The following is a 118,613-nucleotide window of genomic DNA, read 5'->3' on the forward strand; positions in this document are numbered from 1 at the left end:
TACCCTTATATTCATCTTTTTACAGGACCATGATACATTTTGTACAAAGTATGCCTCGTGAGGTATTGTTTAAAAACTCATAATCTGCTGAACATTATTGGCCAGATATGTATAGCAACATTGTATGTAAAGTTATGAGATTCTACAGCATAATATTGCTGTAACATGCTCCAACTTTAGAAAAACAGGTGCAAACCAGTTCCTCAAAAACAAAAGACAAACCAACACCTTGACCATATGTCAACAAAGTCATGTAGACTATCACCTAGTTAAATGGCCATTAAGCCAGGAAGAGGGGTGTAAGCAAGAACTTTACATAATAATAGAACAACTGGAAGTTCCCATGTAAACAAACAAGCTGTTGCCTGAACCCCAGCTAAAGATAATCCTCAAAGAAAGGGAATGGTGTAAGAATAGAGAACACAGACAACAAAAATTACCTTTCTCCTCCATTCCTCCCTGCTCACGGCAGCAACAATGACTGAAGAAACACTGAACTGAGAGAGGGGTCCTGGCTTGGAGGCTTCCAGCCAGTAAAAGACTGCAAAAAGCAGGTGGTGAGAAAAACCTTAGCTTTGAATCCATTTAGCTTGCTAAAATAGGTATTAGTTTGCATTTTATCTATTTATTTTCTTTGTGTCCAATTCTGATTTTTATGCCCCATTGCTTGTAAATCATTTAAAATCTATCTTTCTGTAGTTAATAAACTTGTTTTATTATTTAAACCAATGTGTTTGGATTGAAGTGTTTGGGAACCTCCACTTGAGATAAAAAGGTTTCTGCATATCATTTTCCATTGATGAAATGAGCTTGCATTGTCCATTAGAGAGCTGGGCAGTACAAGATGCACATTTCTGGGAACAAGTCTGGGACTGGGAATTTTCTGGTGTCACCCTGTGATGTAATTTATGATTGGTTAGCTAAAACACACTTCCAATTCAGCTGGGAGTGACTTTGCATGCTAGCAGCTGACCAGGACCAGGAGTGGTTGCTTTCACGGAGAAGCAGTGTAAAAGACACCCAAAGATAGAGATTTGAGGGGATATAGCTGTCCATCTCTCCAAATTGTACACTGGGGAATGTCCCAGAGTAACATTCATATTTGCTAGGTATATACAACTTTTGGAAAAATGTTACATTGGTCCTCGTTTTGTGATCATTTACACAGGTGCAACTTCATCAACTTCAATGGGATTACTCCTGATTTACAGCAGAGTAAATGAGAAGAGAATGGGGCTGGTCCATCTCTAGATGAATGCATGTAATGACCACTATACTAAAGGCAGCTTTGCACGCACAGCAAGAAAACATGGAGCTAGATCCTCGGATGATATAAATCAGCTAAGCTTCATTGATTGCAGTGGGTCAATACTGATTTACACCTGCTAAAAATCTAGCCCATTGTTATTAAAAGTTATGGCCCTGATCCTGCCAAGTGAGCTGCATTCAGCTGAACCTTCTGCAATACAAAGATCCATCTTTTTGCTCTGTGTTAATATAGCACCCAGCACAATGGTCCATGACTAGGGCTCCTAGGTGCTACTGAAGTTCAAACAAACAAACAATTGACTTCAATGTGATTTGATGTGGGCATAAATATCTGTCCACATGGATCCAACTGCAGGATCATAACTTCTGTCAGTGAAATCTCTTGTATTTCATTGATAGAAGGGGTAAATCCTTTAATAAGGAGAGCACTAAGGACATAAAATACAAAGCTGCTTGCCGAACCCTAACCCTTCAACTTTTACAAGTTTTCAAAAAAAAAAAAAATCAAACACATAAATTAAAGTGGAGCCTGGATAGCTTTAAGTTACTCATTAATTCTGAAGCTCACTCTGTGTCTCATAATGTTAATACTATTACCAAGTCAATAGACAGAATCATTTATTTTATCATTTGAAAAACAAAACAAAGAATAGATATATTCCAGTGTGATAACATTACATAGCTTGCAAACTACTCTGTGGTATGCACCCAGACCAAAAGGATCATCTAAAAATTCCACATTCAGAGACTTCCACTAAACTTTTTATCATCTTTATAAAAACAGATGCATAAAAACTAAGGTTAATTGCATACACTAATATCCGTGAATTACTCAAATGAATTTAGTAACCTGAAGATATTGACAGGGAGGATGTAATCAGGGTGGAGAATGCAACAGGGGGAGCCCAGGACAAAGCTCATGGGACCAGGTAATTTTTGGTGGATGACCTGACATTGTGGATTTCCCTATCTCAGGAAATCAAAATGAACTAAACTTTTAGAGCATTGGGCAAGACACACCTCTTTGCAAATCACAGAATCAGAGAAAGGTAGGGCTGGAAGGGACCTTGAGCAGTGCTGCCGAAACATGAGGGTCTGGGGGGGGTCACATGGCCCCCATCACTTTAAAAAGTGGGAGGGCTATACCCTCCCACTTTTTACCTGCCTTAAGGGCAAGTGATGGGGCAGGGGGTGGAAAGGAACAAGCGTGGGTGGGGCCTCAGGGATAAGAGGCAGAGCAGGGGTGGGGCCTTGAGGGGGAAGGCAGATCAGGGGGACAGGGCCATGGTTCAGTTACAGGTGTTCCCCCCACTTCTAGGGAGCTTATGGTGCTCCTGACCTTGAGAGGTCATGAAATCCAGCCTCCTGAGCTGAGGCGGAACCAAACAAATCTGACAGGTGTTTGTCCAGCCAGTTCTTAAAAACTTCCAGTGATGGAGATTCCACAACCTCCCTTGGTAGACTATTCCAGATCTTAACTACCCTCATAGTTAGAAAGCTTTTCCTAATATCTAATTTAAATCTCCCTTGCTACAGATTAAGCCCATTACTTCTTGTCCTATCTTCAGTAAATATGCAGTACAGTTAATCACCATCCTCTCTATAATAGTCTTCAAATATTGTAAAGGCTGTTATCAGATCCCTACTCAGTCGTTTTCTCAAGACTAAACATGTCCAATTTTTTTAACCTTTCCTCATAGGTCAGGTTTTCTAAACCTTTCACCATTTTTGTTGCTCTCCTCTTGAGTTTCTCCAATTTATCCACATCCACAAAGTGTGGTGCCCACTACTGGACACAGTGCTTCAGCTGAGACCTCATCAGAGCCCCGTAGAATGCGAAAATTACCGCCCTTGTCTTACATACAACGTTATGTTAATACGTTAATATGGCTGTTAAATACATCCCAGACTATTAGTCTTTTTCTGCATTGTTGGCTCATATTCTCTTTGTGATCTGCTATAATTGCCAGATCCTTTTCCACGGGACTACCTCTTAACCAGTTATTCATCATTTTGTAGCTGTGCATTTGATTTTTTCCTTCCCAAGTGTAGTACTTTGCATTTGTCTTTATTGAATTTCATCTTATTGATTTCAGACCAATTCTCTAATTTGTCAAGGTTGTTTTTAGTTCTAACCCTGTCCTCCAAAAGCTTTCCCTTAACAGAAACAGTGACAACATGGCAACCCAGTGTCCTTTCTGCCTGCTACACACCTTCCTTATAGGGAGATCTATGGAATAAGACATCACAAAGGGAGGATCAAGAATGATGGTCTTTACTTGGACAACAGCAAGTCTTTTAATACTTGTATTTGCCATATAAATTCCTCAGTGGTGACCATACCAGAAATCTGTAGCTAGATTGGGGGGTAGAGGAATAGTTAATCATAAGAACTAAAGCTGAGTTATCTGCTCTTGCCTCAGCAGCCCTCATTATTGTGACTGTGGGTTAGACATGTTCTTAAGCGGAGAGCTGATGCCATCAGCCTCAGAGTGGGAGTGGCAGCTACCGCTCTGGTAAGGTTGTTTGTACATTTCCATTTTAAGGTTCTGTTTTCAGTTTTATGCAGCTTTCAGAAACTATCATTTTCCAGGCTGAAATATTTCCAGACTTGGCCACCCACTTCTCACGCATAGCAAACTGAGTCCTTGCCCCCGCCTCTGCATGGAATACTGGAAAGGGAAGATGCAAGGAAGTTACCAAAAAGAAACCATACGACTCCTCCATCCCCAGTTTTGCATAGGTGGGACAAGATCTATGTGAGAAGGGGGCCTCTGCATATGGCTCTCAGAGGCCCATTCTGGTCCAGTGTGACTGCTCATCTGAACAAAGTTAGACACATGCCTCCCTGTTTGCAGGAAAGGGGCTCCTAGGTGCAATCCTGCATTTCTTGAGTCAATGGGAGTTTTGCATGTGCCAGGAATGAAGGATTGGGCCAAATCTCTTATCAAATTCTATTCTTGTAATGCTAAATATCTCATGTTATTGTTGCCCTCCTACACTGGTAAGGGAGATGGATTGTAAAATGTCTGCTGTACGATATCAAAAACGATAACATTTAGTAAGTGAAATGATCTATTACACAGCCCAGGACATGTTAAGATTGGAAGTGTCAGTCACTTTATAATTAAAGGATTATCAGAGTCAGGAAGATTTATAAGAATGAGATATTGAAATTATTTCTTTGAAGGCTGTTCATTCCGTGTACATTTTGTCTGTAAATGGCAAGTGTGTTAGTCTACAGCATTTCACTCGCCATGTGATATTTATGTTATTGGCCTTTAAAGCTACACCGTTGTGCTTTCTACGGAAAACAGAAAAATATAATTAATCTTAAATCCAATTAATGGGATAAATAACAGTTTTAAAGGCTTATTGTCAAGACAAAAATAAGGGCCCTAACTCTCCGATGGGTTAATTCTGCTGGCACAACACTGATTTAAATCGGGCGGCTCCAACCATTTTCAGATTCTCCTTGTACAGGGGACTCCCCAGGTGGCATAGAGTTTCCCTAGTTCTGTTTATGCCACTCCCACCTGCTACCAGCATAGAGAATAGGGCAGGTAAAAAGGCATGTGACATCCTTATGGCCTGGTGTGTTACAGCTGCCAGAATGGCCCTTTGGGGGCCACTGGGAGCTCACATAATTAGAGTGGCCTGAAGGCTGCTCTGGTTAATGCTAGGGACTGACCCAGTGCTAAAAAAACCTCTCAGTCTCAGGAAAAAGCCAATAAAGAAATAAAGCCACCTTTACAACCCCTGACACATGCTGCACCACGCTTTCTACCATGCAGCCCAGTTCTGGCCCAATATATTTACAGACATGTACATACCTATGTTACTGACAGATTATAAAGTCTGGAAAAGCCTTTTAAATATCTCAGTCAGAATTTTTTTGTACTTTTTGTGTTTCACACAGACTGGAAAAAATGAAACTGAACTAATCCAATGCATTTTCGTTTCAAGTTAGTTTCACTTTCTGGGTTTCATGTACTAGCACAATGCTATTGTGTTTGTGTCCCTGGGACCGCAAAGGAATGTCCCACTAAAAAACCTGGTTTTGTTTAAATGCAAAAGACCTGTGAATTTATTTCCATTCCTACATCTTTGTTTGACATCTATATATTTTTTTCTTAAATGAGAGCATATACGTACCTAGAGCCACGGACTGATACATATTTGAAAGAAAGCAAGGGGAAAAAAGAATTTTGCAAGACTTTTTCCCCCCAGTATTGTCTAAACTAAGTTGACAGTGCCTGTTTAATATTAGACCTATTTTAAGAACAAGTGTGTCTAGTTTCCTATAAATTTTGGCCTATTTCTGAGATAGGTCTGTTCTTCCCAAAAGATGAATTATACTTGTTGAACCCTATTATTAGTGTATACAAAAGCTGACACCTTTCAGTTAAATGCAGAAACACCGAGCAAATCCAGAAAATGTGGGGTGTAACAGGATAGCCTGCCCCTTTAAGGGCTAGCCAGCCCTCTTTAATTTTGCCCCACCTGTGCTGGGCGTATGGCTTCAGAAAGGGAGGGACCCCAGCAGTTAGGGACTGGCTGTGGACAAGAGCAGATGAGTTGGGTTGTGGCTAGAGAGCTGAGCCACAGTGTCACAACTGAGGCTTGGGTAGTCAGGCCTAGCGGTCAGGGCTAGTGTCTAAGTCCAAGAACTTAAGTCAGGGTTCAAGTGCTGAAGCCAGGTGCATCTACCTGCTTTCTAGGTATGTATATGCTTTGCTTATCATTGTGATATCTGAACACATAGAAACTGATGGCAGTGAGAGTTGAGTGTGCTCAGCACGTACCAGACCTCGAAATAAGGAGAGCCCTTTCAATAGTTTTTAAACTTACCCAAGAAAAAATCATGAAGGTCCCCCCACAAGGCGTCTTTTGGCATCAAAGAGCCAGTCTGGCACAGAACATTTTATCAGTTCCCACAGAATGCTAATGAAAGTGTTGTGAAACTGAGTCAGTGCTATTAACTTTTTTGGCTCAATATTGACAAATTATTTTTGAAGGACTTCATAATTCATATAAAAATATCAGCTCCTGATAATTACTGATTCCCTTTGATGAATCTGGCCTTCACGTTTTAATAATTCACACACCTTGAAGAGATTTTTCTATAACTCACTACGCAAATATACCAATTGTTTTCCTAATAAGATTTCAATAGGAACATACTTTATGTGCACAGGTTTCAGAGTAGCAGCCGTGTTAGTCTGTATCCGCAAAAAGAAAAGGAGGACTTGTGGCACCTTAGAGACTGACAAATTTATTTGAGCATAGGCTTTCGTGAGCTACAGCTCACTTCATCAGATGTATTCAGTGGAAAATCCGGTGGGGAGATTTTATATACACAGAGAACATGAAACAATGGGTGTTACCATACACACTGTAATGAGAGTGATCAGGTAAGGTGAGCTATTACCAGCAGGAGAGCGGGGGAAGGGGGGAGCTTTTGTACTGATAATCAAGGTGCACAGTTTACTGAGGAATGGGCAAATCATCCCTCATCCCGATCCCTGTGGCTGTGGAAGATTCTGATCACAACCAACCCAGTGAGACTGAGTTGAATTTAGGAGGCGGGTTCCGTGGCTGGACGTTACCTCCTGCTGGAATCACAGTCATCTTAAACAGGACGAATGTATTAAAGGAAACAACTACATAGAATAGACATGAACAAAAAGGCTTCAAAACAGCTTGAGTCCCCAGTTTTATTTCCCTCAGTTTACCACAACCTTTCTGGAACTCTGAATGGCCAATCAACAGAGCCATCCAGTGGCTGAATAACATACTGCAAGCAAACATAACATGACTCCTCCTGTAAAACATATAGAACAGCTTCACAGGGGCTCTCTGTACCCCATTATGGGGGATAGAGGTTGGGACACATTGGGGATGGGGCAGGGAATGCAGCAGATGCAACTGGAACCCTAAGTCTGCAAGAGAGGATTCTGATGGCAATCTGCAGACTGAGAGTGGAATATTCCATTCCTCCTACACCCCACAAACCTCCTTGGGTATTCTCAGACTGCTAACTGAGGGGAAAATTTAGCCTTAAGCAACATTCATTTTAATGAAGAATATACTTCTCCCATCATATTTTGATGCTGCCATTATATCCTAGCCACGTTTTAGCAGTGCACAGTTCCCACAGAATGCGTAGTTCAGCTGGTGCTATCAACCGTATCCAGTGTATAAAACCGTAATTAATATTTATATGTAAAGTTAATAATGTTTAAAACCTACCCCGAGCAATTATCAATGTCATCTCCACTGAGGGCAGGTCACTGTATGGGACCCAATGACCCTTTTCACTTAGACAAAAAATGTTTATCTGAAAGTTTTTAAAGAAGAGAAAAAGCTACTGTTTCTTCAGTCAGTATGTGCTATAAATAATGGAAAGCTCAACATCTGCAGGAGAATATAACACCATCTTCTATAGGGAATGGAAGAAGTTGGTGAAAACCATTTAGTGAAATTCAATACTAGTGTTGCTATTTCATTTCATGGGGGTCCTCAAAATCTGGCATCACATCCCCTGCATGGACCTCCTTTGCCCACTTACCCTCCCTTGTGTACTCATTGGGAACAAACCTACTACTGACTTCTCAATTTCTTCATCTTCCAAAGACAAACCCAGGTCCCAACCTGAGTAATCAGAGCAGACTTTTGGATTCCCCTGGCTGATTCTACTGGTGACCCAGGTTTGGAATAGATTTCAATGGATATGCATCTGGTAATGCGCTGTCTTACAATAGTGACGGGGTGATCTCTTGGCCCCAGGGAAATCAATTCCAAAATTTTCTTTAACCTCAATAGGAGCAGGATTTCACCCATGTTTTTGTGGCTTTATCAGTGAAGAACTACATTATTTTGGGGTGAAAACATCTTTATTTTCCCTGATGTTTTCTGGCAGAGGCAGGCTACATATCAATTCTTCTTTTACACAGAGCCCTTTTCAGAATGAGGAGCTGAGATTTCTGTTTGGCATTCCATGAAAACTGAGCAACACTTCAAGGTCTTATTTATATAGTTTGCTAGGGACCAGTTAGAGAATTTCTACACAGAAAGTCCAATTTGATGCAACTTCTTTGTTAGTGTTCTAGTGGATGGGGTTATATTTTTGTCTGATAATATTTTCTAATCAATAAGGAATCAATTTATTGAAATAGGTGAGCATTATAAATTGCCTGCTTCTTACTATGTTTTTTCCCCTTGTTATGATCTAGGAATGAACAGCCATGTGATACCCTCTGTTATACAGAACAGAGTGAAGCAAAATAAAGTGAGAGACCCCAACCATGAACTACCTTCCCACACTTTTCCCCTTGAAACAAGGTGGCCCTGGCCTCTAAGACCAACCCCTGCACAAGAATTGCCTGGGGCTCAGCAAGTTCAGAGGCTGTGAACTGGGAATGCAGGGAACATTCACTCTCCGCGGCATTCCTTCTCCTCCAGTGGCCTCTGGGAAATGCCTCCCAGTCAGAGTTATTTCATTTGAGTTGCCCCTTCCACTAGAACCTCTGGAAGGTAGGTGCTTCAAGGGGTAGCTGCAGGAGGTTAGCCCATGAGTCTGGGAACCAATTTGCAAATACTGGCATCCCAATTTGTGCAGATCTTGGGAGCAGCCACAGATCTTGCAGGCCAAACCCCTTTCTTATTCTACAGAGAAATAAAACATCACCTTGTCAAATGAGATCATTTAAAGAAAAGACCTTGAATGGGAATGCACAAGATTTCCTCTCCTTTAGTCCGATAGCAAGGATTTTTAATAAATCTATTTATGCAGGGGAGGTACCATGTGAATGGAGAATAGCTAATGTCATGCTAATATTTAAGGGGGGGGGGGAGTGATCCAGACAATTACAGACCTGTTATTCTGACTTCAGTAGTATGTAAAGCTTTAGAACAAATTGTGAAGGAAAGAATAATTAAATTAATGGAGTAATGGTAAAGGGGATGTAATGCAACCTGTCTTTACCAAAGTTACATCATGCCAGACGAACCTGATTTCCTACTCTGAGAAAGGTTTCAGAGTAGCAGCCGTGTTAGTCTGTATTCGCAAAAAGAAAAGGAGGACTTGTGGCACCTTAGAGACTAACCAATTTATTTGAGCACGAGCTTTCGTGAGCTACAGCTAGTACTACTCGTGCCACTAGTACTCCTTTTCTTTTTACTTTGAGAAAATAACTCATTTTTTTAGATAAGGGAAATGCAAGAGATTCAATATGCTTGCACTTCAATAAAGCATTCGACACGGTACCACATGGGAAATTATTAGTTAAATTAGAGAAGGTGGGGATCGGTACAGGCATCATAAGGTGGATAAGGAACTGGTTAGGGGAAGAAAGCAGTGGGTTGTGCTGAAAGGGGAATTATCGGACTGAAGGGAGGTTATTAGTGGAATTCTTCAAGGATCGGTCTTGGGACAGTCTTATTCAATATTTGTATTAATGACCTTGGCACAGAAAGTCTGAGTGTGTTAATTAAATTGGTTGATTATTCAAAGTTGGGAGGCATCATCAATACGGAGGAGAATATCAAAAACATTATATGGGAAGATCTGAATGTCTAAAAACAGGAATGACAGAAATGAGATGGAATTCCATAGTACAAAGTGCAAGGTCATGCACTTAGAAACTAATAAGAAGAACTTTTGCTATAAGTTGAGGGTGTTCAGTAGGAAGCGACAGAGGAGGAGAGAGACCTGGGTGTGTGGGTCGATCACAGGTTGACTATGAGCCACCAATGTGATGCAGCTGAGAAAAAAGTAAATGTGATCCTTGGATGTATCAGGTGAAGCATTCCCAGTCGAGAAACATTAATGTTATTGTACAAGGCACTGGTGAAACCTCAGCTGGAATACTGTGTACGGTTCTGTTCACACATGTTCAGGAAAGATGAATTCAAACTGGAACAGGAGCAGAGAAGATTTACGAGGATGAACAGGGGAATGGAGGGCCTATCTTCTGGGAGGAGATTGGAAAAACTTGGTTTACTTAGTCTAGCAAAAAGAAGGCTGAGAGATTGCTCTCTCTAAATAAGTCAAGAGGGATAAATACCAGGTAGGGTAAAGAGCTAATTAAGGTAAAGGACAATGATATCACAAGAACAAATAGATATAAACTGGCCATGAACAAATTCAGCCTGGCAATCAGAAGATTTCTAACCAGGAGGGGAGTGAGGTTCTGGAACAGCCTCCCAATAGGAGCTGTGGGGGCAAACAACTTACATGGTTTTCAGAGAAAGTTGGACCATTTAGGAGTGTGATTGTATGATAGGGTTGCTTGTGATGGTAGGGGGTAGGGCTCAACAACCCTGGGCCTCAGTTCCCGTTTATGTCTGCAGCATGTGCATGGGTCACTTTCCAGGATTATCTGGTTATATCTCAATTAATCCTTTCCCTGCCATTGTGTTGGCCTGGGGCCACTGGTGCACTTTAGTCCCTCCTATTCTCTTTGCTTGGCATAATAGTCTAGTTTCCTGTGGGCTGTAATACTTTGGGCTAATTCCAGTTGTTGGGTTAGTGTGCAGATGCTGGGTGGTGTTTGTGGCCTGTGATATACAGGAGGTCAGACTAGATGATCCAGTGGTCCCCTCTGCCCTTAAATTCTGACTCTATGAGATCTTTCTGACTACAGCTTGTTAACATTTTCAAAGTTTCAGAATTTTTAAGTTTCAAAATTTCATCTATCACCATGAATTTACAATGACATTTTCACAAATTGTCTCCCTCCCCCAGCCCCATTTTGACCAACTTTAAAGATGGACAATATTTTTGCAAACTTCAAAATCCAAGCATTTTTCAATGTCAATAATCTGAATTTTGAAAAACAAGAATTGAAAAAAATGATCAAAAAAATAAATAGTCAAATATTTTCCCTTTTCCCCCAAACAGCTCAATTTACATGTATTTGGATCAATTGGCCCAAACTTTTTAATGTTGTTATTCTTCTTGCTCCAGCATTCCCTACTGGAGGGAGGTTGTGTGTTTACACACACACACACACACACACACACACACACACACACACACACACAGAAGAACCATTAACATTCTTCTCATGAGCATCTTCAGGAGTCATAAGAAACTTTGGGCAGATGAGTAAATTGGAAGGGTATTTAAACACACCCAGAGAAATGTACATGTCCACTGTTTACTGCATCTATACTTCCTACATTTTACTAGGCCATTGCATGCCAAAGCAAGGTGAGTATTAGACACTGGAGGTTGTCGTCACAGTTTCAGAGTAACTGGACCTGTGTCCTCCCTCTCTGTGGCCCACTCCAGAAGTGCCCAGTCAGGTCTCAGATCTCCTGCCATCACCTGTCTATGGGCTAGGATCCTTGTTCCACACTCTTCTGACCGGGGGGATTTAAGGCTGTGCAGTCCCCTGCCACCCTCTGTCTCCCTGAAAGCCAATGACAGTGCTTTTACCGTAGTTGCAAATTACACACAGCTCGTTCTGAGTACATTTAAAGTAAAAGCATTACAGAGAAAACAAACAGATTTAAACATACACTAAACACACCAGGAGTCACCCATTAGTCTATGGAACACGAGTAAGCCAAAGTCTTTCCATCCCTTCTGCAAGTGTTGGGGCACCCATTATACCGATGGCCCTGAGTCAATTTAAATCCAAAAGTCCTTTTTTTTTGTCTGTTGGTCTCTGGAAAACCCAATTTGAACCAATATACCAATATATTGCTGTGTTACTCTCTGACTGTGGCTGCTGCTTTTCTGCATAGTCTTTTATACCTGACTTCATCCAGACTATCACATGAGTGCTTCCTAATAAACCTCTTGTTTTCATCAAAACTCCTCTCTCTAATCCTAGAAGCCTCCTGTAATAGTTAGCCTGTGATAGCTTGTTCCTCCTTGGAAACCAACCAGATTTTGGATTCTTCTCTGCCTAGTTGGGACAATTTATTTGAATGACTGCACTACCCAGGTTTTAATAGAATTCTATCTGCCTTGAATTTTAGAGCAGGGACCCATCTCTCCAGTCATGATTGAGTACACAGGCGGGCACATCAATCAGGTCATCAGCTGTGCTTGCAGGATATTAGTATGCTGGTCTGGAGGTAAAACTCGATTACTTATAACATTCAGAATCGTTTCTCTGCCAGGAGCATGCTCCTTTCATATATTTAAACCAGTGTGTTTAAGCCTCATCTCCTAAAGATCATTCCTATAGGTCTGTAGGTATTTGTTTTAGGCTAAAAAGATGGGTCATGGTAATTTATTGTCTGCTTCTTAGTAAAGAATCCTGCTTAGTATAATGAAATTGGTGAAGTCTTCTTACTCAACTGCCAGAGATTTGATTTATTTTATTACCTTAAGATTACATTTTAAGTAGAAATTAAATACTTTAGTCCTAATTGTGTGTAATGTAAACATACTGGGCTACCTATATGCAACTTAGTAATGGCTTGGACCTTTTATTTTGAATAGATACAATTTTGATTCTATTTTATCTTATGTAACCTTCCATTCTTCACCCTCCCACCTACTGGAGTTCTGGATGAAATAGAATCTGGATTCAAACTTTTGTACTATGTTATTCGAAACCAGTTTGTCTCTCTTTTCCATCGTAGGGCTCAAACTGCACTCTCGATCACACAGATCTTGTTCCCTTTCTGTCACCCTCACTCAGCACGTGATAACACCATTTAAAAGGTCCTACACTTAGGGACTAACAATAAGAATTTTTGCTATAAGCTGGGGACTTATCAGTTGGAAGTGACAGAGGAGGAGTAAGATCTGGGTGCATTGGCTGATCACAGGATGACTATGAGCCACCAATGTGATCCAGCTGTGAAAAAGGCCAATGAAGTCTTAGGATGCATCAGGCAAGGGATTTGCAGTAGAGATAGGGAAATGTTAGTACCATTATACAAGGCACTGGTGAGACCTCATCTGGAATACTGTGTGCAGTTGCTGGTCTCCCACGTTTAAGAAAGATGAACAGGTGCAGAGAATGGCTACTAGAATGATCAGAGGAATGGAAAACTACCTTATGAGAGGAGACTCAAAAAGCTTGGCTCGGTTAGGGTAACCAAAAGAAAACTGAGGGGAGATATGATTGCTCTCTCTATAAACACATCAGAGAGATAAATACCAGGGAGGGAGAGGAGTTATTTAAGTTAAGTATCAATGTGGACAGAAGAACAAATGGATATAAACTGGCCATGAAGAAATTTAGACTTGAAATTGGACAAAGGTTTCTAACCATCAGAGGAGTGAAGTTCTGGAGCAGCCTCCCAGGAGGAGCAGTGAGAGCCAAAAACCTAACTGGCTTCAGGACTCACCGTGATAAGTTTATGGAGGGGATGGTATGATGAGATTGCCTACAATGGCATGTAGCTGATCTGCGACTGCGAGCAACCAGTATCTCCACTGGCCAGTAATGGGACATTAAATGGGGAGGCCTATGAGTTACTACAGAGAATTCTTTCCCAGGTGTCTGGCTGGTGAGTCTTGCCCACATGCTTAGGGCCTAACTGATCGCCATATTTGGAGCCGGGAAAGAATTTTCCCCTGAGTCCGACTGGCAGAGACCCTGGGGTTTTTTCACTTCCTCTGCAGTATGGGGCACAGGTCACTTGCAGGTTTAATTTAGTGTGAATGGTGGAGTCTCTAACCTGAAATCTTTAAATCATAATTTGAGGACTTCAGTAACTCAGCCAGAGATTACAGGTCTATTACAGGAGTGGGTGGGCAAGGTTCTGTGGCCTGCAATGTGCAGGAGGTCAGACTATAAGGCCAGAAGGGACCATTTATGAGTCCTCCAAAATGGAGTAAGGGTGCAGAATCTAGCCAATAGGGAGTAGCACCTGTGCAACAGACAGCACACTTTGGACCTATTTACGTTATCTCATGCTGCCCTTCCCGCTCTTTCTCTCTTCTTTTTGCTCCTTCCTAAGGCTATGTTTACACTGGCAACTGAATGACAAAACTTGTGTCTTTCAGAGGTGTTAACCCCTTCCCCACGAAAGACAAAAGTTTTGCCGCAACAAGTGCCAGTGTGAACAGCACGTTGTCAGCAGGAGCACTCTCCTGCGACAACGCGGATGCCGCTCGTTGGGGGTGGAAGTTTTTTGTCAGCAGGAGAGCCTACAAACAGCGGCTACACGGCGTGACTTTTAGCAGCACAGCTGTGGCGACACAGCCATGCCGCTAAAAGCTGTGTTGTGCAGACATAGCCTAAGAATTCCTTTTACTTATGTCTCTCAAAGGGCCACATCTTCAACTCTTTCCCCACGTGATTCTTCTTTCTACTGTACCTGGTCTGCACTAATTTTCTCTAAGTCATTTGAGTTCTTCTGACATCCCTTTATCCAACATTATACTGAAATATTATCAGTGATAAAACCCTTTGCAACTGCAAGAGTGATTCCCAAGCCCCTTTCACCATCCCACATTGTCTCCTTGGGAGCTAAATAAATCAATTAAAACTTTAAGGCACAGAATTGTCTAAAAATCTTTTTAAAAGAAGATGTTAAGAGAGAGCATCAGCACAGTGATGTTGCCGGCACAGAGTGCCTGAGGCAAGCAAGCGCTGGGTTCGTTGCCCGGTATGCGTTGCGCCAATGACCACAACGGGGTGGAGAAGCAGAGAGATTTATTTGGAGCTCCAAATAGGGCGCAGGGAGACTGAGCTGTCTCAAATCCTGCAGAAGCGCATGCAGATTCCAGTATACATTTTATACCTTTGCCTACTTCACTACACAAGCTTATACAACCAATTACCTGTTGCCCCGTACAATACCGTAGCCAAATCAGCTAAAGCAGCCAGTTGTGTTTTTCCTCAGTAGCATTGCCCGAGCCTTGCCTTATTTGGTCCTATTTGTTACTGCTTTTTGCTAAACATTTCTGCCTTATCTATCTGTTTCCCAGGCCGAAGCTGGCCTTGGCTGGCGAGCCGTGTGCAAACTTGTCTGTTTGTGTGCTAGCTTCCTCAGAGTTATGCAGGATCACAGAGGGTTCAAGGAGCAAAGGGGCCTTGGTTTATCCAGGCCTAGAGCGGGAGGGCTTCCTCGACACTCGTGGTCTTCCACCCTCCCGAGTTACCTAGTGTAGTGCCCAGTGTCCCCAACAGTGACCGAGAAAAGAACTACTGCAATGTCAGCAGTTTGGTGCTGAAATTATTTTCTTTGACCTTTTCTGAATGAGAAATGTCCCTTTCTAAATATATTTTCATTTTCTCCCTTAAAGGAAGTAGAATGGGATGAAAGCAGACTTTGAAAATCAGTGGGAATCAAGAACTATTTCTGCATGTCACTGTGACTTCTTGTGCAATCTCTATAGTTCTGTATTTTGATTGTGCAATTTGGTTTTTAACAGTATGGCTCACATAATTAAGTCAGAGAGCAACGTATGACAGCTACAGGGATGGCACGGCTCAGAGGTTACAGCATGGGACCAGAAATCCACCTTCTAGTCCTGATCCTGCCATTGATTCAATGTGAGATAAGGTGGGCGAGGTAATATCTTTTATTGGATCAGCTTCTGTTGGGGAGAGAGACAAGCTTATAACTTGTCCTGTTGGGCCCTAAACTCTGCGCCATGGAGTCTCCTGCAAATCAGCTGTTGCAGAAACATGGTGTCAGGGGGACAGTGGTAAAGCCTGAGATTCACCTTTTTTCTGACCACTGAACAAGGAATTCCAGTAGAATATGAAAAAATAGCATTATCCCTAAAGTAAGTGTGCGTACACATGCGTGTGTGTATGCACTTCTCTGCACTTCAATGTGAAACGTCCACCCAGAGCCTTCCCCAGCCCCCCGCCTGCCTGGTTTTCTGTCTCTCTTCTCAATTACCTGGCTCTACACCAGCGAACCTAGCAGAGCTAGTTAAAGCCATGGAATTGCATGGGTTTCCTAAGCATCCTGACACCGAAAACTAAACGGGTGGCAGTTCTGTCATGCAATGTACATCAAGCCTAGCACGAGAAATGAAAGAGATGAATAACAGAGAGAGCACAATAAACGTCAGTGGGGTTAGAAGCAATTAAAAAAGCAACCCTCAAACCGCAGGCCCCGAGTCCACGGAGACCCTGTGATAATCTGTCTGCATTGCTGGAGCATAGACGGCAACAGGATTAAGGCTCCTCGTGCTCCTCAGCAGGATCATGTGATGACCTGCTGATTCCAGCAAAAGGCAACATTTCCCAGCCAAGCTCTCCCTTGCTTCGCCTGTCTGGTGCTCCAGCCGCACGGAAACTCTCAGCAATCCTCAGTCAGTGGTAATCCCATCCCCTTGCTTTTAAAAAAATGCCCCGCAACAACAGAAACCCCAGTTTCACAAAAGACAAGATGGAGGGAAAATTTCTAAATGTGCAATTCAGCCAGCAGTTTAGGGACAGTGGAAGGCTCCCCTGCTCCACTCACAGTGGAATGATTGCCATGCTGCTGCAAGGCAGGCAGAGAGGGACATTCCAGCAGCCTGCGTGCTGCACAGCTAGGCTCTGCATAGGCCAGAGGAGAAGAAGAAAGGGGTTGTGGATGGTCTGGAACACAGCCAATGTAACATCAGTTACAACATGTAGATCCAGGGTCTGCAAACTCCCTCCCAGGGCAAATGCAGGGATTATGGTCCCTTTTCCAGATCAGGGAGTGGATGGTTGCAGCGCTGTCCCAGGTTGACTCTCTCCCCTGCAATTTCCTCCCTGTAATTTCCCTTGTACAAAGTTTTACTAATGGAGAAAGCCAGGAAGCATGTCCTGGGCTGGTGTTAACTGTCATAGCTGCACTAATTTCAAGATAGCTACTGGATGAGGACCTGTCCCTAAAAGTTTATAATGGGACCTTCTGTCAGAGAAGGGATGCTGTCAAGTTATTCTGCAGTGAACCAGGCTAGGAGGAAGAGAAGTGTTTTCAGTCTGAACACGTCACCAAAACCAAACCCTTAATTCTGCACTGGATCCCACTTTCACACACTCTTTGGCCTAATAGGGTCATTTTATGAGTCTCATATTGAGGGGGATAGATTAAAAATAAATGAATAAAGTTTATTTTAATCCAGAGATTTGCTGTGCTTATTTAATTCAACAGACAATCTATTTTTTTAAAAAAAACAAATCATTATTCTAATGCACATAAGCAAACAAGGAATTAAAATGGCTGTCACTATTTCTGCATTCTGTTTACTTGCTCCAAAGTTGCCAGAGGAAAAGGATCATGTGACAGGCAGAAGATGACTGCTTATAATAAGTCTGTATATGTTGAACGCTAAAGGGGCAGGGGAAAATAAGTCACTTGGATTTCACCCAGAACATGTGATAATCAGATTAACAGAGAATTGTGTGTATGTGTAGTAGATGGCAAAGGAGATTGAAGTGTGCATGGTTTAAAAAAAAAAAAAAAAAAGACAGGAGTGAAACTTTCCCACCGGAGGGGAAAAATTTCTTTCATATGCAGGGCTGTGGCAGGGGTTAGATCTATTCATGCACTGAGCCACAGCACTGAAGGTTGCCTGCTGTTGTGTGAGGATGTCTCTCTTGGCCCTGGGTTTCCTGCTGGGGATTCTGCAGCCTTCATCCGGGCAGTTCCCCCGAGCCTGTGCATCTTCAGAGAGCCTGCTGAGGAAGGAATGTTGCCCACTATGGGCTGGGGATGGGTCCCCTTGTGGAGAACTCTCTGGCAGGGGCTCCTGCCAGGAGATCCTTTTGTCCCGTGCCCCACTCGGGCCGCAGTTCCCCTTCACAGGTGTGGACGACAGAGAGGACTGGCCTGCTGTGTTTTATAACAGGACATGCCAATGCAACAGCAACTTTATGGGATTCAACTGCGGGGAGTGCAGGTTTGGCTTCTCAGGGCCCAGCTGTGCCGAGAGGAGGATGCGCATGAGAAGAAGCATCTTCCAGCTTAGTAGCAAAGAGAAGAATAAGTTCCTCGCCTACCTCAACTTGGCAAAGCAAACCCCGAGCCAGGACTATGTCATCGCCAGTGGAACCTATGCTCAGATGAACAATGGCTCGACCCCCATGTTCAGGAACATCAACATTTACGACCTCTTCGTATGGATGCATTACTACGTCTCTCATGACACCTTGCTAGGTGGGTCAAGCGTATGGAGGGATATTGATTTTGCCCATGAAGCCCCAGGTTTTCTACCTTGGCATCGGCTGTTCTTGCTGCTGTGGGAACACGAGATCCAGAAGATCACAGGGGATGAGAACTTCACCATCCCTTACTGGGACTGGCGAGATGCCGAAGGCTGCGATGTCTGCACTGACGAATTGATGGGAGGCAGACACCCCACTAACCCTCAGTTACTCAGCCCAGCATCCTTTTTCTCCTCGTGGCAGGTAAGGACTGGCTGGCAGGGAGGGAGGGCTGGAAGGGTGGCTTTATGCCAAGAGATCTGATACATTACATGCTAATCGACTTGTGGCCAGAGGGAAATCTAGGTCACCAGAAAATATACTCAATCACCTTTTGGGTGCATCAATGCACCTAAAGCAAAGTGCATAACACAACATCGCAACACTGCTGGACAGAGACATCCAGCTGAGAGAAAGTAGGGCATTTGTATGCAAGTCACCGGCCCACAGCCTCTCCACGGCAGTGTTAGTGTCTGAGCAATGGAAATAAAAGCACGGAGTTGTCATCAGTGTGCTTTGCAATCTGAAAGGCTTTCCACCCCCTGCCCCCTCACCACCTCTTTTTCCAGCCAAGATTTTTAAACTATCCAATTAAGCTTATCTAGTTTAAAGTGAAAAGTCTTTAGTGCACCAAAAGGATTGGCTATGCTGTTAACAGCAGTCATTTCCAAATAAAGGCCGGTGATTTATTCAAAAGAAAAATAAAAGCTAATCTCCCCTGTTAAAATGGGCTAAGAATTTAGCACTCAGAGTATTCCTACATTTCAAACACCGTTCAGCTGAATCTATAAAGCAATATAGCCTTGCTTATTTATCTAGCTGAAGTGGATACATTGTGGTGTCCTAGTGCTATGCACTTTTGGAATTTAAAACTTTAAAGGCTAGGTCCTTAGCTGGTGCAAACTGGCATCATTCTTTTGACTTACTTGGAGATACACCAATTTACATCAGCTGAGGATCTGGTCCTTTGTTTCCATGATTTAACGGACTGTAGGACAAATTCACCAATCTACTCCAGCAGCTCTGTGATGCTCTGGTGTCACAAAGCAAAGACAAACTGGGCTAACGCCAGCCTAGTAAACTGGATTTATGGCTGCTTTGCATCCCCAGAGTAGCACAAAGTAGTCAGAATATACCAATGAATCTGACCCTGTATTTTGAACTGATGCAATGGCTCCTTTCAGTTACAGCAGTGTAATCAGAGTATTGATTTAAGTGGAATTCCTCTGGATTAACACCAGTTCAGAATTGTAAAAGTACCGAAATTGGTCCAGTATATAGAATACAAGCAGCCAGAAAGATGTCATTTGTCTCAGAGTGTGGTTCTCTCATTCCAACAAAATGTGAAACTAGCAAAGTCCTGCAGAACTTTATTTATATAGTCCCATATGTGCATATGGTACTTCACATGGGGTGAAATCCTGGCTCCACTGAAGTCAGTGAGCGTTTTGTCATTAACTTCAGCGGAGCTAGGATTTCACCCAGAGAATACAGCAGACCCAAATCTGATTTCTCACTGGTCTAAACCAGGAGTATCATGAAGTCAATGAAGTTGCACCAGTGTGAAACTGGTGTAAGTGAAATTAGAATCAGGCCTATTTTGCCTGTCCTGTGGAGTGTGAAGTCTAATTAAGACATATATAGCACACTGGATAACAGGTCAATAGTAACAGGGTGCAGATAGTATTACAGAATTAGCAAGTTTCTAGCTGTCTCCATATGTACGCAATAATGTTTTCCTACAAAGCAGGAGGGGTCAGAGAGCAATGCTTTGCTTACCCTTTCGAAGGTCTGACTGATATAGGTAGATACATATAGCTTCCCTATCAGTGTAGTATCTGAGCACATTAAAGCTTTGCTACTGTACATTTAAAAACAGTGGTATTCTATAATTTACCATTTCAGGCTGGCTGTCCCTCAGATAGCCCATAAATGAAGCAAAGCTTCTCTTAAAAGACAAATCTCGTCAAAATAAAGTCTTTGTATGCCTTGAGCACAAAACTGTTGCTGCAGGGAAGGGGGAATGCAGCATGTTTAAAAAAAATGCTTAGTTTTGGGGTAAAACTTCCCAAAGCACCTCAGTCCCATTGTCAACATTTCCCAAGTCATTTTTGAAGATGGGGTTTAGGCACCTAAGTCACTTGGTAATATTTTTTTAAAGTGCCTATTTGTTAAAACTTTCAAACCAGTTCTAACTAGGACTTTGCATTCAGTGCTCTGATTCTCCTTCAACACCTATGTGTAACGTTACTGATGTCAGTGGATTTACTCCTGCATTACAATGGCAAGATAGCAGAATCGTGTTTTGATTTGGGGAGCATGTGGTCAAGGTACAAGTTAGACTGATGTTCCTTTAGTACAGTGGTTCTCAAACTATGGGGCAGGCCTCCCAAGGGAGGCACGGGAATCTGTCAAGGGAGGTGGGAGCTGTGAGCTTTTTTTTCTCTTTTTTTTTTTTTAAGAGCTCTGGCTGTCAGCCCTGGGGGCCTGGGGCTCGTGCAGAAGGGCCGTGCACAGCCGGGAGGTGAGGGGATGGGATAAAGGGAACAGCCAGAGCCCTGCCACCCCAGGGCTAATAGCCGGAGCCCTGCCATCCTGGGATTCTCCTTCCCCGCCCCCTCAAACCCTCACCAAGAGGCAGCCCAGGCTTGGTCTCGCCTTTCCCCTTCACCCCTGCAAGTCCCTCACTGGAAGGTGGCAGCAGGACTCTGGCTGTCAGCCCCAGGGTGGCAGCAGCAGTGCAGAGGTAAGGGTGGCAATGGGGCACTAAGTCTGCTGTGAAAAGTAATATTGACAAATATCACTTTTCACATTGCCACCCTTACTTCTGCACTGCTGCTGGCGTGGCGCTGCCTTCAGAGCTGGGTGCCTGGCAGCTGTGCTGCTCTCCGCTCTGCCTTCAGAGCTGGGTGACGGTATATGCGCTCCTGGGGGAGGGGGGCATAAGCGACTATAAACACAAGGAAGGAGGGCATGATCAAATGCATTTTGATCACTGCTTTAGTAGCTCTGAGGCCAAATGTTACTCTGGCTTACAATTAGAGATAGGTAGAAAATGGTATTCCAGACCCACACAATTTTTTCCACTCTTCATTTGGATGAAACCAAGAACTTTCAAAGATTTTTTTACCCCCCCCCCCCAAAAAAAGAAAATAAATATGAAACTGATTCCATAGCCCATTGGTTAGGCACTCATCCAGTATAGCTGGGGAGGGATAGCTCAGTGGTTTGAGCATTAGCCTGCTAAACTGAAGGTTGTGAGCTCAATCCTTGAGGGGGCCATTTAGGGATCTGGGGCAAAAATTGGGGATTGGTCCTGCTTTGAGCAGGGGTTGGACTAGATGACCTCCTGAGGTCCCTTCCAACCCTGATATTCTATGATGTGGATGGTCCAAGTTCAAGCCCCTGCTTTCAATCAGATAGAATGGGGACATGAAGCTAGGTCTTCTCCGTGCCAGGTGAGCATCTTAGCCACTGGGCCATTCTCAGGTGAGTCATTCGCTCCCTCCCTCCTGGACCTGAACATTTTTTCACAACAAAAGTTTCATCACAACAGATGCATTCTCATGGAAAGCTTTGGTTTCAACAAATTGCCATTTTCCGACATAAAAAGGTTGTCAGAAAATTCCCAACCAGCTCTACTGACAGTGGAGTAACTCTGAAGTCAGAGGAGTGCCTTAGTCTGACACTAGAATCAGAATCTCATTCCATAAAACTAAAAGGAAACAAACAGTCTTAGCTTCAGCCGGAAGGCAACCATAGATCTAGGGCAGTGTATGCTGACTGCCAAAGCACTGCCAGTCAAATAACAAAGGACACACTAATAAGAGGGTGGAGGGTTGAGAGATGTGTAGGAATTCAGGCTTTTAATAGGGTAATCTAAATGATAGAGAGGAGAAGAGAAACAGCTAAAAATGACATTAAAATAAAGAAGTATCACAGTGTCCTTTTAAAATCCACAATGCCCTTTCAAAATGTAATAAAATAATGACTGCGGATTCTGCAGTGTTAGGAAAATTAAGACATGGTGGCACACTCAAAGGGTTGTTACGGATTTGTTTAAAAAAATATAAAGTGCCTATTTGAAGCACAGCATCTCTTTCTAAAGAAAGGAGCAAAATACTTTATTCCATGGCAAAGTTGCTATGGCAACATGGATACCCATGCCTGCATGCTGAAATTCTAGCTCCCCCCCTCACTTTTTTTCTTCAGCTACTGCTACCACTTAGTTGAGTGAATTATCTGTCCATGGTTTTTTTCTCATTTTTATCCTCTAAAAAAGACTTCTGACTCCTGCTTCTGTTAGGAACCGCTAATATGTTTTTTCTCTCTAGAATTTACCTTATCCTTGCAGATGTTTGTAACTAATGGCTGAACTGTTGCCTTTAGATTTCTTTGTCTTAAATAAAGCCCATAGGCACTCATTAATGCTGTACTGAGCTATGCAATCTCCTGCAAATCCGGAGCAAGGGAGAAAGAAAGCAGAATCTTTGCATGGAAGCTTGAGAGGTGATTTTTTCGGGGGGTTAGTTCTTCAAGATAATGTATTGGCTAAGAGAAATCAGCACTGTGCCCTGTTTGAATGTTTCTGGTTCACGTTCTGCTCTCTGGTGCACTGGTGTAAATTTAGAGTCACTCTATTAAAGTCTATGGAGTTACCAAGGATTCGCTCTGGTGAAAGTAAAAGCAGAATTTGGCTCATTTTGTTGAGATTGAGCGTTCGAGTCAATTGGGTTTGGGTGCCAGGTACATTACAGACAAAATAAGGAAATAGAGTATAAATTCTACCCGGAGTCACTAGTATATATTGGCTGCTTTGTTCCACTCCTGTAATGGAACACAGCTAGATTGGATTGGGCCTGGTGTACTCTGGCACCTGGAAAAATAGATTGACCCAGACAAAGTAATTGCAGAGACTGGACTAAGTTCTGCTTTCAGTCACAGCAATGTAAGGTCTTCACTCCGGGCTCGATTCTCCACTACCCTTGCACTCCATGCAAACATTTACACCTGTGAAAATGTGTTTAAAATGCTGCTGAATCAGTACGGTAACATTTTTCCACCCTGGATGTGCCCAGGGACGGCAATAGTGAGCAACCCCTGTATGGGGTGTGCAAGTTGGATAGTCGGGCACATTAACTAAGGACTAGGCACGTCTATTCATCGTAGAGGTGGGTTGATGGCTGCATAATTAAGGGGGCAACCAGGGCATCATTCCAAGCACTATTTTCTACCCACATCCTAAACCTGTAAAAAAAACCCTCCAATCACCAAACCAAAAAAGATTCAATCCTCCTTTGCTCCAGTATTTCTTGTGGCTTTTATTTTTTTTAAGTGTTCTTAGGCTAAAGCAGATTTTTTTAAAATTTTGAATAAAATTGTGCGCATTATTTTAAAGATATTTGCTTAGCAAAAAACAAACAAACAAACAAACCCCTCACATCTCATCTCACTTATTTGTACAGGGCTGTCTGCTTATTTGGCTATTGTGACCAAACCCAGGCCAGGAAGGGATATCTCTACCCAGCATTTTGGAGCAAGCGAAAGCAAGCTTTCCAGGCCTAGCGGGGCTCACAGTACTGCTCTGAAAATGCCTGCACAGACAGCACTTTGAAGTTGCGGCTCAGGCTCTGAAGCCGACCCCGCTGCCTAGCCACAGGTACCCATATCTCAGAAACTGCTTATGCCTCTGACTGCAACTTACAACACAATAAGTTTAAGACCCTGTCTGCTGCACAGGTTCATTTTCAAAAGAAAAAAAATAAAACCCTGACAGCTGTTTGTGAGCAAGGAGCTGTCAATCAGGTGGTCATCAAGATTAGTCTCTTTGCTGTCTACTTACAGAGATTTTAAGTCTGAAACACGCTGTGTTACAGAGAGATTAGAATCTACATGCTGTGTTCCATGGAGATTAGGCTCTCGGTGCCGCAGAGAAATGAATAGAAAGAAAGCCCCCAAACAAGAAGCGTGGGCCAGATTCTCCCATCAGTTATACTGCTGTAAACCCAAAGTAATCCCACTGATTTCATTCACTGGATTTATTTTGGATTCACATCCGGGAGGAGAGTTTGGCCTATAGTTGCTAGTCTGTTCCCCACATATGTAGCAACAGCGGTAAAGAATGGCCTAGTAAAAAAAAAAACAAACCTCAATGACAGAAATGATCAGAAGTTTAGAAATTCCCAGGTCAGGTTTGTCATCAATGCTAATGCACACTAATAATTCAGTGAAAAGGGATCTGACCTGTAGGAGGCTGAGTCTGTGTGTGCATTTGGGGTGCAGGGGTGGCCACACCAAAAAGGCCTGGCCTGGCGCCAGAAAAGCAGCACAACATCATATGCTGGCAAACCAGAAGGGAAATACCAGCAAGAGTGAATGAATCTTTTGGCAGTGATTCGCAATAATATCCCCTCCATGCTAGCAAACCCCAGCTCTGTTGGGAGGTAAGATGTCCTCAGGCACTGGGCTGCCCCTCTGCAGAGGGAGGAATTTCAACCAGAGTTAATTGAACATGGAGAACATACCTTATAGGGGTTAGGTTTGTTTCAGTCGTGTCACTTTCAGTAGCGCCTTTAATTTATGCATATGCAGTAGGGGTCAGAAATTCATAGACTGGAGATAATTTGTCACCTTATGCCCTGGCAGAGTTGTCTCTTACAATCTCTTTGAAGTTTTACTTCTACATTTTTCTTTTATTCTGTCCATGTGCTAATCTATCTTTTCAGCCCCACAAATGTTTGAAAGAGCTCTTCATGTGCTCTTACTTGGGTATAAATATACATAATCTGTTTCAGAGTTCCTTGCTTTGTTTTAAAGACGAGACATTATTACGATAGGGTCTCTAAAGTTCAGCTTGTTCCGTTACACAATAGCTCAGGATTCTTCTCACATCTCGCTACGTTTGGTGAGTGAGTTGCATTTGGATGCCACCTAATGAAGGCCTGATTGTGCCAGGCCCTAATGCAGCCATGTAGAGTCATACCCCTGGGCAGCCTCCATGCATCTGTATTTCAGGTGTGAGGTGACAGCTGGGGCTGCAAGCCCAGTCCCACGCCAAAGCAAGCAGGTGGGGATGTCCAGAGAGGGGCAGGGAGTGGGTGGAGTCTTAGCCCACTCCACTCAATATGTTGGCCGGTGGAGCTGAAGGGAAGTGCAATAATATATACTTAGCAAAGAGGTGGTGTGAATTATTATCCCATGGGAGCAAAGCAGGAGTTTGAAAGATTTGTGAGGCTGAGCTACGCACTGCCCCCTAGTGAAGGCAATGAGCACAGGCTCAATCTAGGCCTTAGTTTATTCTCCCTTTAATGTGTAGATCAGTATATATTTGAACATTTTCCCGTGTATTTGAGAAAATATTTATCACCATTAACATAATTTTTGGCTTGATGTTTGTAAACAGTGCATGTCACTGTTCTCATTAGTGTAACCTTAAAGAATTATCACAAATAATGCCGGCATTAAAAAATGAAATATCTGCACTTCAGAGAGTAAGCAATTTACAAAAGTTTAACACAAGACTGAAGAAAGTCTAAGACTTCAGTCCTACAATTGGTTCCACATGGGTGTAGGGATCCGTCTGCGCAGAGACAACTACAGAATCAGGGCCTAAGGGTTGAGGTAAAAAACCAGCCGCTTTAAAGAAAGGTGTGTGAGTCACAGTAAATGCTACCAAACTTTTACAAATATTTCCTAATCTTAATATTCCATTTGAAAGTGTGGAGAATCAGCACAGCCAGCTCCTCAGCTGGTGCAAATTAGCAAAGTTCACTGAATTGTGCTAAGAGATGACATGAAGAGCTCTACAAAGGAACCCATTTCCAGAGCACAACAAGAAGTTTTATTAAACCCAGGAACTATGCTGCATGTTCTTGAGTGCCATCTACTGGCACTATCTATTAACTATTTATATAAATGCAGCTATTGTGCATGTTCATAACAACTTCAATGGAGCTGCACTTATTTATGCTTGCTGAGGATCAGGCCCTTGCAATGTTTGCAGGAGTGAGCATTGTCCAATGTGAATCTATGAATTTGTTCCAAAAGAGAAAAACTTCAGTAGAGCAATTTTTAAAAGGGAGGCCTGATCTTGAATTAGGAGAAAAGGGGGCGACAAAGGCCCATTTGTCATAGCTTTTGAGGCCAGAAAGGCGTACTATGATCATCTAGTTTGACTTCCTACGTATCACAGGCCACAGAACCTCACCAACAATTTCTGCATTAGGTCCGTAACTTTTGTTTGAACTAGTGAATACCATTGCTAGAAAGACACCCAGTCTAATTTTAAGGCCAGATTGTCTGATTTGTGGCTCAAAACAGATAGAAAGTCACAGACAGTCATTTTCACTCCCTTTTCTTAAATCAACATTTCTTGACCCAGAGCTACCTGATTTCTTATAAGCATCCCACCTCTGCTGGATTGCATATAAGAATCCAGCCAAGTAATGATGGCTAGGTTGAGAGGCAGATGGAAATATATCTGGGACTTTATCTATTTATAGAATGAATAATGATAAAAATCCCAGTGCATATGACTGTCCTACATTTATGTATGATTTGACTGTTTCCTCTCTCACCCTCCTAGGTTGTGATTCTAAAAGCCACTCTGTGAAGGCAGACTCCTGCAGAGCCCCATGGACTGCAGTGGGGTTCCATCCAGGTGTTGGGATGAAACCCAGTTCAGGGCAACACATACCTATTTCCAACGGCAGCCCTAGGAGTTTTAACACACGAAGCCAAACTGAAGTTAATGAAGTGACACCAGAGATTAATTTGTTTGATAAATTTCAAAACTAAGACTGGGGGAAAGGATGATCTTGTGGGTTAAAGGACCTGGCTGGGACTTGAGGAATCTGAGTTGGATTCCCAGATCAGCCACAGACTTCCCATGGAATTTTGGGCAGGTCACATCATCTTTCTGCAGCTCAGTAAAATGGGAATACAACAATTCCTTTTCTCCCATCTTTTGCTGTCTTGTCTATTTAGATAGGAAGCTCTTTGGCACAAGGACTGTCTCTTACTAGGTGTTTCTACAGAGCCTTAAACAATGGGTCCCTGATTCTGATTGGGGCCTCCAGGCACAATACTAACAATCTGTAAAAACTGTTCACTTTTCCATTCGGGCTCCTCCAGATCTGCCGATCTCTTTCTGAGAAGTAGTGCCTGACCTTGGATCAGCCTTGATTTTGTTCCCTCAGAACATGCAGTCCTGACCTTGAACACTAAAGGCCTGATGCTTGTTTCATCTCCATTCTTTTTCACACATTTTATTGCATTATATTTACTCCTGATTTTTACACAGAGAGCAGAAGCTGGATCCATGAATCTATGGGCTAGATACTCAGCTGATGTAAATCAGTGAAGTAACCTGTATGTGCTGGCCTTATTCAGTTGCAAAGTCAAGAAGTCAAAAGTTAGGATTTACCTATTTTACTGTTGCCCACATAGCTTTTATTCTGACCCCTTGTGCATCCATCTTGTGCACTGAATAAGGCAGGGGTCCTGTGGGAAAAAAAATAGCACATGATCATGTAATTAAAAATGGTCTCTCCCCTTGCGACATGTGCATTAGGATCATTAAGGATGAACAGACAATGGTAAATCTGGCATTTTCAAACTTTAAAATTCTTGCCTTTGCAACCTAAATAATAGTCTTTTAACTTAGAGGGTTTTTAAAAATTTAATAAATGAGAATGTGTCCTGTTCAATCCCTTCTGTAAGAGCTAAGTATTATTATTTGTATATATTTTGCAGCAGTTTGTCATGAAAGTGTTCTCTTAACATTCCTCCCTATAATTTACTGACCTTACTTGAACAACAAGCTTTAAGGTGCCACCAGACTCCTCGTTGTTTTTGTGGATACAGACTAACACGGCTACCCCACTGATACTTGACCCTACTTGGTCATACTAGAGATTAATGTTGTCACTAGTGGGCACAGCTGGTATATGCCATTAGCTTTAACAGCATTAGAAAACTGTACATAGAACATAGGACGAAAACCACAAATCAAACGCACTTGCCTAACTGAAAAGAGCAAGGGTTCCCTTTCTCGGCTACCCTGAAGTTCAAAGGTCACATCTCACATTCTGCAAAGCAAACGACTTTCTCTGTGGCTTCTGATTTTTTATTTTAATAGCCTTCAGCTTTTCTCCCAGTTTTTAGAACTGCTTGTGCTGGGACTTCTCTCGAGCCTATCTGTACTGGCAAACATCGCACCTTTCACTACACACCTATCCAAACTGCTCACTCCACATTTCAACTCTGACCTTCTGGAGCACTACCTTGATCACAGTTAGCCATTACCTTCCCACCTTATTTTGAACTTCTCTGTACAAGGCATGGATTCTTTGGGGGAAGTCTGGGCCTCATCACCAGTCAAAATATTATGTTGTTGAAGGTAATAATGTATAGCATTGCATATGTAGAAAAGGTACAGCATTGCTGCAGAAAAGGTAAAATATGCCAGACAAACATGAGGGACATATTTTGCTCTCAGTTACGCCCATATGACCTTAATGAGGACAATAGAATTGCATGGGTGTAGCTATAGAGAGAGTGTAACAAAGTCTATGTCCCAATATACTTACATCCTAAAGATGTAAGGGGGGCTTTAAAGGGAGGAACAGTAAGATTAATTACTGATTAAGATTAAGGGGGAGTGGTAGATCTGGTATATCTTGAATTTAGTAAGGCTTTTGATGCTGTCTCACATGACCTTCTCATAAACAAGCTAGGGAAATACAATCTAGATGGAGCTATTCTATGGTGGGTGCATAACTGGTTGGAAATCGGTTCCCAGAGAGTAGTTATCATTGGTTCCCAGTCAAGCTGAAAGTTTCAAGTGCTTTGGAGGATATGATTAAAATTCAAAATGATCTGGACAAACTGGAGAAATTGTCTGAAGTAAATAGGATGAAATTTAATATGGACAATTACAAAGTACTCCACTTAGGAAGGAACAATCAGGTGGACATATACAAAATGGGAAATGACTGCATAGGAAGGAGTACTGCAGAAAGGGATTTCAGTGTCATAGTGGATCACAAGCTAAATGTCAGTCAACAGTGTAAGACTGTTGAATAAAAATCAAATAGCATTCTCAATGTATTAGTAGGAGTGTGGTAAGCAAGACACGAGAAGTAATTCTAATCAGTAGTAAGCAAGACAAGAGAAGTAATTCAAAATCAAATAGCTTTCTCGGGGTGAAAGTAAGTCGAGTGACTTACCAGTACTCTGGGGCCAGCTCTGGCCCCCGGAAGGGGCAGGGCCTAGGGCAGAAGGGGCAGGGTTGAGGGGGTCAGAGCCAGCCCCAGCCCATCCTATAAGGTAAGTGCCCCCCCAATGTTGTAGCAGTAGCAGCCCAGGGCTCCGGGGGCTATTTAAAAGGGCCTGGGGCTCCCCTCTTCTACCGCCCTGGCCCTTTAAATAACCGCCGGAGCCCTGGGGAAGCGGCGGGGCTCCAGCGGCTATTTAAAGGTCCTAGGCAGCAGAGGCAGCTGGAGCCCCGGCCCTTTAAATAGCCCCTGGAGCCCCTGCTACCCCAGGGCTCCGGGGGCTATTTAAAGGGCCCACGGCTCCCCTGCTTCTACCGCCCCAGTCCTTTAAATAGCCGCCGGAGCCCTGGAGTAGCGGCAGCGGGGCTCCAGTGGCTATTTAAAAGGGCCCGGGCGGTAGAAGCAGGGGAGCCCCAGGCCCTTTGAATAGCTGCCGGAGCCCTGCAGCCGCTACCCCAGAGCTCCAGCAGCGGGGCTCTGGAGGCAATTTAAAGGGCCTGGGGCTCCAGCCACTGCTGGGAGCCCCAGGCCCTTTAAATTGCCCCCCGAGGAAGCCGGGCTGCCCCAGTACGGTGCACCGGCTCTTGCCGGTACGCCGTACTGGGGTGTACCAGCTTACTTTCACCTCTGAGCATTCTCAATGTATTAGCAGGAGTGTAGTAAGCAAGACACGAGAAGTAATTCTAATCAGTAGTAAACAAGACACAAGAATTAATTCTAATCAGCTCTACTCCATTCTGATTAGGCCTCAACTGGTGTAGTCTGTCCAATTCCGGGTGCCACATTTCAGGAAAGATGTGGACAAATTAGAGGAAGTCCAGAGAAGAGCAACAAAAATGATTAAAGGTCTAGAAAACATGATCTATGAGGGAAGATTGAAAAAAAAAAAATGGGTTTGTTTAGTCTGGAGAAGAGACGACTGGGGTGGGGGGACATGATAACAGTTTTCCAGTACATAAAAGGTTGTTACAAGGAGGAGGGAGAAAAATTGTTCTTCTTAACCTCTGAGGATAGGACAAGAAGCAATGGGCTTAAATTGCAGCATGGGAGGTTTAGGTTGGAAAAACTTAGGAAAAACTTCCTAACTGTCAGGGTGGTTAAGCAGTGGGATAAATTGCCTAGGGAGGTTGTAGAATCTCCATCATTGGAGATTTTTAAGAGAAGGTTAGACAAATACCGGTCAGGAATGGTCTAGATAATACTTAGTCCTGCTTGAGTGCAGGGGACTGGACTAGATGACCTCTTGAGGTTCCTTCCAGACCCAGGATTCTACATCACCAGAAAATCCCTCTGTACTTGGGGATGATTGCTGGACAGCTTTAAAGCACTTGTGCATTGGTGATATTGGCACAAAACAGCTGCACTGTAGATGGCATTACCCAGAGCTGAAATGTAATCTTAAGAAAATCATGCTGTAGTATGACACTATTTAGCATATTCCCATCTAAGGTCATTACATGGCCCCCATTGCCATAGTATGAGTGCATCTCAATCTTCAAAGTATTTATTGTCACAATATCCCTGCGAGGTAGGGAAGTGGGGTTATCCTTATTTACCAGATGTGGAAATGAAGCACACAGACACTAAGCAACTTGCCCACATTCAGACATGAAGTCTGTGTCATAGCATAAAAGAGAGACAATTTAAGAAGACAAACCAGTATGCCCTTTTCCTTATTTGTGCTAAGGGCCAGCTGTGCTTACTCAATGGGACAACTTGTGATTTAAGGTACTACTCAGTGTACTGAGTAACAGAATCAGGTCCCAAGTACAGAGACGATTCCCCCAAACAGATGATCCAAACACAAGACTGGTTATCTCCACCCACTTCTTAGGAAGTAAAAGCCAGATTTCTGCAGTGATACCCCTGAAGCCTCACTGATGTCAAAGGGACAAATTCACTGCTGCCATGAACAGGTTCAACTCCATTCATGTCTGTAGGGTTGTGACTGCTTACATTAGTAGTAATGAATTTGGCTCAGACACATTGCATGGGACTAAATATTCACTATAGAGGATATGAGGGAGTTTCCCACACCTATGGCATTCTTTTTAGGTGACAAATCTGAGGAACTGTCCCAGATTGAGGTGTCATTATAGGAGGTTTTGGAACAAATTGATACATTAAACAGTAATAAGTCACCAGGACCAGATGGGATTCACCCAAGAGTTCTGAAGGAACTCAAATATGAAATTGCAGAACTACTAACTGTGGAATGTAATCTATCATTTAAATCAGCTTCTGTACCAGATGACTGGAGGATAGCTAATGTGATGCCAATTTTTTTAAAAGGCTCCAGAGGCAATCCCAGCAGTTACAGGCTGATAAGCCTAACTTCAGTACCGGGCAAATTGGTTGAAACTATAGTAAAGAACAGAATTGTCTAGCACATAGATGAACATGATTTGTTGGGGAAGAGTCAACCTGGCTTTTGTAAAGGGAAATCATGCCTTAGCAATCTACTAGAATTCTTTGAGGGGGTCAACAAACATGTGGACGCGGGGGATCCAGTAGATATAGTGTACTTAGACTTTCAGAAAGCCTTTGACAAGGTCCGTTGCCAACGGCTGCTAAGTGGTCATGGGATAAAAGAGGAGATCCTCTCATGGATCAGTAACTGGTTAAAAGATAGGAAACAAAGGATAGGAATAAATGATCAGTTTTCAGAATTGAGAGAGGTAAATAGGAGTGCCTCCCCACCCCCGAGGTCTGTACTGCGAGCAGTGCTGTTCATAAATGATCTGGAAAAAAGGGTAAACACTGAGATGACAAAATTTGCAGATGATACAAAACTACTCAAGATAGTTAAATCCAAGACAGACTGTGAAGAGTTACAAAGAAATCTTGCAAAACTGGGTGACTAGGCAACAAAATGACAAATGAAATTCAATGTTGATAAATGCAAAGTAATGCCCATTGGAAAACATAATCCCAACTATACATACAAAATGATAGGGTCTAAATTAGCTGTTACCTCTGAAGAAAGAGATCTTGAGTCATGGCTAGTTCTCTGAAACCATCTGCTCAATGGGCAGTAGCAGTCAAAAAAGCTAACAGAATGTTGGGAATCATTAGGAAAGGGATAGATAAAACAGAAAATATTATAATGCCTCTATATAAATCCATGGTACACCCACATCTTGAATACTGCATGCAGAGCTGATCTCCCCATCTCAAAAAGATATATTAGAATTGGAAAAAGGTACAGAGAAAGCCAACAAAAATTATTAGGGGTGTGGAACAACATCCATATAAGGAGAGATTAAACAGACTGGGCCTTTGCAGTGTGGAAAAGAGATGACTAAGGAGGGATATGATAGAGGTCTATAAAATCTTGACTAGTGTAGAGAAAATGAATAAGGAAACATTATTTACTCCTTCACATAACACAAGAAGTGGGGATCACCCAATGAAATGAATAGGCAGAAGGTTTAAAAACAAACAAAAGGAAGTATTTCTTCACACAATGCACTATCAACCTTTGGAATTCTTTGCCAGGAGATTTGTGACGGCCAAAACTATAACAGGGTTAAAAAAAATTAAATAAGGTCACAGAGGATAGGTCCATCAATGGCTATTAGCCAGCATGGTAAGGGATGCAACCCAATTGCTCTGAGTGTCCCTAGCCTCTATCTGCCAGAAGCTGGGAGTGGATGACAGGGGATGGATCACTTGGGGATTTCCTGTTCTGTTCATTCCCTCTGAGACATCTGCATTGGCCACTGTCAGAAGAGAGGATACTGGGCTAGATGGACCACTGGTCTGACCCAGTATAGCCGTTCTTATGTTCTAAATGAGGGCTGAATTTGCCCCTAGCCCAAGTGGCAAGGTCATGTGTATTTCATATGGGGAAAAATACATAATTTCAAAATGTTAAGTGTGTGTCAATTTTAAATATGTTACATGTTCTTGTCATATGAAAGGGGGCCACTTACGTAAGTCATTTTTGTAGTTTGAAATAAATACAAACATCATTTCTTACACACAGGTTATCGCATTTGCATTTTCTGCTCTGGGTTCTATGGGTCGAAGAACTTATTCTGAAAAATAAAACAGTGTTTGCTTTTATCCTTTTTGTAACCAAGACAACTGTGCTGATGGAAAATATTTTACACAGGTAATTTGCAGCCTATCGGAGGAGTACAACAGCCGGCAGGCTTTATGCAATGCTACCAATGAAGGCCCTATACTTCGAAACCCTGGGAACCATGATAAAACAAGGACACCTAGGCTCCCATCTTCAGCTGAGGTTGAATTTTGTCTAACGTTGACTCAATATGAATCTGGGTCCATGGATAAATTGGCCAATTTCAGCTTCAGAAACACTTTGGAAGGTAACACATTTTATTCTACTATGGCATTTCCAGTCATAGAATGATCCTTTCCAGGGATGTAGCATAATGCTGTTTCAAGATGGAAGTTGTAACTTATGAGTAAGTAGAGCCTCTAAACCTTGGGCAGCTTGGACTGATTTCATGGGGTGGAATTGACAATATACCTGATGTCACAGTTCCTCTTGGAAATCTCTAAGGGTGCGTCTACACAGCAGCTGGGAGATGTGATTCCCAGCTCAGGTAGATGTACATGCACTAACTCTGCTCAAGCTAGTGCCTAAAAATAGCCATGTGGCTGCACACCACACATGGTCCCTTGGGCTAGCCACTTGAGTACAACCCCATCCAAGGTCCCAGGTGTGTGCTCAGGGGGCTATCCCGAGCCACTGTGGCCACACTGCTATTCTTCATCTGCTAGCTTGAGCACAGCTAACACAGGTACATTTACCCACACTGGGAATCACTCCTCCCAGCTGCTGTGTAGACATATCTACACAGGGTAGGTCTACACTGCAAGTGTCTACACTGTGGTGCTGAGTCTCATAGCCCAGGTCAATTGACTCAGACTTGTGGGGTTTGGGCTGAGGGGCTAAAAATAGCAGCAGAGAGGTTTCTGTTTGCGCTGGAGCCTGGGTTTGTAAACCTGGTGAGGGAGGAGGGTCTCAGAGCCCAGTCTCCAGCCCAAGCAGGAATGTGTACACTGCTATTTTTAGCCCTGCTGCCCAAGCCCCACAAAACCAAATCAATTGACCCGGGCACTACGACTCAGTGCCATGGGGTTTTCTTTGCAGTTTGGACATACCCATAGTTAGAGATTAGGTTAAGTCTTGACACATGAGGTTTAATATAACTTACAAAAATGCACATTATTGGAAAAACGTGACTTCTCCTCCTATGGAAGTGGTATAGTAAAATAAGGACAAACTTTTATACCAAGTACATACACAAGAGAAGTGCCAAAACGAAGATAGGTAGTTAGAAATTTGGTCACCCTTTTTAGCGTACTCAGAGGAGGAGAGCACCTCAGCCAGCAAGCCAGAATCTTTAGCCAGGTTCCTTGAATATTAACCTGATCCTGAGTAAGTAATAACAAATATAAGATGTAGCACGTTAACATTTTATTGCAACTTTGCCTTAATGAAAAGTTGCAAAAGGCACAATTAACTATAAGCCAGCCCCTTTTTGAATCTTGCTACCTTACTAATGATACTGGAAGATTATTTCTATTTATAAAATGTTCGTATTAACTGCTTCAGTGCTGCCTCATATGCCCGGGGCATGGGGCAGGACAGGTTTCCATTAATGCCCCACATAGCTGGCAGGTATGTAACCTTCTCCCAGAACATGGCGACAACAAAGGGCCACAATCATATTCCACCGCAACATGAAAATTGCAGCAAGGACCAGCAGTTGAAGACTTTAAATTTATGAATTATTATTATTAATGATTATCATTCTCAGTGCAATGGTGGGTGCCATAAAACACTTTACCTCCTTCACAACATACAGTGAAATATTCTCAGATCCGAATTGTGGGCCAAAGTCTCCTCTCACACTGGTGAAAGATTTGGAGTGACTCCATTGAAGCCACAAGAGATTTCAGACATTGAATGACCCCAGGCCTGGAAATAGTTGGTGCTTGATGCAGTGGAAATGGAGAGGCAGTGGAGGTTTTGGAAAGAGGGAGGTGATATAGCTGGACAGACAAGCCAGAGAACCAGGAACATGGATTTTTTTTTTTTGCTGCTGTGTTTTGAATGGATTTAAGCATTGGGAGGCAGGGGGAGATGATGTCAAGGCCAGAAAGGAGGACAGCAAAGTAGTCAAAACATGAAATTATGAGGGCCTAAATCAGAGTTTTAGCAGCATGGACAAAGAGGAAGGGTTGGATCTTGGAGATGTTGCACAAGAAAAGGCAGCACGTCCTGGACACAGCCTGGATGTGTGAGTCTACAGAGAGAAAAGAGTCAAAAAAGACACCCAGATTACAGGCCCAAATGACAGGTAGGATGAAAGTGTTGTCCCTGCTTCATGAGAATGGAAGGCGTGTGAAAGGGCTTTGGAGGAAAAAAAAAAAAAAATGAAGCGCTCAGTTTTTTCCACTGCTGAGCTTAAATTGGTGTCTGGATGTCAGAAAGGCAGACAGGGAATGTTAGAGTGTTGACATTATGTTTCATATTACAATTAGAATTTATTTTTGTATAGCTTCTTCATGCAAGCTGCATCAAAAAAACACTTTAAGAGCTATCCCAGAATATATATAAATTTTTCAAAGGTATATTAAAAGGCAGTAGCACAGATGTCCAACAAAATTGCACAATAATCAAGAAAGCACTTAAAACCTGCAGTACCTGAATAGGTTGGGAAGACCTATTTTAATTCTTATTTTGCAGTCTGCTAAAACTAGCAATCAATGTTTTGTCTGATTAATCCATGGAACCCTTTCTCCAGTGCGGTGTCTTCGTCACTTTAATTTCATGGCTGTTGCGCAGAGTCAGAGTAATTTGTGTTGAGACTTGTTAATATCTTAGCATGTGCTCCCAACAACATTGTGAATGGGTTATTGCTTTAATTTGGATTGTGCTACAGCTGAAAGGACATTGAGGCATATTTTATAATATATATATGGCAAATCCACTGTTCTTTATAATAACCCCTCAGAAGTTCGACACAGATATCTTTCTTCTATCCCAACACCCATTATTCCACCACACACACATGCTAATTTAAAAGAATCATAGAAAGCCAGTGAATGATGGCTGCTGGCAATACATTAACTGGGGCTTTGGCTAGTCCAGATTTAAATGGTTCCAGTGAAAGAGCATCAACTACACTCCAAGGGAGACTAAGTGGCCCATTGAGATCCATGATAGGTTAATTTCTGTTCTGGTTTTAAGGGGGTGGGAAGGATGGTCAGATACTACCCTGCTCCCGGAACTGCTGAGGGGTCTTCACAGGTTCCACCTCAGGGAAAGATGGGCTTGGGGAAGAGAGGTTGAGTCTGTGGTGATACTAAGAGCATGAACCTCCTCTCCTCATCTGTTCTGCAGAGATTACATAAAGAAGGCAACACAGCCCACTTCTGCAGGCTCCCTCTGTCTGTTCTGGGGATCCTCCTTTAAGAGAGCAGTCATGGCTATTGGAAGCTCTTGTAGAAAAGTCAAAATGGAGCCACCCTGCTAGGGAGCAGGTGTGGAGGATGTTGGAAGGGGCAGGGGTGACCAAAGGCACAGACTGAGTCTTCCCTTTTCCCCCCCACTTATCCCCACAAGCTCTGCAAAGACCAAGGACCTGCACCCAGAACCCCCTCTTAATTCCGTGGAGCAAAATTCTTCATCCCAGTCTCCTGAAAATGACTCTGCAAAACCTCTGCCGGGAGAGGAGTCTTCCTTCCCAGCACCACCCCTCATCCTCCCATGTGCATTTCCATGGGAGGAGATGCTCTGAGCCATTGCTGTTACATATTTCCTAATATTCTACTTTTGCTGAGTTTCATTCCATCACTCTGGGTGAGAGTGTATCTCCCCGTGGAACAGCTTAAACCATTCCTCTCCATTCAGATACTTGTATGCAACACTCTACTCAGTTTGGCTTTCAGCTACCCCAGTGTGAATATGGAATAACTCCCTTGTCTTAGATGCGTTGCACAATATAAAGACCCTGGTGGCGATTGACCTCTTGCTGGCTTCACAGAGGTGTCTGTTAGAGGGCTTTCCCGCAACCCTCCCATTTCCCTGGTTCTTGTCACGCAGACAGCAAGCAGCAAAAGACCAGAAGTCCGAAGCGCAGACAATGCGATGTTTATTGGGGTTAGTTTCCAAGCAAGCATATTTCGAAGCCCTTCACATCAGTCAGGCTTATCTCCGATAGTCTGTTACCCAGTGCTCCGTTCCCACCTCTGATGCCACAGCATTTACCCCCCTCCCCACTTCCCAGCTCTGACACTGCAGAGCCTTGCCTGTGTCACTGTTCCCTATTCCCGTTCCCTGCCCCTTAACAAACATGATTCCAATTTCCCTTGTACTTCCTGTTTGACCCCAATTTGTGTAGTAATATTCTCAACTATACCTTAACCAATCATTTTACTGAAATTTAACTAACCAATCCTAACATATTGTAACATAATTCTCTAACCAATTATTTCCCACTACCCTAATTAACTTACACCTAAGAAAATTAATTATACAGCAGACAAAAACAATTAGAGAACCAGACAGAATAACAATAGAAAAGTGGGGGCCATAAAGATAGAACATATAGAAATGAGGGTTTCACAACCATTGATAAGTGATTTCTTGCCAGACAGGATGCTATTGTAAGATCTGTTTCTTTATCTGGTGGTGATGGGCATGATCAGAACAGGACTGTCTTTGTAAAAGCCCAATACCACCTTATTTCAATGTGACTAGTTTGGGATGTGAGGATGTGACCCTGCTGCTTAGCCAAAGGCCTCAGACTATCCTAGTGAGAGAAGGCCCGTACACAGGCGGACTGTGATTTTGATTTTTTGCTTTATACCTCAATAACTAGCTAAGTGATAAAAATACACCTAAGTTCTTAAAGTATAGGCCTTACAAGCAGGTCTGAATATCTATATTCTAACAGTGTCCCCATCCCTGATGTTCTACAAGATTTCCTGGTCATGTGAACACCCTATGCTCTGATACTGAGATTTAGTTCCCTGTAAAATTATTGAGCAGAAGGAACACATGGCCTTACCCTGGCCCCACAAACCCTTCTCCTGGTATTAGTGGGTCATTGACAACAAATGTGAACAAATACTATTTTTATTATAGTAGTGCCTACAGGTCTCAGAGGTTGGGACCCAATTGTGCTAGGTGCTGTACAAATGCATAAGAGATATTCTTACAATCTAAATAGACAAGACAGACAAAGGGTCTGAAGAGGGGAAAGAGACAGAGAGGTGAAGTAACATGCATAAGGTCACATAGCAGGTCAGTGGCAGAGCTCAGATTAGAACCCTGGTCTCCATCCAGCACTCTATTAAAAACCTTAACTGAAAAAGCAGCTACAGGGGGACATTTGGATACTACATATATCCCACTAAGTTCACTGGCACAAACCCTTCTTATCATAACAGTTTGCTACTTCCATGTGTACTGTCAATGCATCACAAAGTTTGCTTGCAACAATGGACTAGATGGCTGGTGTTAAGAATACTATGCAAAAAACTGAACAAATATCTACATGGGACTAGGTTGATACAAGAACTGTAATTGTACTCACATGACACCTGGTCCCAAACCACCGACCTGATACAATGTAAGTTTCAAGTACATTTTTCAGCGCTCTTTTTCTAATAGAGTTAAACAGAAAAACAAATAGTAGCAAAATATAAAACCAGATTTTCAGAACAGCCTATACAGGTTCTGCTCAGCAAAAATGATGCACCCTTTACCTGTGCATAAGGCTACTGCATAGGCTTTTGCACACTGCAAGTCCCCTGAATGCCTTAAGGGACTTTGACTCTAATAGAGTGTGATCTATTCATTCCCCTCCACCTCTAAGTCACCAGACCTGATTCTCCTATTACATTAGTTTTATGTGGTGTTAATTCAATGGAGTTACACCATATCATAAATATACAGCTAAGGGTAGCATAAAATCCCTCCTTTACCTGTAAGGGGTTAAGAAGCTCAAATAACCTGGTTGGCACCTGACCAAAAGGACCAATAAGGGAAGAAGATACTTTCAAATATGTGGGGGAAGGTTTTGTTTGTGCTCTCTGTGTGTTCCCTCTTGAGACAGAGGGACGAAGCAGGTAATCCAGCTCCTACTGAAATGATACATCTACAATTATAGAAACTGTAAGTAATAGCAAGGAAATGCATGAGAGTATCTTTTGTTTTAGCTTGTGAATTTTCCCTATGCTGAGAGGGAGGTTTAGTCCTGTTTTTTGTAACTTTGAAGTTTTGCCTAGAGGGAATCCTCTGTGTTTTAAATCTTATTACCCTGTAAAATTACCTTCCATCCTGATTTTACAGGTGTGTTTCTTTTACTTTTTTCTTTATTACAAAGTTCTGCTTTTAAGAACCTGATTGGTTTTTAGTGTCCTAAAAGCCCAAGGGTCTGGTCTGTGCTCACCTTGTTTACCTATTTGGTTGGTCTATTATTCTCAAGCCTCCCCAGGAAAGGGGATGAAGGGGCTTGGGGGGATATTTTGGGGAAACAGGAACGCCAAGTGGTCCTTTTCCTGAATCTTTGTCTAACTCACTTGGTGGTGGCAGCAATAACATCAAAGGACAAGGAAGAATTTGTGCCTTGGGGAAGTTTTTAACCTAAGCTGGTAGAAATAAGCTTAGGGGGTCTTTCATGCGGGTCCCCACATCTGTACCCAAGAGTGGGGAGGGAACCCTGACACACCATGAATGTAAATCATGAGTAAGTGAACACAGAATCCGGCCAATAACCTTGTGACCATGTGGTTCAAGAAGCTATTTATACTTTTGAAAGGGACAGGATCATGATGTCTCATCCTCTAAACAGACAGAAAGCCACACGAAGAATGGGAGTCTGAATGCTGCTTGCTGAGACTCCTTCCTTGAATAAATATGTTTGATGGGCATATATGATCACTGCGAAAGTTTATGCTCACAGCCATGAGTAAGGTGTGTCATTGTGACTGGTTAATTTTTAATTGTGTTCAGATGACAAGCTTTAAATTGCATAACAGCTTGCATAACACTGCCACTGTTAGGAGAATGTACTGGGCCTTTAAAAGCAGAGCACATGTTAGAGTAGTGTTTCCCAACCATCAGGCCTGAAGAGGTGTGCAGTGGAATTTTTTTTAAAACCTACATGTGAGAACTAAACCTTCCCAGGTATTTTAATCAGTGTCGGCGCCGGATGGCATTCTGTACTTTTGCTCTCCAGGACGACGCCCCCTTCAATATTACATGCATCACATTCCAGTCCCCAAAGTGAGGTTAAGAGGGATAAAAAGTAAACAAAGATGGTGTGCCCCGATTAATGCAATGTGCTGCAATGAGTCTTTGACGATGATTCATATATTAAAAAAAAGACATATAGTCAAGCCTAAATTTTATATTTACATTTCACTGGGGTAAAAGCTAGAATGAGCCTGACCCAGAACAGCACTGTCATTAATTATATTGCATTTAAAAACAGCAGAGAAAAAGTCACACACATTTTGGGAATGAGAGGAAACAATTAATTATTAATTGCTTGTCATGCCAAATTATTATTCTCAAGTGCATGTCACTTTCTCCACTGAGCATGCTTTTGTCCAGAGTTCTTATATTTAGCTTTAATGTTAGTTTCCATGTTAATGTTGAAAATGTTAATTCTGGCACAAAAGACAGATCACTCTCTAACATTAGCTGCCATGGTTATTTTGATTTTAACCCTACTAGCCTTGTTCTGGATTAGCTCATGAATATACACGAGACAAAATTAAGAATGACCTATGATAACGTAACATTGAGTCTACACTCATATGAACTTGACATTATGGGGATCAAGTGGTGGTTAGTGTGTTTTTCAGATCTTAATCTCAAAAGTTACAGTGTTGAATTTCAAGATGTATGACCCCAAAATGAACAAATATTTGAAGAAAAAAGAAGATTTTGGTAGTTCCACCTCTACTTGCAGTGATGAACATAAAACTAAGAAACTGAAAGTGGTGAACCGACACCTCTGTGAGAGCTATCTCCAATATGGATTTTAGTCTACAGGTAAACCATCTTGCCCTCTTCCACAATATTTCATGTGCAGGGAGAAACTCTCAAACTATGCCGTGGTGCCAAGTAAGTTAAAATGACACCTTACAAGCAAACATTTATCCCTTGCCAAAAAGGACATAATTTTTTATGCATTTGGGGGATCAGAATGAAAATCAAGCACAACTGATGATCTACTGTGCAGCTGTTTCTGACAAAGCGCTGGAAGCGAGCTACGTGGTCACTGAGCTTGTAGAAAAGGCAAAAAAGCCACATATAATGGCCGAGACATTAATTTTACTAGCATGCAAAGAAATCATAAGAGTAATTGTTAGGTGCATATGCAACCAAGGAAATTGAAAAAGTTCCTCTTTCAGATAACACGATAAGTCACTGCATTGATGATATTGAGATGGTGCTCCAAGAAAAATTAAAATCAAGCAGAAAGTTTGCATTGCAGCTTGACGAACTGACTTATCTGTGGCCATGCTCAATTTTTGGCTCATGTAAGGTACGTTGATGGAGACAGTATCAAATAAAAAGTTTTGTTTTGCAAAGAACTGTCAGGTCACGTGACTGGAGAGGAAATATTCAGTGAGACAACAGTCTACTTTGAAGAAGGAGAACCTCACTGGAAAAATTGTATCAGTGTTTGGAGCAACCTCCATGACTGGCAAAGTGAAAGGAGTTTGTAAGCAAGGTTAGGGAACAGGAACAAAACCCAGTGTTGGTGAGCCAGTGTTTCCTGCACTGTGAAACTCATCACCAAAACACTGCCAAAAGAACTGTTGTTCATGAACTTTATAAAATCACGCCTTTTCGCCTTGCTGTGTAAGCAAACGGGAGTGGAGCACCCAAGTTTACTTTTTCCACACTGAAATATGCTGGCTTTCCCATGGAAAAAGTTCTCTCATGCTTGTATGAGCTGAGAAAGGAGATCAAAATGTTCCTACCTGTGGAGAAATCAATGGCACATCAGCAATCAAATCTGTGTACATGTTGCACAATGCTTGCCTATCTGATTGATATATTCTGCTGTCTCAATTAACTGAGCGGGAAAATGCAAGGTGAAAACAAGCATCTCTCTCCAGCACAGCATGGATTTAGGTCTACGTTAACCCTCTGGTGTGAAAAAGTAGCAAAAGGAACAATAGAAATGTTCTCCTTGGCAAATGCAGCAGATCCTGCTGGCAGTAATTTGGTCAGTCATTTCTGAGCATTTGGAAAGTCTGGAAGAAAAATTCAGTTCTTATTTTCCTTCTATTAATATAGACTGGTTCCAAAATCCTTGGAGTTCCTCTGCAACGCAAAGTGCTAAGACTGTTACAATAATGGCTCAAGGTCAGTTTGCCGAATTAAGGATGGACCACACTTTGAAAATAAAGTTTGATGATATACCGTTAGACTCTTTCTGGTGGAAGGCGACTATCCTGTAATCTATGACCATGCTATCTCCATTCTGTTGCCCTTTTCAACAACATACCTGTGCGAGTTAAATATTTCAAGCCTGACTTACATCAGGAACAAAGAGAACATCTGCGGTCGATGGAGCAAGAGCTCAGAGAGGCACTGTCAACATTTCCTCCCAGGGTTAAAGACTCTGCACATCAAGATAAGCTCAGATGTCTCACTAAAAGGTTTGTTATTTATTTTTCATATAATTTGTGTACATCACAGATTACAGCACTGCTCTGCTCCTCGAATTCAGAGTTCCATTCTGTGTCAGACAGTGCGAGGCTTGGATCTCTGACTTCGAGTTTGGCATTTGATGTTGTTCACTTCCAAAGTCATACAAAAGAAGAAGTGCCTCAAAGATGAAAAGGTAATGCCATAAGTCTTGATACATAATATCCTTATTTGATGTTTCTTTATTGGTACAACTTTTGTATTATTTGTTGTTCATCATATATTAAAACAATTTATTTTTATTTGGAGTCTTGTTGGTGTGAATGTGAGAGTCGACTGAAAATACTTAGAATCATAGAATATTAGGGTTGGAAGAGACCTCAGAAGGTCATCTAGTCCAATCCCCTGTTCAAAGCAGGACCAACACCAATTCAAGCATACTTGTCACAGTCTGTACAATAAAAGTGATCATCATAATGTTACCATCATTAACTTTATTGTACAGACTGTGAATGGCAAGGGTGGTAAGCCGAGGCAATAAGGAGGCGAGATCATCTTTACACAATATGGTGGTGTGCCTCAAAATAATTAAAGGTATCAAGGTGTGCGGCAGCAGAGGAAAGGTTGGGAACCACTGTGTTAGAGGAAACTGGACTGGTGCTAATGGGGAGAAGTGGTTGGAAGCAGTCTAGTGGCAGCTTCACTAGACAGATAACTGGGAAGTTCTAATCAAGCCTTACTACTTAGAATCCAGCCTATTTCTCCTTCTTATGAATTCACAAGATAGCACATGGTACCAGAGTGAGGTAGAAGAGAGGACAGAAAAAAAGAGCACTGTGGTGAAGGAGTAAAGGAGTCCTGGTAGAGATGGAGCAACTAAAAGTCCGCAAGGAGTTGAAACTCTCGGGTAATGCAGCAGACTCCTGGAAGAGATTCAGGCTGGCTTTGGTGGGAAAGAAGACCAGCAGAAAATATCAATCTTCTTAAACCCTTGAGGTCATAGGCGATGTGTGGGGGGCATGTGGAGTTTAAAGTTCAAAGCAGAACTGCCTGTTACTGATGGCATGTTGTTTAGAGGAGATAGAACAGTAGTGTCTAAGATGTTACAAGCTGACATGCTCACAAGAGTACATTAAGGACACTTGGGCATGGAGAAATGAAAACACAGAGCCAGAGAGATACTGCACTGGCCACAAATGAAGATAAAGAAAACTGTTAAAATGTGTGAAAGGTCAAAAATATCAACCTAAACAGGAAACATAGTCTATGCTGATAAACAATGAACAGTTAAGGGCATGGTCTAAAGTTGGTGTGGATTTCTTTGCATATGCAGGTAAAGACTATATTTTGATTTTGGATTATTATTCTCATTATCCCAAGGTTGTTTTCTTTAAAAAAAAAAAATCACATCAAAACATAGAACCATAGAACTGGAAGGGACCTCGAGAGGTCATCTAGTCCAGTCCCCTGCACTCAAGGCAGGACTAAATATTATCTAGACCATCCCTGACAGGTGTTTGTCTAACCCAATCTTAAAAATCCCCAATGATGGAGATTCCACCACCTCCCTAGGCAATTTATTCCAGTGCTTAACCACTCTGACACTTAAGTTTTTCCTAATGTCCAACCGAAACCACCCTTGCTGCAATTTAAGCCCATTGCTTCTTGTCCTATCCTCAGAGGTTAAGAGGAACAATTTTTCTCCCTCCTCCTTGTAACAACCTTTCATGTACTTGAAAATTGTTATGTCCCCTCTCAGTCTTCTCTACTCCAGACTAAACAAACCCAGTTTTTTCAATCTTCCCTCATAGGTCATGTTTTCTAGACCTTTAATCATGTGTGTTGCTCTTCTCTAGACTCTCTCTCTAATTTGTCCACATCTTTTCTGAAATGTGGTGCCCAGAACTGGACACAATACTCCAGTTGAGGCCTAATCAGTGTGGAGTAGAGCGAAAGAATTACTTCTCGTGTCTTCCTTACAATACTCCTGCTAAAACATCTCAGAATGGTGTTTTGGTTTTTTGCAACAGCATTACAATGTTGACTCATATTTAGCTTGTGATCCACTATGACCCCCAGATCCCTTTCCCCAGTACTCCTTCCTGGGCAGTCATTTCCCATTTTGTATGTGTGCAACTAAGTGTTCCTTCCCAAGTGGAGTACTTTGCATTTGTCCTTATTGGATTTCATCCTATTTACTTCAGACCATTTCTCCAGTTTGTCCAGATCATTTAGAATTTTAATCATATCTTCCAAAGCACTTGCAACCCCTCCCAGCTTTATATCGTCCGCAAACTTTAGGTGTACTCTCTATGCCACTATCTAAATCATTGATGAAGATATTGAACAGAACCAGACCCAGAACTAATCCCTGCAGGACTCTATTTTATGCCCTTCCATCATGGCTATGAACAACTGATAACTACTCTCTGGGAATGATTTTCCAACCAGTTACGCACCCACCTTATAGCAGCTCCACCTATGGGCATGGCTACACTCGCAGATGTAGAGCTCTGTGAGTTAAACCAGCCCTCGGAGAATGCAGCAGGGAAAGTGCTGCAGCATGTTGCTGTAGTAGCCAGACAAGGTACTAACAAACTTCAACAGGACTTTATTTTTTAAAGTGAAAACCTCTTTTCCAAGCTGCTGCTGCACCCTCAGCCTCTTCAACTCCTCCCCCCTCCTTCCTGTCCTTTCAGGCTCCCAACAGCCAGTGCTCCCAGTTCTACTAATTACAAGCAACATCTAAACACCACATTCCCTCCTCTCTTAAGAAACTCTCCCAATTACAATAAACGCTGTTCTAACCACAGGAACAAACAGGAAACAAGGCACTGTACTGTTGACAGAAATATTACACTAAAAACACTATAGATACTACATAACATCGTCTCTAGTCCAGACAGGTGGTCGTCTGGGTCCGACAGGCCATTTCTCAAGCCCCGGTTCCAGTGCAATGTCTTGTTGTGTTGATACTACGGTGAAGTCATCCATGCAGACTGGGTGTTGGCATAATCTCCTCTTGGTGCATAGGCAGGTGCAAGATAAGCAGCATTCCACACCTACCCATCAGAAAGTCGATACGTGTAAGATCCCTTCTTCTCTATGATTTTAAGAGGAGCTGTGAATTTATGTTCCTATTTGCGTAAAACTCCAGGTTTTTGTATTCTAACGAAGGAACCACACTGCAACTTTGGTTCCTTAGCACCCCGCCACTTGTCTGTGAAAGCCTTAGACTTTGCCTGGTTCTGTTAAACTGTTTTTCTCACATCATCCTTGGTTGTTGCATCAGGTCTTGCCTTTAACAATCCAGCAATGTTCAGTTTAGTATTCATCTGTTTCCCATGCATTAACTCTGCAGGTGATCTTCGCGTTGTAGCATGTCATGTAGCCCAGTATGCTTGCAAGAAATCAGTAGTGAAGGGTATCCACAATCGCCCTTCCAGTTTAGGGGTTTGCAAACTCTCTTTTAAACTTCTGTTAAACCGTTCAATTGGCTTGAAGGTAATATAGGGATGACCTTCTGTGTAAAATGTTCCTCTCTGCTCGAAAAGTTTCAAACTCCAGGGAAGTAAATTGACTACCATTATCTGAAACCAGTTCTTTGGGGTTACCTTCCCTGCTAAAAACTGAAGAGAGGAACTTAATTACTGTAGCAGAAGAGATTTGCGATGTAAACGCTACCTCAGGCCATTTCCTGAAATAGTCTATTAAGGTGATGGCATAATGACAGTCAATTGGAGCAGTATCAAAGGGTCCTACAATGTCAACCACTTTTTCCCCATGCAGATTCAGGAAGAGGAACAGGCTGTGATGGAGGGGTACACGTCACTGCTGTCTTATCATGCATTTGGCAAGTGACACAGGATTTTATGAGTGCTTCAGTTTGAGAGTCCATCCCTGGCCACCAATACAGATCCCATGGTCGTCGTTTCGTTCTGACAATTCCTTGATGAGTATCATGTGCCAGCTGTAGGAGTTTTGACTGTAATTCTTCTGGCACAAGTAGCCTGTGTATTCCTTGTAGCACACAGCCATCGAGCAAAGAAAGTTCATCCAAACTCTAAAATAAGGCAGCAAAACTGGGTCAAGGTTTTTAGGGTTACTGGGCCATCTCTTTGTCAGAAATTCCCATCGTTTTTGTTGAATTGGACACAGTGAACAAGCAGCTTGAAATTATTCTCTTGTAACTGCAGTAAGAGTGCTTGTAATAAGTGCAACTACTACATCCTTGTCCTCCGGTGGACCATCTGGTGAAGGCAAAAAAGGCAATCAGCTACCACATTTTGGTTTCCAGGCTTATATTCCAGTTCATAATTGAAAGAGAGTAGTCTTGCTGATCATCGAGCAATACGATATCCTGCTCTTCCCAGTCCTTTCGTGGTGAGCAACGTCAAAGGGCTGTGGTCTGTGCGCAACTTGAACGTGCGGCCCCACAGGTAAGTTCTCCATTTTTCAGTAGCCCAGACACAAGCAAGTGCTTCTTTTTCAACTGTAGAATATTTTCTCTCAGCATTACTTAGTGTCTTTGAAGCAAATGCAACAGTCCTCTCTGTGTTGTCCTCATGAAGTTGTGTGAGGACAGCCCCAAGTCCATTATCAGAAGCATCAGTAGTTACAATTGTGAGCAATGCAGGACTGAATAGTGCAAGTACTGGACTATGTACAATCAAGTCTTTCACCATTTCGAAACTAGCTTGTACATCCATTGTCCACACTAAGGTTGAACTTCTCTGTAGTAATTCTCATAACAATTCAATGATTAAAGCATAACTGGGACTGAATTTTGCATAGCAGGAGATAAGACCCAAGAAGGAACGTAAGGTTTGCAAATCTGTTGGAGAAGGAGCATTTGAAATTGCCAGGATATGAGCCAGATCAGGTTTCAGTCCAGCCTGTGAAATTGTATGCCCCAGAAAGGAGACTTCAGTTTGTCTAAATTTGCATTTGGACCTATTGAGCTTGGGGCCTGCTTTGCTGATGCAGTTTAGTACAGACTGCAGGTTATTGTCATGCTCCTCCAAAGTATTTCCAAACACGATAATATCATTAAAATAGCACTGAACTCCATGTCGATTCTTCAAAATCAATTACATCATTTTTTGGAAGTCACTTGGGACTGACGCGAGACCATATGGAACATGTTTAAAACGGAATAGTCCCTCGTGTGTAATAAATGCTGTGAGGTCTCTGCTATCTTCATGCAACATAACCTGGTGGTATGCACTCTGCAAATCAAGAGTAGAAAACATCTTTGCTCCACAGAGTTCTGCAAATACTTCTTCTATGTGAGGAAGAGGATGGCTGTCAATCACAATAGCTTTATTTGGCTCCCTTAAGTCCACACGAAGGCAAAGGCAAATGCCTCCACCCTTCTTCTGCATCACTACTATAGGAGTTAATCTCTTCAATAATGCCCTTTTGAACAAGTTTAAGTTCCTCTGAAACAGCTTCCCTGACTGAAAATGGTAAGCACCGTAACTTCTGTCCTACAGGCATCACATTATTCCACATTTTAACTTTATGCAGAAACCCATAAGCACAGCCGAGTTTCTCCTCAACCTAGTGTTGGGTCCCAGCTGAAACTGGTGTGTGTACCACAAGAGTGCTTTGCTGAGGAAGATCGATTCGTCCATTAACTACCCTGAGATTTAAAGCAGCCAATAAATCTCTGCCAAGGATAGGAGTGCCTTTGTGGACAATGTAGAACTCTGCAGTTACGCAGCAATCACCAAAAGTAACTATTGCTGGCAGGCAGCCACGGAATATGGCTTTTCAAATAGCACACCAAGTGAAGCTCTGGTTCAGTAAGAGGCACATCTTTAAAGTAATGCAAATAGATGGAATCAGGTAGCATAGATACTGTTGAGCCAGTGTCCAACATTAGCTGAATAGAGTGTGATTTGCCTGAGGGTATGGTGGAAACATTTACCATGCACTTTATTTGTTCTGGAATATGTGCAGTAGTGATTTTGTCCACGCTCAGCACAGTAACATCTGGTATTGCAACTGCATGCACCTGTTGATTGAACTGGCTGCTGTGACATACTTTAGCAAAATGCCCAATCTTTTTGCAATGATTGCACTGAGCTACTTTTGCCGGACATCCTGTGTAGCTTGCAAGATGTTGTGGGGATCCACAGTGAAAAACATGCTTTTACTGTATTTTGAATTTGCTGATTTGGTGGTTTTTCCATTAGTTTTCCTCTTGTAATTTTTGTCTTCAGTGATAGTGAACTTTTCTGCAAAGGATTCACAGCCTGGACTGTGCCTCCTGTATCCATGCTCATTATTTTGGCTTCAGCTGCAGCTGACTCAATCTGGGTAGCAATGGTTATTGCTTTTTCTAGTGTAAGTTGTGGTTCTAGAAGTAAACGTTCTCTTACGCGAAGCATGGTTGTTTTCTCAATGAGCTGGTCTCTAATCATCTCATCTGCCATATTCCCAAAGTCACAAATTACAATCAGACTCCTCAGGGAAGCAATATACTACATTATAGTCTCCCCTGGTTTCTGCTCACGCTGGCAAAATCTGTAGCGATTAGCTACTACATTCACTTTTGGTACAAAAAAGTTCTTTAATGCAGAACTTTAGTGCAGTCTCATATTTATCGTCTGCAAGGGGAAAAGTGTAAAATATATGCTGCCCTTCTGCTCCAAGGCAGTGGATTAGCAGAGCACACTTTCTTACTTCAGAAATCTCTGTAGCACTGATTGCAAGCAGATAAGTCTCAGACATATGGATCCAGGCAGTAAAAGCAATTGGAGGCTCATCTGGGCTTTGTAGAAAGGGTGCAGGTGGGTTCAGAGGCAGAAGATCCATCCTCATTGCCAAAATGTTCTAGGCAAGGTACTAGCAAACTTCAAAAGGACTTCATTTTTTGAAGTGGAAACCTCTTTTCCAAGCTGCTGCTGTACCCTCAGTAGCTTTCCTTCAGCCTCTTCAACGCCTTCCCCCTCATTCCTGTTTCCTGTCCTTTCAGACTCCCAGCAGCCAGTGCTCCCAATTCTAATAATTACAAGCAACATCTAAATACCACACGTGTCCACACTGTCAGATTCAAGCACACTGGCGTGGCCACATTAGCAGCTCTTGCAACAGCCACAGAGAGCAGAGCATTGTGGTAGCTATCCCAGCATGCAAGTGGCTGCAATGTGCTTTCCAAATGGGGGAGGGGTGTGTGGAGTTTGACAGGGAGTGTGTTGTGTGTATGTGGGGGAGAGAGAGTGGGTTTTGGGGGGGGCTGAGAGCATGTCAAAATGCTGTGTTGTAAGTTCAGACAGCAGCAGACCCTGCTCTCCCCGCCTCTCAAGCAACATTCCACACTAATGGTTGCTTTGTCCCAGAGCAGATAAGCATCCCAGCAGTCAGAAACGGAACTTTGAAAGGGCATATCTGCATTCCTGCAGCCGATTCCAAACAATGACAAGAGTGGCCACTTGACTTAAGGGGATTATGGGACGTTTCTGGATGCCGATCAGAGCACAGTAATGCAACACCTCGTTCACACTGCCGCTGGGGCATTTCAGCCGAGGCGCATCAAGCATTATGCTTTTCGTGGAGGAGGATTCATAGATATTTAGGTCAGAAGGGACCATTATGATCATCTAGTCCGACCTCCTGCACAACGCAGGCCACAGAATTTCACCCACCACTCCTACAAAAAAACTTCACACCTATATCTGTGCTATTGAAGTCCTCAAATCGTAGTTTAAAGACTTCAAGGAGCAGAGAATCCTCCAGCAAGTGACCCGTGCCCCATGCTACAGAGGAAGGCAAAAAACCTCCAGGGCCTCTTCCAATCTGCCCTGGAGGAAAATTCCTTCCCGACCCCAAATATGGCGATCAGCTAAACGCTGAGCATATGGGCAAGATTCATCAGCCAGATACTACAGAAAATTCTTTCCTGGGTAACTCGGATCTCACCCCATTTAATAGCCCATCAGGCCTATTTACCATGAATATTTAATTACCAAAACCATGTTATCCCATCATACCATCTCCTCCATAAACTTATCGAGTTTAATCTTAAAGCCAGATAGATCTTTTGCCCCCACTGCTTCCCTTGGAAGGCTATTCCAAAACTTCACTCCTCTGATGGTTAAAAACCTTCGTCTAATTTCTAGTCTAAATTTCCTAGTGGCCAGTTTATATCCATTTGTTCTTGTGTCCACATTGGTACTGAGCTTAAATAATTCCTCTCCGGTGTTTATCCCTCTGATATACTTATAGAGAGCAATCATATCTCCCCTCAACCTTCTTTTAGTTAGGCTAAACAAGCCAAGCTCCTTGAGTCTCCTTTCATAAGACAAGTTTTCCATTCCTCGGATCATCCTAGTAGCCCTTCTCTGTACCTGTTCCAGTTTGAATTCATCCTTCTTAAACATGGGAGACCAGAACTGCACACAGTATTCCAGGTGAGGTCTCACCAGTGCCTTGTATAACAGTACTAAAACCTCCTTATCCCTACTGGAAATACCACTCCTGATGCATCCCAAGACCGCATTAGCTTTTTTCACAGCCATATCACATTCGCGGCTCATAGTCATCCTATGATCAACCAGTACTCCAAGGTCCTTCTCCATTACTTCTAATTGATGCGTCCCTAGCTTATAACAAAAATTCTTGTTATTAATCCCTAAATGCATGACCTTACACTTCTCACTATTAAATTTCATCCTATTACTATTACTCCAGTTTACAAGGTCATCCAGATCCCTGTCCTTCTCTAAATTGGCAATACCTCCCAGCTTTGTATCATCTGCAAACTTCATTAGCACACTCCCACTTTTTGTGCCAAGGTCAGTAATAAAAAGATTAAATAAGACTGGTCCCAAAACCGATCCTTGAGGAACTCCACCGGTAACCTCCCTCCAGCCTGACAGTTCACCTTTCAGTAGAACCCGTTGTAGTCTCCTCTTTAACCAATTCCTTATCCACCTTTCAATTTTCCTATTGATCCCCATCTTATCCAATTTAACTAATAATTCCCCATGTGGCACGGTATCAATTGCCTTACTAAAATCTAGGTAAATTAGATCCACTGTGTTTCCTTTGTCTAAAAAATCTGTTACTTTCTCAAAGAAGGAGATCAGGTTGGTTTGGCACGATCTACCTTTTGTAAAACCATGTAGTATTTTGTCCCATTTACCATTGACTTCAATGTCCTTAACTACCTTCTCCTTCAAAATTTTTTCCAAGACCTTGCATACTACAGATGTCATACTAACAGGCCTGTAGCTACCTGGATCACTTTTTTCCCTTTCTTAAAAATAGGAACTATGTTAACAATTCTCCAATCATACAGTACAACCCCTGAGTTTACAGATTCATTAAAAATTCTTGCTAATGGGCTTGCAATTTCTTGTGCCAATTCCTTTAATATTCTTGGATGAAGATTATCTGGGCCCCCCGATTTAGTCCCATTAAGCTGTTTGAGTTTCGCTTCTACCTCAAATATGGTAATGTCTACCTCCATATCCTCATTCCCATTTGTCATGCTACCATTATCCCTAAGATGCTCTTTAGTCTTATTAAAGACTGAGGCAAACTATTTGTTTAGATATTGGGCCATGCCTAGATTATCCTTGACCTCCACTTCATCCTCAGTGTTTAGAGGTCTCACTTCTTCTTTCTTTGTTTTCTTATTATTATTTCTTGTTATTTATATGACTATAGAACCTTTTACTATTGGTTTTAATTCCCTTTGCAAGGTCCAACTCTACTTGACTTTTAGCCTGTCTCACTTTATCCCTACATGTTCTGACCTCAATAAGGTAGCTTTCCTTGCTGATCCCTCCCTTCTTCCACTCCCTATATGCTTTCTGCTTTTTCTTAATCACCTCTCTGAGATGCTTCCTCATCCAGCTTGGTCTACAACTCCTGCCTATGAATTGTTTCCCCTTTCTTGGGATGCAGGCTTCCGATAGCTTCTGCATCTTTGATTTAAAATAATCCCAGGCCTCCTCTACCTTTAGATCCATAAATTCTTCAGTCCAATCCACTTCCCTAACTAATTTCCTTAATTTTTGAAAGTCAGCCCTTTTGAAATCAAAAACCCTAGCTGCAGATTTATTTTTATTAATCCTTCCGTTCAGTTTGAACTGAATTAGCTCATGATCACTTGAGCCAAGATTATCCCCTACAACCATTTCTTCTATGAGGTCCTCACTACTCACCAAAACCAAATCTAAAATGGCATCCCCTCTAGTCGGTTCAGCAACTACTTGCTGAAGGAATCCATGAGCTATCGCATCTAGGAAAATCTGAGCCCTATTATTATTACTAGCACTCATCCTCCAGTCTATATCTGGGAAGTTAAAGTCTCCCATGATCACACAGTTTCCATTAGTATTTACTTTATTAAAAACATTAAAAAGGGCTCTATCCATATCCAAATTAGATCCCGGAGGTCTATAGCACACCCCAAGCACTATCCCAGGGGAGGCTCTAATAGTTTTCTTCCCCAATTTAATTTTTGCCCAGACGGACTCAGTCATATCCATTTCATTGCTTCCTATTTCTTTACATTCTATCTCATCATTGATATACAGTGCTACTCCACCACCTTTACCTTTATTTCGGTCTTTCCTAAACAGCACATACCCTTCAATACCTGTAGTCCAGTCATGACTGCTATTCCAACATGTTTCTGTTATCCCTATAATATCTGGTTTCACTTCCTGCACCAGTAGCTCTAGTTCTTCCATTTTGTTACCTAGGCTCCTTGCATTAGTGTACAAACATCTTAATATTTGCTGTTTGGCCTCACTCACATTCTGTACCCTATTAGGCATGGTCATTTTACTACCAGTATAATCTATTAGACTTGTATCTACACTGCCCTTCCTCCTACCCATGGCTGTATCCACTCTTACTTCATTTTCTTTCCTCTCAATGCTAAATTCTGGCGTGGAGATTACCTGGACATCTCTCAACCATCTCCCCCAGATTCCTAGTTTAAAGCTCTCTTAATCAGTTCTGCCAGCCTCCATCCTAGAAGTCTATTTCCTTCCCTACTCAGATGAAGTCCATCCCGAGACAACTGTCCTCTATCCATGAATGCCTCCCAGTGGCCATACATCCCAAAGCCCTCCTTATAGCACCACTGCCTAAGCCATCTGTTGATAGTCATAATCTTGTCACACCTTTGTTGCCCTTCTCTAGGAACAGGCAGAATCCCACTAAAGATCACCTGAGCCTCAATTTCCTTAAGCGTCTTCCCCAGCCTAACATAGTCTCCCTTAATACTTTCCGGCGAGAATCTAGCCGTATCATTTGTTCCCACATGAAGGATAATTAGGGGATTCTTTCTTGCTCCCTTTGGAATCCTTTTCAACCTCAGGTCTACATCCCATATCTTAGCACCTGGAAGACAGCACACCCTCCTATTCTCTGGATCAGCTCTGGTTACAGGCCTATCTATTCTTCTCAGTAAATAGTCCCCAGTCACATAGACCTGCCTTTTCCTAGTGATGGTGCTATTCTCCAGTCTATCCCCTGTTCCCTCTGTCTGCAAGTTCTTTCCATTCCTATTCTCCCTTGTAATCCTCTTTAACCCATCCTGTATCCTCCAGGGGCTCATATTTGGTGTAATCTCCACTAACTCTTCCCCTTTTCCTATAGGACTAGCCGCTCTTCTCTTCTTCCTTGCCCTTCCACCTTCAGTGACTACCTGCTGAGCCCCTTTTTCATTTTCCAACTCTGCAAACATATTCTTAAGCTCTATTTCTCCTTCACTAGCCCGTCTTTTCCTCTGCCTGGTTCTTTTAGTCACATGCTTCCACTGACCACTTTCCTCACCCAGTCTCCCCTCAGAATTCCCCAGTCCTGCTTCCATCTGCAAGTCTGAGCTTTTCCCTTCAGATACCTCATGTCTTTGCTCCATAATCTGCTCAAACCCCTTCCTAAAAACTCTACCAGACTTTCCACCTGCATCTCCAAACTTCGGATCTTTTCCTCCATCAGCTCTATCAGACAGCACTTCATACAGACAAAACTCTTACTAGGTGCCCCCTCCAGGATCATGTACATACCATAGCTTCCACATCCAGTCATCTTCATTGTGTCTTCTGCTACATGGGTCACTCCCACTGCTGCCTCTGTATCTGTCACTGCCTTCCCACCTAAATCCTGTTAATCTGGGAGAAACAAACCACACCGAAACACCACCACCCACAGCAAGAAACAAGCACCACAAGACAAACTCCCCTGTTTACAGCTCTGTTTGCTAGCTCTAGCTGTCTGTGCCGCTGCCTGACTGGCTGCTACCTTTTAGGACCCCTAGTCAGAGAAGCCCCGCCCCCTAATCAGGGCTCAGCTTCTGTCCCAGCACAAAGCCCCTACAAGCCTCTACACATACAAATACTACCAATACAAAACCAAACACAAATACCTTCTCCTCCAACAGAACTCCCACTCAAACTCCAGGAGCACTTCAGCTGCACAGTCCAGGCCCTCTAAGTGCCTTGCCAGCGTGGATGGGTCATGAGTTAGGGAGCCCAGGGCTGCTTTAATGCACTCTAACTAGCAAGTGTAGCCATGCCCTAAGTTGTATTTCCCGAGTTTGTTTATGAGAAGGTCATGCGAGACAGTATCAAAAGCCTTACTAAAGTCAAGGTATACCACATCTACCGCTTCCCCCCATCCACAAGGGTTGCTATCCTATCAAAGAAAGTTATCAGGTTCATTTGACATGATTTGTTCTTGACAAATCCATGCTGACTGTTACTTATCACCTTATTATCTTCTAGGTGTTTGCAAATTGATTGCTTAATTATTTGCTCCATTATCTTTCTGGGTACAGAAGTTTAGCTGACTGGTCTGTAATTCCCCAGGTTGTCCTTATTTCCCTTTTTATAGATGGGCATTATATTTACCCTTTTACAGTCTTCTGGAATGTCTCCCATCTTCCATGACTTTTCAAAGATAATTGCTAATGGCTCAGATATCTCCTCAGTCAGCTCCTTGGGTATTCTAGGATGCTTTTCATCAGGCCCTGGTGATTTGAAGACATCTAATTTGTCTAAGAAATTTTGACTTGTTCTTTTCCTATTTTAGACTCTGATTCTACCTCATTTTCATTGGCATTCACTATTTTAGTTGTCCAATCGCCACCAACCTTCTTGGTGAAAACCTAAACAAAGTCATTAAGCGCCTCTGCCATTTCCACATTTTCTGTTATTTTCTTTCCCCCCTCATTGAGTAATGGGTCGACTCTGTCCTTGGTCTTCCTCTTGCTTCTAATGTATTTGTAGAATGTTTTTTGTTTTCTTTTATGTCCCTACCTAGTTTGATCTCGTTTTTTGCCTTGGCTTTTCTAATTTTGTCCCTACATACTTGTGTTATTTGTTTATATCCATCCTTTGTAATTTGACCTAGTTTGACCACTGCATTACAAGATACCTGCTGTTACCCTCATAGCTTTACACGAGCTCTTGAGCCCAGATAGTTAGGACCTGGTTCTGATCTTATTTACATAGGTTTTGTACCAATATAACTCCACATAGGGTCAGATTCTGATTTCAGTTAGTGTAAATCCAGAATAACTCCATTTACTTCAATGGAGTTACTCCAGTTTTACATGAGTGGAACTGGAATTCAGGATCAAACCGATTGACTTCAGTAGAATGACTCCTAAGTTACGCCAGTGTGAGATAAGTATTAGACTAATCATATGCTAAAATAAAGTTTATAGTGTGATTTTGTGATTAAACTGGGAACTCTGGGAATTAGGGTTCTAGTCCCACCTTTGTTGATGGGTGACCTAGAGTAAGTCCCAGTGCCACAGTTTCCCCTTTTGCAAAATGGGGGTAATGACAGTGACCTCCTTTGTAAAACACGTTGAGATCTACTGATGAAAAGTTCTATGTGAGAGCTAGATGATATTATTGTTACATGTAGCTACCAACAACATCAGCTGCACTGTTTAATTTAGCCCTGAAATATCTCCTATAAAAAGACTGCTAAGGGCTAGCGCTTTAGCTGATGTAAACAGGTATAGTGCCAACATCTTCCATAATCAGCTGAAGATCTGATCCTCAGAATCATGTTATTTAACTTAAGCCTGATCTAAACTTAAAACTTAGGTCTACATAACTATGGCACTCAGAGGTGTGAAAAATCCACCCCCATGAGTGCTGTAGTTATGCCAGCCTAGCCCCCATTGTAGACACAGCTAGACTGAGAGAAGAATGCTTCTGTTGACCTAGCTACTGGTTGCTTGGCTCCTATAGCTGATGGAAAACTCTTGCTGTTGCGGCAATCTGCATCTACTCAATGGGGTTACAATGGCATAACTACAGTATTGAAGCTATGCTACTTTAGTGCCCATAGCAGAGACACGGCCTTATTTTACCCTTCTCATGTAATAGACACATCAGTCAGTGTGTGCTTCTCTGCAACATGGAATTCTTCTTACAGCCACATTCATCCCCAGATGTGTTGGAATCAATGCGACCCAAGCATGCACCTTACAGAGTGAAATGTCACCTTCAAAGTGATTGGTGTCCTTAGCTCTTGACTTGGAAATAGTGCAAAGTGACTTTTACTTAAGTGCATTTATAAAATCCAACAACCCTGAAAATAGTTAAATATCTTAATGTGGTTAAGTGATAGAGTGTGAGAAATGTTAAATAATACATCAAAAGAATGCAGGAGGTGGTATGATGTATGGGACATTTGCCACATCACTGCAGTAACTAGTGTTGATAATACTATCGAGGCCCCGAATACTCTCTGAAATCTACCAGATACACTTAATGCTGTCAATTCAGCAGCAAATGAGGAGTAGTGAAGGAAGACACTACTTGACTTGCACTATGTTTATACAACTGTGTCCCTGACTGATTGTATATGGAGTTCCATGATCTCTGCTGGTAGACTGTTAGTATAATAAAATAGCATCTATTAAAAGACAGACACTTGAATGTTTTATGAAGACTGCATGTGTATAATTATAATGGAGAGTATTGGGCAACTATAGGTGATACTATCAGCTCAATCTATAATAAAGTTTGGGCCACAGTTCCAACTGGTGTACGTTGGCATAGCTCCATTGGAGGTCAGTTCAATTCCATTGAACCACTGGTTTCTTGATTTACAGTGCTACGAGCAAGAACAGAACCAGGTACGTGGTCTTTAAGAATTTTATTCTGCTACAATTTAAATCACTGGCAAAGCTCCTATTGAGCTCAATAACTTAAGATCCAGCCATAACTACTGGTTCTAGCACATCACGTTCCAATGGGGCTTCCCTCCAAGAACTTCTGAGATTTATCATAGTGGTGGATTACAGATTCACTCCCTCTCCTCCTCGTGGAAGTACAATTTTCCCTAAAATGCTACAAAATTATTTTAGTATTGTAGATTCCTCTGAATTGGCTCAGCCTGGTTCATCACCCATTGCCCTGAGTAAATGGTTTCCCTGAGACCCTTTCAAACAAGTCTGAAAAGAATTCAAGTGAAATCATAGTAAAGGCCGTACTGTGTAAAAACACACCGGTAAAAGTGATACTCACTGCATTTAATTATTATTTCTTCTATCTGTAATATTTATATGAAATCTTCCACATTAAGAGCCCACAGCTTAGAATTAAACATGACCTAAGCCGTTAGTGCTAATACTGTCCCGGTTAATCAGTGGGTGGTATGAATGACAATGTCCACATTAGGCAAAACTAGCTCTCTAGGAGATTTCCCTATGAAGAGGCTGCCCTGATTCAGTGCATCTTAGAATACAGAAGTATTCTTTATAACCCTTTTCATATGACAACTCAAGTGCTAACACCATTTTTAGGGCTGAAACTTGTCAAAGCTTTAAGACTAATGCAGAACATCTAGTTTCCTGGCCAGAGTACTCTAGAAGCAATATAAATAGTACTCTACCCATCTCCCTTCAGCCCTCCCCCCATAATGAGCTGTAGTATGATACAAGTGAAGGGCCTGAAGTCTTATCCATTTTAAGAAGCCTGACAAGTAGATTTTTTCCAGCTGATTTTCATAGAACCATTTCATAGAAGTGAGAGCTGAAAGAAACTTACCACGTCATTGAGTACCTAGATTTATAGTTTTTAAAACTAAAAGGAACTATTAGGATCATCTAGTGTGGCCTCCTGAAAAAAAAAATGCCATAAAATTTCACCAGTAATTCCAGCAAACCCAATAACTTCTGGCTGAACTAGAATATACCTCTTTGTCCTTGCCAGATTGCCCCATACAACACGTTTTCTAGTGTTTTGTCCAATCCAGTTTTAAAATTTCTAAGTGATGTGGCTCCCATCACTTCCCTTCAGAGACTATTGTACAGCTTAATATTTACTATCAGGAAGCTTTTCCTGATCTAAAATTTCCCCTATATTAATTTCATCTGATTACTAATTAATTCCCCATATACCACCTTAGGTAATTCCACTCCTCCCCTGCTGTGTCCAGACCTTTCAGATATGTGCCCCTTTTTCATCTTATTCCAGCTATGCTTATGTAGAACTTAATTTTTTCCTCAGAAGCCAATTCCTCCAGTCTCTTGATCATCATTCTTCTCTGATTTCCCTTGGATTTGTCAACATCATTGTGAGACTTCAACAACTGGAAATGAGCACAAAATTTTAGACTTATGGAGAGGGACTATTACTACTATTAGAAGCACTGCACTTGCACCTAGAAGCCTCAGATGAGATTAAGGCCCCATTATACCAAGCACCGCACATTCACATAGTAAGAAACAGTCCTTGACCCCAAAAAGATCTTACAATCTAAACAGACAGACAAAGACATATGAGGTGAAGTGGCCATACAAAAAGATCAATCCCAAAGCTGGGAGTAGAACCCAGGTCTCCAAAATCCCCATTTAGGGCCCTGTACACTAGATTAGTGTGTTTCTCAACCTTTTTGATTCCAGGATCCAGCTTGCTGCCTTCCTAACCTGTGTCAGAGAGTTCTCAGGGACCGACAGCAGTGCATGGACCAGTCGTTGAGAAACACCGCACTAGACCACTCTGCTTCCCCCATTACTTTACTGCTTCGTGATATAATAAAATACTCTCCCAGGTTACTCGAGATATTATAATTTATGCTGTTCTCAAAGCATGCAAGGATCTTTCCGGACAAAGAGACAAGGTTTCTGCCTTACTACATTTACAACCTTAATAAACAATGTAAAATGTATGGACAGGAGATGAGATGTGACAAAGTGATGGAGCACTGAACTTTAGCGCTGAAGGCATCTTGTTAGTTCCACTATTTTTGTTAAGTTTTTATTTTAAAAAGATTTTCTGTCTGTTCTGATATACTTGAGTGTCAGGGAGGCCTAGCCTGTGTGTGTGTTCTGGTAGAGTGTTTTAAGGAGTGATTCAGAAGAGAGAGAGTAGAAGCATAGTAAGCTAGGTTAAAGAAACACACGTTTAACACCAACTTCGGTAATACCCCCATTACAGCATCAGTGGGTAGGTAGGGTTGCAAGGCATCCGGTTTTTGACTGGAATGCCTGGTCAAAAATGGACCCTGGCTGCTCCAGTCAGCACCGCTGACTGGGCTGTTAAAAGTCTGGTGGCGGCACAGTGGGGCTAAAGTAGCCTCCTTGCCTGCCCTGGCTCTGTGCAGCTCCCCAGAAGTGGCCGGCATGTCTGGCCTCTAGGCACAGGGGCAATCAGGGAAGTTCCGCATGCTGCCCCCACCCACAGCGCCAGTTCCACAGCTCCCATTGACCAGAAACCGTGGCCAATGGGAGCTGCGGGGGAAGGCACAAGAGGACATGGGCAGCACGCACCGCACAGAGCCACCTGGCCTAGGGGCCAGACATGGCATCTGCTTCTGGGAGCAGCATGAAGCCATGGCAGGCAGGGAGCCTGCCTTAGCCCTGCTGCACCACCAACTGGGAACCACCTGAGGTAAGCGCCACCTGTATCCCGAACCTCCTGCCCCAGGTAGGAACCTGCCCTGCACCCTAACTCCCTCCCTAACCTCCATCCACTTCCCAATCCCCTGCCCCAGCCCTTAGCCCCCTCCTGCAAGGCAAACCTCTCATCCCTGGCTCCACCTCAGAGCCCACACCCTCAGCTGGAGCCTGCACCCCCTCCCGCTCCCTGAACCCTTCATTTTTGGTCCCACCCTAAAGCCTGCACTCCCAGCTGGACCCTTCACCCCCTCCTGCACCCTAACACCCTGCCCCAGCCCCATGAAAGTGAGTGAGGGTGGGGGAGAGCTAGGGACCGGGGGCGGGGGCTGAACTGGGTGGGGTGCAGAGAAGGAATGGGGCAGTGGGCAGGGAAAGGGTATTTGGGTTTGTGCAATTAGAAAGTCCCCCAACCCTATGGGTAGGACAGGACCCAGGAGGGCCTATATAGATTATCCTAACCCTGACACCATAGGGTATGTCTACACGGCAGTTAAAAAGCTGTGACTGGCGTCTGCCAGCTCATTTGGGCTCACAGGGCTTGAGCTAAGGGGCTCTTTAAATGCCTGGGCTTGGGCTGGAGGCTGGGCTCTAGGACCCAGCAAGGTGGGAAGGTCCCAGAGCTGCAGCCTGAGCCCAAGCCGGCCACAATCAAACAGCCCCTTAGCTTGAGCCCCACAAGCCCAAGTCAGCTGGTATGGGCCAGTCATGGGATTTTAATTGCAGTGTAGATATAATCATGGAGACTCCCAGAAAGAGACAATACAGTGCCATATTGCCACTCTGATGGATCTCCTGCTGGCTAGGGAACACCTGTGCTAGCAGGAAGCTAGGTGAGAGCTCAGAGTTTAAGGCCAGAAGGGACCACTGGGGCTACCAGGGCCAGAACCAGTATGGAGACACACAGCCCCTAGAGTAGGGGCCAGGTGTCACATATTCTCCAGTGTCTGTTGGGTTTGGGGATGGGCCCTGTGGCCTTTAAAAGTCCAGTCCTCAGGGCAACCCTCAAAGAGACTTCTTTCCCCAGAGCCCTGTCCTGTAGGTTTGATTATGGATGGGGATGACCTAGCCGACTATTTGTTCCATCCTTTTACTACTCCTACTTTTTGCAGTGCAGTGGTTCATAAAGGCCCCAGTCAGGGAAAAGTGCTCAGCACTGTACACACATAATAAAAACTATGACCCCTGCTCCAAAGAGCTTGCAGTCTAAATATATCACAAAACACAACAGGTTGTTTTGGCTTATGGACTAGTAATTGCCAGGGTCAATCTCCTTTCATTTACTTTTCTCAGACTTGTACAGCTTCACCAATTATCTGTGATTTGTCAGAGACACAGTAAGTCAGTTAAATAATTCCCTTAGTAGGTTTGGGCCCAAACACATTTCCTATTCATATGAATAAAGTTCACATGCATAAATATTTGCAAGATTGGGGTTTTAGAATGCTTTAACAGCCAGAAATATTGGACAAAGAATTAAAAATATAAATCAATTAAGTAGTTCGTGTAGTGGCATGTTGCTTTAGTTTTATGGCAGTAGTTTTAATTTAGTTTCTTCTAATGTTGTCTCTGATGTGCCTTCCAAGTATACTAGTGCTCTTTCTTTAAAGATTTATCTTAGTATTATACTAAAGAGCTGAACATAAATGAAATCTAATTAGTAGGTACTTTGAACTTCTATTTTATTGAAAGAATAATTATGCACATCTTCATATCAGTGTATGATTTCCTCTTCACATATAGGCTTTGCCAATCCACAGACTGGAATAGCGAACATGTCTCAAAGCAGTTTACATAATGCACTTCACATCTATATGAATGGCTCAATGTCCCAGGTACAAGGATCTGCTAATGATCCCATCTTTATCCTTCACCATGCCTTTGTTGACAGGTGAGTTTGACTCTTCCTCATAAAACTGATCTGTTTTGTGTATTTAAAATGTGCTTTTTTAACGTTAATATCAAACTTTGGATAATTTAGATGCTATTAAACTTACAATATTTTCAAACATACTGTACATAACTGAGCTCTTCATTCATTTAGTCTAATTGACAGCAATTGTGTTGTAATTTTCATACTTGCTTGAATGTTCACTGTATTAAAAGAGTGTTGAAAGACAAATGTATTAATAATAATTCAGTGATTTTGTGGTGATAGAAACTTATTCTGTGTCAAGAAGGCTGAGTCAAAAATGTGATTTACTTTAATATTGCTATGATCAGATGGAGCCATTCCTCTCAATTCCAAATATTACTTTTGTTTGAATCGATCATTCATAAGAAAAAAAAAATCATATCAATTGATCACAAATAAAAATGTCAAAATCCAACTTTTCAGTGAGACACACAACTGTGAAAGCCTTCAGCTGGAACAGGAAGGAGCTGTAGTTATGCAGGCAAAAAGAAAATCAAACCGAAGGAAGCCATGTTCGTTAGAAACAGGAAAAGAACCTCAGTTCTGAAAACAATGGACAAAATTGCTAAGAGAAGGATTATTTTCCTTCTTTGACAGGGTTAGTGGCCTAGTGGATGAGGGAAGCTGTCGACATAATTGATTTTAGTAAGGCTTTTGACAAAGTACCATGTGACGCTCTCATAAGCAAACTAGGGAAATATGGTCTAGATGAAATCAATGTAAGGTGGGTGCACAACTGGTTGAAAGACTGTTCTCAAAGAGTAGTTATCAATGGTTTGCTGTCAGACTGGGGGAATGTATCTAGTGGGGTTGTGCAGTCTGGTACTATTCAATATTTTCATTAGTGATTTGGATGATGGAGTGAAGAGTATGCTCATGAAATTTGCAGAGGACACCAAGCTGAGGGGAGGGGTTGTAAGCACTTTGGAGGACAGGATTAGAATTCAAAATGTCCTTGATAGATTGAAGAATTGGTCTGAAATCAACCGGATGAAATTCAATAAAAACAAATGTAAAGTGCTACACGTAGGAAAGAAAAATCAAATGCATAAACACAATATAACTGGCTAGATGGAACTACTGCAGAAAAAGATCTGAGGGTTACAACGGATCACAGACTATATAAGAGCCAACATGTGATGTGTTGGGTCTTAGGCCCAGGCCTGCGAGTTCCCAGGCAGCCATCACATGCTGGCTGTCTGCTGAAACCCCAAGGGCCAAGGACCTAGTAGGACTACAACCTCAGCCAAGGCACCACGCTCAAAAGTGCTGATTGGAGGATTGCCCAGCTCCACCGATTGGTCCGACCATGCTAATTAAGCCAGAACAAGGCACAGGAAGTTGACTGAGCAACTAAGTGATTTCCCACAGCAGCAGCAGACCCTGCTCGTGTCTGCATTCTGCACCCAATCCTGCTCCTGCCTTCTGCTCTGCTCCTGCCTTCTCTCCTAGTTCTCACCATGGTCCTGCTCCGTGCCTGATCCTTGCCTCCCTTCCAGTTCCAGACCTTATGCCTTGCTTCCTGGCTCTAACCCTCAGCTCTGACTTGATCCTTAGCTCTGGTAGTCAGCAGTCGACTCTGTTGCTGTGTCTCAACTCAGTTCCCTGACCTGGATGCCTGCTTTGCCCACTACACCTGACTCCTGCTCTCACCAGTAGGCCAGACCGCCTGTGTCCTAGTCCCTAACATGCAGTTGCAAAAAAGGCTAATATTCTGGGTTGCACTAACAGGAGCACTGTATTTAAGATGCAGGAGGTAATTGTTCTGCTCTACTCAGCACTCAGATGGAGTACTGTGTACAGTTTTGGGCACCACACTTTAAGAAGGATGTTGACAAATTGGAGAGAGTCCAGAGGACAGCAACAAACATGATAACAGGTTTAGAAATCATGGCCTAAGAGGAAAGGTTAAAAACTGCACAAGTTTAGTCTTGAGGAAAAAAACTGAGCAGGGACCTGATAGTTCTCAAATATGTTAAAGGACTGTGGACAGTGCTCAATGGTTCTCCATGTTCACTGAAGTAGGACAAGAAGTAATCTGCTTACTTCACAGGAGGAAGATTTACGTTAGATATTAGGAAAAACTTTCTAACTAGTTAAGGTCTGAAATAGGCTTTCAAGGGAGGACACTGTTATGGAAGGGTTTTAAGAACAGGTTAGACAAACACTAGTCAGGGATAGTCTTACTTGAAACTGCCTCAGTGCAAAGTAAAGTACTTGATGTCCTCTCAAGGTCCCCTCCTGCCCTACACTTCTAGGATTTCTGTGACTTTCCAAGATGTGAAGCTGAAATTAAAAATGTAAAATATTTTGTTTGCCAAAATATATTTTATATATGTGGCTACAAATATTTATATTATAGTATTGCTATTCATTTGTAAAGACCAGAAAGTAATCAAGAAAGAAACGTGGCCAGTTAATCAAAATACAACTGCAAAATCATAAATATTAGATGAGCAACGCTTTTAAAATAGGTTGAAATTTACCAGGTTCTTATCAGATATGTGGCTACCCACATGGTTCTGAATAGCAGCAATGGAAAATGGCAAGGTTCTGGTCAGATCTCCTTCTGCTGTACTGTAGAAGCTCTGAGCAGCAGCAGAGACACTGGAATAGTCTGTCTGCAGACTTGGGAAGGCAGCAAAGGGCTTCTCTGTTGGTGTAAATTAAAATAGCTTCATGGACATCAATGGAACCAGGCCAGATTTACACCAGCTGAAGATCTGGCCCTAGAAATATAATTTTCTTCTTGTAAAAGGAAAGCTCCAATTTTTGCAAAAATTGGAGTCACTCCCTCAGAGAAAAATTCCTGTTCATGAGAGTGAGTGGATTTTTCAAGCCCTACCCTCTTCCACACATCACTCTGCTCAGTAAATCAATCAGCTAGCTGGGTTGGAAGAGGTGAAACTATAAAGCTGGGAATCATCTGTGTACTAAAGACACTTGTGACAAAGTCAGGCCAGAGGGCTGCAAGAGGGTGTGGGAAGGCAGATATGTTAGCCCTAGAATGTTAAAGGTTCTCTTCCCTATAAGCTGAGAAGGGGTTACCTCAGGTCATTTAGGAACACCTGGATGCAGTTAAGAGCTGCCTCAGACCTTTTAAAACCAGGAGGGAGAGAGAGACACAATCTGCTACCAGGCTTGTGGCAGAAGAGAAGTAAAGCTTCTCCAGGAGGGGAGGCTATGCTCTTCCCCATAGGGGAAGCAGACAAGCCTGAATGCTTGCTAGGGGAAGGACTGATACCCGGGGGCAGACTACAGAGCGACACCCAGCGAGGAGGCAGGGGAAGGTATCACCCTTTGTTTTTGTGTTTATGGGACTATTCCCCTTTTGTTTGGTGGAGGATCACCCCATAGGCCTACCCTGAGGCCTACCCAGGAAATACGGCCAAAGGAGCACAGAAGGGGTGAGGACAAACGCTGCCCAGAGTGGGCTAGAGCTGATTTATCCCAGGCCCACCATCTCCAGAGGGGGAAGTGCTTGGTCCGGTGAGACGAAGGAGATGCCTTGCCACACACTGCAACCCATGTTTCCTCACTGACCATCTTAACTACCCCAGGACACATTGAACAGGATGGCTGACATGAGACCACAACCCTCCGAGCAGAAGACCAGTGCCCAGTCTTTCAATAAATTATTGATATGCCTAGAGCCACAGAGTCCTCCCAGGTAAAATTCACTCCACGCAGCGGGACCAGCACAAGATCTATGCATCACTTCAGTTCCACCGGGACCAAGGCTTACATGTTGCATAGGCCCCATGCTGAATTTCACCCCTAGTTATTGGGAGCCTCTGGAAGCACTTTCAAAAACTGTAATCATTATCAATTTTCTAAGATAAACTTTGCAAAGAAAACATCATTGGATCCTATTGATAATGACGAAGTAAATCACCGAACAAAACTGTGAAGACAATGCAAAAACTACCACACAACCTCAGACTAGCTGTGGCAGAATAAATGCAGCTAATGGTAATAATGCTGCCTTTTGCATAAGTGACAAAAAATACATTAGCATGATTAGGGTTACTTAGCAGCCTTATCCATGACAGATTAATCATGCTTTTAGTTGTAATTAATAAGTAGGTGACTGATAGGTAAGTACAGTACATTTAATAAACTGTTTCTCTCCTACATAGTCTAAGGGCTGTGGAGGATTCCTTTTCTGAGAGGCAGGCAGGCAGGCATACAAAGAATAGTGTAGAAAGAGAGAACAATAACCACTGCAGCAGTGGGAAAAGTTCTGTATCAGCCTCAACTTTTGTGCTTGAATCAGAACGCATTAGAACGCTGATTGTAATTACCGTGTTGGGTCTGTGGGTTTCTATTTCTAACCCTCTCTGCCTAAGGACTTCAGTAGGAGTACCCTACCCACTCGCGTACTGAGTAAACATCAGGAGACCTGTGAGGTGATGGCCTATAGGAGAGAGGTTTAAAACAAGAAGCCTATAGAGCAAGCAGGTATATACAAACAGTGATACCAACCCCTACTGTTGACCTTCAGACCCTCGTAGAGACAGAGAACTGTGCTATACTTTAACTTTTTTTTTTTCCAGAGAGGAGGGATGGTCCAGTGCGTTGGGCGATAGACCTGAGTCTCCGGAGGCTATCACCAAGGCTAATTCCCCTCTCCACCAGATTTCCTGTGTGAACTTGGACAAAGTCACTCAGGTGCCTAACTTTCATTGACATCAATAGAAGTTACGTGTCCGCATACCTCTGAGGATCATCTTATGTCTAACAGGGATTCCATGAGGACAAGTACATTAACGATGACGAAGTGCTCAACTATTGTAGTTATGGGGGCCATAGAAGTAGGGCAATAGATGGATTTTAATTGATTTTACATAGAGGCACATGATGTACAGCAGGATACACATGGTTGCTCTGCTCCAGCACGAGTGGAGTCTACCAACAAGTGCCAGCAAAGCACTAGGCATCATCAAACACGTACAATCTACTGCGGATCATTACACCAGCCACAGCAACCATGGTTGATGGTACTCCCCTAGGGAGTGTGTAGTGAAGTACCCAGATCTGGCTCAATCCTGTAATTCCACAACTCTGTGGTGTAACCCTGCAAATGGCGCCAGCTAGGGTCATGACATGCAGCCCTTCATGTGTTGATAAAGTTTGACAGCATTATATGCTGGGGTGGTTTGGTCCATCCTGGTGACCTAGTCGAAGACCAATGCCACTTTTCAAAATAATGAGCAGTTGAGGAAGGCCAGATCTCTGAGAGATTGTGACATTTCAATCAAAGACAAACCACTTTATTTTCACGATTTGGTGCTGGCAGCGCACTGGAATACCTCTAGACACTCCAAGTCCGCTTGTAAAAGGATCTAGGGTTCTGACCCATATAACAATACAGATTTGATAGATCCTGAACTTTGTCTCAGTGCAAAGATGTTTTTGCATCCATAATTGAGACATGGACTTCACAAAGGAGGTGGTGAGACCCGTTCATCAAAGAACGTCCCGTTTGCCGAAACCATTTGAACTCTGCTTGTAGCCTAGGTAGATTAATTCACGAACTCTATCCATGGCCCTTGACTACACCTGCACCGGGGGTTCTGGTGGCCCAGCTCTGATGTTCTGGAACTCAGTCTTCTGCCATGAGATGTTCAACCCACAGTGTGGGTGGGATCTTGGGAGGTGAGGCTGAAATTCTCTGACAAGGACAATGGATGATCTTCCATACTGAGCGATAGTGGGTCTCCTATTCACACTTTCCCCTACCTGCAAGTGTGCAGGATATAAAAAGGGGAAGGGCAGCAGATTTAGGTGGCAAATGGATGTGTCTGAGGTGAGCCTTATGCAAATGGGACACTTAGCAATACAGTCTCTTCTTCAGTCACACCTATACAGGTAGACTGGAGTAACTTGGTGCCCACACAGCAGCTCTGTCATCAATGCAGGATCAGGTCCTTCACCTATTATTTGCTTGTTAGTTGGTAACCAAGGACCGAACACACAATCTAATTTTTAAAAGCAGGTGATCTGCATGAACTTTCTAATAAGGTGGTTGTACAACTGGTTGAATAACTGTACTTAGACAGTAGTTATCAATGGTTCACAGTCAAGTTGGAAGGGCATATTGAGTGGGGTCTCAGAGCAATCTGTCCTGGGCCTAGTTCTAGTCAATATCTTCATAAATGATTTGGATAATGGCATAGAGAGTACACTTATAAAGTCTGATTATACCAAGCTAGCAGAGGTTGCAAGTGCTTTGGAGGACAGGAATAGAATTCATAATGATCTTGACAAACTGGAGAAATGGTCTCAAATATTAGGATGAAATTCAATAAGGACAAGTGCAAAGTACTCCACTTAAAAAGGAATAATCAATTGCACAAATACAAAATGGGAAATTACAATGTAGGAAAGAGTTCTGCAGAAAAGGATCTGAGGGTAGATCACAAACTACACTCTTAGTTGATCCCTAGGCATGTTTACATAATAAACATGATTCATAACAATTATTAATTATTATGTGGATGATTCAAACAAAGCATCCAGTGTTAGAAATGGAGTTTCAGAATTGGTCTCAGGCCACGGGATTTTGTTGCTGACCCCTGACTAGTGGAATAAGTCATAAGCACAAAGCAAGCCTGAACATAACTCATCAGGGCTTTCGTCCTTTCTTGAAATGGCTGGACTCAAAGGATGGACACCATATGGAGAAGCTGTCACATGATATTACAAGATAATGAGCAGAAGGCCCTGGAACTTGTTTACAACTAGGGCTGATTGAAATGGTGGATTTTGCTTTTCTTTTGTTTTTCCCTTGACAGAAAATAGTTTGACAAGACAGACATTTTCATCAACAAATTTCCATTTGTGTCAAAACCTTTGAGGTTTTTGTTAAAAAACTGAAGATTCCAAATCCCCAAACTTTCAATTTATTGGTAGCCAACTGCCCCCAAATTTCTGGGTTTTGGTTTTCAACAGCCTCCTTCCCCCTCCCCAAAAAATTTAATGACACCCAAAAAAATTACTGACGACCCCTAAAAAGGGGGTTATTTGAAATTTTTCATCATAAAAATATCATTGCTTGACCAGCCCTATCCATAACTCTCTTGGATTTGTTGTCAGCCTATTTACAGCACTGTTGGTTTGGATACACCTATGCAACCAAGCCACCATTAGTAGCACCCTAGTCTCACAAATTATAATAGAATTTAGTACAGTCAAATCAAACTGAGGTTCTAGCAATTGGATACATTTTTGGATTTCACTAAGCTTAATGATGGCCTCAGAGCCTAACTGGAACATTACTGACTTTGAAGTTTCACATCACAAAAAACACGTGGGCATCCATAGTTTGACATTACTGTTGGCTGTACGATGATTTTTGCTAGCTGCCATCTAGGGCTAGATTCTTTCTTTAGGAGGCAGCATTACACAGTGATGTGCATGCACACGTGTATGTGTGAGCATTCTACCGCCCAAGGATGTAAAATTAAGCATACGACCACCCAAAGGGTGCTAGAGAGGGAGAGGAGGCCAATGATATTATTCCAAACAGGTACAGTTCATAGAATACCAGGGTTGGAAGGGACCTCAGGAGATCATCTAGTCCCACCCCCCTGCTCAAAATCCCTAATTTTTGGCCCAGATCCCAAATGGCCCCTCAAGGATTGAACTCGCAACCCTGGGTTTAGCAGGCCAATGCTCAAACCACTGAGCTATCCCTCCCCCTTACTACCATTCTGTAAGGGCACTCCCCTTACTACCATCCTCTGAGCCCCATGAGAATGCCACTGTTCTGCCTGGTCAAGGCTATACAGCAATGCCAGCTGTCCTATTCCTCTCCCCCCTTCCCCAGGGTGCTCTCACAGCCCATCCTGGATGGCTGCCGAACTGGCAGGCTGGAGCTATGTGTCTCTATACAACTTCTCATCCTCCAGCGCACCCAAAATTTAATGATATAAAGTTGTCCATTCCTATTCAGGTTTCAGAGTAGCAGCGATGTTAGTCTGTATCCGCAAAAAGAAAAGGAGTACTTGTGGCACCTTAGAGACTAACATTTATTTGAGCATAAGCTTTCGTGAGTTTTCTGCTGCCTTCTCTGCTTCTATGGTGTTTCTTGATGGCTTTTCTCTTTCTTTCACACACACACACACACGCTGCTCTCTCTCTCCCTCCCTCCCCCAAAAGAATATCCATCTCCCTGTATTTGTGTTCAGTCCTCAGTGAAACCCCTCCAACCCACTGAGCTCAGTTTCCGACAGGCCTTACATGTGAGGTACGTTTTGGGTTGTGGCTCCTATTATTTGAGCTATCTCACTCCAAACAGGGCTTAACATCTTACATTTATCCTGAATGAAGGGCAGCTTTTACATTCACCAGCTTCAGAGAGATTTCACCCAACTCCCAGCATGATGATACTGTATATCATCATCATGCTGAAAACTGTTATGGAATGAACCAGCAGTTGGAAACACTAGGAGCTATATTGTTGCAGAACATCACAGCCCTGCACTGGGAGCAGCACAGAACAGCCCCAGTGGCAGTTATTGTACCGCTCTTAAAAGCATTGCAGGGTCTAGCACTCAGAGTAGTCCTGTGTAGGCCTTGCTGTCCCTGATTGCAAAGACTTTAATTGTGCCTGGCCCTTCTGCTGGAGGGAAGTCAGGAAGAGAATTCTCTTATGCATGAGGTGGGAACAGACTAGTGCTAACCCTCCCAGACGCAGACAGATCAGGACCATGAGTTAACAAATCCTTGACATGAAATGTTATGGGTTTACTATGACTGTGGATGGTGGTGCATTATTAATGGCTGCCTCTTCACCTGCCTTTGTCTAGCAGATCTAATATGATTCCAAGCCACAGTTCATGCAGTTCCAGAGAATATCATTTGTCACATGTCATCATTTTTTGCCAATATATCTGACAAAGCAACATGAGACTCCCTGAGCCCCTACTGAGTGGAAAATGCAATAAAACTTAGCATTTACTCAGTGCTTTTATAAATATTAACCAATTAATCCATGTACTAATGTCATATAATCCCTGTTTAACCACTGTGGTTAAGGTACTGGACTCAGGTGATCTTGATTCAGTTGCCAGCTCTGCTACATGCTTCCTGTGTGACCTTGGGCAATTCTCCATGAGCAGACAGGGGATAATACTATCTTTCTCCCCACTCTGTCTCTTTTTTCTATTTTGATTATAGTCTCTCAAGGTCAGGGACTCTAGCTCACTGTGTTTTAGAACAGGTTGGAAACCTGAAATGTTTCCTATAAGAAATTTCAAATGGAAAATCTTATAGTAATTTTTCAGCTGAAAAACTCCAGCTTTTTCTGCACAATATTTTGAATTGGTCTGAATAAAATAGTTCATTTTTTGAATCAGCATTTCAAAATAAGATAACATTTTCCTGCCATTTTGTGGTTTTAAAAAAAAACAACCCTAAAATGATATTTTAAGATTAAATGAAAAAGCAGCTTTGCATTTCAAAATGTTAATTAGAAATGAAAGCTTTTGACATTTCCTGTGAGAAAAGCTGAATTTTTTTTTTATTGGAATGGACATTTTTCCAGAAATTTCTTCTCAACAAAATGTTATTTTTTGGCAGGAAAAATATCTGCACAAAATATTTTGACTATATAAAGTGCCTTATACAAGGGGTCACTAATTCAACTAGGGCCTCTAAAATGTTATTTTAATACAAATAATAATAAAAATAATCTGAAGATCACAATACCAGAATGAGATTTCACCTGCATGTAACTCTCCTGTAGGCATCACATTGCAGAATCAAGGTCATGAAGGAGCCAGAACTGGAGCTCAGAAAGTCTAGCTTCCAGTCTTGTGCTTAGACCATGCTCCTCTCCAGTGTTCAACTCTGAATAAACCATTTTATAACAGGCTGTCCCCTATTGGACTTGCAATTTAGTACTTTATAGATAGTGAATAGGAATAGCCAGATTAACACTTGTAGTATAGCCTTGAGAAAAGCTCAAGGAGAATTTTTTTGGGTAGAGTGCTAGCTGGAAAAAAAAAAAAAAAAGATTTGGAATACTGAATAAGGAGTCTGTTTGATTCCTCCCATGTGGAGAGGAAACAGGACTTTGTGTACACTTTGTCAATAAACAGATTCTAACAAAGAAATACCTAACGGATTCATCAACTTCTCCTCCTAATGGAAATAACCAGCAAGACCAAGGACAGTGGCTAACTGCTTGGGTCAAAAGGGTAGCAATATTCAATTACTCCTGGGGGAATTCGGCGCCAAAAAATTAAAAATTCTGCGCACAATATTTTAAAATTCTGCAAATATTATTTGTCAAAACAACACACAATCATGCCAGTTTCAGTTATTTTTGTAATTTATTTCAAAATACCTATCAGCAAGTATGTCTGTAATAATACAGATGTATTGGAGCATCAGCTTTCGTGGGTGAATACCCACTTCGTTGGATGCATCCGATGAAGTGGGTCATATTCACCCATGAAAGCTGATGCTCCAATATGTCTATTAGTCTATAAGGTGTCACAGGACTCTTTGCTGCTTTTACAGATCCAGACTAACACAGCAACCCCTCTGATGCTTGTAATAATATAGACACACAAAAATTCCCCCGGGAGTAGAGAATTAAGGAAACCCCTTGACAACCCAGTTCCTGTTTCTTTGCCCCTTCCCCCCTGCAGAGCCCAGCCGGGGGCCAGACACCTACCCTCCCTCCCCTGCACCCCACAGCCTAGCCATGGGCCCCTGCTAGCCCAGACACACACACCCCAAACACATCCATGGGCTCCCCTAGCTCAGACATCTGCCCCCTCCTCCTCAGACCCAGCCATGGGGGCTCCCAGCCCTGACACCCCCCACCCCACCGCTCAGAAACCCAGAGATCCAGAGGGAGAAACAGCCTGACACTAGGTCCCACGCTTGTGTGGAGTTTCCTGCGCACTGTGGTCTCCTTCTCTCAGGGCATGCCGGGAACTGCAGCTGCCAGGCACCCTCTAGTTCCCTCCCCTGCCCCCGGGCAGTGTCTTCTATGTGCAAGCTGGGCTCTGCTGGGTCCAGCAGCCCCTAGTGGCAGCCAGCAGCACTGCAGCCCATTTCTGTGGGAGAAAGGAAATTCTGTGCAAAAAACATTAAATTCTGCATTGTGCAGTGGTGCAGAATTCCCTCAGGAGTATCAATTGTACCTTTTTTTCTGGGGGTCATTAGAGATCTCACAGTTTTCCTTCACAACCCCAGCATGACCTTGCATCTGGTTAATATATACATAACACTTTCCTTTTATGTAAAGCTGGTTGAACTGGGCCATAGTGGACAGGGAGTCAGCAGACCTGCGTTCTATTCCCAGTTCAGTCACTGGGTGACCTTGGGCAAGTCACTTCATCTCTCTGTCTCCGTTTCCCCTCCCACCCTTTGTCTGTTTAGCTTTTGAGCTCTTTAGGCAGGAGCTATCTCGTGCCATGTGTCTGTACAGATCTCAGTTGGGGCACTACTGTAATACAAATAACAATACACTAATTGCCAATATGAAAATACATTAAGGTGGTGATTTTCAAATATGCCTAAAGGAGTTAGATACCTGTGATTTTGGTACCTAACTCCCTTAGCCTCACTCTAAAAGAATAGTAGAAAAATATGATTCTATGCTCAAAGATGTCCTAGGCTGTGAAACAGTCTCAGGATATTTCCCTATTCTCAAAGCCCACACGCATATTAATTACATTTTTCACAACGCTTCCATGTTGGCAGCTGCCTGTCAGATTTTCTGCCTCTCTCTCCCCCTTGCATACACTACAAAACCCATGCTGAGACGTGTGCCAGGGCAAGCATGCACAATGCACATCCAGCGGGCTGCTCTGCAGAATGGAAATGTGATGGACAGCAGGGAAGCAGCAATGCGCATCCCTATCACTTCCCAAATGAATAACAAAATTGCTTTATTAGCAGCCATTGCTGTGCTGAAAGCCGCTGTGCTGAAAGCCTCCATGCCACAGAACCCAGCGTTACACTGCAAGACGGGACATCACAGGAACCAAAGTGAGCACAGTCAGGGTGGGCCAGAGGAGGGCTTGGTTAGGGGCTTTCAAAGTGCCTGGAGGCTGGTGTTTGAGTACTGGTGGAAGGGTGACCATGTTATAAAGAGCTCAGCCTCAGCAATTTTTGGAAAATATGGTTTTCATCTTAAAACTACAGTAACTAAGGGGAAAATCTATACCCCACTTTGCTCTGAGGTGTTGATTAAGCACATCTAAAGCATAGCAAGCCAGTCCCTGTCTTCATTATCAGAATCACTTCAGTCACGTTCAAGTGGGTCTCCTCCTGTGAGTCTCACAATGTAACCTCACCTCTGTCTGTTTCTGAGCCTGTGAACTCTTTGAGAAGAGATGGTCTCCTTTTGGTTTTTCATACAGTGCTGCACACGCTATTGACACTGAACCAAACGGGACTGTGGCTTTTATGGCACAACTCTGATTTGGGGGCTGGCTGTGCTGTCCCAGAGGAGCTGAAAGAGGACATCATGCCTCAGAATCTCTCATAAAATGCCCTAGTATGCTAGGGTCTGTGTTTGAGAGGTGAATCATACACCTAGGTAGTGATTTTTGGAACCATTACATCTATTGAGATAAGGTATTTCTATCGCCTCCATTATCAGAGTATCTGAATACCTCACAATCCTTAATGTATTTATCCTCACAACACCCCTGGGAAGTAGGGCAGTGCTATTACCACCTTTTCACAAATGGGGAACTAAAGCACGAAGAAATTTAGCAACTTGCCCATGGTCACACAGAGCAGGGAGTTGTACCCAGGTCTTCCAACTCACAGACTAGAAGCCTAACCCCTTGGCTAAAGGCAGGATGAGGTCCTCTGGCCTGTATTATGCAGGTCAGACTAGCCCTTCTGGCCTTAACAATCTGTCAACTGGTGAGCACTTCCTCAAGTGAGTACAGTCAATGTGAGCGAAGGTCCCATAACATTACCACCCAAGGTGTGTGCATATCCCAATCCACCTGGAGCAGTTATAGAATGGATTACTGCCCGGGCTACATATTATGCAAACAATTAGTGATTTGAAAATAAAAGGTTACTTTGTCCTCAGGCTCTGCGAGAGAAGAAAGCTCTTTCCACAGTACAATTGATCCAGACAACCAATGTGACCCTGAATTTCCTTTCCACTGCACCTTTGCAGTCATAGCTGCCATAATTGTTCATACTGAAAAAAAAAAATCACAGGAAAACATGGTATTTTTCTCACCCACATGCAGACAGCATCTATTCATCAAAAAGAAACGATCTATGGTTGTGATCTATATGCTTACGGGCCCTTGTGCACCGTAATAATGACAAGCTCAAAAGAAATTACAGAGCACAGAAGTACGATCCATAGAGGCAATCCAGCAACCTCTATGGCCATCCATTTTAATCTACTTGGACACTATATTGTTATCTTTTTCTTCAGGGGAAACTACGTATTAAACTTTGGAGCAGCTGGCATTTGTACCATCTCTTATTTCAAGTGATTTCCCCTTCCCTTCTCTCTATCCCCACCTAGATGCAAAATGTGGCTTTCGTGAAGCAAATAGAGATAAGACCTTTTGGAGGAGGATTCTTAAGTTAACAATTTATTCATGCAACAGTGTTGCATTTATAAATCCTTATTTCTCCTCTTTTGCAGAGCAGGGAATGTCATAGTCCCCCTTATGAGTCATTTTCTTTTACACACAATAGAAGGACACAATTCTGATCTTACTGGGTATGTCTACAAAGCAGAGAAAAACGTGTGACTGTCCCATGCCAACTGACTCAGACTCGCAGGGCCCAGGCTGTGGGGCTGTTTCGTTGCTGTGTGGACTTCTGGGCTCAGGCTGGAGCCTGAGCTCTGGGCCCCTCCCTCCCTGCACTGTCCTAAACCCCAGGTTCCAGCCCTAGCCTGGAAGTCTACACAGCAATAAAACAGCCCCACAACCCAAGCCCTGTGAGCCCAAGTCAGCTAGCGTAGGCCAGTCACAGGTGTCTAGTTGCTGTGTAGACATACCCAGTGCTTCAGTTTAGTTCAGACCTAGCTAACGTGTTCTCTAAGCCTGACAAACTCAACCTTTTCCTAATACAGGTGCAGGGTAATCTTTAGTTTGAATGTAGCTATTTAAATAGTAGGTTCATGCTAGTCTATCAGATGGCCCTGATGTAGCTTAGAATACTATTCTATTCTTTATAGGGTCTTATAGCATACACAACACTGCAGTGTCTGAGAGCCTTCCAGTAGTGCATTGACACTTGTCATGTATGGTTCATTCTTTCATCCTTCAGTTAAAATCCATTTTAAGGTGTTATGCTGCATCTACACTAAGAAAAGGGTCAAGTTTAGGCCCGGCTTAGCATGCATTAGCTAAGCCAGACCACTTTTACTCAAGATGAGAAGAGACTCTAAAGAAGAGAGCCTGGTTCTCTATTTAGGCAACAAGTGCATAAACAATTATTGTATAATGGCTTGCAAAATATTCTGCTGCAAACTGGAACCCCTTTTGCATCCATAGGCACAACTCAAAAGGCTTAGAGTTTGTGAAAAGTTTGGATACGCACCCAGAATTTCAAGTGCTTTTGCATACACAATAATAGACCAGAAATTCCATGACAGCTGGGTTCCTTGTGCTATTTCCAGCATATCTGCTTCAAGAAGTGCAAAGGTATGATACATGAGGGTTAAGTGGGAGAAATTAATTTGACACTGGAGCTTTAAAGAATGCTCACTTTGAGTTCAATTCCTGAAATGAAGATACACAGGTTCCTGGGAGCAGGGCTGGAGGGAAGGGGTTATATTTTCCAGAACTCCATTGTCTTCTTTAATTGAGTACACCCACATCCAGCTAAAAACAAAACTCTAATTCAGATTCTCCTCCAACTCATGTCCTTTCTGCACTGGTGTAACACTCTGGCCTTCAATGCAGTTACACTTGACATCCACCAGTGTAAGTGCGAAGACAGTCAACCTATCATTATGTACCATTTCCCAATTATAATAATCATACTCATTTGAGCCAAATTTTTGTTTGAAAGCTGGCTACTGGTCAGAGCACTCCCATGTCTAGGTTCAGCCCAAATTGTATTTTTAAAAGCCAAGATAAACACAAACATTTTATATCTTTGAGTCCAGATGTTCCACCTTTTCAGGGATGTGTATGTGGCTTGCTGTCAATATCACTCTACCTAGATATTTAAATTTCCCATAGTATCTGAATACTTACCTGGCTTTTTTGGGGTAGTCTAGTCTGCAAAAAAAAAAAAAACACCCACACACCAGGATCACCACACTGAAAAAACTCCCTTGGTGGGAGTTGGAGGGAAGAGGGTAAAATAGTTTTCTGGGATACATGGTCAACCTGTGTGGATAAATACTGTACACAGAGATTTACTACCATAATATTAGGTGTGGGAGACCCCTTGGTGGGCTAAAAATCTGATACTTCTACTTTTTTGTCCAGTACGCATTTTAAAAGAAAAATCTTCTGTTCTTCTGTGCTAACTGTTCAGACTCTTGGAACCCTCACCTGGTTTTCTAACAAAAGCCATGTGCAATATCTTAATTTTTAATCATGCACTCGCCTTGTGCTCTGTGTAATCTGTCTACAACCAGACTGAGAATTCCCATGGTGCCCAATAGCCAAGTTAAAAAAAAAAAAAAAAGTATGCAGCAATATACAGTGGTGCAACTTTAAAACATCAGCATTCGCCAGCAGTTATAACACAGTGATATCTGAGAGACCAGTTTCTCCCAGTGCCTAGAGATGTAACTGCAGCACATGTAGCTACACCTGAGTGAGCTTTGATCTAAGTAGCTTGAACAACAATAGCAGTGAAGTCACGGCAGTGCAGGCTAGCTGCTTGAATAAATACCCACAGGCCTGGACAGGCTTGCAGTCTCAACAATAGCAGTGAAGCTGCAGCAGTAATTTGAGCTAGCTAGGTCAAAGCTCACTCAGCTATGTCCACATGTGCTGCAATCACACCTCTGACTGCAGTATAAATATACCCTTAAGAATAAGAAATACCTGTGGTGACTTTATAGTAGCTGATGACAAGTGCTAACTATGTAAATGGGGACCACTCCAGGAGACAATGCTTGCCAGAACTGGACTGTAGTTAAGTTCTCCCTCCATTTGTTTTCCTTTTTCTTTCCCTTTTAGAAAGAATAAAAGTGTAAATTCCAAAGGAAAATACACCGTTCTTGCTAGATCTATTTTACTAAATGCAAAACCTACAGTATGTCTGCAGTGTGACATTGATGTAAAACTGCTGTGAGAGGTGAATCTTTCATAGATTCGTAGATTTGAAAGCCAGAAGGGACCATTGTGATTATCTAGACCAGTGGTTTTCAACCTGGTGGTCCACAGACTGTGTCTAAGGGGTCCGCAAAAGGTGACTAGGAAAATAAAGTTTCAGATTCCAGAAAAGGCATTCCATTTTCCTCATCAAAAGTATGTGAATACTGCCCCCATCTACAGGTCAAAACCCAGAAGTGTTGTCTTTACCGTAGAAACCCACAGTTTATCACCCTTTCTCATGCGGTGTCAAATGCTGTGCCGAGCACATGCAACATTTGTAGTTTAATTCTGTTCAGCCAGTTTTCATTCTAAGAGCTGGTCTTCACTACGGGGAGATCAGCACGGCTGCAATCGATGCAGCAGGGGTCGATTTAGCAGGTCTAGTGAAGACCCGCTAAATCGACAGCAGAGCGCTCTCTGGTCGACCCCAGTACTACACCTCTCGGAGAAGAGTAAAGGAAATGGACTGGAGAATGTCTCCTGCCGATGCTGCACAGTGAAGACACCCAGGTAAGTTGACCTAAGCTACGTCGACTCCAGCTACGTTATTCACATAGCTGGAGTAGCCTAACTTAGGTTGACTTACCGAGGTAGTGAAGACAAGCCCTAAAATTTCTATGGTAGGGATCCACGAACCACAGGTGGAATTTCCAAAGGGGTCCGCACCTCCATTTAAAATTTTTAGGGGTCCGCAAATGAAAAAAGGTTGAAAACTACTGATCTAGGCTCACCTCCTGCATAACACAGGCCATAGGACTTCCCTGAATGAGTTCTTGATTCAAGTCCAATAGCTGTGCTTGAACCACAGCATGTCTTTTAGAAAAAAAGATCTAACTGCGATTTTAAAATGTCCAGGAATGGAGAATCCACCACAGCGGAGGACTCACAAGGGAAATAACTCCTCCAGTTATTCTACATCACTTGTTCCAGGTTTGATTCTCTCCTTGTACACAATATGTTCTAGGAGGGCACGTTATTTAACGCCATAATGGAATTACATGCGGCCATGCAGTTTATGCTATCCTTTATCTTTCTCACTGGCAGCAAATCTGACTATTTTTATCATACGCTTATTCATTTTCTGACTTATTGCTTCATTAGCCATGATCCGTGCTGCATATATTATTCATGGAACAATACATATCCAGCAATATTTTTGGTGGCTTTTTTTTAAATTGCCATCAAATGACTCGTCTTCCTCCTTCCACTGCCCCCAAGCCCCTAAACCAACCTTCTTAAAATTAATTTTCCACTGAGGCTCATTTCAGTTAATTTTCTATAATTTGGTATTTATTGGACAGTGCTACAAGGAAAAGATTCAAATCCATCCAATATGTAATCACAGGAAAATGTTATATTCCTGCTTTTTATGGATGGGTTTAATTTTCTTTGTACAGGAAAGGTCTGCCCCTTACAACTCACCGTATCAAAGCTCTTTGCAAAAGCAAAGTACATTTCAACAGAACACAATCATGCATGAAAATTCAAACAATTGAAGTGTCAACCTAGTGGGAGTCTTCATTACCTTTCATCTTGGGGAATCATTTACCATCCCTTTTCACCTGGTGATGCTGAAGCACCTGGATGTTAAGTGACCTTGCTGAAATTCACAGAGCGGGTCTGTGGCAAAGCTCAGAATAGGATCTTAGAAATTTAGAGCTAGAAGGGACCTTGAAAGGTCATCAAGCCCAGCCCACTGCATTGAGGCAGGACCAAATAAACTTAGACCATCCCTGACCAGTGTTTGTCCAACATTTTCTTAACATCTCCAGTGATGGTGATTTCACAACCTCCCTAGGAAGCCTATGCCAGAACTTAACTACCCTTATAATTAGAAAGTTTTTCCTTATATTATTAAAATGGTGCTAAATGTCTCTTTTTGAATTCAGTTATTTTGCTACAGTAATAACACCACATTACACATATATAGCACCTGTCATTGGAGAACCTTAAATCATTTTAAGGAGGCATGGTGATATGGTGTGGTGATTTCCTGAAGGTCACACAGCAAGCTATTAGCATAACCAGTAAACAGAAGTCGGGTCTCACGACTCTCAGTTCCCTGCTCTACCTACTAGCCCATTTGCCTCTGGTTACACTGTATAAGAGACTAGATTCTATCAACAAAGGCAAAATGCAAGTGTGGTGGATTGATTTGGTGGGACCTCTCCTTGGGGCAGGGACCACCTTTTTGTTCTGTGACTAACACAATGGAGTCCATGACTAGGGCTCCTAGGTTCTACCACAATACAAAATATTCAAAGGCACAAGCATTGGTTGGCCGGTTGTTGTGCCTTTGAAAAAATCTCCTAAAAAGTTTGTGAAACTGCATATTGGTTAAAGCAAGGTTTTCCAGTTACTCACAATTTAGGTTCTGAACTCAAGACACCTTACAAAGGCTGGATGTTCAGAAACAAGGTGCTCAGAAACCCATAAGGCATCCCAAGCTGAGCATTCAAAAACTGAGGCACCCATAACTTGAGACAGCCACAGCAACACCCACCTTTGAAAATCCTGGTCTTAGTTCATACTTCTATCTAAAGATGCTGCTATGGTTTCCAGTACCATATGTATATGAGCACCTCACAACACCCCTATGAGACAAAGAAGTACTATTACCCCATTTCACAGATGGAGAACTGAGAAACAGAGACTAAGTGATCTACCCAAGGTCTCCCAAGCCTTAGACTAGTGTTCTAACCACAGAACCATCCTTCCTGTATGGTTTTTCACATTTATTTAGTAATCACTGAACCTCTTTATGTTGCAAACTGTTTTCTGGAAGTTTAAGTTGATCAGAGAGTTTCGATTCCAACTTTTTATTTAATTAGAAGTTAAAGTTTTGAAATAATTGTTCAATTTTGTCAATCTGATTGTCTCAGCTGAGCATTATTATTCTGACAAGAGAGTTCTTCTAGACAGGGCTGCTGAAATTAGCTAAAGATGAGAGCCATGAATGAGGAATTTAATCAAGATTAATACCTTCATTTGGGGGGGGTGGGGTTTGACAAGGTGGATGAACACAGCAATGCTTTCGTCTATTAAATCGTTTGGTCCTAAAAAAGAACTGAGGTTCTGGTCCTAGTTCTGCCTGGGTGGGAGAGAGCTTTAATTTGCCAGCATAAGCAGAATGTCTCTGAATTAGAGTCAGTCATTTTTCTTGTATGACAAAAGATGCAACTTGCATGCAGAATCCTTGTGTAGCTTACAGACACGTTAGTGCCAGTTCAGCTGTTGGAGCAGTCTGGAGAAACCCTTTCCCTGAACTAGTAATGATTAAGTTAGCTATGGTTGAAATACACATCCCCCAAATAATGGCCAGGGCATGGAGCGTTCTCCACAGCCCCTCACCAGTCACTGTAGCTGGATTGAAGTGTGACTCACAGCTCTGTCTTGCACCTTCCTGGTGGTTCCAACCCCTGAATCCATGTAAGCAGAGATTCACTGATCCCGCCCTTAGCTTGTCCCCAAAGTTTGCCTCTGCAACAGCAGTTTCTAAGCCAGCATGGAGCCCTCCTCTCCCATAGGTCATTGGTGGACAGGCTATCCCTTGTAATCTGATCACTTCCTTCCCCATTCAAGGATATTCCTGAGCCATCCATGAGCTTGCTGCTAATGTGTGAATTTCCCCTTGTGTGACTAGATTATTGCAGTATAGGCAGCTGGAGATCAGGACAGGGATTTCAAAAACAAAATCTAACATACTGAAAATATGTAGGGACAAAATTAGAAAGGCCAAGACACAAAACAAGCTCAAACTAGCTAGAGACATAAAGGGTAACAAGAAAACATTCTACAAATGCATTAGAAGCAAGAGGAAGACCAAGAACAGGGTAGGCCCATTACTCAACGAGGGGGGAAATAACAGAAAATGTGGAAATGACAGAGGTGCTTAATGACTTCTTTGTTTCGGTTTTTGCCAAGAAGGTTGGTGGCAATTGGATGTCTAACATAGTGAATGCTAGTGAATATGAGGTAGGATCAGAAGAGGCTAAAATAGAGAAAGAACAAGTTAAAAATTATTTGGACAAATTTGAGGTCTTCAAGTCACCAGGGCCTGATGAAATGCATCCTAGAATACTCAAAGAGCTGACTGAGGAGATATTTGATCCATTAGCGATTATCTTTGAGAAGTCATGGAAGACGGGAAGACTAGAAAAGGGCAAATATAGTGCCCATCTATACAAAGGGAAATAAGGACAACCCAGGGAATTACAGACCAGTCAGCTTAACTTCTGTACCCGGAAAGGTAATGGAGCAAATAATTAAGCAATCAATTTGCAAACATCTAGAAGATAATAAGTTAACAGTCAGCATGGATTTGTCAAAAACAAATCATGTCAAACCAAACTGATAGCTTTCTTTCACAGGCCTTGTGGATTGGGGGGGGGGGGGGGGGGGGAGTGGAGATGTGGAATATCTTGATTTTAGTAAAGCTTTTGATACTGTCCCGCATGACCTTCTGATAAATAAACTAGGGAAGTGCAACCTAGATGGAGCTGCTATAATGTGGGCACAAAAGTGGTTGGAAAACCGTTATCAGTTGTTCACAGTCATGCTGGTAGGGCATAACGAGTGGGATCCTGCATGGATCAGTTCTGTTCAATATCTTCAACAATGATTTAGATAATGGCAGAGAGAGTATACATAAAGTTTGCGGACAATACCAAGCTGGGAGGGGTTGCAAATGCTTTGGAGGATAGGATTAAAATTCAAAATGACCTGGACCAACTGGAGACAGGATCTGAAGTAAACAGAATGAAATTCAATAAGGACAAATGCAAAGAACTCCACTTAGGAAGGAACAATCAATTGCACACACACAAAATGGGAAATGACTGCCTATGAAGGAATACCGCGGAAAGGGATCTGGGGGTCATGGTGGACCACAAGCTAAATAGGAGTCAACAGTGTAATGCTGTTGCAAAAAAAGCAAACATCATTCTGGGATGTATTAGCAGAAGTGTTGTAAGCAAGACACGGGAAGTAATTCTTCCGCTCTACTCTGTGCTGATTAGGTCTCAACTGGAGTATTGTGTCCAGTTCTGGGCACCACATTTCAGAAAAGATGTGGACAAATAGGAGAGAGTCCAGAGAAGAGCAACAAAAATTATTAAAGATCTAGAAAACATGACCTATGAGGGAAGATTAAAAAAAATTGGGTTTGTTTAGTCTGGAGGAGAGAAGACAGAGAGGACATGATAACAGTTTTCAAGTACATAAAAGGTTGTTACAAGGAGGAGGAAGAAAAATTGTTTTTCTTAACCGCTGAGGATAGGACAAGAAGCAATGGGCTTAAATTGCAGCAAGGGTGGTTTCGGTGTGAACAGGAGGGATCGGAGCCACAGAACAGCTTTTCCCCATACCACTTAGCACCTTGTGAATTTCTGAGCAGAAGCCTGCATCAGATTTTAGCAGAATTAACTTGCAGGTTCCTGTGCTGAAGTTTGGGGGGGTGGGGCTAGCATGTACCTTAATGCCACATTTCCTATTTTTCAGAAGTTTAAGTTTGTCTTATGTTAATTCTTTCTTTCCTGGTTTCTAGGTTAAGCATAGATACACTCTCTGTCCTGGAAGGGTACAAGGCACTGCTGGTGGACCTTAATTCTGCATTGACAAATTCCCCCCCCCCATTTTTATTTTTTTTTTTTATTTTGAGGAAGTCGTGGGAATGAGGAGGTCATGACTGGGGATCATCTTTTAGGGGGCAGAGGGAGGCTTCCTGAAAACACCCACTGCCACTCAACTACAACCTCTATCCTCCTCCTGGCCCATCCATGCCCACATAGGACTGTAGGGCTACAGGGGGAAGGCAGGTGGTAACTGATGGTCTCTGAGGAGCAAGGAGAATGGAGGAGATCCTCATACCAGCAAGGGAACTAATGTAGGGAGAAGGGGCCCTATACAAGCTTCAATGGCATGGGAGGATTGCAGAGGTGTAAAGTGACCCATTCTTTTCAGACAAACCAGAATACCCCAAAGAGATGAATGCTGCCTGACACCATAGTTCTAAGTGTGAACTAACCCATTCATCTCAATGGGTGTTCTTCCTCCCCCGCCCCATGCTGTCAACCCAACCAATGTTAAATATGAATGATCAAGACACTCTCTATGCACGTGGATTTAATAAAATAAGCTCCTTAATGGGAGTTGGAGGGGCTATACATTACAAATCTCTTGACCAAATGACTCCAAATTGGTACCAATTTGGTACCCATTCTAAGAAGCTCACTATGCACAATGATTCTCGAGTATTTTAAAAATTGAAAGGTGCTCCTGTAAGGGGGGGCTGTATTCTTGGGAACCCCTTGATCAAATTACCCCAAATGTGCATTTCAAACTGTATACTAGCTTCTGTTGTGGCATACCAGTTTTCAAGGCAATCAGTTATGCATGTGGATTTTAGAGCATTCCGACTATTAAAATCAGCTCCTTGTTGAGGGAGAAAAGGCTGGGGGTTATCCAAGGACACCACTGACCAAATGACCACAGCTCATATCGTTACTCCTAATCTGTCACAGCAATATTATTGTGGAGCGATAGTATCACCACAGTTAAGGTGGCACCAAATTTTCATTTTAACAGGAGGTGAGAAAGGAGTACAAACGTTCAGCTCTTTGGGTTAGAGTATCATTTGTAAAAGTTTATGTAGCTTTTCCACTGCTTCGTTTCATATAGCCGTTTGTGGGATAAAAAAATATCACTGGAAGTTTGCTATGACTGTCTTAAAAAGGACCATGGCCCACGCGACTACATTTTTCTAGTGTCTGACATTTCCTTCACACCCCTTTCCCCAAAAACTATGTGTGATCCCTTAGTTTGTGTAGATGAGATGAGTAATCAGAGAAAGTTGAAAAGGGTGTCTGTTTATTTTTCGTGATAAACTTCAGTTACTGCTCTGTGTCTGTATCCTGGCACTGTATCAGTCAATGTCAACCTCACCCCAGTCCTTCGAATAGAACTCTTCCTGATGCTCAGCAACCCCTTTTGGTCATGTGGACATTGATGAGTGTCACAGCTACTTACTTTTCTTCATTCAGTCCCACTGTTCAGGAAACGGAGGAGGACCCTGCTGCACGATTTCATTACCCTAAAGCTGCTGCTTACTACAAACTTGTGTCCTCCCTCTATTTATTTAATGTCATTTTCCTAGAGGATACTTAAGTAAAATCTGAGCATGTATGTGAATATCAGAGCACTTTGAAATATCTGCTCATAAGCCAGAAACTTTGCTCCCTGAGCATAACCTCCAGAAGGAGCTCCTACAGAACTGAGCAATAAATATGCACAAAACATTCTCAGAGAGCTACCAGGACTCCAACTCACAGTGCAGTGGTGCTGTTTGGGTTCAGTGGCCACAACACATCGCCTTAAGCTGTAAGAACCATGACATTTTGATACCACCAGATTTTTGAGGGAGGGATGGGCTGTATGTCAAGAATCCCTTGGTTCAAACCACCTTCAATTTGGACCACTAACACTGGCCCAAGCCATCATGACTCCCAGCAGTTTTCAAGACAATCTCAGTAAGCATGTGGATTTTAGACCACTTGGAGAAATCAGTTGTTCAAGAGTAAGCTAGTCTCAACCTTAACTATAGTGCTACCACCCTGCTAGAATAAATGAATGCTTAGACGGATTACAATGTGAATGAAACGCAGATACTGTGACTAGATTCTAAAGAGCACATGTATTAAGTATTAAATCAAAGGGGCAGTAATATACTTAATTCAGTCCCATAGTTAACATTCTGGTTATGTGAATTAGCAGTAATTAACTATCAGAAAGCACAACCATGCTGTAATTACACTATAATTGCTGCATAAATTAGTCACTGAATTATAAAACATAACCAGGATCTGCACAGCATTGCAGAGACCAAGCTAGAGCCTTCGCTGCCTTGCATTTTGTGCAGGTACCTACAGCTGTGCTAACTGACAACCTAGTAGGCGTAAAATGCTACCATGCTGATCTGATAGCATTTTACACATACCCTCAAATTCACTTTGGACAGGTATTAATCACTCCTCAGGGCTCAAAGTAGCAGCGAATCAGGCCCACTGAGTTTCTTTGTTGTTGCAAAGAGGAGCATTGTTGTCCATTTGCAGTATTAATCCACGCTCTCTTTCCTCTACAGTATTTTTGAACAATGGCTTAGAAGACACAGACCTCTGCGAGACGTTTACCCAGCAGCCAATGCACCCATTGGACATAATCGTGAATATTACATGGTCCCATTTATTCCCCTCTACAGAAATGGAGAATTTTTTACGCCATCAAGGGAGCTGGGATATGATTATGAATATCTAGCAGACCCAGGTAATGTTTAGTGATAAGCAAATTCTGAATCTGCCATCTTTATATAGCAGATATGTGTAAAGAGACAAAGTACGAAGGGTGCCTTCTTAATCAGATTTATTCAGTGAGAATATTCGCAGTCATAGCAGATTGGTTTAGCGACCAAAGGAAGTTTGTCGCCTGTCAGTACTGCATAACCAATGCAGGCAGCTATGGGAGACTGTAATTATCAACACAATTGTTAAAAAAAATTCCAAACACAGGGCCATATTTTGCTTCCAATTACACCAGTGCAAACCCAATGAGTACAGCAGGACTGAGTCAGGTTTCATTGAGGGACCAATACAAAGGCCACAGGCCTGGTGTAAATTAGCACTGCTCCATAAATCAATGCTGATTTACTCAAGCCAAGGATCTGGCCCCATGTAACTGCATAACTTGGAGGCATAACTGAGGGCAGAATCTGACCTGCAGATTCTTTATTAGTGGTGAATGCGCAAAAGAGATAGCACCCAGCTGGAGTTTCAGATACCAGGCTCAGGTTTCAGGACCGGCAGCTGGAAAAATCATCTTTTATACTTGGAAACTGAATAAATCTGTTATCTTAATTATCGAGGATTAACTTCACCCCAACAAATGGCTAATGAACTATTTAAGTCCTCAAAATAAAGGTTAAGTAGAACTTAAGTGATTCATGAGCTTTGTGCTGGCTCTTTGCACAGGGGTGAATTTCACTGTGAGATACATAGTGCCACTTCTACAGAATGCAACTAAAGGGCTGCACAAGGGTCTTTATTATTACTTAAAATAGATTTAATGTGCATTGTTTAGAAATGGTATTGATATGTAGGAGGCCATTTAGCAGTGTAGGCATCAATAAGATCTGCATGCACTAAGATAAAGGACAAACTTTGTTCGAGACCTAAACTTTCCCCAGAGCTGAGGAGCATTCAGATCTTGGCCTTTAGTTCGGCGATTACTAAGATAGGCCACTGGAATGATTAGACCAAAGTTGAGGGGCATTTTGATCAGGGAAGTCAAGCCTGGGACACAAGGTATAGCTAGAAGATCAAGACTTTTATTAAGTATCAAGAAATGAATGAGATCAAGGAACAGTGCAACCTTTTGTGAATGTGTCTGTTCAGTTGCAAATGCAATTGGCAGCCAAGAGTCCAGTAATCATATATCAAAGGCAGCAGAGACATTTTAGCAAGACTAACATTTACCCTAATAGCTTTTTTTCCCCACTCTGTCAGAACAATACTACGGTACTTTCAGGCAGCTCTGGCCCTTAGAAAGATTTTGCTTCCTAATGACAGGGTCTGACTTCTGCATGCTTAGTAAACTGCTCCAAAATAGCATTCAGCCTGCTCATTCAATTCTTTTGTTAAACACAGTCTAGCAGCTTGTGATTCATTGCTATCCCGAAAGCACATTTTTATGGCTGATTATTTCAAGTATCATTGTCCTAGCTAATCTGATGACCATTTTAGAACTACAGCATAAGCAGGAATCAGTGTTTCTTCTATGATTTTTTTAAACCATTCTTGAGATTTTTGTTTTTTAAAGTGGTAGTTTTGGGGCTTATTTTGTATTGTAGTTTCTGAATCTTTAGGATTCATGTTTTCAAGTGTTTCTCTTGAACTAGAACCTTTCATTTATTTTTAAATGAAACTGTGATTCTCACGTCACTTAATTCCAGGAACTGGGGCTTTAAAAAGAAAAAAAGCCAAATATTGGGAAAGTTCAAAACACTGCAGAATACATTAGCATTGCAGAAGTATACAGAAAATCAGACACAGGAGGAATCGGGTATTTAAACAAAAACAAACAACTAAAAGTGGTTAAATGCAAGTATTAGAGAGACAAGGTGGGTGAGGTAATATCTTTTATTGGTCCAACTTCTGTTGGCGAGAGCTTTTTCAGGAGCTCGGTGTGGCTAGAAAGCTGGTCTCTCTCACCAACAGAACTTGGTCCAATAAAAGATATTACCACCACGTTGACCTTGTCTCTCTAATAGCCTGGGACTGACAGAGCTACAACTACACTGCAGACAAAATCAAGTTTGTCCTTTCTAATCATGACTATTGCTTTGCAGAAGGGTGGGTTAAGATGGTTCTTTATTTCTGCTGAAAGATCAGCACTAAGGGTGAAATTCATACCTGTACAGAAAACCTGCACAAGGTCCATGTGCCACTTAAGTCCCATTTGCAGGGCTGGAGCCTAAGTTATCATTTTTTATTAGAAAGAAATAATTGGTTCAAAATTAAAAATGGGCAAGAGCAACAACATTCAGATTCTGAATATCTAAAGATTCAGGTAGGTTTGAGTGTTTGAGGTTGAGGAGACATACCCATGCTAGCTCTGATTGAGCTTGCATACTAAAAATAGAAGCATAGCCACGGTGGCACAAGTGACAGGAGATGCCAGCTGCCCAAGTACATACCTAGTGACCTGGATGGAATTTTACTGAGGATGGCGAGGCCCTCCTGCCACTCACCCTGCCACAGCAACACTTCTATTTTTAGCACACTAGCTCAGTCAGAATTAGTGCAGGTATGTTTATTTGAGTCTCCAACTTGAAGAGTAGACATAGCCTCAGAGAGAGACAAGTGCTGGCTTCTTGTTCAAAGCGCTCATATGCTGCAAGATACCAAAATGCTGCAACGTGATCAAGGAGGACTAGAAAAGATGAATCTGTGATCAAAGGCAGGGAGCTACACTTGATTTGCATGGTAGGTACAGTATAAAGGTACAATGCCAAAAAAATTAGCAGTGGCAATTGTCTCACAGATCATGGTCTGAGAAGAGGTAGAAGCTTATGCAGAACCTTGCTGATGAGTAAGAGGGTGGGCAATGGGACAGGAGTAAGGGGAATGAGGAACGGTCAAATAAAAGTTTTATGTCAAAGCAGATAGGGGAAAGGAGTGATGTGACAATAGCAGAGATTCAGTGGAGATGTTGAAATGAAGTGGCTAACTGTGATTATAGCTAGAACATGAGCAGGGAGGTAGGAGACATATAAAAATGGAAAGGGACCCAGTGAGAAAGTGTCAGTCCAGGACAGGAATTACACTGCTGCACATCTGCTGCTGCTCAGCAGAAGTCTGGAGTCTTGCAGGCTAGCTTCCCAGTGGAGAAGAAATCAGTAAAGTGGAGTCTGCATATATTCAGTGTCTTATTTACACACATACACCACTCCTGGAACAGAGGTGATCACAAAGAGTAAACCCAAATACACATGGCCCAGTCCCAGGAACCAACTCTGCCCCAAGAATTAACTCAGGCTGAGGCAAGGAGCCCACTATCCCACTCACCTTGCATAATAAAATTAATGCCACCACACAGCCTATCTTCCCAAGACTGAACATTTGCTTGCATGCTAATAAAAGACTTGGAAGACTGTAACAGCACCACCTGGTGATCCCTGCCATAATATATATTATAGTACAAACAGGATGCTGAGTACTAGTGTTTGAAGCCCAGGCCAAGTTATTTCCAGAAATAATTCCTTAAAGCTAACTCCTGAATCCATTTTTAGACCGATGCCCAACTTTCACCCAGCAGCTCCCCTTGATCTCAGTGGGAGATATTTGGTGACCTCACTAGGTGTTGCGGGCTGAGTCACACTTCTGAAGAGTCAGGCAGATACCTAAATATAAACCTAGGAACCTAACTACAAGTTTCCATTTTTGAAATTCTGAACTAAGGTGTTTGATCCTGTAGCTTCAACATATGCAGTTGAAGAGGGATGCTGGGCTGCAGGCAGAGTAAAAGGTAATGGCAGTGTGATTAAAATGGTGTAAGGATACTGTCTGTAGTGGCTCCCAGCTGTGAGTTCTTACCTCAGGGCAGACACCCCAAACTGTTGGTGTGGTCGATAATTAGATTTAACCGAGCCAGTAACAAATGCGAACTCCTGGATCACTATAAGAGTCTTACCATGGAGTCACAGACAGTCCCCTTAGACTCTCCAGTTTATCTTGCCACCCACACAAACTTGACTTAGTGATAAATGGTCAGTCACACCAAAAAAAAAAAATCACACCACATTCAGGTAGCTTCTAGTTCCAAGAGACCAGTTACTTACTCCAGATCACTTGGTACCTTAGATCTTACAACAAAGGCAACACCTGTAGCCAATGCTGTAATAGACTAACTAGGAAAAGGGAATAAGTGTTATTTATAGGTTAAAGCAAGCAAACATATACGCACAAATGAGTTACCATCTAAATCCTAAGAGTGACAAGAGTCGTAGTGATCTGTCAATTCAAAGTGTCTTTCAGGGCAGACCCAGGAGAAAGCTCCTGGTGACCTCTGGCTTCAGTTTAGAGTCTCTGGCCCTGTCAGAGTTTAAACAGACAAAAAGATGAAAATTTTCCTGTGATTTTATTTTATTTCCTTAACATTCAGCTTCCAAGTCCACAGGACGAGCTTCCTTAAATGTAGAATTTCCCAGGTGCAATAGGGCCAACCAATCCTTTGTGATTCCCGTGCCTGGGTTCAGAAGTTCAGAGAAAATATCAAACGTATCCTGTGGTGGCAAATTGACCAGCAGCATAGTAGCACCCAGACAGACCCATGCCAACTTCAAGAGACCTTGATGACTCTTTCCATCTTTGACGTATTCAGCAGCATACACTATGAGCTAGAACTCAGTTTGAAATCAGATTGCTGACAATAAAATAGCAACAGCTAGGTGAGATAAGTTGCAGATGCCTGGATGATAGGATGTAATTAAAATCGACAGTGCATGTTCAATGTCCCCTTGGGATGCAGTTTAAATCCCTAAACTGCATGACTGAAAAAGGAATTAGACTATCAAGTCAGAAAAGAAAAGATGAGACAATGTTTCCGTCATGGGAATTTCCTCAGGCTCTGGGAAGTGAAAAATAAGGTTAATTGGAAAAGGAGGAGGAAACCAAGAAACCAATGTTAAAAATGAGCCTCAGAGGAGTAGGGAATAGGAGTGGAAAGTTTGGCTGTTAGCTAAAGCTGTTTAATTGATTACAGTAAACATGGATTTTTAAAAAGTCAGCTTCCCAAATGGTAGCTGCCTGCTACAAAAGGATGTGAAAGTAAGGAGAGAAGCCAGGAACAAATTTTAAAAGTTATAACCAAAGAACATTGGATATTGTATAGCTGTGGCCAGCCTCCTTTCTTGGAATCAAGATGAGCAAGCTGTTAAAGAGCAGCTTTGTCAATGCGATTGTTACTGTGGGTAAATCAGAAAAAAACATGCTATATTGTGCTATAGATACATCGGGGAACATTTGATTGATATCACTTAAAGATACAAAAGTAACCCATTTTTGTCAGTAACCATTTTATATGCATGTGTCGTCAGTCCTGGGCATGTGGGTTGGAACCTACTGTAATGTGATTTTGCAGTGAGAGGTAGAAGGCTCTACCCAGCTTCAGCCTTTAAAAACCAATCATAAAACTTTTCACCAGCCTATACACACAGGAACTGATTCTCAACTGCTGCCAAGCAGAGTGAGAGGAGGCCTGCCAGGGACCCAGTCATGGCTCCCTAATCTGCCCAGTTTTGGCACAAATTAGAACTTCAAGGGAGCCACTCTAATTTCCACAATGGATGATCAAGCGCCATGATGCTCCACTCCCACAGCAATGCCCTTCCCCCAGAATGTCCCTTACACAGCAGGAATTCCCCACCGACTATCTCTATGGCCATGACGACAGTGCAAAGTGGACTAAGCAAACAAGAATCTGTCTGAATAAAAAATAAATTAAAAAAAATCTACTTGCCTGGCCTTTCCCCCCTCATAACTAATGGTGATTAAAATCCAACTGACATTTTCTTTGTCCATCAAGAAACAAACACAAACAATGACTCACCCTGGGGAAGCAGAATTGTGCAAGGCTGAGCTAGATACATACAATTTCTTTGTGGTCTCAAACGTTGCTTTTAAACTTGGTGTCAAATAGCTAACTGGATAAGGCAATAGAAATGCATGTGACAGGAAGCAGCAAGTCATTGCCAATATATCCTGGGGTGTATGTGAATGAATAAATGATCCAGTGGCTTTTGTTTTTTCCCCCTTTTGCTAGCCAGCTGAATTTTGGTTTTGATGTGTCCAGAATTAACCCTGCAATGGTCTTATCCTAGACCCAGATTGGGTAGAAGAAATGTTTAAAAGGCTGTTGTATCACATACTAAGTAATAACATGAAATGACTATTCTTATAAAACTAAACACTGTTTATTAAGAGAATGATTTACAGAGATGCTGCAATTGAATTAGCATCCTAATCATGTACACACTGATTAACTTTCTGGTGCTTCCTCCAAACTCTTCTCTTCTGCAACCTATGCTCCATCCTCCAAGTCCCAGCAGGTACAGCTGCACACCACTAAAAGGACTTCTAAATTTAGAGGTGGATTTGTTCTTTATTAGTGTTCTATTGTACCAGTGGTGCCCTGGCCTATTTTTCAGGGCAATGCCACCCTGGCAAGATCTCTAGGCAGCACTGCACTAGACCAGCCACTGGGAATAGGAGTGTTTCTTCTACCACTCCTAGCAGCCATCAGAGAGAGTCCATATAGTTCCATGAATAAAACAGACATGTTGAGTGATTGCAGGCATTGTTTGTTTTTAAAAATAGGCAGTTAAGAAACTGCATGTAGGGAGTGTGCTGGGGTTATTTTTATTTGTGTCTGGAAAACTGAGGGATTGGGAGATTTTGCTGGTAATTGTTACTAATTGATGGTTAGATGTCAGGAGGAGGGATTAGCTGCTTTTTTGTTTTGGAATAGCTTAATTAAGAGTTCATTTTTAATCAATGACAAGGGCACCTAGCATTTAGGATGAGCTCTCTTTTAAGTTTATTAAATTAGAACACAAAAAATAAGTTAAACAAATTTGACTCAAAGTGTCTCTCAAGTAGAGCTGGGTTAAATTTTTTACTCAAAACTTTTGTTGTTGAAAAATGCAGATTCAGCGACACCAAAACGTTTTGTGAATTTATGTTGATTTCATTGACTTGTCTGTGTTGGAGCCTTCACCACCCGAATATTTTTTCCAAAAATCAAAATGTTTCATTTTGACATTTTCCAAACAAAACATTGATTATTTTTTTTATTCAGAATGACTTTGCATTCAGAAAATTCCTTTAATTTTATTTTAAAGATTTTTTTTTTAAATGTTAAAAAATGCTCAAAACTGAAATGAAGTGTTTCATTTGGGGTCAAAAAATGTTCTGTTGGACCCCAAACTATTCATTCATTCAGTAAATGCCAGTTTAACTGAAAAAAATCCATTAATCACCCAGTTTTACTCTCAGCGTTTCAGAGGGGCCATGTTTGCAGTGCTCTCTGACCTGGCAGTATTCTGGATTAAAAATAATTGACTGTGGTAACTGGGTCTTTGGAATTCTAATCGGCAGACATACATGTACAGGAACAGCCGTATTTTTACTGTTGCGCATTACAGATCGCTGGGCCAGAGCCGCCAGTAGGCATAAGCAGGCTAGACAATTGCTTAGGTCCTTGAGCAGCTCAAAGGGACCCCCTATTAATTAGTAGTATGTGTAGTGGGGCAAAATATTCCTGTTTAGGGCCCCCAGTTGGCTAGCACTGCCTCAAGGGACACTCCATGCACGGGCATCCGAGTTGCCACGGTGACTTCAAGGTCGCAATTGCATGGATCTTTTCTGTGCCAAAGGAAACTGAAAACAGGCAGCACATGCTTGGAGGTGGCAGTTGGCCTCTAGCTTGTTAGAGAAATCCTGCGCGGGTTGAGGTTAAAACAGGGCAGGGACATGCTTAACTGGGTTTAAGGCAGTGGTAAAATGGAAGACAGTAGTAGTTCCCCTCTGTTAGATCATGCAGCAGCCCCTATCTCTCCCTGTGCCACATTACATTTCATCAAAGATAAGGCTGACAAATGAGGAGCCCTTGTCCTCCAGATTAACAATGATGGAGTCAAAGAATGGTTGCAGCATAGCATAAGGTTGTAAGAAGCCACGTAGGACCACATTTTGTTCCAGTCAAATTCTGCAGGAAGGAGGACTGAGCAACAAGGCTCATTTTCAGTGCCATTTTAGCAGTATCAAGATTTCCATGGTAAGTTTCCTGCTCCAATTTACTTAAGGAGCTGAAATATTTCCTGATTCAGTGATGTGTGTGTAAACACACAAGTACACACAGACCTAAAAACCCAAGACAATATATGTAAACAGCACAGTTCTCATTATATTCACAATCTCATAGCAAAAGGCATAACACAAATGGGGAAGGAATTGAAAGAGCGCAATAAAAAAAATATGAGAGAAGCAGGCCTCATCCGAGAATAAGTTGCAACTAAGACCTCAATATCTAACATTTTTCCTCAAAAATTGGGTTCATTTGTATACTTCCTAACAAGCCACTCATATTCTTTCTACATATTAGCCAGACTCATAAAGACAACTACATAAGTAGCTTCTCATACTTCTTAAATAAGTTCTCGGGTATATTAAAATGCTCAAGAACTATGCTCCCTCCTGTTACCCTTCCACAAAGGAGCTATTTTATCACCCCTTTTAGATTTTTCTTTTCTCCCTATTCTCAGACAAAAACCACTGAACTAGAATCAAGGACCAGAGAATGTATTGATACCAGTTATTGTTTGCACTGCTCTAACTCTTAGATGCACCAAACTGGGATAAGGGCTCCATTGTGCAAAGCATATAACAAGTCAGCCCCTGCCCCGACATAGCTTACTGTCTAAACACGAGAGACAATGGGCCAGAAATTTTCAGTGCAGATATGCTGTGGCCCAACAGGTGGAAAAAAAAAAAACTGAGCAAGACAAGGTCATAGGGAAGTGATTGGAATGATAAAGAACACATCCACTGCCTGGGAGCTTAAGTTCATAACCATTCACTTAAATAAGATGTTGTAATAAACTATAAATCCAGTAATCTGTAACCCACTAACCTCCCTTTTTTGTCCTATGACTGTCAAGGTGTTAACTGGCCACTTCACCTTGAGGGGTCTCATAATATGCATTAACTATTTATGCTAAACAATCTATTCCACCTGGTATTTAGCTGTGACACTCGGAGTACCTTTCCCAGACCTGAAGATCTCTGTGTAGCTCAACAGCTTGTCTTTCACCAGCAGAAGTTGCCCCAATAAAAGATATGGCCTCAAACACCTTGCCTCTCTAATAGCCATTGTTAGAAACTTCAGGGTAAAGAGAAAATTTTGGCATAACAGTATTAAAACAAAAAACAAAAACCAGACATTTGGAAGCTAAAAGAAACCCCTACATTGGCAGGCATAGAATGGATAGAATATTTAAAAAAAAAAAAACAAATCCTGTATTTTATGGGAAATAGTTGTGACTGTGAGAAAGTGCCATCTGCTCAACAATAAGAAATGGAAAATAAAACAGGTACTTACCAGCTAGAAGAGAGGAAAGTACCACCTCCAAAATGGCCCCTTCAGAATTGTAAGTGCTTGGCTCTGTTGTGTGTAAGGGCCAGTCCCAGACAGGCATGCTGGGAGAAAATGTTCCTACAAATGGGAAACCCTGCACTAGAGAGTGAGCAGTTGCAAGGGAGGGGGTTAACTTTGATGTGATCATCATAGGGAAAACTCTTTATAGCAATGGAAGATGGTTAAGGTGCTGTCTGGGGATCCAAGAAACCTGAGTTTAACTCCTTGTTCTACCATTGACTTCCTACATGGCTTTGGGCAAGTCACTTAATGTTTCACTGCTTGAATTTCCCCATCTATTCAATGGGGATTACATTACAGGGGTGTTGTGAGGATAGATATATTAAAGACTGATGTGGTTTTCATTTTGGAGGTGGTCTTCATAAGAAAAGGGCTAGAGAGACTTGTTATTTTTTCCTCAGTTGAATGTGTTGGTCCCCACTAGTCAATGAGTGCTGTCTGAAATTCCTCTAGTCTAGAGTCCAATAGACCATTTGGAATACATCAGTATACAGCTTCCCAGCACTGCTTTTCCCTTTTTCAGTGAACCTCAGCTGAAGTTTCTAGGACAAGGGATTCTGGGACAAAAGTGGCCAGAATGCTGCAAGGACTTTCAAAGCATAATTAATATTGATGCTTTCTGAGCCCCATTTCTCCAGAACAGCTTGTCTAAGTCACCTCAGATATCATCTTTAAAAATCTGCTGGCCGTATCCCATGCATGCAAAGCTTAAAATGAAAATAGCTAAGGGCTTAGATGAGGTCCAATTCAGACTTAAAATGGAATCCTTAACTGTAGAGAGGGTATTCCATATTTAATATCCAATAGCACTAACTTCCTCGCCTTTTGACTATCAACAATGTTTACTTCTAAACATCTGAGCAAATTTCCTACTGCACAGCTGTATAGTCATCCAGTAGTTTATGCTTTCCTCACCCATAACTTATAAGTGGTTATAACTGGTTCTGTGAGTAATTCAGTAGTTGTGCTTCACTGAGGAGTCACACCAGCATTAATGCTGGGATTGATTGATGTAGCTTTTTCTGCCTGTTTCCACAGAGTTTGGCTTTGACATTCTGGTTTAATCAAAACAAGTCAGTCAAGATTGCAGAAGTTCATGCTTTCCCAGGGAAACCACAGACCATCTTGGGTATACTTTAAACAGATCCCAGGAGTCTTCAGTGGATGGCAAAGCATTCAGCAACCACCTCCCATTTTGGGGCTGCACCAGGGGCTGAAGTGCCTGGGAGCTTGTCTGAGTTGTGGTCCCCTATGGACCACAACCCCACCAGGAATCTCTGATGTGCTGTGTGCAGCAGCTCTGCCTTCAACATCCCTCTCCTGCCCCCAGCCTTGCCCCTGGCAAGTCCCCTATGGCAGGGCTTGGGAGAAGGTCTTTGGAGGGCAGACTCCTACCAGTGAAGATAATTAGAGTTGGGTGACCAGATTCTGACATCAATGAAACCAGTGTAAATCCAGAGCGTAACATCAGTTAAGTCAATGAAGTTACTCTAGATTTTCACCAGTATAACCAAGATCAGACTCAGGCTGATGGTATTTCAGAAAGAATACCTCTTTATCCACTCTGATAATGCAACTAACTCAGTCTTTAGGGACTTCACCCCATTCTTTACCTTGACGGACAGGTCTACACTACGGCAGGGATCAACGCTCTGAGATCGATCCACCAGCGGTTGATTTAGCAGGTCTAGTAAAGACCCGCCAAATCTACTGCAGATTGCTCTCCAGTCGATCCCTGTACTCTACCTCCGACGAGAAGAGTAAGGTAAGTCAACGGGAGATTTTCTCCCATCAACCCCGCGCGGTAACTCGACCTAAGGCACATCGACTCCAGCTACATTATTCATGTAGCTGGAGTTGCGTAGCATAGGTCGACTTACCGCAGTAGTGTAGACATAGCCTCATTCTCCACTACCTGGCACCTTGAGTAGACATTTACACTTGCGCAAAGGGAGTACAAAGTGTGTGGAAAGCATTACCAAACCAGCATGCTAGCCCTGTGCACTCACTTTCCTCAGATGTAAATGCCTGAAAAAGAGACAGTGTGATGGAGAATCAACCCCATAGAATATAAACCCCATTGGGTGAGCAGTATCAAGTTTGGCACTGGTCTCCTACTCCAAAGTCTTGTGTACATTTATAGTGCTACATACTGAAGAGCTAAACTAAGAGCTTTGACTCTCATGGTGCCCTTGGGATAATGGACTGAAACAATCACGGAATTGGAATCAGACTGAGTTGATTCCAAACTATGATAGAATAAGCCCGTTTGCATTTGAGAACCACAGCTTTACAGCAAAGACTGAGAAGTACCGCACAAGGTGTAGAAGCAGGGTCAGATTCAGGAGGAAGAATTATCCAGTGGTTAAGACACAGCATGTCGAGGGGTGGGGTGGGGCGGGGGGAGAAGAGATCCAGATCAATGTTTTCAAAGACTGGTGCCAAAAATGAGGTACCTAAATCCATATTTAGACATCTAAATAAATGGCCTGGTTTTCAGATATGTTGAACCACATCTGCAGCTCACATTAGTACCATTAGGAGCTGTCGCTCCTTATCACCTCTGAAAGTTAGGCCAGTTATCTAGGTGATTAACTAATGGAGTTACCTATGTCCCCAACTTTAGGCACCTATATTTAGAATTTTTGCCACTACTTTTACTCTTAATTCCATCCAAAATTTCCTATGTGAATTTGGGTGAAGTCATTTAGGGGCTGGTAGGTTTTGTGCCTCAGATTCCCCATTTGTAAGTTATGGATCATACTTCTCTTCCGCATTGAATGAGCAGAGACTTGATTTATTAAAGATTTTAAAATACTTTGTGACTCTCAGATAAAAGGCACTATAGCAACACAAAGCATTATTATTATTATTCAGAGTCTTCCAGCATGCACCATCATATAACTGCTAGCTTCCACAAATTGACAATGCATTACATAACATAAAATGAGTTTTGTCCTTTTTTTCAGTTGACTCCTTCCAGGACTTTTTGATGCCCTACCTGGAGCAAGTCCGTCAGATCTGGCAGTGGTTAGTCGGAGCAGCTGTGGTTGGTGGTATAATTACTGCTCTGATCACAGGACTTATTGTTCTGGGGTGTAGGAAGAAGAGAACGGGAAGCACTGCAGAAACACAGCCCTTACTCATGGAAAGTAAAGATGATCACAATGTGTCTTATCAGTCAAATTTATAAAAGCCACCTGTAATCCAGCAATGCAGTTCAGGTGCTAACCCTAAATCAAGCATGCATTGTTTGGTACATGTTTACAGAATATCTTGCTGAGATGCACTGCATAAGGGGTGTGGAATGTCCTGAATATCATTGCTCATGTAACATGCAATATTGTACTGTAGTGTATTATCAAAGTCTCCTCATAGAACATTTCCTAAAAGAACTAATGTATGCTACTCTGCTTCCTGTGAATACACCAGGTATTCCCTATTCTTAATTAAACAGAATTCTCATGGAACCAAACTATTTCCCAGATTGATGGCTCCTGCTTTTGGTCATCTGCTATTTTATTTGCACTTTCTAACGTTGTTCTGAATTTAGGCCCCAATCCTGCAGATTCACAAGTTTCATACAGGGACCAGTGTCTGTCTGTATCTGATTGCAAGACTGGGGATATTATACTCTGTTGTTCAGATGCTTTTAATTTATGGGAAGAATAAGAGAGAGTGAGTAATCTGGAGACATTTTTTCTTTTAAGAAAGAATTATTTCCCTTCCACCTCCAGTAATAATGTGTTTGTCCTTGATTGACTGCCATCAGCAGCAAGCTGTAGCCTCTCAAAAACTGCTCCTCATTTGTCTAAAAAGTTTCAATTAGGCTTTTCTTATAGTTGTATTTGTTCTAAAGCTAGAGTGGAAACCTCGTTCTAGCTCTTTGCCAGCCCTGGACAGTTTTTGACTTGCAATTGCTCGTAAAGAAAGATGGGTTCACGCTCTTTACAAACAACCAATGCATCACAGAATTAGATGTATTTACCTGAATAACCTCAACAGAAATGCCTCACCCTCAGGAGTGCAGACTTCTAAAAGGCTGTTAGTAATCCCAATTCACATCTCTACCCAGCAGCATCAACTCACATATCTCCGCTCATTCCTCCTATTGTCATATACTGGTTTTGGAGAATAGTATTATATTGTGGCTGGCTCCAATTACTAAGAAAGTCCATGTACTTAGGCCATGTCTACACCAGCAAGCTTACAGTGGCACAGCTGGACCAATACATGGGAGAGCTCTCTCCCGTCAACATAATGAAACCTAAATGAGCGGGTATAGCTATGTCAGTAGGAGAGCATCTCCTGTCAACATAGCACTGTGCACACAAGCACTTATGCCACTCAGCAGAGTGTTCTTTTCACACCCAAGAGACGTAAGTTTTGCCTACAAAAGAGGTTGTATAGACATGGCCTTAGAAGTTAACAGTTTTCATGGCTAGATTGGTATAGGGTTTTGCATCCCTGCCCATCCTGGCTAATAGCCATTGATGCACCTGTCCTCCATGAACTTGTCTAGCTCTTTTTTGAACCTTGTTATAGTCTTGGCCTTCACAACATCCTCTGGCACAGACTGACTGTGCATTGTGTGAACAAAAACTTCCCTTTTGTTTGTTTTAAACCTGCTGCCTATTGATTTCATTTGGTGACCCCTAGTACTTGTGTTAGGAGAAGGAGTAAACACCACTTTATTATTTACTTTCTCCACACCAGTCATGATTTTATAGATATCTATCATATCCCCACATTAGTCATCTCTTTTCCAAGCTGAAAAGTTCTAGTCTTATTAATCTCTCCTCATACAGAAGCCGTTCCAGACCCATAATTAATTTGGTTGCCCTTTTATGAACTTTTTCTAATTCCAATATATCTTATTTGAGATGGGGCAACCACATTTTCATGCAGTATTCAAGATATGGGCATACCATGGATTTATATAGAGGCAATATGAAATTCTCTCTTATTATCTATCCCTTTCTTAACAATGCCCAACATTCAGTTTGCTTTTATAACTGCCACTGCACATGGAGTGGGTGTTTTCAGAAAACCACCCACAATGACTCCAAGATCTCTTTCTTGAGTGGACACAGCTAATTTAGACCTTTACTTTACCTTAGCAATTACATATTGTTGCAAAATACCTTGTTTGCCTCAGTAGTCTCAGTCCTTTTTAGCCTTGGAGACTCAGGTTTGGGGCAAGGCAAATCCTTATAGGTGACACAGGGTCCTGTTACTCCTCTCCTAAGTCAGTCCCTTGTGCTTGTTTTCCTTCCCTTCTGGGGAGCGAGTGCAGCCTCCCTACTGGGAAGGTCTGGTGTCTTGCTGCAAACAGCCTACTAGCAACTTCCCTCCTCTCACTCTTTTCCTCCTACCACCCAGGGGAGGGTTTAAAAAGGTCCCAAGTAGTTGGAGTCAGCTGAACCTAATTGGTTCCCTAGCAACCCCTTTTCCAGCTGAACCTTATTGCCCTGTGGTTCTCTCTCCTCAGTGGATAGGGAGGGGCCTTTTAATTCCCTGGGACTAATTACTATCCCCCCCCTTTTGTAGCTGTTTGTCCTGGGTTTACTACAATATTTAAAATCATCAAAGAGTTTAACTCTTTGAATATTAAGGTAAATGGATTTTTAGTGGAAATCTTTTAAAAGCCAATTCATTTTTTATACATACTTTCCTCTTTAATTGGCATTTAACACTCCTGGAATTTTTCCTCTCTATTTTTCAGATTGTGAGCTAATGACACATTTAAACTGCTCACATAGTAAAACTGCAGTTTTACTCCATCTTTTTCTCTGTTTTTTAGCAAAAAAAATTAACAAACATAATTTAATGGATCCGGGTGGTGAGTGGCCTCCAGCACCTTCCATGACTTAACACATCCCTTTTAACAAACAATTCAAGAAGTCTATAATCATTAAAATGATCAGTGACAAGCATTTGAGCAAGAGTGTTTATGGAAGGGAGTACAAAAGCAGGCTAGCTATTATCCTTTCCCCAAAGGTATGGATGGGGCAAGTCCACAATAGTGCCAGTACCCTTAAATTCTCTATAGGTTGATTGTATTTCATATTCTTGGACATATTATTAAGTGTTTTGTCTCCAATAACTGCATATTCTATATTGCTTTTAGTTGCTCAATGTCACAGCACTGTGATTGATTTTTTCCAAGAGGAAACAGTGTGGCTGTCACTTGGCCATTGGCCAAAGCTCTTCTATTCTATATTTTAACCATTCGCAGGATTCTTTAACTACTTTTAACTTGTTCGACAGACACAAGACCATTAGATATACTTCTTCCACACACACTCTCCTTTCTAGGGAGTTTTTATATTTCTCCTTAATCACAACATTACTTTTTCACCATGTCCCACTGCTCTTCCTTGACTAAAACATTTTTAACAAATCTCCCTCTATGGGAGGTTATACTCACATACTCCTCCATTATTGTTATGGGAACTTACTTTTTTGTCTGGGTGTTTGAAAACACCACAGCTGGAGGCCAGAGGCACTTCTCCCTATCATCTCCCAAGCCTTGTTAAATACCCAGAATCTCTAGGTCACAATCCCTAAGACCTAGACGTGACAGTAAGATGTCTTGGACTCATGGCCACCCAGGGATGCCAATGTTGGGGGTATAAGTTGGGAAATTGAGTCACAAATCCACCCGGTTTAGACTAAATCAATCAATTTTTACCTTTATTTATACAATTTCAGACAGAATTCTTGTCACTTACAGTGTCCATACATACATTTATGCCAGACAAATAATAACAGACAAGACAGAATTGATAAGTGGGCCCAAGTTACCACATTCTGGGACACTGGGAAGTTTTTCCACCTTCAATGGTAGTTGCCACCTTCCCTGATCACTAGGTCTGGTCCTTCAGTCCCATTCTTCAGTTTCTGGTCTGGTGTTTCTCCTGTTTGGGCCCATGTTCACTTAGGTCTGTTACATGTTTCTACATTACAGATTACTTACCCTTTATGCAATCGGCTTTTAACATATCAACCCTTTGGGTTTTAGGTAACCTGTACTTTATGCATGTGTAAGCGGGGGAACAGTCCCACTATTGTGGGGAACTTTCCTGGCTTCTGCACTACCCCGGTGAAGTGGGCTAGCGAAAGGATCTGAGTCCTTGCTCCCACTTCCTTTACCCAGTGGCCTCCCTGCCCTTGAGGATTCCCCTTCCACTCTCTTGTCTGGCAGAGTCCTCGTAACCCCAGCAAGGCTGGGCCCAGGATTCCTGGGGGGCTCGACCCCCAATACTGCTGTGGTCACCTAGGACAGGGGCTAGGGTGTCCCCACTCCGGGGTACTCTCTCTGCACTGGGCACTTCTCTGACCCACTGACCATTATATACAAGTTAAAGCAAATGCAAGTTATTTAATCAACAATTAATTTTAAAAAGAATAAGGAAAAATGGGAAAGGTTAAAGGAAACACATCAGCCCACTCTGTGGCAGGGAACATCACAAATAGTCTCTGGAATGTCTCTGGAATGTCAGGGCAGTTCACAGTCTGTTCCTTGTAAGTCCAGGCCTTCTTCTCAGGCCCTGGCTGTGCTGCAGGGATGCTGTGGGTTGGACACTTGCTCTGGTGGTGGCCACATGCTCTCAGGCTCTAAGTGGTAGGACCCTTCTTCCCAGTGTCGCCCCCGCCCTGTCAGGGTTATGATCCAAGCCTGGCCTACAGAGCCTCTTGGCTGAGGCGTCTCCCTGTGCTGGGCCCACTGCCCAGGGTCCCCCTCGCTCTCCCCAGCTGCTCACCGCACCCAGCTGCAGACTGCTCCAGCCCCAGCTCCACCACTCTGTCTCTGCTGCTCTGCCTCCAGCTCCCTGGGCTGCTTCTCTGGCCCCTCTGGCTCTGGTTGCTGCAGCTCTGCTCCCAGGACAGGCCTGCTCTGCAGGCTGCTTCTGTGACTCTGCTCCCAGCACTGACCTGCTTCCTGGGCTGCTTTTCTGGCCCCTCTGTCTCTGGTTGTTGCAGATCTGCTCCCAGGGCAAGCCTGCTCTCTCTGGGCTGTGCCTCTGGCTTTGGGGCTGCAGCTCTGCTCTCAGGACAGGGTCTGCTCTCTCTGAGCTGCTTTTCTGGTCCCTCTGGATCTGGCACAGCTCTGCTCCTCAGCTCAGCTTGAGCCCCTGCTTTCTCCTTCGTTCGGCCCCACTCTGTCTGACCCAGGCAAATCCAGCTCACACGGAGGATGGGACCTCCCTGGCCTCCTGACTCCCTGATTAGCCTGCCCACCCTGTCATTCAGGCTGACCTGGAGCACTGGCCTCTCCCCATTGTTCCTGGGGACCATCAGTCTCAGGGTCCTGATTTCCCATAGACCCTTCCCCTTTTAGTACTGGGAGCTAGCCAACCAAAACACCCCCACTGAATGTTAGTAAGGGGGCAACAGTCCCCTTACACATGTACAAGCTTCAGTTACACAATGTCTGTATTTTTCCTTCTGGGTTTGTAATTTCTGAGTTATGTTTTCTGTCACCCTTACCTAGGTCTAACCAGAAAAAAGAGGAGGGGTTACTTATCATTACCTTTGTGTATCTTTTACTTACATCTTCCAGCACAGTTTGTTCGGTCAGCAATAATATTTTAAGAAGATTAGCAATTCTGTGTAAAAGAAGAATTGGCAAAACCACATTTATGCCAGCAAGGACATGGCCTAAGAGTTACTTCATCTGTATCCATTCATTATTCATAATTACAAACCATTAAAATACAACTATCAAAATCGTAACCTTACCATTAACAATTCTTCGTTTGGGATTTCAATGTTATAAATCAAAATATATTATTCTCTGCTGCCCATAATCTAGAAAGGGGAAGGGGAGTGATGGAAAACATGATTCTTCAATGTCAACATTTCTTTTCTTTAAACATGTTTTTTTAATTCAAAATCCAGTTTTATTAGTGAATCATGACAGAGAAACTTCATTAGAAATTTTCATGTGAATGTATTTTGAGGGGTGTCCCAATTTCAGGGCCTTCATATTTAGTTGTTTTCAATGGTACCCCAACAGTTCATACAATCCAAAACACTTGACTTATCTTAGGTGATTGTGGAAAAGAAACACACATTTGAATTTTGTACATTGATGGGTTTGTATTAAAATCAGATGAGCACAATGTTTAGTGTGGGCTCCATTTGAAATTTGCAGTCTCTGGTCTAACGTGGGTTTGCAAGTAGGCTAAAAATTCCATCTAAACAGATTTTATAATTCCAAATGCTTCTCAAATTGTGTATGTGAATGTATCTAGGCTAAATGTTCTATCTTTAGTTAAGCTGATTGAAAAAAGGGGTGAATTTTGAGGGGATTTTTTCTTTTTCTAATTCAGTGGAAAACAAATTGCTGTAATTTCCAAAAAAAATTCAACCAGCTCTAAGCTTGAGTTATGTTTTGTAACAGCCGGTGTGGTGGAGCTTAGACTGCCGACTCTAAAAGGCTTTGGAAAGAATTTTTAACTTTTAACTTCAGCTGTTTACAGAAAAGAGATTGTTTCTCTGATTTTGTGTATCCAAAATGTCAAGATTGATTTTAGCCAGAAGACCACAGCATTTGTTGATTCTTTGCCCGATTTATTCATATTACAGGACACACAGGATCTCTGAGCAGAGTTAGCTCCAGCTTCTGCAAGGCCCTATTCAAAATGTACAAGTTGTGACTTTTAATTAATGTGTCATTTCAAAGTATTAAAATGGATGAGAACTCCTCTCCCCCTGCCCCGCCATGGGTGTCTCTAACAAACTCGGGCTTCGATGATCACCCTTAAAAACTTACCCATTGCCATAGGTGACTGTTGTGTATTTGGTCGTCGTGGTAATAGCACCTTGTTGTTGCTATAGCAACTGAGTTAGATTATTACGGGTTAGCCTAGCCAGTTTTGGCTGGTTTGGTTAGTTCAGTGTGTGGAAAATAAATGGCTGCTTTCATGGCTCACAGCTCTGTGTCTCAAGTGATTTCTTCCTAAAACTGCTGCCCCCAAGGATACAACAGTAACTAAGGAAGGTTACCTCATAATTTGTACCATTATCTATGGTAGGTAGAGGGGAATGTGGTAAGGTCTCTTACTTCTCAAGTGACTACTGCATCAGCCTCCTTTACTAATAAGATAGTTTAGCTCTCCAGCTAAACCAAAACTCACCCTAGGTAATGTGACTGGCTCTCCAGCAAGGGTGTGACTCAATCTATCCTTGTTCACAGGTTCTCCACATTTGTGTGATTTCTTTCCTTGGTGGGAAGACAGAATTGGAATTTCTGACCACCCTGCCTTGGAAGTCCCAGTTTTTGGTCCCAAAACAGGAAGCCAGTGATCAATTCACATTCCTCCCTTACCAAAGGTCTCTTATTTCATTCTGCTACAGTCCATTAACTTCCTTTAGAGGACTTGACTATGTTTGGCTCTCTAGCCTCAGAACCCCTCTGCACGTGGTAATTCAGGAAAACTCTTTATTGTCAACCCTCCTGTTCTATCCTGAAAGTCCATATCAAGTTCCCCTCCCCAGGGTTCCCATTCTGCCAGCTGCCTCTATCCAGATCCTTTCACAGCTTCTTCCAAAACCCATGTAGGTTTTGTCCTTGGCCTTTATAGCAAAGAGACCGAGAACTCCTGCCCCTTTTCCACTCAACGGAGTGACTGACAGCCTACACTTCCACATGTTCTCTTCACAGGGGGACCTCACAATAGCTCTCATTCCCTCCCAGACTCTCTCATACTGATGAACAGGAGATTACATCTTACTAGGGTATTCCACACCTTTATAAACGCAAGAGTGATAGGACAAACTGTGATAATCACTGTGGCATTATCTGTGGATAATCACTATGCTGGAAAAATCCTTTCAAGGGTTATATTGTAGTTTATAGGTAAGGCTTTGGTATAAGTTAAGGTAGCAATGCAATGAGTCTACAAGCCTCAAGGCCTGTAAGGCAATAGTTTAGCTAAACTAATCAAGACATAATGGCCCCCCAAAATCTTAGCATAAGCAGCTAACTAAGAGTAACCCTAGATCATAAGGTATCACAAGATAGAATGCTGTAATACACAAGTATGACTAAACTGCTGACAGAAAACCACGAGATGCTAGTTTATACCAGTTTTCAATATTTTAAAGTTAGGAATATCAGCAGATGTCCAACCTCATGGATACCATGGTAACTGATGGATGTATTTGCTAATAAACTTGAGGTAAAGGATTAGTAACCAATGGGAGAAGGGTACCGCAATGTTAGTAGGGTGCTGATAAATTGTATAGTCAATTGCTTGAGTACACTTTGGTTTGTTATGAAATACATTCAAGAGCCCAAATAACCAATATCAGTCAGGTTTATTAATATGATATAGGAAAAAGGTTCTATACAATACCAGTCTCCGAAGAGCGGTCCTCTTGCATTCACCTTACACTGCAGGAAAGCTCCCCAAGTTGCACATTTCAGCTGGTATTATTTACACAATTTTACAAGTTACACATTTCTGTACACATCACTGAACTCCAACCCACCAGTTTATCCCAGTTCTCTAACTTGTTGTTCTGTTCCTTCCTTATCTTTGTTTTGGATACCAGCTTTCTAGGCATTGGTCCGTCAAGATACTTTCCTAGCTTGCACTAAGACATGGAACAAATGTGTCTTGATTTTGATAAGTTGCCTATCTGCTTGTGCCAAATGCTTACTTCAGCAAATGCGAGGAGTTATGGGATACTTAGCATAAGTGAACAGGATTATGGTATAGGTCAGTTTAGTATATCAGTATTAAATATTTGTGCTTAATGTTATTGGCGATTAATGCATACTAATATATGTTGTGAATGGTGTGAATAATAAATATTATTATGATATATATGTATGTGCTAGCCAACATATATTAGTCATCATAGGGTGAGAAAACAAATATGGAAAAAGGGATGAACCCCTGCTGAATATGCATTATGCATAGGCATCAGTGTAACACATTATAAAAGTTGTATCCCAGTCTGTGTGCCTTGAGAGATGTAGCTCTTGGGAGACGCCAGGACGACAGCAGCAGGTGATGGTGATGAGGAAGCCAATGAGGAGGACAATAATGACTAACACTTCAGGTTGTTCTGCCAAGGATGGTGTGAATATATAAAGGCTCAGATGCTCATTCTGTATTATCTCTAGCTTGCTGGGTTGGAGGGTTTATAACTTTGCTAACTGTGTTAATAAAACCATTACAAATGCAGAAGCGTTTTCCTAGCTGTGAGTGTTGCAACCATATAGGTCGGAGTTTCCAACTGAACAGTAATTCTAATACTAGTGGGCCCTAACCTTGGGATGAGAACTTACCAAACCTTAGAGTGTTAACTGGGAATTCATACAACAATACTGAATACACGTAACACCTATTTTGTAGAAACCATCTTTGCTAAGTCTCAATGTGGATTTTATTCTGGACTGGGGACCATATACATGATCTTCACAGCTCATCAGCTCCAAGAAATATGCCAGAAGCAAAACCACGTCGTTTTATGGTGTTCATTAGCTTAGCCAAGGCTTTTGATTCTGGAAATTGTGAGGGACTCTGGAAACTCTTTGGATGCCCTGTAAAGTGTATTTCTGTCATTCATCCCTTCCATGATGGGATGATGGCCTCTTTTTGGTCACTAATGGCATCCCACACTTTTCTCCATCCTATTTTTGGCTGATAGATGCATTTCATAACACTGACAGAGGAGTATTTATTCAGTTCCACGTCGATGGGAAGTTGTTCAATCTGCAACACTTCCGTGCTCACACGAAATAGGCAGATTTTTGCATCAAGCAGCTTTTATTTGCTGATGTCTGTGCACTGATTATTCATTGATTGATGACTTTCAGTTTATAACTGATCACTTTGCTTGTGCAGTTAACCACTTTGGTTTCACAACTAGCCTAAAGAAGACTGAAGTGCTGTACCGACCCGTGCCAGAGGATCTGCACATTCACCCAATTATTAAGATGAAAAGTCTCCCTTCTAGTCCATGGAGAAGTTTGGTAACCTAGGGAGCATGCTGTCACAGAATACCACAAGATTACCCATCTTCTGCCTATAGAATGACAAGAGCATCAAAATAAGCACTAAGCTAAATGTCTATTCTGGAAGTTGTGCTAGCAACACTTCTATATGGTTGTGAAACATGGACCACATATCATGGCCATATAGGAAAACTTGATCAATTCCATATGCCCTGTCTTCAGTCTGTCTGCAGGGTTAAATGGGGGACAAAGTTCCTAATACCAAAATCCTTAATCATTGTTGCATGTCTGGCATTCAAAGCATGCTCATAACAGCTCAGCTGCATTGGTCTGGGCATTTTGTTCATATGGCCCATTGAAGAATACCCAACGCCATATTTGTATGGCCAATTAAAGCAAAGCACCCGCTCTCATGGTGGCAACTACAAATGGTATAAAGCCACACTGAAGTCAAACTTGAAAGCCTGTCAGGTTGATCCCAGTAGCTGCAAAGCAACATCCCATGACAGAGCAAGGTGGCGGCAAATTTGTCATGTTACCATTAACCGCTTTAAAGCAAGGTGCATCAACACCTTATGCAAAAAATGTAAACAGCACAAAGCAAGGATACAACAGCCTGTGATGCTCATGGACAATTTTGTCCATCCCACACGTAGTTGTGTTTGTGGTTCTTGCATCAGTCTGATCATAGAATCATAGAATATCAGGGTTGGAAGGGACCTCAGGAGGTCATCTAGTCCAACCCCCTGCTCAAAGCTCCCATATATATGTTCATTTACAGTTGGTGTTAGTGCTACAGAGTGTTACTGATGCTGCAGCATTTTTACTGCTGCCAGAGCTGTGGTTCTTGGACCACCAATGTCAGCTGCACTAGCAGACAGTGCAGTGTGTTAATTCAGCAGATTTCAGGGTTATTCATAAGAAACACCATAGGTTCGGTTCAGGGGCGAAGGCACTCGCCTAGGTTTATTGTTAACCAAGCAAGGTAATAGTGCTCCACAGGAGCTACAGGTACACTAAGACAGATATGACTGCGACACTCATAGAATCATAGAAGTGGAGGACTGGAAGGGGCCTCGAGAGGTCATCTAGTCCAGTCCCCCGCATGCAAGACAGGACTATGTAATAACTAGACCATTCCTGACAGGTGTTCTTAAAAACCTCCAAACATGGAGATTCCAGAACCTCCCTAGGCAATTTGTTCCAGTGTTTAACTACCCTGACAGCTAGGAAGTGTTTCCTAATATTTAATCTAACCCCCGCCCCCCTTGCTGCAATTTAAGCGCATTGCTTCTTGTCCTATACACAGAGGTTAACAAGAACAATTTTTCACCCTCCTCCTTGTAACAACGTTTTATGTACTTGAAAACTGTTATCATGTTCCCCCATCCCAGTCTTCTCTTCTCCAGATTAAACAAACCCAATTTTTTCAATCTTTCCTCGTAGGAATGTGTTTACGTAGTTACTTGATAGGTCTGTATGTTTTTGTACCATCCTCTCAGTCAGGAATGGGCTTACTTGGTGTTATCTAATATTTAGTGTGTTGTTGTTTTGCGAAGGCCTGGCCTACTCTGGTTTACCACTTTGGGTTCACATGTTAGTTATGCTTGAGGCTCTTGCAAGGTCTACAGTAATGTTCACTGAATCCTCATACACTGACACTGACATTAGAGTCCATCCATCAATATCCCATTTATGTTTCTAGCCATATCACCTTTCCCACCGTGATTTACTAGGAGGCCTGCAATTCCAGTGGATCATGGGAAGTACAATCTGCAGAATTTCTCTATTCTCAGTAGAAACTTATATGAACTTGTACCCTGCTTTAAAGGGACAATAAATTCTGTTTCAGGGAACAAAGGGAATCATGTGGATACAGAAGTAACCTTACCTAGTTATCTAAGGAAGAACTGGTACATTTTTAAAGTGAAACCAACCTATGCCTGCTATCCCCCACCTGTGAATTTAGTACTTAGCATACTGGCATGACAACACTGGTGAATGAAAAGCTTCTTATTTATCCACAGACGAGCCAGCAGCACAAGCTTTTCCACACTGCCCTGCTAATGTGCCACAACTCTCGTGGGACCATGTCCTGAAGCAAGAAGGTCAGACCTCCCTACCCAAACTTGTGTGCCAAATAGTTTCTGCTACAGTGGCATTTTTGTGGAGACTTGTTCACATGGACCTGGAATGAGACTAAAAAACTCACGTAATGTACCTGCCAGATAGTAACAATTTGTAGTTCCTGCTATCATGGGCTTCCTTTGAACCAGTAAGCTCATGATGCAAAGCACTACATCTATTACCAACCCTCTAAGCTGTCTATGTCCATGGTGGTAGGATTAAAATATAGCACTAATTCAAACCAAAATAGGATAGGGAAGTGCAAAACAGGGGGAAAGCATGCCTTGTTTGAGCACACCAGACTGCTAATGAATGGTGATTGCACAAAATCACCACTAACTGTAATAAGAGCATGGCAATTTATAATGAGTCCAATGATAAAAAATTTATAAAAGGTTAATAAAAATTAACAGATGATATAAGCAAGGTACAGACATAGGCAGCATGTTTTACAGATGATTTTAAGTAGAGCTTGCTGAAAAGTCTAGCATTTTGATTTTCAGTGACATATTTCATTAAAAAAATAATTTTGACCCCTCCCACTCCATTTTTTTCTATGAAATAATTTTGTTGGAAATTTTTGGTTTTTCAACCAGCCGTACATCTGGCCAAAAAACTCCTCAATTATTGAAGACATTTGACACAATTTTGAAATTCAGACATTCTTCAAAATTGAATAACAAATTTTTTTTACAAAATTCCCATGAAATTTGGTACTGTTTTTTCAGCGAAAGAGTTATAAGTACATCAGTAAAAGGTATTATAGAGGTTTATAAACTCTAGTTATAAGCAACTTATTGTCCTGTTATCTATAACAACCAGTGATAATTGATTAATCATTTATCAAAACATCTAATAATTATATATTAGCTCTTTATAATCTTTTATACCTGTACTCTTAATATAAAGGTGACAAATAATGCTTTGGTTAATGAAATATTTGTATCAAGTCAGTGGGAGGATGTGTCTTTCCCTTGTGACTAAGGCCCAGATCATACAAAGACTTACACACATACCTAGCTTTAAGTAATGCCATTGGGTTACTCATATATTTAAAGTTGTGTGTGTTAATAAGTGTTTGCAAGTTCAAAGTCCTACATTTATCTCAAGTTGCAGGAACAATATTAGTGATACTATCCCCATACCGATTTCCTTATTAAATACTCCTGGGGGAAGTCTATGCCAAAAAAATAAAAATTCTGCACACAATATTTTAAAATTCTGCATATTTTATATGCCAAAATACACAATATAATCATGCCAGTTTCAATTATTTTGGTAATTATTTCAAAATACTTGTCAGCAACTATGTCTGTGACAATACAGACTACAAAAAATATTCAGGAAATGTTTTTTGACAAATAGATTCTTTGCTAGTCATATTAATACAAAACTTTGAGTAATAATTAATTTAAACTACAATACAGAAACATATTTCCCACACCCTCAGAAGCAGTGCAAAGGCTTGGGGGAGTCAGGGGTAACAGAGGAGCTGAAAGGTAAGCAATTGCTAGAAAGAAGCGTGGGAGTGACCCTGGAGGGTTGTTGGGTGTAGGTGGGAAAAGTACGGAACAGGATTTTTTGGGGAGGGGAAGGATTTTTAGGGAGTTGGGGAGCCTCCCCCATGCAGCCTCTGGCTGCCCCATTGCCTCTCTCATACAGTCAGGCACATCTGCCCTTGTCCCCGTGTGCTCCTGCACCTCTACTCCCACCACCCCCATGTCTCCCTGCAGCCTCACTCAGCCAGGCATATCTACACATGTCCCCATGTGTCCCTGCACCATCCTCCCCCATTCCCATGTGTCCCTGCACCCCCAGACCATATTCAGGCAGGCAGAGCTGACCCTGTCCCCATGTGTCCCTGCAGCCCCAGTCAGCCACTTCCACTCCATTCATCCCCATGTGGCCCTGTACCCCAACTCCCATTCAGCCCCTGGTTCAATGTTGTCACCCCACTAGCTCCTGTGCCTCCACCCCAGTCTGACCTACCACTAGCCTTTCTGAACCCCAGTCTGTGTGACCCCCCACAGGAGCCCCCGTCCCCTACTCTGTCTGTCCCCCCATACTGCATGCCTCCTTGCCTGGCCCCACCAGCAGGGCATTGTCAGGAAGGCAGCTTCTGCCCCTTCCTTCTCTGTAGCTAGGTGCTCTGCCTGGTGAGCCAGCTGCCCCCTCTTCTGGTGCCACATCAGCCCCTGGTGAGCAAAAGGTGTAACTTCAGCTTCTCTTTGCCTCCCCATCAGAATCTGCGGGGGGGGGCAGAAATAATCTGCAGGGGACATTAATTCTGCGCTTGTGGCACAGAATTCCCCCAGGAGTTATTAAAGCAAAAAGAAGTACATGACTGTCATTCAGAAGTCTTCTTTGGAATACCTGGCAGTCTGATTATAACATAATCAGTATTATATCTCTCTCGCTTTTGTTGAAAAGTGTTGTCTCTGTGAAATTCTTTAATTTTTGAAGCTGAGTGCTTTCTAGCAGCATCATTATGAATCTTGTTTTGAAAGGGAAAGAAAATGAACAGCTGTCACTCTTGTTGTTCCTCTGCCTGTATTTTGCTGAAATTCATATTTTTAGCGCCTGCCCTCTCCAAAGAGGTAAACAAGTAATTCACCATCTGTGTGTACAAGTATGAGTGCAGTGCAAGTCACTTTGAACCAGTCTCCACAGAGAGTTGAAAACGAGCAATGCTGGGTTGTTAGACAGAAAGAAACAAAGATTTTTGTCTGTCTGTCTTTCTTTCATTCTTTCATAAACTTGGATTTATAGATTCAGTTGCCTTTGTAATTACTGAAAACAAGTTTATTCTTGCTCACTCGTTCTTGAGGTTTTTTTAGTGCCTAGTTTATAAATAGGTTGTCCACTTTGTGGCTGTACATTCCCTCTTCTCCCATGGGGGCAAAGGAGTTAATACTGCAACTAGGAGCACTGGAAGTCCACTGGGTTAGAAGAGTCACAGAGAGCCTCCATGCCCCCTATGGACCCACAGACCCCATTCATAACTAGTGGAGGAGCTCTGCAGTCTATTGTTATTTCATGAGATATATACAGTGCATTGAGGCTGTATTTCTACCATAAGCCCAGAGTAAGAGGCAGTGCATAGTTGCACCACTCCAGGAGCAGACCCACACTGTGATTCAGAGTCACAATATGATTCCTGGTCCCTACCGTGCTCCAGGGAGTTAATCTGCAGCAGCCCTATACCTGGCACAGATTACCACCCCTCTCCTGAAGGCAGTAATAGTTCTGCAGAGGCTGTTCTCCCCACTGAGCTCTGACCTGAAGTAGGGACAGCTTGCTTGGGTTATAAGGGGACATCTTACTCCCCCCACAGATCACAATTTTACCGATAAAATGTATAAAAACATTCTCATTGTTTTAAATTAAAGGAACACAAATACCGTAGCAGTGTTTTAGGTTGCAAAGTTGTAAACATTTTCCTTTCTGTAGCAGCTTAAAAATATTCTTTTTAGGTTTCATAGCTTCATGCCAAGTGTAAGTGGGAGCCTTTTACCGCAATACATTTTCATGCTGCTGTACATCTTTCCAAGCACACTTCTGACATCGCTGCAGTAAATATAAAGGAAAGTAGTTTACAGAGCTTTTTAATTCATGAGAATGAGCTGTGCACCAAGCTTTCCTTAACTTGCATACCACTCAAAACCTTCCTGTAATCAGATTTTGTTTTTCTCCATCAGTTACCGATGAGCTGTTTTACAACACTAATGATGTTAGCCACCTTCACTTTACTGTACAAGCCATTCAAGGTGTATGCACAGTATGCCCAGCCATTTGATAGCATCATCATCAGCCAGGTGAAGAGCCGGTAGCCTGCCATTGAAGTAAGTCAGAGAGCACTCGTCAAGGATATGCAACATAGTCTGAAACTGACCACATGTACATCGCGGGTCATTAGAGAAACTCCATTTGAAGAGATTGTCCTCACAATTGCCTTGTCCTGTTCAAAACCAGTTCTGGGATAACCACATGGGCCTTGGCAAGTCAAAACCTGGTGGGCAGATGGTTGGGTTGGTGACAAGAGAGTGATTAACGACTGTTGTCATTGACCACTCGTTATGCCAAGCAGATTCTATTGTCACGTCCTGTGGTGGCATAAGTGACCATAAAGTGAATCGAGAAGACAGGCTAACTGGTGGATGGTTGAAGATGTCTGAATACAGAGGCAAGCTGCTGTTCTCATGGATCTTGGCCAGAAGTACGATAGAGGCCCCCTCAGAGCAAATATCTTACTAAGTATTGGCAGCCGTGGCAATGGAGTTGCATGTAAACATAGCTCTGTTAAGCTCTATATCAACCAGCCTCGTGAGAGATGAGCAACACCAGTCAGGAGCACAGTGTTCTGCTGTTGAATAGCAGAGGGCAAGGGCTGATGTTTTAAGCATCTGGGCACTCGCACTTCAGGTTGAGCTGGCCAGTTTTCTAAGCAAGTTGTTCCAAGTGCTAACTTTGGCTGCTTTCTTCTTCAAGTGGTTGCGGTACGTCAATGACCTATCCAATGTCACAATGAGGTAAATCGGGTTTGGGCTGTGCTGCAGGCATTGGCCATTTAAGAAAATATTTAACTTGTGGCTTACTCTTGCATTATGCAGATGAAATATACCAGCAACAGTGTAAGAAAAGCTCAGGTGCAGGAGCCATTGACTACAGTAGTCTGCCATGAGCTTCATATCATCATTCAGGACCTTTGCAGTTCCTGAGGAATGAGCTTGATAGCTGCAGCAGATGTCATCAGCATAGATAAACTTGTATGAGAGTATTGCTGGCAAGTCGTTGATGTACACGTTGAACAACCCTGGTGAAAGAGCTGAAACTTTATGAAGACCATTAATCTGACATTTCCAGGAACTGCAATAATCACCCATGTGTGCTCTGCACCACCTTTTTTGGAGGAAGATGTAACCAGGCGCAGATTCACCAGCGGCGCCTCCTGCTGGTCATCTCAGGGAATTATCTCACCAGCCTCCAGAGCGGCCTCTTCAGGCCGGTGTCTCGCCTTGCTGCTGGCTCCCGTGTCCCTCCCAGGACCCCGGTGCCCCTTTCACTGGGTCTCCCACTCCCAGGGGAACCCCCCCACCCACTATGCCTACCTCGCCTCAGTCGTAGGCTCCTGCCAGTCGTCAGCTAGCCCCCGTGCCCTGGGGCAGACTCATCACCAGCAAGGTTGGGTTTGGACCTGCTCCCTCTGCCTACCCGTGGCTGCCCCTGCAACCCCCATACCTAATAGGCCTTACCAGTCCCACAGCCTGGGGCTTTCCTAGGCTGGAGCTCCCAGGCTCCCTTGGACTTTCCCCAGCCCTGCTCCAAACTAGGTCCTCTATTCAGGTCTCTGCAGCCAGGTCCCTCCCTCTCAGGACTAGAGAGAGAGAGTCCTCTTCTGCTCCTGGCTTCCCTGGCTTTTATAAGGCCTGCTGGGTCTGTTTGGGGCATGGCCCCCAGCTGCAGCTGCTCTGCCAATCAGCCCAGCTCTTCCCCTGCCCCAGCCCTCTCCCAGGGCTATCTTAAACCCCTCTGGGCCCGAGCGGGTGTCCACCCCGCTACAGAAGAGCTCTACCACTTCGATCCCGCAAAATGGGGCAACTTGAGAGAGTTTACACAAAAGGCCTCTGTGACAAACTATGTCATAAGTGGCGGTCAAGTACAGGAAGGTGGCTCCTGTCTTTAAATTTTGTTGAAAAACATTTTTGATAAAGGTGGTCAAGGCCAAGACTTGATCACAGGTTCAACGTCCTTTCCTGAACCCTGCCTGCTCAATCTGCAAGACATTGTCCAACTCCAGAGCGATTTGTTGGAGGATCAAGTGCTCAAACATCTTAAAACGTACTGACAGCAAGAATATTGGGTGGTAACTCACCACGTTGCGGGGGTCCTTGCCCAGCTTGAGAATGGTGATAATCTTTGCTTGATGCCAAGTGTGTGGTAGCTTCTTCTCATTAATGACCTGTATATAGAAATTAGTGAGCCACTTTGGTTCCAGGTGCTTAAGGACTTCTGGCAAGATGTTATCATACCCTGCCACTGTGCTTGGCCTGATGGAGTTAAGGGCCTTAGGTAGCTCATCGGCCGTGAATGGCTCTAGTTGACTTCTGCCCACATTCTAATGTTGATGTTGACACCATTTGTCATATACTTTGCATTTAAAGCACTTCTCCAGCTGAACCTTTGCTACCCGCAATAGATGGCTTGCAACCTCACTGGGCTTAACCAGTGGGCAATTTTGGTGTAGAGGTCATTGGGCAGCCCTCAGCCAGCAGATCAAGTTCTAGCATTTCCAGCTGGAATAAGTGAAGTCAAACTTCTCCTTCCACTG

At 42.5% G+C, this 118,613-nt stretch overlaps 1 protein-coding gene across 1 annotated transcript; it reads left to right on the plus strand.

The window, feature by feature from the left end:
- Nucleotides 1-17,768: 17,768 nt before the first annotated feature.
- TYR (tyrosinase) lies at nt 17,769-100,375 on the plus strand. The gene is made up of 6 exons (XM_074943153.1): nt 17,769-18,587; nt 33,777-33,993; nt 62,953-63,100; nt 87,557-87,738; nt 89,830-89,832; nt 100,152-100,375. Exons 1-6 carry the CDS (start codon nt 17,769-17,771, stop codon nt 100,373-100,375), a joined length of 1,593 nt encoding a protein of 530 aa, XP_074799254.1.
- Nucleotides 100,376-118,613: the final 18,238 nt, after the last annotated feature.

This window comes from Natator depressus, chromosome 1 (assembly GCF_965152275.1).
Source record: "Natator depressus isolate rNatDep1 chromosome 1, rNatDep2.hap1, whole genome shotgun sequence".
In the NCBI taxonomy this organism is placed as follows: Eukaryota; Metazoa; Chordata; order Testudines; family Cheloniidae; genus Natator; species Natator depressus.

Coding starts and splice junctions, on each gene's coding strand:
- TYR (XM_074943153.1), top strand. CDS start 17,769: ATGTCTCTCTTGGCCCTGGGTTTCCTGCTGGGGATTCTGCAGCCTTCA. Junction 18,588..33,776: donor CCTTTTTCTCCTCGTGGCAG/GTAAGGACTGGC, acceptor TATTTTACACAG/GTAATTTGCAGCCTATCGGA. Junction 63,101..87,556: donor CACCATGCCTTTGTTGACAG/GTGAGTTTGACT, acceptor TTTCCTCTACAG/TATTTTTGAACAATGGCTTA.